At 41.7% G+C, this 144,179-nt stretch overlaps 3 protein-coding genes across 4 annotated transcripts in view; 2 read left to right on the top strand and 1 right to left on the bottom strand.

The window, feature by feature from the left end:
* ROCK1 (Rho associated coiled-coil containing protein kinase 1) overlaps window positions 1–16,023 on the top strand; it is a 182,948-nt gene extending 166,925 nt beyond the window's left edge. Inside the window, exons 31-34 of one of the 2 annotated variants that reach the window (XM_034762738.1) lie at window positions 1–170; window positions 959–1,166; window positions 11,571–11,627; window positions 14,502–16,023. The exon at window positions 1–170 is cut by the window's left edge and continues 92 nt beyond it. In XM_034762738.1, the coding sequence (XP_034618629.1) occupies window positions 1–170; window positions 959–1,166; window positions 11,571–11,627; window positions 14,502–14,505 (439 nt within the window). In that variant the 3' untranslated portion in view covers window positions 14,506–16,023. The remainder of the gene's footprint in view (window positions 171–958; window positions 1,167–11,570; window positions 11,628–14,501) is intronic. The other variant, XM_034762739.1, reaches the window with a different exon arrangement.
* Window positions 16,024–28,364: 12,341 nt separating this feature from the next.
* On the top strand, window positions 28,365–60,782 carry USP14 (ubiquitin specific peptidase 14). The gene is made up of 16 exons (XM_034762737.1): window positions 28,365–28,536; window positions 31,224–31,369; window positions 32,056–32,088; window positions 34,270–34,374; window positions 36,559–36,662; window positions 41,499–41,557; window positions 43,580–43,710; window positions 44,116–44,196; window positions 45,132–45,214; window positions 47,654–47,768; window positions 50,997–51,062; window positions 51,406–51,498; window positions 55,805–55,933; window positions 57,765–57,825; window positions 59,802–59,909; window positions 60,091–60,782. The coding sequence occupies exons 1-16, from the start codon at window positions 28,521–28,523 to the stop codon at window positions 60,240–60,242; spliced, it is 1,482 nt and encodes a 493-aa protein (XP_034618628.1). The 5' UTR covers window positions 28,365–28,520; the 3' UTR covers window positions 60,243–60,782.
* Window positions 60,783–81,993: 21,211 nt separating this feature from the next.
* Window positions 81,994–116,286, bottom strand: THOC1 (THO complex 1). Its single transcript, XM_034762736.1, has 21 exons — window positions 116,130–116,286; window positions 115,238–115,311; window positions 115,078–115,138; window positions 113,671–113,737; window positions 111,837–111,955; window positions 110,092–110,140; window positions 109,398–109,493; window positions 109,003–109,085; window positions 107,705–107,778; window positions 101,666–101,774; window positions 99,741–99,872; window positions 98,216–98,316; window positions 96,535–96,601; window positions 95,993–96,043; window positions 95,412–95,482; window positions 92,393–92,488; window positions 91,293–91,358; window positions 87,202–87,285; window positions 86,457–86,604; window positions 85,366–85,444; window positions 81,994–83,155 (listed from the first exon to the last, which is right to left on the bottom strand). The coding sequence occupies exons 1-21, from the start codon at window positions 116,175–116,177 to the stop codon at window positions 82,860–82,862; spliced, it is 1,971 nt and encodes a 656-aa protein (XP_034618627.1). The 5' UTR covers window positions 116,178–116,286; the 3' UTR covers window positions 81,994–82,859.
* Window positions 116,287–144,179: the final 27,893 nt, after the last annotated feature.

Here is a 144,179-nt window from a genome sequence, read left to right as displayed (position 1 = left end):
TCATGAATTTATTCCTACATTATACCACTTTCCAGCCAACTGTGAGGCCTGTGCCAAACCTCTCTGGCATGTCTTTAAGCCGCCTCCTGCCTTGGAGTGTCGAAAGTGCCATGTTAAGTGCCATAAAGATCACCTAGATAAAAAGGAGGAATTAATTGCTCCATGTAAAGGTAAGGAGCTGTACCTATTATGTTTTTTGTAGCTTGAAACAGTTATTCTTTGCATTTCTAGCTAAATACTTCAAATTACCAGATGAAAACAAAAATAAATTAATGGTAGGTTTAGAAAAATCTTTACTGGTAAGGATAGTGTTAAAATAAAGGGACAGCTAACACATTGCCATTAAAGAGGCAAATTGTGCCCTGCCTCCACCTGCTGCAGGAGGTTAGAGCATGATTCTAGAGGATTATATGCAGAGAGGCCCTAGGAGGGGAATACTAAGGAGCACCCATTGCCACATGGATCCTCCGACCATTCTCCGGACCTTCATAGAGGGACACATGGGGGCCAGAGAGGATACTGCAGCCTTAAGACTAGAGCAGTAGCCTTGGAGTGGATCTTCATCTATCCCCTGCGCTGAAGGGGAACATTCCTCCTTTGTGCTCCCACAGAGCAGTATACATCCCTGTACTATAGGTGTGTGTTTCTCTCCAGAATTTGGGCCACAGAGCACCAACACAGCTTTATTAAGACTACAATTAAAGTAGACTAGTCAATCTCCATTATATTAATTATATTAACATAGACAGACTTGCAAAGTTTTATGTTTAATTTCTGTAATTTCCCCGATATTTATTATGTGTTTTACAAATATCTGATGCATTTCAGTAAAAATTTGTTATGCATGCAGATTCCAGCATTATCCTAGCAGCATGATTATCATAACACTATAAGGATTATATTGAGGATGATTCCTAGTTTTTTCACTGAACAGTCTTCTTTCTTCTCTTATTTATAGTGAGTTATGATGTAACTTCAGCAAGAGATATGTTGTTGTTGGCATCCTGTCAGGATGAACAGAAGAAATGGGTTACGCATTTAGTAAAGAAGATCCCCAAGACACCCCCATCTGGTTTCATTCGTGCTTCCCCTAGAACCCTGTCTGCAAGATCTTCTGCAAATCAGTCTTTCCGAAAAGTTGTTAAAAATGCTTCTGGAAAAACTAGGTGAGAAATTAACTGTAAAATTTCTAGTTCTTTTTAATGCAAAAATGTCTGTCTGTGTGTATCCGACATGGGAGCATTGTTACTAATTCTTCAATTAAAGTTGTGCTGAACTTTTCACTTACAGCAGAATTAAAATGATTTTGTTTCACAGTTTCATGATTGAAAATAGTCTTCAGGAAAAACAGGTACAAATCATTCCATTTTGAAATTTAGCTCTGAGAATCTCATCTTTCTATTTTGAGTGATTGTCCATATGCATATTCCACTAATGGTGTGCGTGTACCCCCTGCACTTGAGTTGAGAGCCTTTTGGCCAGCATATCTGCACCATGCACATGCACCCTGCAGCTCCTCCTGTTCCTCAGTGAGGGGATAAGAGGTGGAGAACATCATCTGCCATCAGTTTCTCTGTCACCTCTTGGTATCAAGACAGAGCAATTGTTGTCCATCCCTCTGTATTCCAGTTTAATAGTGTATTCCTATTTATATTTATAGCTAGTGTACTTTTAAAATTTAAAAAAAAGAGTTTTTCTGAGGTGGCCACCTCAGGATCTCCAAGGTTTAAGTACTGCCCCTCTTCTGAGGGTGCTATGCCCACCAGTGGTGGGCATGTTAAAGACCTCTACTGTCTCAGGGAATCACACATTCCTGGAAAATATAAAAATTGCAAATTATTCACATCCCAGGCCTGTAAGAACGGGGAGGCAATACTTCAGATTTTTCTGTTCTAGAGCCATAGAGCTGACATCAAATCCAGGTTGACCAACCCCCCAGTACACTCCGCTCCAAAGAGTGCACATGCGGGCTTCTTACCCCTCAGATGGTCATATTCCATGACCCATAAGTTGACAAAAATGGAAAAGAGGCCCGCCAAAGAAAAAAATCAGAGCACAGGAAACTCTGGCAGATCCCCCTCTAAGAGTTGTGCAAAGAGGAGCTCTCCTCCCCTGCACGATTTTATCTGAAGTTTCATAGCTGCACATGGCAACTGTAGAAGCTCAAAGAGTCTCAATCCTGAAGAATCTCTCCGGTCGGCACTGCCAAGATCCCCACGAACAAGGGAGGCCACCAATCCTTGATTTACTGCCTTAAAAAGCTACAGTTTACCACATTTGTAATATGACTGTATATTTACATACCTCTACTTTGGCGGAACACTAGTTGCATCCTGTGTTCCTTAGCTTATTTTCTAGCAAAGTTAATCACAGATGTTGGTATTGCCAAGTGTGGATTTTTTTTAAATTGACAGTAGTATATATATTCTTCATGAACACCTTTGTATGCAGTATCAAAACTTAATTAAAAAGAACCTTCTTTAAAGATACCATACATACACGATTCCCATGCTTGCATCTCAAGCCCCTGCACAAGAGAGCTCTTTGTGATTTCCTTAGCTCTTAGATTCTTTACCCATTGAGGCAGTCACAGTTAGCACAGACTCTTCCCCATGCACAATTCCAATTGATCAGCTTCCTCCAGAACCTTCTTAGTCAGCTCCTTTCTGAATGCAGTCAGCAATTGATCTCTTCATGTAAGCTGCATGCCAGACCTCACCCACTGCTACTCCAGCTCTTTTTTAGAACATTCTTTATTTTAGACACTCCACTGGATCCTTCATTTTAATTTCCCTTTTCATTCTAATTAATTAGTTTTAGTTGGTGCTGAGCTTTTAGACTCAAATTTGAATAGCAGCTTCCTTGGAAACATTAAAAAGCAACAGAGGGTCCTGTGGCACCTTTAAGACTAACAGAAGTATTGGGAGCATAAGCTTTCATGGGTAAGAACCTCACTTCTTCAGATGCAAGTGAAGAAGTGAGGTTCTTACCAACGAAAGCTTATGCTCCCAAAACTTCTGTTAGTCTCAAAGGTGCCACAGGACCCTCTGTTGCTTTTTACAGATTCAGACTAACATGGCTACCCCTCTGATACTTGGAAACATTGGTTGTTTCCAAGATAACTTACATCTGGGGTTTGAGGCTGCTACTTCATCTTTCTGTCTGTTGAAGCTTAAAGCAATTGTCTTCTTAGAATTCTTAATTTGCCTGTGCCACGTTAGAACAGTAGCTTTATCTTTGGCACATCTGTCTGTCAGAACATAAGAACAGCCATAGTGGGTCAGACCAAAGGTCCATCAAGCCCAGTATCCTGTCCTCTGGCATTGGCCAGTGGCAGGTGCCCCAAAGGGAATGAACAGACAGGTTATCATCAAGTGATCCATGGCCTGTCACCCAATCCCAGCTTCTGGCAAACAGAGGCTAGGGAACACCATTCCAGCCCATCCTGGCTAATAGGTCCATCAATGGCTATCTTCCATGGAATCTATCTAGCTCCCTTTTGAACCCCGCTATAATATTGGCCTTCACAACACCCTCTGGCAAGGAGTTCCAGAGGTTGACAGTGTGTTGCGTGAAAAAATACTTTCCTGTGTTTGTTTTAAACCTGCTACCTATTCGTTTCATTTGGTGGTCCCTTGTTCTTGTATTATGAGAAGGAGTAAATAACACTTCCTTATTTACTTTCTCTATACCACTCATGATTTTATAGACCTCTATCATATCCCCCCTTAGTTGCCTCTTTTCCAAGCTGAAAAGTCCCAGTCTTATTAATCTCTCCTCATACAGAAGACATTCGATACCCCTAATAATTTTTGTTGCCCTTTTCTGAACCTTTTCCAATTCCAAAATATCTTTTTTGAGTTGGGGTGACCACATCTTCACTCAGTATTCAAGATGTGGGCGTACCATAGATTTATATAGAGGCAATATGATATTTTCTGTCTTATCTATCCCTTCTTGATGATTCCCAACACTGTTTGCTTTTTTGACTTCTGCTGCACACAGAGTGGATGATTTCAGAGAACTATCCACAATGATTGCAAGATCTTTCTTGAGTGGTAACAGCTAATTTAGACCCCATCATTGTATATGTATAGTTAGAATTATGTTTTCCAATGTGCATTACTTTGCATTTATCAACATTAAATTTAATCTGCCATTTTGTTGCTCAGTCATCCAGTTTTGTGAGTCATTTTGTAGCTCTTCGCAGTCTGCCTGGGACTTAACTATCTTGAGTAGTTTTGTATCATCTGCAAATTTTGCCACCTCACTGTTTACCCCTTTCTCCAGATTGTTTATGAATATGTTAAATAGGACTGGGCCCAGTACAGATCCCTGGGGGACACCACTATTTACCTCTCTCCATTCTGAAAACTGACCATTTATTCCTACCCTTTGTTTCCTATCTTTTCACCAGTTACCAATACATGAGAGAACCTTCCCTTTTATCCCATGACTTCTTATTTTGCCTAAGAGCCTTTGGTCAGGGACCTTTCTGAAAGGCTTTCTGAAAATCTAAATACACTGGATTTCCTTTGTCCACATGCTTGTTGACCCCCTCAAAGAATTCTAGTGGATTGGTGAGGCATGATTTCCCTTTACAAAAACCATGTTGACTATTTCTCAACAAATTATGTTCATCTATGTGTCTGACAATTTTGTTCTTTACGATAGTTTCAAGCAATTTGCCTGGTACTGAAGTGAGGCTTACTGGCCTGTATTTGCCAGGGTCACCTCTGGAGCCCTTTTTAAAAATTGGCATCACATTAGCTATCCTCCAGTCATTTGGTACAGAAGCTGATTTAAATGATAGGTTACAGATGACAGTTAATAGTTCTGCAATTTCACATTTGAGTTCATTCAGAACTCTTGGGCGAATACCATCAGGTCCTGGAGACTTATTACTGTATAGTTTATCAATTTGTTCCAAAACCTCCTCTAATGACACCTCAATTTGGGACAATTCCTCAGATCTGTGACCCAAAAAGAATGGCTCAGGTTTGGGAATCTCCCTCACATCCTCAGCTGTGAAGACCGATGCAAAGAATTCATTTAGTTTCCCCGCAATGGCCTTACCGTCTTTGAGTGCTCCTTTAGCATCTCTATCGTCCAGTGGCCCCACTGGTTGTTTAGCAGGCTTTCTGCTTTTGATATATTTAAAAAATTTTTTGCTATTACTTTTGGAGTCTTTGGCTAGCTGTTCTTCAAATTCTTTTTTGGTCTTTCTAATTATATTTTTACACTTCACTTGCCAGAGTTTATGCTCTTTTCTATTTTCCTCATTAGGATTTATCTTCCACTTTTTAAAGGATGCCTTTTTGCCTCTCACTGCTTCTTTTACTTTGTTGTTTAACCCCGGTGGCTCTTTTTTGATTCTTTTACTATGTTTTTTTAAATTGGGGTATACATTTAAGTTGAGTCTCTACTATGGTGTCTTTAAAAAGTTTCCACGCAGCTTGCAGGGATTTTACTTTTGGTACTGTACCTTTTAATTTCTGTTTCACTAACCTCCTCATTTTTGTGTAGTTCCCCTTTCTGAAATGAAATGCTACAGTGTTGAGCTGCTGTGGAGTTTTCTCCACTGGAGAAATGTAATTATATTATGGTCACTATTACCAAGTGGTCCAGCTATATTCACCTCTTGATGAGGAATGAGGACATCTTCTTCGCTCAATTAATTTGTTAGTATGGGTAGTTTGTTGATCATGTTTCTCCTTCTGTATTGCTCTCTTTCAGGGGTTTATCTGTGAAGACTACTTCCACCATTCCCTCACCACATAGCACTTGAGGTGTACCTGGCAATATTTTCTGGATGGCATATGCTTGGTTCAGGGACCTTCTGTCACCAGATACCTAAAGTCTATAAATCTATCCCTAGCCAGAGTTAAGACATTTCTTCCACTTAAGGGCCAAGGATTGCTTTAGGGTTTAGATGCTTTATGTATTTGACGACTTTATCAGGATGTTAAGGTGGAAGAGCACTTGAGCCCAGAAGCAGAGAGGGACAGAGGTTGCCTTACAGTAGGTGCACGCTAGGACCACTGCTTTGATGCATTGGTGCCAAACAGTAGAGGTGCACCAGAACACCAGTGTCTCAATGTATCTGAGACACTCTGGTAATTGGAACTTCTACCTTGGCACCTCATCATAAAGCAGAAGAGGCATCAATGCCTTGGCCTAAATATATTAGCGCCAGGGGGAAAGAGGAACTCTGGTGAGTAACTACCTCTGCCTAGACTCAGCAACACCATGTAGTGGTAGTAATCTTAAGTATACCACCTCTGCCTCAAAACCCCAGCAACAGGCAGGAGGGAGGGGCACATTGACGTATCTGCCTCAACACATTGGCACCACACAGAAGAGGCACTCCAGTGCTTTGTCATCTCTGCCTCATACTGGTGGCATACAAGACAGGCATCCTGGCTCACTGGTTTCAGATGAAGAGGTGCATCTGCCTCAGAATAATCACACTGATACGATGAGGCATTTTGATGCATCTGTCTCCACCTCATTGCATAACTATTTTGATACACTAGTGCTTTGACCTCTGTGTTGGCACCATGAATCTGATGTGCCTTGCTGCCTAGGGGACTTGGAGTTGCCTATGTGTACCGCTGTCACAGAGATGGAGTGTCTCGTTGAACCAGTGCTGTAGAGTTGAGATATGCTGGAGTTGTAGCACTATAGCCATAGCACCTTGAAGTGAGGTGACCTGGTGCCTAGCCATTGGCATTCAAGCACCATGAAAGGGAGGTGCTGCAGTGCTGGGCATCACTGCATGAAGGGTTTGATGCCTCTTTTATCTCTAGATTCCAAGTTTCTGACAAGGTTCTCATGGTACTCAGAGAAGGGAAGTTGCTTTGTTGCATCAGCAGTAACTGGGGTCCTTTAGTGTTCTGATGTGGGGAGACACTTCGGAGTATTTATACTTTGTTCTCACTTTTCCTGTGCCTCCTGAGGTACAAACTCTTCATAAGGCAGAGTGTTATGATGATGCTTGTCAGGCCAATTTTGATTCTGCATCATGTTTCTGTTAGCTCACTATCCAGAACAAAGAACTTTTCTACCATTCAACATCAAGAACTGATCAGCCCTCCGGCTTAACACCTGGGAGGAGAGGCTTGAATAATCTCACTGACAATACCTTCTCTAATGGCCTGTGTTGGAACATGAGCTGAGCAGCTCAACACATCACTGTGTGGCTTAGGATCTGCCGCTGGACTTAATCAGCTAGGTTATTCATAGAGTATAAGGCCAGAAGAGGCCAAGTATTGCATTAAACATTTTGGCCAAGGCATTGCATGTTCAGCTGACTATCCATCATGACTCTCTAGTCTTTTTTTTTTTTCTTTCAGCTTTGCTGCTTTCCAAAATAGTGTCTCATCTTGTAAGCATGGCCTATATTCTGTGTTCTGAGATGTATGACCTTACATTTAGCCATATTGAAATACACGTTATTTGCTTGCACTCAGCTTACCAAGCAATCCAGATTATGTTGTATGTTTCCTTCAAGGACATTTATAAAAAAAAAAATTATTATATAGCATAGTACCAACAACCAATCGCTGCAGTACCCCACTAGAGAAACACCCACTTAATGACTGCCCATTCACATTTTGAGACCTATCAGATAATTTTTAATCCATTTAATGTCATGTTGATTTCGTATCATTCTAGTTCTTAATCAAAATATTGTATGATACCAAGTCAAATGCCTTACAGAAGTCTTAAGTATATTATATCAACACTATTACCTTTAACTATAAAATATGTAATCTCATCTAAAAAAGATATCAAGTTAGATTGACAGGATTTAATTTCCATAAACTAGTGTTGATTGGCATTAATTGCCCACCTTTAATTCTTTATTGAATCCCGTGTCACCCATTTTGTTGTTTTGCTCAAGACTGATGTCAGGCTGGGACAGGCCTATAATTACCCATGTAATACCATTTACCCTTTTAAAATAGCACAATTTTAGTTTTCTTCCAGATCTCTGGAACTTCTCCAGTGTTCTAAGACTTGTTGAAAATCAAGATTAATGGTAGAGACAGCTCCTCTTAAAACTCTTTTGAATGCAAGTTATCTGGACCTGCTGATTTTAAAACGTTAAGCTTTCATAGCTGCTATTTTACTTCTCCTTAGTTACTGTTGGAATGGAAAGTATTTTATCATCATCATCATATATGAATGGATCATCTGTTTTTTTCCCAAATATAGAACAGAAATACTTATTGAAAACTTCTGCATTTTCTTCACTATTGACAATTCTACCATCTAGTAATGGACCAATACCATTGTTAGACATATTCCCCCCACATATACTTTAAAAACCCTTATTGTTCTTAACTCACTGGCCACAGATTTCTGCTTGTATCCTCCTCCTCCTGCCATTGCAGTGGCTGTGAGCTTTAGTGCAACATTCCTGGAATTAGTGCTAGCTCGTGTTGAAAGTCATTTCCCCAGATAAGGTAGTCTTGAGGATCCCTGTTGACTATGTTAACATATACAAGTACAAGTCACTGACGTTCTTGGCAGTCTAGGATTTGACCACCTGAACAAAGACATTTAGTTCCCTTTGTGTGTCTCAGATTGCTTTGTTCTGCTTTTCTGACAGCAGTTGAGCTGTCCCAGAAGGAACTTCTTTGGGGAGTGAACACCATAGGCGCACTCACTTGCAGGAGGAGCTCAAGAATTCTTTCCCAGGTGGACCTCAGCAGTTCCATATAGCAAGCTAAGTTGGCTGTGTTCTTTCTACTCTCCAAATTTTAGGGCAGTTTCACTCTAGAGGGTTTTTTAATTTAATTAATTTATTTATTTTTAAGCACTCATGGTTTGAATTTCTTCCTAGTGCAAAATGCCTTACCTTTTCCCATATTCTGATTCATTGATGATGTGGGATCCATATTAGATTTGCCTTGGAGCAAACACACCTGCCAGGTTATGGGGCATAGACATTTCTCTGAAGTGCCAGCCTACTGAGCTTCCATTGAAAAACAACATAGCAGCGGGATTTCTCCATCCCTACTGATATACAGTTTGTGAAGCAAGGGCTCTGTGGAGCAGGTGTTTCCCCACTAAGTATGGCAATATCATCCAGCTCCTGCTTTGTCAAAGCAGAAGCGCTCTGTTGAACCTCAGCTTACTTAGCAGTACCTTTTTACTTGTTTATTATGAGTCATTCCTTGACATCGTTCTCTTTTACTAGGAATCCTATGTATATGGCATATTGTCAAGAATGGAAATATTGAACTGTAATCATGGCTTGCTCATAAGTTCCAGGGGTGCTGTGGTTCACCGCTATTATGCCAGGTGTACCACTGCTACGTAAGCATTTGATCTTAGCCACCTCTTCCCAAGGAGCTGAGCCACTTCTTCTGCAGCCTCTATGGCTAGCTCCAATTTTGCAACGGTGATTGTGCCTTCCAGTACTTCAGGCTTCCTCTTTCAAAGAGCTATCCCAGTCTTCCTTTCATATATGTAGGTCACAAACTGGCCTTGGTACAATGAACCCTGCATTTGTTCCTTAAAATGTGGGAATGCCTGGTGGCAGAATGTTAGAGGACATAGCCAAAATCACTGTCCGATTCCCCTTTTCTTGTCTCCAATTATTGAAGTCCGCTTGCTTATACTTTGAATCTGTGGTTTGGTCCAGGGACTACTCTGTGTAGGTCATTCTTAGTAGATGCTTATCTCCATTGCCTGTCAGACGCCAGCCCTCAGGTCTATCAAAGACTTGAATTGTCAGGATTATTCACTTCAAGTGCCAAGTAGCCATTTGACACCTTCCTAACTCCTGCCTGCCAAATTAACCATTCAAGCTCTTCCTCATACCACTGGGAATGTAATGGGATCCCACCTGTACCATTTGGATAATCATTGCCTCCTCATGAGGTCTGGAGAGCTGCCCTTCACTCAGTAGCGTGCAAAGTGCATGCCTTAACAAGCCCTAGGTGCTTCAACTATTAAGGCTCTAGCACTTGATAGGTCCTAAATAGCACTCCAATTGCTGAAACTACTACTTTTTTCCCAGGACAACCCAGACACCCTGCCTTGGACCCATTCTAACAAAAGTCATGATCCAAAGCCCATACAAGTCAGTGGAAAGACTCCCATTGACTTCAATAGGTTTGGATTAGGCCTTAAGTGTCCTTCCATCTTCTATAGAACATTCCACTTCTGGCAACCTGTAATTCTCCTCATCAAAAAAAGAATCCACTGCTGATTTAAGATTGTTCAACTGATTCTGAACATTACTTTGTAATTCTGCTTCTTTTAAGAAATCTTCACACAGGATTCTTGCTTTCCCACTCACTTTGCCTTAGAATGTGGGGATTCTATTTTAAATTGGTGTGTTGCTTTCAGAGCTTTTGTATGTCCATCTTTGAAATGATCTTCATATAGTGAATTCTGGAGAATTCACACTTGTGGTTGTAGACATTTGTAATGGAGCTTTTGCATTACCTAAACATAAGGAAAGGTACCGCTAAAAAGGAAGGAGCATTGTTCGATACATCTCTGGAACATATCCCAGATTTCTTCTAAACGATGAATTAAGGAAAAAGGGGAATAATTTAACATACTGCATGTATGTATCTTATAACAAAATGTATTGTTGTTGATCATTTGAAATATATAAAACAAAAATAACCATTGGAATGTCACAGTTCTGACTGCTTGATTTAAAAACTACATTTTTGGGGTATCCCAACCCATATTTGCCTGTCTATTATGCAGTGTTCCCTGCATACTGTCACATTTGCGTCTGTAAAATTGCTTATATTTTACTTTTGTATTGTATTTTTACAGAATTGTATCCTTTGTTTTCTCTTATCGGGGGGCTACTAGAATTCTATCCTAAGTATGCTCTGCTCTCCTTTTCCCCTCTGCAGAGGCTTCTGATAGCTGTTACTATGATTATTTTGAACAATCCAGTAACACATCTTCAATTTATGGCATATTAATTCAATTAGCTTATAAATTGTATATTCTTCAAATTACAGCAATGGAAATCTGCAGATGGGCTCTACAGATATGGATCTTCATGCAACAAAAAAAATCTTCTGTCTCTATTTCTGGTTCTACTTAGTTCAAGGCTCACTTAAGACAGGAGCTTCATTTTTTGCCACAGTGTCACATTAGACAAAACAGTTCCACTACTCAGCTCTATTATAGTTGTCAGCCCCCTTGTTGGATTCTCTTGTATTGGAAGAACTGTCAGATTCTTCACTCAGATCATGCCTCCTTGAATCTAGCTACTTGGCTTCTGAGTTTTTCATTTCAAGATCTGAACTTTGCCCAGGCATTCTTACAGATTATTTAGGGAAGACAGAAACTTTCCATTCAAACTCTTTAAAAATAATGGGACAAAATTTTCTGAGAAGTGGAAGACCGGCTCACTGAATCCTTTTCACTCTCTTTTAATAGAGATTTTGGCTTGTGTCTTGTCTTTTTTTTTTTAACCAGCACAGGCATACAGTTCACTTTTTTAGATGCTTATATAGAGTGTGTACACAGCACTCGGCGCATCTGAATTTTTTCTTGAAATGTTCATTTCTACATTTCAATAGGTCAAAAGATTGTGGATCTATGGGGGAAAGTACCCTTTCAGAAAACTCAAGTTACTGGTGAGTAACCTTCCCTTTTAATCCCATTGACACCTTTGTGTCATGTAACAGTAGTAAAAAATCTGGTAAAGAGTCGTCGTGTTCCAACACTGAACAAGGAATTTCATTAGAAAAAAAGGAAAACAGAATTCTCTCTCAAGCTAATTTTCTAAAGTATCTGTTTTTCTCTCTCTCTCTACTTCATTGGAGATCTTTTGCCCAAACCTTCTATGGCCCCTCTACTACGGTTGTAAAGAAACAGTAATCAGATACATGCTCTCACAATTTAGGATCTGAATTTTACTAATACAATATGTGCCAGGATGATGGGAGTTAAACCCTTAATGGCAATATATATTCTTCTCAGACCTACTCTGAATCTTTTGGTGGAGGTGTACTTAATATCAGCAAAGAAATCTGCCCTGAGCAATCTCATTTCATTGTGTCTCAGGATTAATACAGACATATTTTATTTGCAGAACATAACTTCCAGCATATTCTGCATTTTAATGGTCACATACTGTAGGGCAAGAGCATTACTTGTGTTGCTCTATTTCTAGCAGAAATAGAAGGGGTCCAGAGGCAGGTGACAAAAATTATTGGAGGCATGCATACATAGGCTTCTTTATTGCAAGAGATTGAAAAGACCGAAACTATGTATTTTAGAGAGGTCAAATAAGAGCAGATATGATAAAAGAATGCAAAATAATAAATGTCAGAAAGTAAATTGGTGCTCCTATTTACCTTTTTGCATAATACAAGAACAAGAGGATATTCAATGAAATTTAAAGTCAACACACTTAAAAACTTTATAAAAGGAAATCATAGAATATCAGGGTTGGAAGGGACCTCAGGAAGTCATCTAGTCCAACCCCCTGCTCAAAGCAGGACCAATCCCCAACTAAATTCTCAAATCCCTAAATGGCCCCCTCAAGGATTGAACTCACAACCCTGGGTTTAGCAGGCCAATGCTCAAACCACTAAGCTATCTCAGCCCCCCTGAATACTTTTTTACATGAAGTATAGTTAGCCTGTGGAACTAGTTGACACAGGATATTAAGGCTAAGAGCTTAGTAAGATTCCAAAAATGATTAGATATTTAAATGGATAATAAAAAGATCCAGTTATATTAGGAAAAAAATGGGGGCTATAAATGCTTATGTGCCAGGGCATAAGATAGAAACTAACTGATAATGGTTAGAAAGAACTTTTTTCCATGGACAAGTTATTCTAGTATGGACTTTCTTGTATCTTCCTTTGAAGCATTTGGTACTAGTCGTTGGAAATCAGATGGATTACTGCTTTGACATGATACAGCCATTCCTATGTTCCTAACATCACTAAATATTCTCTATATGGGCTTTGGCTCATCTTTTAGGGGATAGGTGGGGGAAGGGGATTTTATTTTCAGCAATTAATGAACACAGGTTTATAACAAAAGCCAGCTGAAAAATTCACTTTTACATACTAGAAAGAAAAAGATTGGTTGCTTAATTGTCGTAAATTATACAATGCAAGCCACTTACTGAAGACTTATTGTCCCTTCTTCCAGCCTCCCTCTCACAGCCCCTGACTACCAATAAAGAGTAGTAGTAATATAATAATTCTGTATTCTCCCAGAACTGAGGAGGAAGAGATGGGGACAGATAGTAATCCCCTTGGAATATAACATTTAGCATTTACCTGGTATTTGACCATTGCTACATTCTTAGATGTCGGAACCTGATCAAAGGGGAATTAAGCAATTTACTTTGAATTTTATGTGAGCTTTATGTGTTTGTGTTGTTTAATTTACAATTATGTAATTCGCAATTCAGTAAAGCACCTAAGTCTTTACTTCAAGCATGTAAGTCTATCTGGAGTTCTTTTATTGACTTCCATGAACTTTGGGTCAGGCCCCAAAGCATTTAAGCATTCATTCAGATGTGTTGCTGAATAGGTATGTGCTTTAAAGTTAAGCTTAAGTGCTTTCCTGAATCAGAGCCAATAAACTGAGTAAAAGTCCATGAAATCTGAGTCTTTTATCATGCCCACTTCATTATACTTAAGTTCTTGTAGAGAGTTTTCCTCATTTTAACTATTCATCAGGTACAGATATAAACCAAAAATTCATTGAGTTTACTACCAATAGCAATGCTATCTGAAGATCCAAAAGGATATCTTAGGCTTCTACCACACTAATTTTTATGGAACTTTTTATCTTCAGGGGTGTTGTCATTTTTTGCTCTTAATATTTTTGGCATTTATTTCACTATAGTTTAAAATTACAAGGAGTGTGTGTAAGATTATTATTGTATTTGCAATATTAACATTTACACTGAAACAGAATAGGCTTGATTATGTCAGGGATAGTCCATTGTTTTGGTCATTTACACTTCAAAACTTTATATAAGCTTTGTGATTTTTCTCATTTTCTATAACTTAGTCCCATTGATTTAATATTTCATTAACCTTATGAGAGACAAGGTGGGTGAGGTAATATCTTTTATTGGACCAACTTATGTTTGTTACCTCTTGCAGCTTCTCTCTCAAATGTCCTGGGACCAACATGGCTACAACAATATTGCATACATTAATCTTATGTATCATCTAACTGTGATTTTTAAAATTTTATACTAAGCATTACATTGTTCATAAATAAAATGATACTGTGAATGAATTTTCATTGAATGGCTCAGAAAATATATTTACTTTGAATTTTATGTGAGCTTTGTGTTTAAATTTACAATTATGTAAGTGTGCCTTTAGTGTCTTGCTGTTATAAATTGAAAAAAAAAAGTTATAAAATGTTGCTATGTAGAACACATTTATTTTTTCATTTAATCTCTTGATTAACATGAACTAAGAGTGTCCCTGTGATTTCTTCATTAATTGCAGTATTTATTTTTCTTCCAGCTAACCACATGTACAATACTTTATGGAATCTCATGGGATGCAGTCTGAGAAACTGGGCTTCTTCAACCACACAGAGCAGTGCAGACAGGCTGTTGTTCCTTTCAACACAACTATCACAGGCTTCAGGGTTAAGATTGCTGTACTCTCTCCTTCTTGCTTTGGCACAAAAAGCGCACTGAGGGTGTTTTATTGCGGGTTTGCCTAAAGGTAGATTAGATTAATTATTACTATGTAATGCAAGTTAAAGCAAATAACGCTTAGCTAGGTGTATGAAAAAGGTGCTGCCTTTTTGGATTTATAAGAAAATGCCTGTCAATCATGATGAAATGCAGTCAACTTTCCTCATATCAATGAGAGAAAAGGACTGTTTGTCCTTTGGAGAGGATATTTATATCAAAATCAGTACGCAAACTTGAGCAGAGAAGGAAGATATCTCAAAATGAGAAGAACAGAAGTTTCTTTGAAGACTGAGTTGCGCTCTTGAACACTGCAGAAATAGCTTAAAAATGAAGCCGTATACTCACTTGAACTTCAGTGCCTTCACTGCAGAGCTCTTAACAGCGTTAATGCTAATCACCCATAATAGAGTGGATCGAAGTGTTAAATACTTTGCATTATGCTTTAACAAAATACTGATTCAGAAAGTGTGTAAAGGGATGAGGACAACAAGCATTTAATCTATGCATATTTGCCAAGCCATACTGAATTATTTTACTGTTAGAGGCATTAGAAACTAACTACAAAAGAACCAAGTTTGGAAGTATATTTCGGGGGTACATGATTTCTGTAATTGTATAACATATTGCCTTACCGTTTTAAGTGATAACGTACATTAAGTTAATAGACATTTAAGAAATGTATGCACTGTTTGAAATATAAATTATTCTTAGAACACTTTTAATGGGTGTTGCATTGCCCTTTTAGTGCCTTATTTTGAGATAACTGTATTATTGCCATGTCAATAAGTGTAGAAATCTCAAAAACCTATTCTGCATCAGTAGTTTTTACTGAACTTTAATTGGTTTAAAGTATTGTAGATGCTAGATGCATTTCCTAAATTGAATACAATCTTTGAATGAAAACTCCTGTTACAAAGAAAGAATTCTTATTCATAAGACGAGATTTCCAGAAAATGCAAAAAGCATGTAATAGAGAAACAACAAACAGTATGCCTGTGAAACTTTAATTCCTGAATTATCTGGAGTTTTTAAAGTATAAATGTTGTTAAACTCTTGCTTTGTAGCAGGGATACATTCATGGTATGGACAGTATGGTTTTATTTTATTTTATTTTTTTTTAACCAAATACCTCCTCAGTAATTTATAATGGCTTTGCAGTTGTGTATTAAATAAGAAGCACTGGAAAACTGATTCGTCCTCAGGACGATTTGCATGTTTCAAGTGGTATTGAAAATCGCACTGATGGATATGTAATAATAAACATATCTGTTATTAATATGGTAATGACTCTGTGCTCATTCAATGAGAAATAAAAGTAATTTATGGAAGGACCCTTTTGAAAATGACTGGTATGGTGTTTTTGCCTGACTAAAATGTACGTTTCCTTGAGCGCCCAGAAAATTTGCTGTGAAGTATGACAAGTATGTCAAAACATGATTTCAGTTTCTCTTAGTTTAAAAATGGTTGCACCTGTTTAATTTGATGCAAGAAGTTGGTACAGTATATATTTGTAACAGTGTTTACGGGACTGAAGAATTTACTGTTCTGCTAAATGAACCAGTAAATACCATAATGAAACATGCTTGATTTTCAGCTGAAGAAATCTGAGTTGTAACAGTGGTAAATAGATTTCAGGAACTGTTATTGGTAACCTAATAGAATTACTTAATACTTTGTTGTTAAAAAAAAAAAAAAAAATCTTTAACTAAATTTTCGGTTATACTTGCAGCATGACTAATAGTAAAATTCTGCTAAACTTTATTATTAGTGTGTATGTATTGCAGTAGCATCTAGGTCACCAATCAAAGTCACCATTGTGCTAGCCACTATACAGACATTCAGAAAAAGCTAGTCCCTGCCTTAAAGAGCTACAGATGAAGTTATGGCAACTCAGTGGGTGGACTGGACTCTAATTAATCTTACATACCTCTGATGCCTTTTTTATTTTGAAGTGCCATACAATAATTAACAACTCAGCATCCCTACCCCAAGTAGTTTACCATCTAATTCAACCTCCTAGATACAAGCCATGAGAAACAATTTAGAAGGTGGTGGTAAGAAGTTGGTGTGGAAGCTTAGCACTGGGAAATTTCACAAAAAGAATGTGTTTTAACTAGTGATCTGTGATTAACAGATGAGAAGTGAGATAATGCTTCAAGAGTAAAGAGGGGATGATATTGAAGCTGAGAATGAGATGAGACTAAGGGAGCAGTTGGAAGAAAATTGGAAAAATATCAAACAGATGGAAATGTAGCTATTACATCACTCACCCTGTCTAACACAAGACATTGTCATTCAATTCTCCCCTGAAATAGATTTATCCATGTCTATAATTGGCTTAAATCAGAAAAATACACTTGAAACTTTTTTAAATAAGGGGTTTATTTGGTTAGAGCTTGCATGCACATACGCACAAAGAAAATTCAAACCTACTCCTTTTCTCCCACTCAACCCCCACCTTCACAAAGTAAAGTAAACTGATCAAATTTAGATTATCTTGCTTCAGAAATGCACATTATAAAAGGTACTTGATAAAAGATTTGACAGGACAGGTGTTTCCTCCCTCTTTGGGGACTATAGGGTCAGATAATTCTCAAGAGCTGGGTTATTTTTTGTGTTGGTTTCCCAATTCCATTGTGTAGAACTGAATTTTTGTAGTTGAGAGTTAGAACCCTGCAGCTGAATCATAGCTCATTGCAAGAACGATGTCATACCTCACTCAGAGTACAAGTGTTGAAGGCCTGAAAAAGATGCATACAAAATGTTAAAGGTAGACAATGACTTGTAAAATAGGGTATGATTATGAAGCAACGGATAGGCTTCATAGAATGCTTAACCACTATAAAAATGTTAATATATGCCTGCACTAAAATTCTACATTTCTTTTTAAATTCTGGTTTTACTTGGAGAAGAAGAAAAAGATCTAATGAAGTGTAAATTTACATTGATTTGTATGTCTGGGGTATGTTGCAACCAAATATAATAAAGTCTAGACATGCAAATTACAATTTGTGTGCTGGTATGTAGACACTGATAACTGTTTACTGTAAGTGTGCTGTATATATGCAGGGGCAGAAGTATTTTGAATGACGTACCCAGACAAATACTTTCACACTCAGAAAATCTTGACTTTGAGTCTACAATGTGTGAACAGGCCTCTTGGGGTGGAAAAACTATCATTAAATATTTTACTAAACATCAACTGTACCATTCTGGAAGAAGGCATGAACTCTTTATTATTGCTGTATCTTTTTACCTGCTCATACCATCTTAAGGCAACTCAAATACTTTCTATACCGTTCAAGTTCCATTATCTCATAGGGATATTTTATCCATATGAATTTTAATACAGGGCAAGGAGTAAATATGAGATCTGAACATTCCAGAACTACAGTTAGGGGATGGTATAAATCAGCATAGCTGTTGATACTTGTTGAGAGTCTGAAGAGACCAGTTACCATACTCATTCTGACCAATAATGGTCCAGTTTTTGTTGCAGCCTCCATCTCCTTTCTCCCTTCATCCTATGTCCTCTTGCTGCAGGAGGCAGCATCTGTTGGCTTAGCAGGAGTAGCAAGACAAGACCAGTTCTCTGTCTTCATGAACCTCTCCCTCTTCAAGTCATCCTGGTCCCTAATGAAGGAAGCAGAAAAAGAAACCTCATTTATGGGTAAACTGGAGCAAAACCACCTAAATGGAAGGACAGATATCTCCGAGGAACGTTAAAGAAATTCCTATGGACCTAACAGCAACAAACTAAGATGTAGAAGCAAGTGCCTCAAAAAACCACTTGGCCCTGGTGGTCTCTGCCATCCAGAAGGATAAGTGAATGGCAGAAGAGAAGTTTTTACAAGAATCCCCGTTGAAGAACACTGCTCTACAGTCAAAATGCTTCTGAAATAAATGTAGTCAAACTTTACTAATTCTGGGTCACTGAGAATGAAAATTATGCTTAAAATTGTTGATTGGCTCTAGTTTTCAAGATGTTATTGGGTCAGTATATACGACCCTTGACTTGGGAATGGCGGAGGATAAGTGAGTTATAAAGGGAAGGGATCTCAATTTAAACCAGAAATGACTAAAATACATCTTTGACTGGATCCATGAATAAATCTATGACTAGGTTTGGACAGTACTTGCTTTTTAGGCAAAACCATGAATGATGCAATCTGAAGCTGGTATTGCGTCATACATGATATGAATTGCATCATGTTATTCCTAGAAGTCATGGATGATGCAATCGTAACAAAGCTTACATCACTCTGCTGAACAAATTGCTCTATATCAGCTCTAGAAATCATAGTGTCATGTTCTCTTATTTGTCAGTGTTTGATATTGCAAAGGGACACATTTCTGTTTAGCCAAAGTGAGCAGAGATGCCTCGTACTTGTGTGAACAGTGCAGATAACTTCTGCTATGTTTGTGGTGAAGTGACTTCTGCATCACAAAAGCGCAGTATAACCACTATGGTTAAGAAAGCCTATCACCTTTATTTTGGCTGCAAAATTGGAGATCAGGGCAAGAGGTGGGCCCCACACATATGCTGCAACACTTGTGCAACAAATCTTCGCCAGTGGTTGAACAGGTAAAGGAAATCTATGCCTTTTGCAGTGCCAATGATTTGGAGAGAGCCAACAGATCATACCAGCAATTGTTACTTCTGCATGGTGCCTCCAGTTGGGAAAGGTGTGTCAAAGAAGAAAAAGTGGACTGTGCATTATCCAAACATTCCATCTGCTATATGCCCAGTACCCCACGGAGAAGGACTGCCGGTTCCCGATGCACCAGAATCATTCTCACTTGAGTCAGACGAGGAAGAGGAAGAGGTTGAAACTTCTGGTCCTGAAGCATCAATGTCACAGGACCCACATTTTCTTCCATCCTCCTCCTCTGAACCACACCTCATAACACAAGGTGAACTGAATGACCTTGTCAGGGATTTGGAACTACCCAAGAGTAAGGCAGAGCTGTTGGGCTCCAGACTACAGCAGTGGAATCTCCTGGCAGGTGATGTTAGGATTTCCATGTTCCGTGACCGTCAAAAGGATCTTGTCCCATTCTTCTTCATGGAAGGTGATCTTGTAGCCTGCAACAACATCGATGGTGTGATGGCAGCCCTCAACATCGTTCACGATCCAGATGAGTGGAGACTGTTCATTGATTCATCGAAGACGAGTCTTAAAGCTGTTTTACTGCATAATGGCAATGTTTTGCCATCAATTCCAGTTGGTCATGCAGTCCATATGAAGGAAACGTATGACAACATGAAACAACTTTTGAGGTGCATAAACTATGACCAACATCAGTGGCAGCTTTGTGGCCATTTGAAGGTTGTTGCTCTCTTGCTTGGTCTGCAGACTGGATACACAAAGTACTGCTGTTTTCTTTGCGAATGGGATAGTCGTGCAAGAGATTCCCACTACATCAAGAAAGACTGGCCACTCCGACAGTCATTGGAGCCTGGGAGGAAAAGTGTTCAGCATCCACCACTTGTTGAATCAAGGAAGATTTTGTTACCACCCTTACACATCAAGCTGGGTCTGATGAAGAACTTTGTCAAGGCCATTGACAAAACACAAGCAGCTTTCAAGTACCTCCGTGGAAAATTTCCAAGGTTAAGTGAAGCTAAGATAAAGGAAGGTGTCTTTGTTGGTCCTCAGATTCGTGAACTTCTTCGAGATGATGCATTTGACCATGCACTGCGTGGCAAGGAAAAGACAGCATGGAAAGCCTTCCAGTTAGTGGCAAAACATTTTCTCAGAAACAATAAGGCAGACAACTACAAGTTGTTGGTGGAAAACCTCCTCAAGGCATACAAAAGCCTTGGTTGCAACATGTCACTAAAGATACATTTTTTGCACTCTCATCTAGATTTTTTTCCACCGAACTGCGGAGCAGTGAGCGACGAGCACAGTGAGCGATTTCACCAGGACATAGCAACAATGGAGAAATGCTATCAGGGCAAATGGAGCCCATCAATGCTTGCAGACTATTGCTGGACAGTGACAAGAGATGCTCCATTTAATGAATACAAGAGACAAGCCAAGAAGCGCTGAGTAGACACTGAATAGGACTAAACTATGTACATAATAGTTTTTTGCCTTTTGTTTCATAATAAATTTTATTTATATAACCCTTTTGCTGATTTTTAAAGTGTTACATAAACAGGACAGGTGAACTATTATCATGTAACGCAACCATAAACACATGAAAAGACCTAGGTTTACAATTTGATTAAAACTCTACTATCTACACAATATACATAGACATAAAATGTAAAAACTTAAATATCTTAGAAACAGTAGCCAATCAGTTGTTTTAATTGTCATATTTGAATTCAGCACATCAAAATACATAATAAATAGCACATTTTATCTCTGAAGCAGACGACTTCTCAAAAATTGTAGACCAGTGGAATCTATGGTCTTCAGCATCCCTCCATGGCAAGGAAAAAGGCCATTTGGTTCCCTCATCAACACTCAGATACATGTTATTTCAGTGGTTAGAGGAAAGTGACTCTCAGAGAGAACACTGATTGTGACTAAGTGCAGGTTCAATGCCATATCCCCAGTAAGCAAGGGATTAACTGTCTTTTCTCCCTGTGCAGAAGTGTTCAAGTGTCCCTTTATTCCCCTTAAAACCTATAAACCAAACTAGATTCAAAACCTTTTGCTTAAACAACCCTTTCATTAACTAGGAGACAATGCAGGCAGAAGCCCAGCTGCAGAGTGGGGGCTATCCAGTTTATTGCACGGACTGCAGCATGTATGATTACCTGCCCTGTGGGCGGGTGGCGTATGTGTGCATTCGGTGCAAGGAGCTCCTGGCCCTCAGAGACCACGTACGGACTTTGGAGGCCAGGGTAGCGGAACTGGAGGAGCTAAGGGAGGCAGAGAGGTATATTGATGAGGCTTTCCAGGACACTGTAGAATTGTCCCACTTCTGGTCAGACAGCCCCTGTGCTGTTGAGGAGGATGAAAGGCCCAGGGAAGCAGAGCAGTCAACGGGAGCAGAGGGAAACCTTCCCATAGTTGGGACCCTCCTTCCAGACAGTGCTGGGGTTACCTCTCGCACTGAGGTTACCTCTCCAGGGGAGGGAACTCCAGTTGCTAGGAAAAGGCAGGTGTTAGTAATGGGAGATTTGATCATTAGAAACGTAGATAGCTGCGTTTGTGATGATCGGGAGAACCGCATGGTGACTTGCCTGCCTGCTGCAAAGGTTGCGGATCTCTCGAGGCATCTAGACAGACTCATGTGTAGTGCTGGGGAGGAGCCGGTGGTTGTGGTACATGTAGGTACCAGTGACATAGGGAAGGGTAGGAGAGATGTCCTGGAGGCCAAATTTAGGCTACTAGGGAAGAGACTGAAATCCAGGACCTCTATGGTGGCATTTTCAGAAATGCTCCCAGTTCCACACGCAGGGCCAGGTAGGCAGGCAGAGCTTCAGAGTCTCAATGCGTGGATGAGACGATGGTGTAGAGAGGAGGGGTTTACTTTCATTAGGAACTGGGGAAACTTTTGGGATAGGGGGAGCCTATACAGGAGAGAGAGGCTCCACCTAAACCAAAGTGGAACCAGACTGCTGGCACTAAACATTAAAAAGGTTGTAGAGCACTTTTTAAACTAGGAGATGGGGGAAAGCCAACTGCTGCAGAGGAACATGTGGATCGGACAGAGACTTCTCTTAGGGGAGAGTCTAATGATAGAGAATCTCCAGGTTATAGTCAGGAGCAGAGGATGGAGGAGGATAATGTAAGGGTCAGATCAGATAATAAACATTCACATAAAAAAGAATCTAACGCATCAGAAAGGGGCAGACAAATAAAAAGTGACAAGTTTTTAAAGTGATTGTACACAAATGCTAGAAGTCTAAATAATAAGATGGGTGAACTAGAGTGCCTCGTGATAAAGAAGGATATTGATATAATAGGCATCACAGAAACCTGGTGGACTGAGAGCAATCAATGGGACACAATCATTCCGGGGTACAAAATATATCGGAAGGACAGAACAGGTCGTGTGGGGGAGGGGGGGTGGCACTATATGTGAAAGAAAATGTAAAATCAAATGAAGTAAAAAATCTTAAGTGAATCCACATGTTCCATAGAATCTCTATGGATAGAAATTTCATGCTCTAATAAGAATACAACATTAGGGATCTATTATAGACCACCTGACCAGGACAGTGATAGTGATGATGAAATGCTAAGGGAAATTGGAGAGGCTATCAAAATTAAGAACCCAATAATAGTGGGGGATTTCAATTATCCACATATTGACTGGGAACATTTCACTTCAGGATGAAATGCAGAGATAAAATTTCTCGATACTTTAAATGACTGCTTCATGGACCAGCTGGTACGGGAACCCACAAGGGGAGAGGTAACTCTAGATTTAGTCCTGAGTGGAGCGCAGGAGCTGGTCCAAGAGGTAACTATAACAGGACCACTTGGAAATAGTGACCATAATATAATAGTGTTTAACATCCCTGTGGTGGGAAGAACATCTCAACAGCCCAACACTGTGGCATTTAATTTCAAAAAGGGGAACTATGCAAAAATGAGGGGGTTAGTTAAACAGAAGTTAAAAAGTACAGTGACTAAAGTGAAATCCCTGAAAGCTACATGGGCACTTTTTAAAGACACCATAATAGAGGCCAAACTTCAATGTATAACCCAAATTAAGAAACAGTAAAAGAACTAAAAAAAGAGCCACTGTGGCTTAACCATGTAAAAGAAGCAGTGAGGGATAAAGACTTCCTTTAAAAAGTGGAAGTCAAATCCTAGTGAGGCAAATAGAAAGGAGCATAAACCCTGCCAAATTAAGTGCAAGAAGGTAATAAGAAAAGCCAAAGAGGAGTTTGAAGAACGGCTAGCCAAAAACTCCAAAGTTAATAACAAATTGTTTAAGTATATCAGAAGCAGGAAGCCTGCTAAACAACCAGTGTGGCCCCTTGATGATCGAGATACAAAAGGAGCGCTTAAAGACGATAAAGTCATTGCGGAGAAACTAAATGGATTCTTTGCTTCAGTCTTCACGGCTGAGGATGTTAAGGAGATTCCCAAACCTGAGCTGGCTTTTGTAGGTGACAAATCTGAGGAGCTGTCACAGATTGAAGTGTCACTAGAGGAGGTTTTGGAATTAATTGATAAACTTAACAATAACAAATCACCAGGACCAGAGGGCATTCACCCAAGATTTCTGAAAGAACTCAAATGTGAAGTTGCGGAACTATTAACTAAGGTTTGTAACCTGTCCTTTAAATGGGATTCTGTACCCAATGATTGGAAGTTAGCTAATGTAACACCAATATTTAAAAAGGGCTCTAGAGGTGATCCCGGCAATTACAGACCAGTAAGTCTAACATTGGTACCGGGCAAATTAGTCGAAACAATAGTTAAGAATAAAATTGTCAGACACACAGAAAAACATAAACTGTTGAGCAATAGTCAACATGGTTTCTGTAAAGGGAAATTGTGTCTTACTAATTTATTAGAGTTCTTTGAAGGGGTCAACAAACATGTGGACAAGGGGGATCCAGTGGACATAGTGTACTTAGATTTCCAGAAAGCCTTTGACAAGGTCCCTCACTAAAGGCTCTTATGTAAACTAAGTTGTCATGGGATAAAAGGGAAGGTCCTTTCATGGATTGAGAACTGGTTAAAAGACAGGGAACAAAGGGTAGGAATTAATGGTAAATTCTCAGAATGGAGAGGGGTAACTAGTGGTGTTCCTCAAGGGTCAGTGCTCGGACCAATCCTATTCAACTTATTTATAAATGATCTGGAGAAAGGGGTAAACAGTGAGGTGCCAAAGTTTGCAGATGATACTAAACTGCTCAAGATAGTTAAGACCAAAGCAGACTGTGATGAACTTCAAAAAGATCTCACAAAACTAAGTGATTGGGCAACAAAATGGCAAATGAAATTTAATGTGGGTAAATGTAAAGTAATGCACATTGGAAAAAATAACCCCAACTATACATACAATATGATGGGGGGTAATTTAGCTACAAGAAGTCAGGAAAAAGATCTTGGAGTCATCGTGGATAGTTCTCTGAAGATGTCCGTGCAGTGTGCAGAGGCGGTCAAAAAAGCAAACAGGATGTTGGGGATCATTAAAAAGGAGAATATATTATTGCCCTTATATAAATCGATGGTATGCCCACATCTCGAATACTGCGTACAGATGTGGTCTCATCTTAAAAAAATATATACTGGCACTAGAAAAGGTTCAGAAAAGGGAAACTAAAATGATTAGAGGTTTGGAACGGGTCCCATATGAGGAGAGATTAAAGAGGCTAGGACTCTTCAGCTTGGAAAAGAGGAGACTAAGCGGGGATATGATAGAGGTATATAAAATCATGAGTGATGTGGAGAAAATGATTAAGGAAAAGTTATTTACTTATTCCCATAATACAAGAAGTAGGGGTCACCAAATGAAATTAATAGGCAGCAGGTTTAAAACAAATACAAGGAAGTTCTTCTTCACACAGCGCACAGTCAACTTGTGGAACTCCTTACCTGAGGTGGTTGTGAAGGCTAGGACTATAACAGCGTTTAAAAGAGAACTGGATAAATTCATGGGGGTTAGTCCATTAATGGCTATTAGCCAGGATGGGTAAGGAATGGTGTCCCTAGCCTCTGTTTGTCAGAGGATGGAGATGGATGGCAGGAGAGAGATCACTTGATCATTGCCTGTTGGTCCACTCCCTGTGGGGCACCTGGCATTGGCCACTGTCAGTAGACAGGATACTGGGCTAGATGGACCTTTGGTCTGACCCAGTACGGCCATTCTTATGTTATGCTCTTAAGAGAGGAGCTAAAAGGAAGGCGGCTGGAAGGCAAGGCTCCATATCCAAATTGTAAGGATTGGATTGAACCCTAGAATAGAGAAGTGATTGATTTGTTTAGTGGTTTATTTGCAGGAGAGAAACATGAGATGTTATGCTAGCTTTGCTCATAGTAACTTTTTCTTTATGGTCATAAAATTGGCTCCTGAAAATAAGATCACTACTAAAATGTCTTCTCTCAAACAACCATTTTACACTGACACACACCATCCTGCTCTTTGTGCTTCCCATTCATATGCCACTGTCAATGATGCTATCCATGAGTTGTTAGAAACGCTAAATTATAAAACTGACAAGAGTTCAGAATGATCCACACGGGAGAAAACAGTAGTAACATTATCCTCCAGACCGGATGGAATGGGCAAGATGAGTGGAATGGAGACAACTGAGAGTTGGATGGAGACCTGCAAGCACACATTATTTGGAGCAGGGGCGGGCAAACTTTTGGCCTGAGGGCCACATCGGATTTCGTAAATTGTATGGAAGGCTGGTTAGGGGAGGGGGTTGTGGCCTGGCCCCCACCTCTTATCTGCCCCCCTGGTACTCCTGCCCCATTCAACCCCCCCGTTCCCTGGCAGCCCCTCTGGGACCCCTGCCCCATCCACATACACCCTGCTCCCTGTCCCCTGACTGCCCCCGGCCCCTACCGCCCCATCCAACCTCTCCTCTCATTCCTGAGGGCCCCCCCGGGACCCCTGCCCCATCCAACGCCTCCTCTCATTCCTGAGGGCCCCCCCGGGACCCCTGCCCCATCCAACCCCTCCTCTCATTCCTGATGGCCCCCCTGGGACTCCTGCCCCATCCAACCACCCCTTCTCCCTGTCTCCTGACTTCCCCCTGCCGCCCCATCCAACCCCCTCCCTTCCTGACTGCCCCCCTGGGACTCCTGCCCCCATTCAACCCCGTTCCCCCGACCACCATCCACTCTGAACTCCCTTGCCCTCTGTCCAATCCCTCCTTGACCCCTTACCGTGTTGCCTGAAGCACCGGTGGCTGGCAGCGCTACAGCCGCGTTGCCCAGCTGGAGCCGGGCCATGCCACCACGCAGCACAGAGCACTGGGTCAGGCGGGGCTCTGCAGCTGTGCTGCCCCAGGAGCTCACAGCCCCACCGCCCAGAGCAGCATAGCAAGCAAGTTGAGGCTGCGGGCGAGGGGGAGTCTCCCAGGGCAGGAGGTTGGGGGCTCGGCAGGACGGTCCCGCGAGCCGGATGTGGCCCGCGGGCCATAGTTCGCCCACCTCTGCTTTAGAGACAATGTTGCATGGATTTACTGATGGCTGAGTTGCAGAGCTGCTTGGACAATAGAAAAAAAATGGGGTGGGGGGAACAAAGAGGAGTTATTGAAATTTTATTTTTACACTTCTTTTCTTCCAGTTCTTCTGCGATTGTTAAATTACTGAAAGTAAAAAAGCTTTGGGCTATGCCAGGGGTCAGCAACCTTTCAGAAGTGCTGTATTGAGTCTTCATTTATTCACTCTAATTTAAGGTTTCACGTGCCAGTAATACATTTTAATGTTTTTAGATGGTCTCTTTCTATAAGTCTATAATATAGAACTAAACTATTGTTGTATGTAAAGTAAATAAGGTTTTTAAAATGTTTAAGAAACTTCATTTAAAATTAATTAAAATGCAGAGCCCCCCGGTCCGGTGGCCAGGCCCCGGGCACTGTGAGGGCCACTGAAAATCAGCTCACGTGCTGCAGGTTGCTTATCCCTGGGCTATACTCTCAGAAAAACACATAAGCAGCTTCATTGTACTTTTATAATGATTACAGTTGAAAGATGACATGTCCAGTCAGACAGCAAGATGTAGCTGTGCTCTAATCTATATTCCAGAATTATTGGTAAAAACGATTGACAGATACTGAAAAAGCTAATTTACTTTCACCAATCAGAGAAACTGCACAAAACCATGGAGAATAGTCAGTTCTGTGTATTTTTTTATTCCCATTTACTATTAAGTCTCTTCAGACTTCAGCAAACCAGTTTTATACGAACTTTGGCACAAAAGATAGAGAAAAGATTAAGCAGGTGCCTTGACGGGGATGGCTGGCTTTCTCATTGTCTGTGGAACCTCAAAAGCTAGCACGTTAATTTGCAATAAGCCCAATTACTATTGAGTAAAAATTGTCACTATACTAATGGTTATTGGGTGACTTGGTGTTTTCAATACAGTTCCGTGCTGACAAGTATTCATATCACAAAATGACAATTGTACCAATACTGCCGAATCTACCCTTCAACGTGAGTTCAGCCCCCCTAGCGTGAGATAGGGTTATCTCAAACTCACGAGGCTTCCTTAAAATAATAAAGGGGGGAGTTCTTTTTCTCTGCTTTCTGATGCTTTACATTTTCTAGCTTTTCTCTGCAATTGTACGCCCCAGAACTATCCATGGCCTTAGCGAGAGTGACTGCTGGGATTCTCACGCCATCGCTTGCTGCTAGCAGCTGCGGCTTTAAGGAGAACGCTAAAAATCCCCCAAACGATAAAATCCCAAGAGCTGGCAAGTTTCTTAGGAAAGGCCAAGAAAGAACAGCCCAGGAACCCGACCTAGCTTGGCGGGCCGGGAGGTGGCCCCTGGCTGCAAGTTAGCAGCGCAGAGAAGTAATAGGGGGAAATACGGTGATTTTTGAGGTGGCCTCGGACTGGTGGGGGAGGGGGCTAAGCTCGTGAAGGCTGAACCCGGGCACCACCGCCCGATCGGCAGTGCGCGCGCAGCCCCCCGCAGCTGCGCCCGAGCCTGGGGGGCGCGCCGGCTCCCACGGCACTGGCGGGCGCAGCAGTGGGGAGTCGGCCATGTGACAGGAAGCCCCGGCGCCCCTTCCGGAGCTGCGCGCGCTGCTTCCCCCACCGCTTCCGGCGCCCGGGCTCCGCTTGCAGCGTCATCGTGAGGGGCCGGTTTGAATGAGACCCTGAGCGTGGGACGCGCCGGAGCCGTTACCCGCTGACTAACGCCCCCTCCCCCTTCGGGACACGCCGCCCGCCCGCCATGCCGCTTTTCTCAGGTGAGCCGGGCTCTCCCGCGCTGGCCGGCGCCGGGCCTCCCCCGTGGGCGCGCGCCTGGGGGGCAGCACGGAACAGTCTCGCTAGCCCCGGGGCGGCTCGTGGGCGGTAACCGGGCCGCGTGAGTTACCGAGCGACTGAACCAGCGCAGCGAGGGCCCCGCGTGGGGCGCTCCCGCCTTTCCCCGGTGGGTCACTCGCTTAACTGTTTAATAATGCCCCGGAGCGCCAGAAAATGCCCCTAGGGTGGACCGCGGACAGACACTTCCCCCACCCCCGGGGACCCACTTGATAGATTCACTCGGCTCAGAGTGAGCCAGTATAGACCAGCAGCAGCTATCAGGTTTTGAACCAGATGCGCCCCCACTTTATAGCAATCTCCTCTAACCACATTTCCCTAGTTTCCTTATGAGAGTCTCGTGTGGGTCAGTGTCAGAAATGCAAACAAATCACGTCTGCTGCATTCTGTAAACACCGCAGAGCAGGCTGGTGTTATAGCACTTCCGTGCTCATCAACTTCTCCTGGAGGTTGGGGAGAGGGACACTTCCTGTGCTTTACAAAAGCGAGCAATGCAGCAAGTGTGTGCTGTGGGGGTGTATATACAGAGAATTTAAAAACCGTTGATACTGGTTTTATCTGTTTGTCTAAACACATTGGTGTTCACCAAACAACAAATAATTCTACTCTCACTTTTCCTAATGTAGGCCCATCAGCCTGTGCTGCTTTTTTTTTTTTTGGAAAGCTGCACTGTATTCTAGTTCATACTAGAGAAGTTGCAATTTAGCACAATTGCATCTCATCCCACCCACCGCAGTTTCCACCAAGGAAAGTTACTGGCAAAAGCTGTAAGAGCTGGAAACTCCCACTCTCTGGTGGCTCTCTTGAGGGAGTTGTTGCTGGTGTGTGTGCATTTCACAGTTCAGTCCTCCAAGGCCTGTCAGAACATTTCAGTGCTTGGCCAATGAATTTAAAATGGTACTGTGAATTTATCTATCCCCTGCAACCTCAACTGTGGTTTGCAAATTGGGGGGCCTTGTTTGGAGTTAGTAAATATGACATCTCAAACTCATTTAAACAATCCATTGTTTCTATTCTGCATGGCCAAAGCATCATTACTTGACCCCCACCCCCATCCCTGATGCTTTTCAGTAGATAGCTTGACTTCTGTTTTAGTTGTTTGTATAATCTTCGCTTGAATTATTTTATTTCCTTATCAGGAGCACAGATATTGGGCACTAGTTGATGAGTTGTATGTTGGAAAGTGCTGGAAATTTCTATTACGATATCTAAAATCATGGAAAAATTTTGTACAGTGTATTTCTATGGATATTAAGTTTTTAAAGATAGTCGTGTCTGAGATTATAAGGTTTATTGTCTTGCAGCATATTTAACATTCAGATTGGATACTCGTGCAATTGATTATTAGCATGGTTTACATAAGAACTCTTTTTTTGTACTCCAAAGCCTTCTCTGTTTGAACAAATTGCAAAAATGATTGGAACCTGCCTCTTCAAGAATGAACACTCTGCACTACCCTGCTTAAGGCTACTTATTTGTCATGAGAAACAAATGGGAGAGGTCATGGGTTTATGGCAAAAAACAAATCACAAATGTATAGAAAAAATTCAGAAGGACAGGCAAATCATGCTCTTTTTACAGATTATTATGTCTGTGTGGAAAAAATTGTTTAAAATCACCCCCTGGTCATTTTCCCATAGTCTGCTATCCTGGACCTATATAAATAATGGAAAATCCTTTATTAAATCACAGCTGCTTTATCCTTTATTGAAAAACCCTAAGTTGCTGGTTTGACAGGGACAAACATACTGCCATAACTGATAGAAGCAAAATTGTTGCGGCTATCATGAATTTGCCTGATAGTGTATTTATAGAGTATGCTGTGTCTGTGTTTTCAACGAAGTAGTAATATTCTGAAATAATTTTTAGAAATATACAACAGAATTTGATATAACCCACTGGCTGAAGATTTACAGTTCCGCTGGAAAACCATGCTGTTTCTCTGCCATGGGTCAGTGATGGATTAGCCTAGCAACAGTTGCTATGCTATGCCATGAATGGATTCCAGCTCTACTGCTAAGGAGTCAATTGCCTATAATATGTAAATGACTGGAGCTGCAGGACATTCCTGTTATGTCCAACTACACTGAGCTAAAATCATTTTGTGACTGTACTGTACCAGCATTAAAGCATTTAACGGTGGTGGTGTAACTGGGGCTACAAAGTTAATGTGCCATTGAGATAAAGCAAGATAGTCTGTCTGGGTACATATTTGACATGTGCAGTGTGCAATTTCATGTAAATAACCTTTGTCACCAGAAGTATTAGTTTTGTTTTGGAAGAACATAGGGTTATCCCACACAGAATTATACTAACTGACCCATGATTGATAATAGTTTCAATCAGCATGGTCCGTAGATTGTGGTGGATTAACTTTCTAATGACTTCTTAAGGTTGGACAGAGAAATAGTTTTGCTTGGTTTTATTGTGAAACATGAATCTTGAATAATCTCTTCAAACTTGTTGGTAGCCAACCTGAAACTGAACGTATGGTGGGGGGGGGCTAAGGTCTTTCTTAGGTAAAATATTATATACTCATAGTTAATTCTAGAAACTAAATAAACTCATGTGGAAGAGAATGATCCACATGTGTGATGCATTGTTTTTGCAGTGAATGTAAAATGGGGGAAAGAGAAATTTGATGGTGTAGAGCTGAATACTGATGAACCTCCAATGGTGTTCAAGGCTCAGCTTTTCGCATTGACTGGAGTTCAGCCAGACAGACAGAAAGTTGTGGTGAAGGGAGGAGCTCTAAAGGTAGAAATCACCAATAACTTCCTTGTATTTGTCTAATTCTGTTTACATTCTTACTGTTGATTAAACATTAATCAGAACATTAATGTTACAAATGTATAAATGCATGACCATGAACAGTTCAGAAAACACGTAGTATGATGTGTTGATGCTGTAGGTCAGTTGCTTGTTACTGGAAAATGTTTTTCAAAATACAGGTTGATTAAATTGTGGTCAACACAAACCAGTATTTCAAAACTTTTCCCCACGCCTTTGGTTTTTCTTTGTCGCTTAAGAATTTAACAGCACTTTCTATCTGTATACCTCAGTTACGAATTTTAGCTTGTTTCTCAATTGCAGGCCAGTGAAAACAATCCAGAACAGACAGTGCATCTCTGCCATACACTTTTTATGCCAATATGACTTAATTTGGTCAATTTGCCTTATTTCCCTTCATTCTGAAACAGATATTGGAGCTGACTAGTTGTAAAACTATCAAGAGCCATCTAGAAAAGAGTACCTTGCTGTTTTTAGTTTAGATTGACACAAGATTGGAAAAAGAATAGTCTCTAGTAAAGTGTCGACACTTTGCTATAATGTGCTGTTCAGAGACAAATGACTAATGTTGGTGAAAGCATCAGTTAGCCTTTTGAGTCTTCTAAAAATACTGTAAGACAGTAACACAATCCTTTTCTTCCCTTCAAACATAGGATGATGAGTGGGGCAACATCAAAATCAAGAATGTAAGTATCATCAAAAATTCACTTGAATATTGGTAAACTGCTTAAAACTTGATCATTTTATTATAGTGATGGTCTTTTTAAGAGTCTCTCATTACTTCCATCATAAGTGGGTGATAGTCTTATGACTTTCAGGAAAAAATAGGAACGCCATAGTGAATAATGGGAGACACAATCAAAATTGTCATAGGCTTTGTTTTGTAACCACAGTGGCCTTTACATTTTCTGCTTTTAGACTAACAATTTTAGGATGTAGTTGTCTTACCTAAGCATAATTTTCAAAATCTCCACACTGGGTCTCCTAACATTTGTTCTCTGGGAATACGGTTAGAGAACCTTGTGAGCTAGGACCTATGGGGAAATGACAATGTCTTCCTGATATGCTTTGAGAATTTTTTTTATTGCATTTTACATTGATAGCCACTACTCACTCAATTGCTCTCCTAGGAATGTTTCTCTGGTATAGGGTCTGTACTGCTTTCACGCGTCACACTGATGAGGTTTATCTGCTATTTTTCCACTCCCGGGGTAATGCAAGAGATTCTTGTGATTTTGTTTTTGTTCTTTCCCTGTAGCCTACTAGCACTTTTACTCAACACATCCATGTTATTTATCCAATATTCTGCCTGACCAGGGAAAGGCAGAGGTTGCTCCTGAGCTCTCCCTGATGGTTCTCTTCTTTCTTGCAGGAACTTGGTAGTTCCTTTCTCTTAGCTTCAGCAGCAGTCTGGTAGGGAGGGGATCTTTAATGACCAAACAGGGGAAAGTTGCTTGATTTCCCCTAGCCTGGCGGTAGCTCTCCAGCACTAGTATGCAGTATCAGCAGGGTGGTGCAGTAGATCAAAGAGCTATGGCAAAGGCACTTGCATACTATTGTGTTGAGGGCTAGACAGGTAAAATTCTGGTCTTGCACTGTGTACCAGGTGCTGGTAGCCTTCCTCCAATAATCTAACCACACTTCAGGATAACTTCAAGAATTTATACTACTTGGGGTGAGTCTCTGGGTACTTACTACTAATTTTTTGATATACCCCTTTCATCACCAGCATCATACTTTCAAACACTGACCTGTTGGTCGAAGGGGAAGGAAACGTCTATGGTGTGGAGCCACCCAGGTTGTGGCAAGCTCCTTTTGCACACACTGGTCCAGGAAAGGTCATAGCACCAGTATCTTTCTCCCCTAACTGTCCACCTCTTGTTCTCTGGGCAATACTGTGGAGCATCCCCAACCCATTTTCCCCTCATATCTATGCCATATTGGCCATCCTTGATGAAATATTTCTCACTTCCTCAAATAGCTCCCCTGTCCTAAGAGGTGGCATCTCGCTCTTCCCCCTCCTCTTAGTATTCCCATCCCAAGAGAACACACAGATCCAAAACCCACAAGCCAGTCTTCATGGTAGTAAATTCAACAAGATCCCTCTCAAGCTTCCCCAAATCCTTAGCCAAAGAAGGGTGAATTTCTTCCTATTCAGAGTAGTCTGAACTTGAATAATTAGCAACTTTTGCACACATGCATGTGGAGATTCTCGTAAACTTTTTCATCCTTTCAAATCTGAACATAGTTCTGGCTCTTAACTTCTTGAGGCCCAAGATCGAAGAAAAGGAGGATAAAGTAATTTCCCTTGTACAGTACTGGAGTATGAAAGACTTTTGACTCTGAAGGGTCAAAAACGGAGGGAGTTTTCATTTAAGGGTATTCTGTGGTTCCTTAATTTTTTTAGTCATAATTGGAACCTGATGTTAGTTAAAGCTGTTTATTAGAAAGATCTTGGCTACTGACTGATATAGTGTCCAGGCCAAATGGAAATTTGCATAAAAAATACTAAGAAATGTTTCCTATTGTGCATTTTCTACATAATTACAAAGTTAGTAGTACTGTTTAGAGATTAATGGACTAAAATCTTTTTCTTAGTTTTCATGAAGGAAAGGTGATTCATAATTCAATATAAATATAATAGAATAAAGCAATAGATTCACTTCATTTTTTGTTTCATTGGTTATCTTTGTCTTTAGAAACAATAATGCAGTATCAAATAGACATTGTAAGAGAACATTTAGTTTACCTCCAATAGGAGATATCCGAAATTACTAAATTTTAGAGGTATGCAGATTTCTACCTTTCTTGCACTTGTATTTTATGGATGTTCTTTAATGTGTCTGCTTATATCTGTTGTATTACAGGGGATGACCTTATTAATGATGGGCTCTGCAGAGGCACTCCCTGAGGAACCGGTAGCTCGACCCGTCTTTGTAGAAGACATGACGGAAGAGCAGTTAGCCTCAGCTGTAAGCATATTTTGTACCTCGGATTCCTGTTATCTTTTGGATAACTGCACTTTTCAGTGTATTTATAATGTTTATTTAAAAGTGGATCGTAAACTATAACTTATTTACTTATCATTTTTAGTATCTAACAAACCTGAAGGTGTTGACAATGTAATGTGACTTTGGAAGGAATGGTAAAAAGTTTGCTTTAATTTATAGCTCATTTAACTAATATCATTTGGCTTGAACCAACCTTATCATGGGGAGGCATATTGTAGAACCTCAGAGTTATGAACACCAGAGTTACGAACTGACCAGTCAACCACACACCTCATTTGGAACCAGAAGTACACAATCAGGCAGCAGCACTAGAGGAAAAATAAGCCAATACAATACTGTGTTAAATGTAAACTACTAAAAAAAAAAAAAAAGAGAAGCATTTTTCTTTTGCACAGTAGAGTTTCAAAACTATATTAAGTCAGTTGTAAACTTTTAAAAAACAACCGTAACATTTTGTTCAGAATTATGAACAACCTCCATTCCCACGGTGTTCATAACTCTCAGATTCTACTGTAGTGCAAACTTCCAAGATGTGGCTCAGGAAAGGCATCTGAAGCTAGACTTGTATCGTCCTTGTGTTTTTGATCCTGAGCTTCTCTTGAACAAAGACTACTAGTAGTGTCAAATTATTTGGTGGCTTTTTTTATATTTATAATAGTGCACCCTAAAAATATCCTAGTCTCCTTATGTGAACATTGGTTCCCAGTTGAAAATTTGAAACTCTTTTTTTTAAACTGTTGGAGTAGAAGGAATCTTCTTTGTGATAGGAGGATCTGTTGGGGGAGGGAGAAGGGGGGGGTATAATTTAATGTTTGAAAACAAAAGTTTCCTTAGTTCGGGATGTATTTTTTTTTCTTAATAACTTGAATAGTTTTGTTTGTCCTTAATCTGAACTAGAAGCTCTTTATGGTATTTTTTTAATTAACACAAAACAGCCAACATGACTTTTGAACACAGAACTATTGTTCCACATGTACAGTAGCCAATTATAAATAGCCATATGATGATGGCTTTGTAATTTAGGACTGACATGTATTTTAATACTTACGTAAGAGCCACCTATGGTCTAAGAGGAAAATAATTGATTCTTAAATTATATATACCTATGAGACTAGAGCTATCCAGCCACTTAGTCTAACTATAAATAATAGAGGTGAACAAGGAGACATATCAATCTTGGATCAAATTTGAAGGACTTTACATGTTTTTTCTCTTACCAAATTTTATGTCCCTGAATTTTTGACATCTGAATTTCAAATATGCCTATTCTCTGTTTTTTTAACAGACACACTAACACAGATTGTGTAGCTAGATTAATGCTTTTTCCCAAAAATTTATCCAAATGCATAATTGATTCATTTTGTACAAATCAATTTTTTCTGATATCTGGCTCACTTTTTATTAAATAAGCTTTACAAAATATCATAATGTATTTGTGCAATTATTTCTAATGGTTCCTGAAATTGTTATGGTCCAGTTATTACAGTAGTATGAACATTTTCTTTGTTTAAGAAGTTAGATCAATATTTTTAAAATGTAAACTTCAGGACCTCAGAAATTCAAAAAACTTTAACTCCTCCCTGTAAACTAGTGATAAAGCAAAAGCAATATTTTAACAATTTAACTATGGATTTCATTACTTTTCAGAGTTCTGCTGAGAACATAGACCTTGTTTTAACATTGATTTGATTATATTACAACTATCATTAAAAACATGTATGCAAGATTATCAAGGCAATCAGCAAGAAAAAAGATATTTTAAAGTTTGAATTTGATTATAATTGGAACCTCTCTAAATGTCTTCCTTTTAGGAGATTTGCCCTCTAAATTTCATTCTGTTCACTATACCAAAACATAAACAAAAATAAAATGAAGCACTCTTGAATGTTTTTAAAAGCACTAAAGTGCACCAAAATGTGTAATAGTTCAAACTAACAAGATGATGGAACTAAAAATAAATACTTTAATAAATCTATTGATTCAAATTTATTTTTGTAGATAAAATTTGATGTAACATGATGGTTGATCAGGTTTCTTTAATTTCAGATCTGTCCTAACAAGCTACTGTCTGAGTTACAGTATTTATACCAAAATAATTAAAAATGTCTCTTAAATCTTCAAGCACCATGTATATTTTCTTGGCAGATGGAGTTACCATGTGGTTTGACAAATCTTGGCAACACTTGTTACATGAATGCTACAGTTCAGTGTATCCGCTCTGTGCCAGAACTGAAAGAGGCCCTTAAGAGGTAGGGTTCAGTACAAAAGTATTAAGATTAAAATTGTTTTCTTTGGATTATGAAGTGTCTGTTGTGTAAAATTTGTCGTCTTAATAGAGTTACAGACTAATAGAATCATTGTGTTGGTTACATCTTGGTCCTTACTGAGAAGTCAAAGCGGCTGCATATTTATAGAAGCTAAAATATTTTTAATAGAGAATTGGTTCTGTCTCCTAAAAAAGTTCACATCCAAATTCTGATCCAGTCTACTGCAAATAAGACTTCACAAAACTGTTTAGGCAGGTTGCTGAACTTTGATCATCTACTCTTCTTGGGTTTATGTATATTCTGTTTTCGTCTAAAGTATTATGATCTCTCCTAAAAACAAACAAACAAAAAAACCCTAAAAACCTGTGTTATGCATTTAACTTAAGAAACAGTCCTGTTCCTTTGCAAAAACACTTTTCCATAACTCTGTCCACTAGCTTGTTTGCAAACTGTCCAATTACAGATTATATAGCTTGTGATGTTCAGTATGTTATATTTTGTTGGCAACACAATGAAAGATTGTTTTATAAATCCACAAGCATTTTTTTTTAGTACACTTCGTACTTCCTAATTTTCCTGAGGTGTGCAAACAACCAATTTCTACACCGAATTAATTGTGAGTAATGCATGAAGGATTTTGCTACTGTCTTGAGGGTCAACAAGATAGATAAATCTATTCTTCCAGACTTACCTTTGGAGAATTCCAGTGACCGAGCCAACAGGCATACAATATGAGAGGTCTTTAACATTCAAGAATTGTGAGAATAATGGTCATTTAGGCAGGATTACTTCACTCATGTAGAATGATCAAACTCTTGACACTTCTGCACTTGAGTTGATTTCCCCAGTAATCCTGAGTGAATTCTGTGATTACCCTTCAGCTCTCTTTCCCCCCCCCCACCCCCCGCATATCCCGGGATGTGGATTCGGCGGTGAGGCTGCACTCGACCCTGAAACAGCGTGAGGGCCAGGCCTATCCCAGAAAACACCCCAGGGCCCTGCCCCTCTGTACCAGATGTGGGCAGGCAGGCTTAGCACAGCAGGATCCAAGTATGGAAGGGCTTATTATGGAAGGGATTGAGGTGTGGGTTAAGAGGGTTCTGGGTGGGGCAGTTTGGGTGCAGGCAGGTCAGTGGGGGGTCCGGATGTGATGGGGGATGGGGTTACAGCTGCAGGGGCAATGGGACTATGCAGTGGGTCAGGTGAAGGTGGTTGGGGCTCAGTGCGGGGGGCTTAATGGTGTGGCAGGGGGGTTTGGGTGCTGGGAGAGTGGGGTTGGGGGTGGTGGTGGTCCGGATGCAGCTGGTTAGGGCTCAGTGCAGTGGAGGTCCAGGTGAATAGGGAGTGAGGCTTGCAGTATGGGTTCAAATGCGGGGGGCCCAGCAGGGGGTGGGGCTTGGTGGGGAGATGGTCTGGGTGCAGGGTTGGGGGGTTTGGATGTAGGGGGAGGAGCTTGCTGGGGGTCTAGATGCAGGGAGGGTTGGTGGGAGGGTGAGGCTCAGTGTGAATATCTGGGTATGGGGGCTTCCAGTTGCATGGGGGTTGGATGGATGGGGGAGCAGCTCCCTGTACAGTGACCCCTCCCCATGCAGCTGAGGAGAGATGGGGGTAGGAAGTGGTGGGGGAGGGGTGCAGAGCTTCCTGCAGTTGGGGGAGGTTTCTGGGGGGTGGGTCTGACCCAGCCCCAGCTACTCCATGCAGGGAAAGTGTGCTTCTCCCCCAGCCCAGATGGGACTGCAGGCTGATCCCATTGCAGGGTAGGAGCTACCAGATGGACCTGGGGAGGGCCAGGTGCGGGGTGGGGTTGAGACTTGGGTGGGGGAAGATTGGGAGGGGTCTGAGTCAGGGGTGGAGGGGGAGTCTGGATGCATGGGGGTTGGGTGGACTGGGGGTGGGTCTGACCAAGCACCACCTGGGGAGTCCCCAAGCCCCCTGTCCTCCCACAGTAATTTAGCTCACTATTGGCTGCCCCAGGTGCCTGAAAGGATGCGCCTGAGCTGCTGGGGAGTGGCACATGATCCCTCTTGCAGCTTCCCTTTGATTCCCTGTAGAGAGTAATTTTTCTGCAGGGAAACAAAGAAATCTGCAGGGGACATAAGTTCTGCACCCACACAGTCGTGCAGAATTCCCCCAGGAGTAACATGTACAGTAATACTAATTATCCAAATACTTATTCAAATTAATTGCCTTCCATTCTATTAAATAATCAAGATTTGACTGTTAAAGTAATGAGTCTGGTTTCAATGTTGCCTGGTATTAACTTTTGATAACTATTTCTAGGCTGTAAAATTTACACATCTAACTACACTGGAAAACTGTTCAGAAATAATCTTGGGGGGGGGGAAATCCCATAAATCTTAATTTCAGTCAGGAAATCTTTTTCACACTTAGTTTTAGTGCTGTATTTAGTATCTTAAATATTACATGGGTGAGTGTCAAGATATATCCTATAAAACTGGCAGGATGCAATAAAAGGTGGCAGTATTCTATTTGCTGGGAAACCAGCCCTAGAAAAAGACAAATTCACTGCTCTGAATGGTGTTTGCAGAACTCACCCTCTCTCTTCTTTCTTGATGGCAGCACAAAAGGATAGTGAGGAGGGAAGTAAAGCTGAGTTAGCTCAGCTGGGCAAGCTTAGTGTTCTGGTTTCACTTCACATCAACTATCCCATTGAGGCCTCTAGGAGCGTCGTCCCCCTTTAGCTTCCTATGGTTGATATACCTCTTTCTGATGAAAGGGATACTCTCCCTGGTCCTTCCTGACATCAATTTTTGTGGAAGCCAGGTCCAAGGTTGAAATAAGAGAAGCACAGATCCCTCTTCCTATCTTGGAGGAGCCTGTTTCCTCAGAGCCCCTCCTCTACATACTAAAGTTAGGGCTCATTAGGAAGAGGAATCTGATATAGGAGTAGCAGGAGAGGCTCCCAGACTTGCCCAGCAGTGAGTGAAGCAGCAGCATCACCTGACAGAAAATATGTACCTGACCTACTCCTCCTTAAAGAAAGATCTGTTCCATCCATTACTTCCCTCTGAGTGGAGCACGGAAGAAAGGGTGCCCACCAGCTCTATAAATTGTATTCAAAATTTATTTTAAGAGCATAAGAACTACCATACTGGGTCAGACCATGGTCCATCTTGTCCAGTATCCTGTCTCCAATAGTGGCGCGTACCCAAACTTCAGGCGCAATGTACAGAACAGGGCAGTTATCAAGTGATCCATCCTTGTCTTGCTCTTCCAGCTTCTGTTAGTCAGAGGTTTAGGGTTGCCTCAACCATGGGTTTCAGTCCCTGATCATCTTGGCTAGTAGCCATTGATGGACCTACACTCCGTGAAAGTACCTTGTTCTTTTTTTAACCCAGTTATACTTTTGGCTATCACAGCATCTCATGGCAGTGATCTCCACAGGTTAGTTGTACATTGTGTGAAAAAGTACTTCCTCTTGTTTGTATTGAACCTGCTGCCTATTAATTTCATTGGGTGACCCCTATTTTTTGTATTGTGTGAAAAGATAAAGAACACTTCTATATTCACTTTTCCTACATCATTTATGATTTTATAGACCTCTATCATATTCCCCCCCCCTTAGTCATCTCTTTTTCTTAAAACTGAACTAATCTCTTTAGTCTCTTCTCATGGAAGTCAGGCAAATGATCAAGGGTTTGGAATTTCTCTAACTTTTTCCAGTTCTACTAAATGCTTTTTGAGATGGGGTGACCAGAACTGGACACAATATTCAAGTTGTGGGCACACCATGATTTATAGTAGCATTACAATATTTTCCATTTTGTTTTATCCTTTTCCTATAGTTCCTAACATGCTGTTAGCCTTTTCAAACGCTGCACGTTGAGCGGAAGTTTTCAGAAAACTATCCACAGTGACTCTAAATATCTTAATCTCGTAAAATGGAGGAAGTTGCATTGGATATTTCAGAAATTTCTAAGGAGTAACTCCTGCATGTGCTCCCTCTTTCCTGTGCTTTTCTAAAATACATTCTTCTCCTTGGTAGAAATCAGGATTGGACACACCAGAAATGTGCCCCGTCTTGTTCCATGCTTTTGGTGCACGTTCTTTCCCCTCCACCCTCACCCCTACCCCCCCAGCTGGCTGGGAACCTGCTTGGGGACATGAACTTCTTTTGTTTATTTACTCTCTTGTCCCCATTCTCTTCCCCTTGCAACACTCCATTGTTTCATAAGAGGGAGATGTGTGACAATAGTTACCAGAACTAGTGATCTCCCCATAGCTTTGATCTGCTTTAACCACTGAGTGTGGCTATTCCTCCCCACCTTGGCTCAAATCATTTTAGGAAGCAGATGTTGTTGCTTCCATGTGAAGCAGTAGAAACCTGTGGTTAGGCAAGTGTTCAGCCTTACTTTTCATGTGCTAAGCAAGGAAAGGCTCTTCCAAGAAACAGGAAGAGAAGGGGGACAGAATTAAATGGAAGAAGAGTGTGTGCAAAAGTACATACATTAAAAATTTGATTTTAATTCTATTTTTCACTTACCCTTGAGCAAAAGTGCTTTGAGGGATGCCAGCCTTTCCTTTGCTTCAGCGCAATTATAGCAGAAATGATGGTTTGGGGCGGGGGGGGGGGAGGGTCAAAGAACTAGAGGATGTATACTGCCAGGACGGAAATACTTGGATTACCTCAAGTTCAGTGAATCTCCCCAGAACCCTTTTTCAGAATGTGTTTTTTAATTTCTATCTGACCATTTTATCCACTCCCCTCTTTTGTGAATTAAAAACCTGTTGTTTATTTTTAAAAAATTATTTTATATGATTTAGCTTAATTACATGCAAATTATCTGAATCTTTTAGGTATGCCGGTGCCTTAAGAGCTTCAGGAGAAATGGCCTCTGCTCAGTATATTACTGCAGGTCGGTATTTGGATTAGAACACTGTTTTTGCTATTATGTAACTTTACCTCTTGGCAGCTGGAGTCCAGGATTGTTATTGCGAGTCTTTAATGTGTGTTTTTTCTTTGGAGTTTATGCCTTGGTAACTCCAGAGCACTGAGGTGTTCATTTTAACTTTTACCAACGAATATACTTCTAAGGTACATACTTACCTGTATATTTTTCTGCACCTTCCAAAATGTACGCCAACAGAGGTATACTTGGAGTAGTGTGGATTACCCACATGAAACTAGGCACAATCTAGCCTAAAATGTAAATCATTATAGCCCTTATTTCTTAAGTGTGGTTTAAAGTAATTGGGACTTTACAGCACTCCTCTCTATCATTTGAGGTGAATACTTGCCATGTAAACATTTTAGAGGACAGTTCTTTTTTTCACTTAATAGTAGGCTATAACTGTACTTCTGGAACTCACCATCCCAGTGACACTACATTAAATGTTATTGGCCTTGCAGTACCACTGGAGTAATATTGACTGCTATCCTCAATATGCCATAATCCTTACCCTAGAGATTCAAACATCATAATAGTGTCATATATTTAATCTCCAAAGGGAAAGTAAACATTTTTTTGGTGGTGGTGATGGTGGTCTGGGTAGCAGGAGCTCACAAAGGCCCAGTATCTCTGAGCTCTAACTAGAACTCTAGTTAGACCCTTTACATTTGAGCAAGGGTACTACTTGTCCACTTTGTTTTCTTTTTTTACTCTATTTCATTGCCCCACTAAGATGCTGGGCCAGCACACTGGGATTTCTACCAGTCCATTTAAGGAAAAACAAAACAAAATAAAGAAGGAAAGGTCCAGTTTGTGGGTATGCCTGCTGATCGAATTTTGGGGTGGTAAGTTCAATGGTTACTCTATACAACCATGCCTGCCCCTTCCCCTCTCACTGCCTCTACTTTGTGTCCCTTATTATTTTCTTTTGAGGTGACAACGTTGCTTCTGAGGAGTCCAATACATTGATAAGTAAATCCTTAGTTAACTCTTTGGTGCTGGGCTGGTCAGGAGCTCCTGCATGACACACAGGCATTTTTTAATGCATGTGTCATATTGAGATAATGCCTCTTGGAGTCAGTATTTAAGAGATGTTGGATCACAGGGACAGGAAGAAACTGGCCATAAAACTTAATTCTTTTTGTTATAAAATAACATTAGCTATATCCATTGGTATAAAAACTTCATGCCTCAGTCTCCTTCCTGTAAAGCCTACATTACAGGCTGTTGTGAGCAGCAGTCGGTGTCTGTAAAGCGCTTTGTAAACTTGAAGTGCTGTATAATGGGTACATTTTTAGAAATAAGAGTAATCTATGTAGCTAGGAATGGGGGGAAAAGGATGTGTGTATTGCCACTCAACATATTCTTAATCGGCATCATCCACTACACTGCAAATAATTTTGAACTTTCTGCACTAATGTACATTCACTTGCTTTCCTGGGTGCAAAGTTTGTTTAAGTATTCTCTGAAGAATGTTAAGTGTGGAAAAATCAAGTTTAGTTTTGGTCCTATCAGCAATAAGTGACACTTAAGGCACTGTGGGTTTCAGTTCTAGAAAGTGGATCTTAACCTGAACACCTTTATGTTTTTAGGTATAGACATGTTACAAAGACATTGTGCCTCAGGAGTGTGTTAAATAGTTTTTGGTGAATGAAGATTCTATTTTTGGGCTGCTAGTGAGGAACCAGCTTCAGATGGCATCAAAGGGCTTCAAGGCACTATGTGCCCATCTTTCATATCTGGGTCATTTATTAGGCCTGCATAATCATGTTTGCAGGCACATTTTGCCGGTGCATCTGTTGTAACTACTGTTAAACAATTTGTCCCTATGGTGAAAAGTTCTAATTTGACACTGTTAAATAAGTGTTCCCTTTCAGTATTGTTGCCTTTTTGCTGTTCATTTTAACTACTAGTTTGCTGTAATATTTTTAAGTTGATTTTTTAAATTTAATTTTTTTATTTTCAAAACTCACTTGCTTTATTTTTAAGCTCTTAGAGATTTGTTTGATTCCATGGATAAAACGTCCTCCAGCATCCCACCCATCATTCTCCTGCAGTTTTTACACATGGCCTTCCCACAATTTGCAGAGAAGGGTGATCAAGGCCAATATCTCCAACAGGTAAAGACTTTCACTTAACTTCCAGTATATTATACAGTGTCCAAGCAATACATTTCTGGAAAAGATGTATTTATAAAATAACTTACTCTGTCATAGAATACAGTTGCAAAGCATTAACTCAATAGAAAATTACTACTTCTAGCTGTTGAAGTCCAAATATTATTCTGTAGCCTTTTGTATCCCAAAAACTAGATTTTTTGGGGGGGTGTAGAAAAAATGTTGCATGAAGAGTCAAACACCAGCGCAGCAAAATTAATATTTTTGGAATGGCAACAAATTCATAGTTAATGAATTGTCAGGTTCCAAACTTCATGTTATAATCAGGGGATTGATAGTTTCATATCTAACATCATAAATGCCAATTACTGGTATCTAGTCAAATTTCAATATTCTGTTTTTTCATAGGATGCCAATGAATGCTGGGTACAAATGATGAGGGTACTACAGCAAAAGCTGGAAGGGATAGAAGGTGATGCTCTTATGGAGGTAATTGAAATAATCTTATACTATTCTATGATTCTGACTATAGATGAGACTGTAATACAATATTCATGACTTACATTCCTATTGGGTGGGTATGTCAATAAATTGGTTCAACTATTTCATTATGTTGGAGCATTACCAGGTTCTCCCTAGGCTATCTTTATAGTCTAATAAATGAAATTGCCTCATGATGTTGAGAGCCAGTGCAAGGCCCTCCATGCTACTTAAATCGCACATTGGGGTGCCTGTGCTATGGAAGGAGTCTCCATGTTGGCCCTACGTAAGCCAGTGTGGAAGACCACAATGGTGAAGGGCCACAGGATCAGTGCTTATGTGAGTCCAGTGGCCCTAATATTCTATTCATTTGATATGACGTTGGCTGTTTCTGAAAAGCATCATCGTGCTTTGTGGATTCAGACAAGGATGTCAGCAGGAATGCTGTGGCAAACAGGATTAGCTTAGTTAATTCACCGAGAACTCTATTTCCTCCAGGGTTAAGGGCGAGACTTCCCCCAAAGTGTAGCTTTAAAAAAAATAATTTGTGGAGTGTCTTGGCTTACAAAGGTAAGTGATAAAACAGCTTTGTTTATAGTTTAAAAAGTATTATAGAGAACTCTACCTTTCAATGAAAAATAAAGTAATGCTGTTTTTAATAACAGACATTTGCTGTTTCTTGTCAGTATTATGGTCAAAAGAGACTGCTTTCACAGTAATTAAATGCTAATGGTGGTGTCTAGTCTAAATCTTTTTCACTCTGATAGGGAGACTAAGCAAATGAAATTTCAACTTACCTAGTTTTCTTGTGTAACCATAGGTATGTGTTCTTTTGGAATGAATAGGCATTAATGAACTATCTTTTAAAAGTACTTAATTGTAGTCTGCATGGAAAAGATTGTGTTTTTGTTTGCTACTTAAAATTATAATAACCTGTTTTGCAGACCGACTCTGGAGTTTCAGCAGCAGCAGCTTCTAAAAAGAAGAGTTTAGTTGATCAATTCTTCAGCATTGAATTTGAAACAACGTATCCTAAGGATTTTAAATCAAGATCTAAAGAGCGGTAGTGATTTAGTTACTCAGAGTGGGGAGGGGATTTCACACATAAGGGATAACATAAATGAAAAGCTTAATCCAGGAGAGTCTAGAGAGAGAAAATAGTTGGCTAAAAGATGCATCTGGTATTGTAGAAGTACATAAAAGCACATCACAAAAATTAGAATAAGCAGTAACAGGAAAAATGGTACCTTTGGAAACTTTTTTAAAAACAAAGCTTAAATACCAATGGCTCTTCTCTAGAAACTAATAACATTTGAAGTTCTTTGCCTCAGGAAATGCTGAGTCTACTTTTACATGGATACCAACGATATCTTAATATAAAAGGGACTAGATGGCCACTCATTTAGTGTCTAATTTGAGTGTTGCTGATGTTCTTAGCAATGTACAAAACGTGAAGTAGACTCTCCCTTTCCTGAGGAATTTTGTCAGATGCAATAAATACATAACAAATAAGTCTCTCACCGTCAGGTGACTAGGAAGTGGATTCATCATACAATTTTCATAGAGTAGCGTGTGTTTTTGTTTGTTTGTTTGTTTGTTTTTGTGTTATAGAAAAATAATTAGTTTAGGGAGATGGATCAGGACTGACATGCTCCATGGAAGTGGCATTTCAGTCATAGTGTACTATTCTTTAACATCATCCCATAATGGAACTGAGTGTCATATTTGGGCCTGGGGAGTATTTTTTTTCCCTGGACATATGGGGAAGAACCTGAGGCAGTTTATTGTTTGCTTTTCTGAGATGTTGAGAGGGAAATATCTGTTAAGATGAGGGTAGTAATCCTATATAACTTTTTTGATGCAGAGTCAGGCGTTAGATCTTTTTGGAGCAAGAAGGTCATGCTTTTCTGCTTTCATACCATTTTTTAGTTTCTCATTTTAGTTTCTGAGCCCCTAAACTACTGTGGGTGGAAGAGCAGAATGTATAGGGTAGGAGAATAGATACAAAGGTTAGTGGCATGATGAAATGAGTCCACAGAAAGTTTGGGGTGTAGCTTGGAGAATGGGGAGAACGTGGTAATGGAAGGGCATGTGGAACAGAGATGAAGGTGTAGGAAAGGGAAGAGTTAGCTGATAGGGAGACTAGGAGGTGCATGGTGGAAGGAACTGCAAATGAGGAAAGCTTGGACATAGGTGATCCACTATCAAGTGGTCACCTGATAGGAAGAACAATGAAAGGAGGGGATGGATAAAACTACAGAAGAGGAAGTGATGGGGAGACTAGTTATAGAGTTAAGGAAGAAAGAAAAGTTGAGATAGAAAGGAAGAAGGTATGGAAGGGGATGTGTACCATCATTAAGGATGCGATTTAGTCATGGATTCAGTGACTTTACTAGATGTCTGAGACTTCTTCAGCTGTCAGTGGCTGAAGGCAGGGCTGTGCACACCCCTCTCCCCCCCATGGCTGCCATTGGGACTGTGCGGCCCCTTTGCAGCTTTGGCTGGGGCTGCAGCCACAATTGCTACCCTCCCCCTCCTCCCCATAATGGCTGGCGCTAGGGCCATGTGCCCCTCCTCATGGCTGTGCCCAGTGACTGCGGCCAAGGCCATGCACCCCTGCTCTGCGGCTTCAGGGCCAGAACCAGGGCTGTGCGCGCTCTACTTCCTCCTCTCCCCCCACAAACTGTGCTGGGGCCAAAGCCAGGGCTGTGCCCCCTCCCCACCCATGGCAGTGGGATTCGTTCTGTCATTTCCCCCCTCTCCCCAAATGGGGCTCCAGCTGTCATTCCGCTTCCCTCCCTAGCCTTGCCCCCTGGTTAGTTTTAGTAAAGTCACAGACAGGTGTCAGACTCCCGTGAATTTTTGCTTATTGTCCGTGACTTTTAGTAAAAAAAAAAAAAAAAAATGACAAAATCTTAACTGTAACCATCATAAAATACATTTTTCAAAGAGACGGCTGTTCAGTGGTCTAAAGAAATGGGGGGAGCGTGGGAGATAGCAGATGTAGAAGAACTTAGGGCAATTGTCTCTACTCTCCTCATTTGTCTCAACTCCCCATATTCACTATCAGTGGAGTGTAATATCGAAGAAGATCCCACGATTTGATATTGGCAAACCAAATAGAATAAAATGGCCTTTGCAAGGTTGTGTCAATAAAACGTATATTGCGAGCTGTGGCTGTTTCAATGGACTAACACTCTAGCCATTAGACTGGTTAAAGCAGAGAAGAGTGGGTGGGGATGTATTTAACAGAAGGGCTTTTCAGTGTTCCAAATCTTAGTAGTTTCTTTCTGATATTAAAACCACATTTACGTAAAAATTAAGCCTTCTAAAGGGAGGAGTAAAAATACTATCTAATCAGGAGTTTCAGATTGTATTAACTGTTTAGTATTCCATTGTTCCTACTAATGTAAATGGAGCATAGTTCAGCTCTTAGGGTGTGATGGTTTTCCTTAATTGTGTGAAGCATGAAATGTACAGAAGCAGAAGAGGAGGAAGTAACTAAAGGAAAAGAGAATCAGCTTCAACTTAGTTGCTTTATTAATCAAGAAGTCAAATATCTTTTTACAGGACTTAAATTGGTGAGTAGTATTAAATATATCTTGTTTGATTTACATTCTAAATTACCTATATCAGTGCTCTTGGCTTTCAGAGACAATATCTGACAGCAAGCTTCACTTCCCAATTTTAAAAAGGTAGCTGACCTTTTGAGGTGGAATATGGCAAGAGGAAAAGGGGGGGTGAATTGCATATTAACAAACAATAAAACATAAATAGAGCACTAGCTGGAAACTGACATAGTGCAGCCAGAGATTGATTTCCAGCTGTCTTCAAGAAAATCTATTGATCATGCTTCGGGCTCCGTGTCTGTCACAGAGGTCGCAGAAATCACAGATTCCGTGACTTCCTGCGACCTTCGTGACTTCTGAAGCAGCCAGTGTGGCTGTCCCCAGGGCTAACTGCTCAGGCGGCCCTGGGGGCAGCAACACCGGCCACTGCTGGAGTGGCTCTGCAGCTAGCCGCTAGTGCGGACCGCCTGAGCGGGGGTGGCCCCTAGGAGATTCTTCCTCACCCTTCCTCCCCCCCAGCAGTGACCCAAGTGGCAGCGGGCCCCCTGGGGCTTCCCCCCTCCCCCCAGCGGTAACCTGAGTGGTGGCAGGCCCCTTGGGGCTTGCCTCCCCCACGCCCTCCCCAGCGACAACCTGAGCAGCAGCAGGCCCCCTGGGATCCCCTTCCCCCCCCTTTCAGTCAGGGGTATTTATGGTATAAGTCACGGAGAGGTCACGGGCTGTGATTTTTTTTTTTTTCTTGTCCATGACTTTTACTAAAAATACTCATGGTTAAATCGTAGCCTTAATCATGCTGAATTGTGCTCCCAAACTATCATAGGGTTTGGATAAATATTCTCGTTTGAACTGAGACCAAAAAAGCAAATGACCTAAACGCTTGGAGCATGTCTTTCCAGGAATAAGGCCAAATACTTTGTACTACTGAGAGAAACATGTAGGTAGTACCATTTGTAATTGCGGATATGTTTATCAAGTCAGCCATTGTTGAATTTGCCACCACCTACAGAAAGATGCTGCTTTGGCTGTTGGTGAAACAGCTGGCAGACCAAGCTGGAGCAGAAGCATACTGATAGGCTGAGCAGCAGAATGCCAAATCTGAGAACCCTTCCTACACAATGGTGTAAGGGAATGCTAAGCTGACAAACATAAATGGAAGGAGTACCTGTTAGTTTGGCTGCTGAGGAAGCAGGTGGAGTTATCATTTTTTTTCTTCTACTTCACTCATCCAATGGCAACTGCTAGAATGGTTCGTGTACTGTCAGCAATAAATTCTGAGGCAAACAAATTTACAGCAGCATAAAGCAGAAGAACATTTAGAAGTGAGTTATTAAAAACTAATGCTACCCTCCTGCAAAAATTGCGGGACTTTCCTGTGAATTTATGCCTAACATGCAATATTATATGCACAGCCCAGATTACCACCAGGTGTAGTATTTGTATAAAATAATAGTACTTTGAGAGTTGTTTACATTTTATACATTATTTCCACAAGAGTTCACTCTTATTTGTGAGAGAAATAGTGTATTTGGGATGAGAAACCTTATATAATTTTTTTTTTTTTAAATTACATGGGTTTCATCTAAATAGAAGTAGAGTAAGTAAATTTCTCCAACAAGAAAAATCAAGGGTAAGGCTGAGAATCTTCTCTTTTTGGGACAAGCCGCCTGAGGGAAGACTGACCTTCCAGAATTCCCCAAACTTAAAACTTGGGGAGAGAAAGTCATGATGACAACAACCAGGCCACTCTAGCTTTTTACTAGTCTTAGTCTGCACCTGGAGGAGATCCATGAGCAAGAAGTGCTGTGCCAGCAGAACATTACTGTCTGGTTTCTGGACTGCAATTCCAGCCCCTGCTCTGAGCCAGAAGACTGAACTGAAGAACTTGCAAAAAACCCATTACCTTAAGTATCATATTTTTCTTTTTTGTTTTCATTGTCTGGAGACATCCCAGTCTATTTTAGCCTTTTTATTTTTAGGGTGTAGAAGTGTGCATGCATAAAGTCTGCATGAGGAAGGCACCAGAAGGAGAGTTCCTTTGGTCCAAACAACTCTAAATACTGTCAAATAAAACTATTCTCTAAAGTGTGTTTAAAAGTCCTGAAAGGCTTGAAATTTCCATCTGTAATTTCTGGTAAATAAGAGTGGTGAAACTTGTGTTTTATAATACACATTAACAGACTCCCTTGATAATAATTCGGATGGGGGAAAGAAAGGTAGCTACCACACAAGAACTGAATTCTAAGAAGGTAGATTTATAATTAGCTCTGAGGTTGTGCTCTAGACATTAGATGGTTTTGTTTCAGTATTAATCAGCTCCAAGTTATAAATCTGATTGACTTCGGTTACAAATCCCAACTAATCAACTTTACCAAACAATCAGGAATCTCCTTAGAATCCTCTGTAAAATGTATAAGTATTGACTGTTTTTGATATTTGATTATTTAACTATGATTTTAACCCCAGTCCAATATTGAGACTAATGTATTGATTTTTATCTTGATTTAATAGTTTATTGCTTTATTCTGTAGTTTACTATTAGTAGTAGCTTAGCTTTGGTGATATATTTTCTTGATCTTATTTTTAAGTGTTAATAAACTTTTATAAAAAAGATATACTTAGTCACATTTCTTTTAATAATCATGGTTCCTAAACCTTTAACAACCTAGTATCCATCCAGGTTCTTAATCTGAATGTCTGATCAGCTCCCCCTAATTAGTCTTTGGTTTTCATGTTACTTGGTTTTGTTTGGATTTTACATTTGTTTTCTACTAATGTGTTTCTAAATAATTCAAACAGTGTTCTAAGATAAGTCTGTTACTCAGTTCAGGGCTATGCTCTTTTGTTAATTACATTGATAAAATATTAATTTTAACTAACATTTACAGTGTTACTATTATAATTGCTTATATCCAAAATCTCTCACTGCACAACCAGTTACATAGCATGTAATTTTCTAGTGGGGGGAAAAAAAGCTTGCTGTTAGGAGATAATTATATGGGATCTTTAAATTAAGCACCACAAATGTTTATGGCACTGAAGAAAAACATGGTCCTTGTGCAGAGAGCTCTCATATGCTAAACTCTTATGACATATCAAGCTGTAGCAACCAGGTAGAAGAGTTTGATGGGTGGAATAAGGTCTAGGGTTAAGATTGTATATGTTCCATGCAGCTGCTTTGGTTTTATGCTGTATAGGTCTGCATTAGTTCAGTTTTAATACTATTGCTCATTTCTCTTACAGCGTCTTCAAGACGAAATCACAAAACTTTCTCCAACATTGCAAAGAAATGCTCTGTACATCAAATCTGTGAGTAGTAATCAGTCATCACTATTCTTGTAATCTTATTAACTTCATCATGTTGACAAGAACTTTCTGGCTCAAAACACTAAGTTGTTACTGGAACAGAATTTGTTGAACCTTTGCAGATTTCCAGAACCAAGAAGTGTAAAAATCTGAGCAATTTATTACTTTATTTAATCCAGAGGCTCCAATCAAGATTTGGCACTTTTGTGCTAGGTGTTGCACAAACACATAGGAAGACCCAGTCCCTCCAAGAAGAGCCTACAATCTAAGACAGAAATGCTAAATGTCTAAATTCTCTGTGAAAATCTGAAGTATAATGGATCCGTCTAAATATTTTCTTATTTAGTCCAAGATTAGTCGTTTGCCTGCCTACCTGACTATTCAGATGGTTCGATTTTTTTACAAAGAGAAGGAATCGGTGAATGCCAAAGTTCTTAAGGTCAGTAGCAACCTTCATCAACATTATATTGATGTTTAGAGTTTTTATAAACTTGGAGATCAGAATTTTGTTCTAGTTCATTAACACTTCAGACAGAATACAAGTATTTTTGCTCTCAAATTACTCCTCTTATAGACAGAACATCTTCATTCCAAAAGCATACAGTATCTTTGAATAAAGAAATATATTGAAACTGTCACAAAAACTACAATGTCAAATTAAATGTTGTTTTTCTGCATGGGACTGAAGTTAAATTGCCCTGATGCTATTAAGCATTTTTTACCCTGTCTTTCACCATTAGTTCAGAGGAGGATGTCACATTCGCTACTTTGTGACTATCCTGTCTTGGGTGAGGGGTCTTGCTTTCAGCTCACTCCCCAATCAACACTCTGAGGGGAGAACTTCCAAACTTAGTGGGCCTGTTATCTTTGACTGACTGCTTCATTTTGTAGTGTTCAGGCAGCAGGGCTGCTTAGATTACTTCCTGACTGTCAGAGAGGGAAGAACCTGCCTCTCCACTTGCTTTTAGGAAAAGGAATGAAAAAGAAAACGGAAAGTATATAAAATAAAGGCTTGTGTGGCCCATTTATGATATGACAGGGCCTCCAAGAAAATGTGTGCACGTAGAATGGAAGAAGGATGTGTGTGAAATGAGAGCAGGAGGGCAGAGGCAGCTTTAGGTACAAGAAGCCTCTTGGGGCTTTACTTGTTTGGAGAGACCTATAATCTTGTACTGCTTTGACAAATCCTAAGCCAGCCCACTCTCCCTTTCCTGAAACCCACTGAAAAGCAGCACAACAAAAAAGTCTCGCTTCCTTCTAGCACAAAGTAAAGATTTGTTTTGTGAGAGGTGGGAAAAAATCTGAATGCTTGCATGTAACAGATCCTATATATAGTACTCTGTTTTGCATAGTGAGACAGTTTAGAGGTGAGTTGAGAGATTGCTGCAATGAGGGAAGATGTGAAGGTGTGCATAGCTATAGAGCACAGATGTGCCAGTTTATATGTAGCTTGTTAGTGGGGTGTGTACATGGGGTTACACCTCTACCCCGATATAACGCTTTCCTCGGGAGCCAGAAAAATCTTACCGCGTTATAGGTGAAACTGCGTTATATTGAACTTGCTTTGATCTGCCGGAGTGCACAGCCCCCCCACTCCCCCCCGGAGCACTGCTTTACTGCGTTATATCCAAATTCGTGTTATATCGGGTCGTGTTATATTGGGGTGGAGGTGTATTTGTTTGCACAGCATATGTAGCTAGGATGTAGGTGTGTTTACTTGTGGTGGTTATGCATGTTTTTATCCTCTAGCTGTGCCACTACAAAATTGCACAATAGTGATTAATGCTGCTACATTGAGCCACTTTGAATACACAGTTAAAAAGTAGAAATTTTATAGTGGGCATAAATCAATTAGGAAAAATTTAGCATACACAAATTTACAAAATAATTTTCCCAAGAATTCAGGACAAGTTCTATGCCCCGTTTTTTAAGTTTCTATTTTTTTTTAGTTTCGATTGCAAATACACATTTTTATGCTCATCAACTGAAAAATAACCATGCATTTGGTGCCTAATACAATTAGATGCCATTAGTGACTATGCAACTGAAAACATAATAAAAATAATGTAGTTAGCATGCCAAAAGCCAGTTCTTAACTCCTCATAGCTTAAATTTTACTTGCCTGTATTTAAAACCAATGAAGTGACCATTTCTGATGAACATCAAGTCACGTGTAGTGTTTAATTCTGTAATTCAGCACAAATAACTCAGTCTCCCTTCTTGAAGGTTCATGTGGGAGATTCAGCATTTTCCAAATCAAAAAAAGGAAAATAAAAATATCTGGATATGAAACAAAGTATGGAAAGTTTCAGCCCCAAAGGAAAGCTAAGATTTAATGAAAATGGAATTGATAGAAACTGAGTTTCAAACTTGACAGCATTGAGAATGACAATGGCAAATTATGTGGTAGTGGATGGAATAAAAGGGGCCCTTTTCTGCCTGGGCTGGCTCTTCACTGCCTTGTGTCCCTCCCAGCAAATCAGATGCCTGCAACAGGCTTCCAGGAATACTCAAATGAAAGCTCTCCCTTTTAGTGGAGCGGGCTTATTAGCTGACTGGCATCATGCAGCTCAGGGAGCGTGGTGTAACGTGGTAAAGCAGTGCTCTGGTGGATCAAAGCAAGTTCGATATAACGCGGTTTCACCTATAACACGGTAAGATTTTTTGGCTCCCGAGGACAGCGTTATATCGAGGTAGAGGTGTAGCTTGAAGAGCGTGGTTTTCATACTCTTCACACTTAAAAATGGATTGATCTTGGCAGATAAATATCTATTCCTACAAAGGTGAAATGACACAAGAACTAGGGGTCAGAAATGAAATTAATAGGCAGCAGGTTTAAAACAAACAAAAGCAAGTATTTTTTTCACACAACACACAGTCAACCTCTGGAACTCTTTGACAGAAGATGTTGTGAAGGCCAAGACTATAATGGGGTTCAAAAAAGAACTAGATAAGTTCATGGAGGATAGGTCCATCAATGGCTATTAGCCAGGATGGGCAGGGATGGTGTCCCTATTCTCTGTTTGCCAGAAGCTGGGAATGGGCGACAGGAGATGGATCACTTGATAATTACCTGTTCTGTTCGTTCCCTTTGGGGCACCTGGCATTGGCCGCTGTCGGAAAACATGATACTGGACTAGATGGACCTTTGGTCTGACCTAGTATGGCCTTCTTATGCCAGCTAATAGTACTGTAAAAGAGTAAAATAAAGAACTGTGCTAGGTATGAACACTTTGAGAAAGCATTCACTAGTTGTATTTAAATTGAAATTATAAATTCATATCAGTAAGTGGATAGGCAATCTAAACTCTATGCTCAGATATAAATAACTGAATCCCACTGAGATGTCAGTTATTCAGTGTATCTATAGAGAAAGGACTGTTAACATGTAAATGTTTGTATTGACTGTGTTTTAGTTTGTTGCAGCTTACACCGCATTGGGCCTGTTACAGAAAACACACGAACACTACCCCATATGCAGACATACATAAATATTTGTACAGAAACTCCTCACTTAATCATCCCAGTTAACATTATTTCGTTATTACATTGCTGTTCAATTAGGGAACATGCTCATTTCAAGTTGCGCAGTGCTCTCTTCTAACGTTGTTTGGCAGCCCCCTGCTTTGTCCACTGCTTGCAGAAAGAGCAGTCCGTTGGAGCTACTTGGTGGGGGGCTTAGAACCAGGGTGGACCGGCAGCCCCCCTATCAGCTCCCCACTCCCCTAAGTTCCCTGTGCGGCAGCCTCCCAGCAGGCTATCAGTTGCCGGCAGTTCAGCTGTCCCTCCCCTCAATACCATGTGCTGCTTTTGCCCGCTGCCTTGGAGCTGCTCTCAGGAGCCTCCCACTTGCTGTGAGGGATGGGAAAGAGGGGGGCTAATGTCAGGGTGTCCCCCTACTCCTGCCCCCCACTTATCCATCCCCATAGAGAGGGGGAGGACACAACAGGGCTCATGATGGAGGGAGCTTGCTGGTGGTAGCTGCCTTAAAAAAGGCAATGTACTTAGACTGCGGTCAGCATACTTAAAGGGTCAGTGTGCATCTCTCTCTCTCTCTCTCTCTCTCTCTCTGTCTCTTTTCCACCTGCATTGTGTGTGTGCCTCTGTCTGCCATGCTGTCTCCCCTCCTTCCATTTGTGCTGCCTTGTAGAGTGTGAGGCTACATTAACAACAATGTGTTAACCTTTGAGGGGCTCAGCCGAGTGCTAGTTCATCATTTAGCAGTAAGGCATTCCCTGGGAAATAGCCCACCTCTGACTCCACCACCTCAACCAAGCTTCAAAATCATCATTGCTGTGTACAGTATAAAACTGTTTAAAACTTATACTGTACGTGTGTGTGTGTGTGTGTATGTATGTATGTTTGTGTATATATGTTTTCTGTCTGGTGAAAAAAATTTCCCTGGAATCTAATCCCCACCCCCCATTTACATTAATTCTTATGGGGAAATTGTTTTGCTTAAAGTCACATTTTTCAGGAATGTAATTACGTTAAGCGGGGAGTTACTCTAGTCAGTTTTTCAGCAGAAAGGTAATCGGACAGTTGTGTGCATTTTTATAACATCTATTATGTGGACATCTTAAATTATTTTATACTTTTGAATAAATCAAGAAAAGGTTGTCAGAAATATGGCTAAGGGCATTTAAATTATCAGAGGGGATTGGCTTTCTATGGAAAAACACTTCTTTAATATGGAATTCTAAATTGAGCTAATAGCCTGACTCTTTTTTGTAACTTGTTCCTAGGATGTCAAATTTCCTCTTATGTTGGATGTATACGAGTTATGTACATCAGAACTTCAAGAAAAGATGGTCCCATTTCGGTCAAAATTCAAGGATCTAGAAGACAAAAAAATTAATCAGCAGCCAAAGAATGTAGGTTACATGACTATTTCTTAGCCATTTTGATTTATGTAGTATGCTAAATTGGTTTCATATAATCAACGAAAGTGGGGTAGCATGTCTTAAAGCTAATATGTATCAAGTCATAATTTACAAACCTGCATGCTGACATAATGGGCCATAGTTTGAATTTTTTTCATGACTTACCAAAAAAAAATTGGATTTGATAGATTAATTCCACAAACTGTTCATGAAAACTCCATTTTAGTTTCTACGCACAATTGTAATTGGTGAGCTGAATAGTAGATGCTTTAGATTTACTGAATCTATGAAAAAGTGATTTTTTTTCAATTTCATAAATTGATATGTTCAAGCAATTTAAACTGCAATTTGTGGGCTGTGAAAGCTGCTTATTGTGTAAGAGAATGTTGACCTGGTCATACCAGTGTGCTTTACTGTCAGTCAGACCAACTTTAACTTAAAAGGACTTGCATAGGCTGTGCCCAGGAATAGTGATCAGATTACAAAACTTCAGCTTTGTTTCAAGAACCTGGCGTAAATGTGTTTCAAAACTCAGTTGGAATATTCAACAGTATTTTGGGGGGTGGAGGGGAATTACATGCCTAATCTGATTTAAAAAATTCACCTCACATGACGTAAAAGTCTCATCCAAGGATAGGCCAGAAAAACAATTCCCTTAAATATTGCACATTATTTTTCATTACCTATTGAAAAACTGAGCAAAATGTCTCACATACATACATGTACAATATTGTCTAAGTGTAACAAAGCGGTCAGCATAGTTGTTTGAATGGAAAAAAGTGCTGTATGCTAGTTCTTACATGGCAGCAACTTGTTTGTTGCTATTTCCTGAAAAATCAGCTTCTAAGAAATATAAGTTAAATCACTCTTACCAGACATATATGTTGTTTGTGCTTTAATTTTAGTAGAGAAAATATGGTGCAGTTGATCCTTTTTTGGCAGCTGGAGACCAGTCATATAGAACGAAGTATTTTTTGCTATGCATAAGTATTTTCTATAAATATGTAAACTGTGATATGCCCAAATACTGCTGCTTACTGGCAGATCATTTAAATCTCAATAGAATGAAGCTGCTCTCTCAGCTCTATATCCTAAAGGGATGCCAAGTGGCTGTGATTGATATTGAATTGAAGAGCAGGAGTAGATGTGGTCTTATTAGCTCAATAGTATGTTTTTTAAAACGGCTAGTTATTTATTTACGTGCTTTGATTTTTGTTACAGCACAGGATATTTCTATAAGCAATTTTGTTGTATCCTGTATACTACTCTGATGTAGGAGGTTCTTTAAAAAAAAGATGTTAAATTGTACGTTAAGCTATACCATTGTATAGATATTGCTACAGTTGGACTGTTAATCTCCCATGCCCCATCAGCTTTCATTTCAGTCTTTGGAGGAGGATTTTTTTTCCCCTTTAGATGGGGGAGAAGAGGTGTTTATTGTGAACAGAATTGATAACTATTTAGTTTGTCTCCCATCTTTTTATTTTCCTTTCTAGCCTCTCCCCGGCTTTGAGTGACCCTAGCAAGGGCTGAAAACTTTCTATTGCAGAATCTTGTTGGCACTCCAGTCCATTTTCACATTTTCTGCTGCTTATATTGTCCCTGTTGGGTGATTTTCGGGTGCCAACCTTGAGATCTTGGTGGGGTCATTTTCAGAATGTGGCTGTTGAGCATATTTTGGAAATCAGGTTCCATTAAGGTGTTTCATGTTAAGCAACCAAAAAAATCAAGGCAAACAATCTCTCTTGAAAGATGTAGGCCATACATTTGATACAGATATAGTAAAGCATTTTAAAATTAATCATCAAAAATTGTTTTCCAGTCTAGTAAAGGTGATGGTGCACAGAAAGAAGTTAAATATGAACCATTTTCCTTTCCTGATGGTAAGTGAATTTTGAGAAGTTTAATATCAATTTAAAACTTGTATCCTAATTAAGCAAGGGGGAAAATCTCCCCAGCAGAGAACTTTATTTTTCATGACTTTGAAAATGAATTATCAGAAACCCTGGTGCAGTGTAATAGAATGGAAAGATTAATGGCAAGTTGAGGCATGTTTGCTATCTATTTAAGACACTTCATCACAGAAGCCCTATACTCATTCACGGGACAAGCAGATTACATGCTGTGCACTGAGAGGCACTTGCATTGATATATAGTTGCTTTCCATGTCTCCTGGCTGGGAGTTAAAAGTTGAAGTCCAAAGTCAGAACTTAATTTAAATAGAAATACTTACTTTGTAATTACCATGTTTTGGGTTTTGTAATTAGTACACTCAACTCATTTCTCTTGTAGAATCCAGGCTTTGGATGCAAGTAATGAAAAGTCCACTTAGGCAGCAGGTGTAGCAATGCAATTTCAATTCCCACTCTGTTGTGGTGGTGGTTTTGACACTGAATGGACAGGGGCAGCCAGGGAGTGGGTATATTGGTGGTAGAGCATCCAAATGATGTTCCATTGAACAGATGAGCACAGATTGTTTCCAAAGGGACCATAGTGCAGAACTTCTGAAGGACAAAAGACATGGGATAGTGTGAGCTCTCATCCAGTTCAGTTGCTTGTATTCTCCCATTTCGGATGCTGCTATCCATCTGTGTTCATCCAGCTTTTTCCACACTTCTGGGTTTACAATGATAGACTGCAAAGGAAAACTGCTCCCCTTTTCAGATGTATTTAAGATGCAGATTGAAAAGTAAAACCTCAATGAGTGTAATTTTAAGCTCCATTTAAAAAAAACCAAAAACAAAACAAAACAAAAACCATCTAAGCATTGTACACTTTCATTTGATTCTAAGAAATCACCACCTAGGGAGATACTGCCAGTACTGAGCTGCCGATTTTAAAGCAGTCTTCACACACAATGAGCGATAGCACATGTCCTCTACATACTTTCAGTAAATAACCATGCAATAAGAAAATTTGTCCATGTTTCTGTCCATGTTCACAATAAGAATAGGTGTAGGAACTTCAAAATAAGTTTCCCATAGCATATTAAGTTACCATGAAAAGAGAGAATTGTTTCCAAAACTAATGGCAGGAAAATGAGATCTGCTTTTAAGTTCAGCATACTCAAAGGTAGCTCACTGGACTCAGCAGGATTTCTTCTATCCTAATTCAGATTACAAAGTCATTTCCCCTTTTCTAAAAAAAATAACCCTGGTAAAAGTTGACTTAAATGATGCATTTAGTGTGGTAATAAATTACTACATGTGAATGGTAGTGACGTCATTGGGGTTCCTTTCAAGTTGAACAGCATGAATGATAGTTATTAAATCTGCAAAAACAGCTGTTGATCTTTATTTACCTGAAATGTTCTATTTCATATTGACTGTAGAACTATGCTGTAACCTGCAGTAGAGAACTGTTCATTACTCTGCATTTGGGTTTTGATGCATTTGACAACGAGTGTCAAGCCAGCAAAATCTAACCCTTGGTACAAGGAAAAAGCTGACCTTGGTTGCTTCAAACCGTTCTATTTAAATGGAAAAATGCATTATCTGCACTAAGCCAGGTTAAAATTTTTAGTAAATGTCAGGGACAGGTGGAAGGCAATAAACAAAAATGCACAGAAGCCCACAACCTGTCCCTGACATTTACTAAAAATACCCTGAGGGGGACAGAGTGCTGGCAGGGCTTGCAGCTGCTCCGGCAGCCCTGCCCCAGAAGTCAAAGGTCCTGGAAAGTCACAGAATCCATGAATTCTGTGACAGTCGTATCCTTAGCCATAAGTATTATAGTCTAAAGGTGATTCTGGCAAGGCAAGCTTAAACTGCATGCAGATTTGTTACTCATTAGGCTCTGTGTCTTGCATGTAAAGTCCATTTACTATGTGTAATCAATATGGTGCAATTTTTTTTTCCAGATATTGGCTCCAACAACTGTGGTTTTTACGAGCTGCAGGCAGTGCTAACACATCAGGGAAGATCTAGTTCCTCTGGTCATTATGTATCTTGGGTAAAAAGGAAACAAGGTAATATCCTTTTCAATGCTATTAACTAACGTACAAGTTAACCAGTGCAGTTAAGTTTTTCATTTAAACAGAGTGTTTTTAAACAGGGCCTCAGTATTGCCCTTTCCTCCTAAGGGATACTAGAAATAATTCTTATATTATTTACATGTTTATAATTCAAGTATCTTTTTGTTTTTTGTAGATGAATGGATTAAGTTTGATGATGACAAAGTCAGCATTGTTACACCTGAAGATATTTTGAGGTTATCTGGGGGTGGAGACTGGCATATAGCTTATGTTCTACTCTATGGACCTCGCAGAGTTGAAGTAATTGAAGACGAAGCTGAACACTAGTCTACAGTTTTAGTGGTTCCTGCCTAGGTGTGAAATAAATGTTGATCACTGATCATTTCTTTATCCCTGGAGCTTTAGCATTGGAGACAATTTGTTCAAGCCCTTTCTCCTCATATGAAGCGGGAAATTAATCTATTTGAAACTGATCCATGTACCAAACACTTACAAAAAATCATTGCTGGACTGTACTGCTGCTCACTCAGTGGTAGTAGGACACTTATTTACCTAAGGATAACTTTTTTTAATCTAACTAAAATGAGCCTCCCTCTTTCTCCTCCAACTTCAACCAAATATTTATTACACACCTATTCTTACAGCATTTGTTACTCTTGCATGGTTTATACCACTTGTTCAATAGCTCTCCATCCTTTGCCTTGTCTGACATGGAAGGGAAATTATTTCCTTGTGTAACTCAGTGCTGCTGCCCGTAACCCACAGAAACATGGCTACAATCAAGTATTTGTCCAGTCTGACCTGCTGACTCAGTATGTTCTGTTGCTGGCATTTCATGTCTTTAAAATAAATGGTGATCAACAACAATGACGCTGTTTAAAATTATCCTTTCTTGGTCTTGAAATGTGACATGCCATCTGTGCTTAGAGCAGGCACTTACGCTGCCTCTTAAACCAGAACTAAACTACAAGTGAATCATCTCACTGTCCACTAGCAGTACTGTTAGCACATACAGGTAAATGCTATTGGTTCTTTAACAATTTAGTTTTTAAAAGCTGGATCTGTAACTAGTTGAGCAGTATCCCAAAAGTAACTGTTGGGCTTAGTTACTTCATAGGTTCTAGTGCAGGGGTAGGCAACCTGTGGCACATGAGCTGATTTTCAGTTGCACTCACACTGCCTTGGTCCTGGCCACCAGTCTGGGGGGCTCTGTATTTTAATTTAATTGAAGCCTCTTAAACATTTTAAAAGCCTTATTTACTTTACATACAATAGTTTAGTTATATGTTACAGACTTCTATAGAAAGAGACTTTCTAAAAACAATGTTACTGGCATGCAAAACCTTAAATTAGGGTGAATAAATGAAGACTTGGCACACCACTTCTGAAAGGTTACTGACCCCTATTCTAGTGCCATGTCTCTTATGTTGTCCTATGGAAAAGTACCTCAGAGGAGCTCAGTGGGAAAGGTGATTATACCTGAAGTGCTGTCAAATGGAGAAAGTAAAACAGAAGTAACCCCTACTGAATGCTCAAACAAATTTTAAGGTGGAAGTGGGTTTTTCTGGTAAGTTGTTGTCCCTTTAAAGCAGGTTAAAAGGAGGAAGTGTCTACCTTGCCTTGCTCTTGGAACAAAACAGCATTTGTGCCTGTATGGTGGTAGCACCCTTTGATAGCTATTTCTCAATATTAGCTATATTTATTTAGGCCAGGTCTAAAACCACTGATAACTGTCCACAAGAGGTGGGTTGTACCACTTACTCTACTGATACAGAACACAAAGCCTTAGAACAGTTTAAACTGTTTCTGCTGCTAGGCCCCAGGATGTTTAAATTTCAACAGCTCAACATGTGCACAACCATGTGGGAGTATCAAACTATGCATTACTCCACTCAACTTGCCTTCTAGGTCCAATCAGTAGAGTGGGTCTGTGGTCTGTGTAAGCTAGCTTCTGCTGGCAACATTTAGTACACGGCCTAGCTTGAGTCAAGAACTACTCTGCACCCAATATTTTAAATTTAAATATTTTGTTAAATTACCAAAATAATTGAAACTGGCATGTTTATTAATTTATTTCAAAATATCAGTCAGCAAGTGTATCTAACGCTACAGACAAAAAAAATAGAACTTCAATTCATTTAAACTACAATACAGAAACTTTGCACTGCTTGTGAGGGGTGCAGAAATAAGTCTCAGAGGAGCTGAGGGAGAGGGAAGGAGCCTGGGAGTAAAACTGATTGGTGGTTGGGTGTGGGTGAGTGAAGAATGGAACAGCTTTTTTTGGGAGGGGCAGAAGAGCGAGCAGTGGCCAAAGCTGACCCTATGCCTCTTCTATTCAGGCAAGTACATCTGCCCCTGTCCCTACACCCCATCCAGCCCCAAATCAGTGCTTTTGCCCCACTAGCCCTTCTAAACCCCCGTTTGAAATGCCCCCCGCCTCCTAAGCTGGCTCTACCAGCAGCTTGCTGGTTGTTACTATGGTCAGCTAGCTGATGTGCTGCCACAGCAGTCTCTGGTGGCTGAAAGGCAGAACTGCAGTAGTTCTTGGGCAGAATGTATTTTCTGCAGGAGAAAACAAATTCTGTACCAGGCATAAGTTTTTACATCTAACGAACAGCAATTGTAAAACAGCTTTAGACTGAAAGGATTTTACTTTCAAAGGAGAAAAAAAAAGTCTTGTTGTTACTCATGTTACTTAAAAATAGAGTTGGCCACCCTCTGATCTATGAGTCCTACTTTTACATAAAAGCATGAATCTGACTTTGGCACAAAAAGTGGGAGTGTGCTAATAAAGTTTGCAGATGACACAAAGCTGGAAGGTATTGCCCATATAGAAAGATCTGGATGACCTTGTAAACTGGAGTAATAGTAATAGGATGAAATTTAATAGTGAAAAGTGCAAGGTCATGCATTTAGGGATTAATAAATTTTTGTTATAAGCTGGGGCCTCATTAGTTGGAAGTAACAGAGGAGGAGAAGAACCTCTGATTCTTAGTTGATCATAGGATGACTATGAGCCACCAATGTGATATGACTGTGAAAAAAGTAATGCAGTCTTCAGCTGCCTCAGGTGAGGTATTTCCAGTAGAGATAAGGCGGTGTTAGTACTGTTATACAAGGCACTAGTGAGACTTCATCTGGAATACTGTGTGCAGTTCTGGTCTCCCGCATTTAAAAAGGATTAATTCAAACTGGACCAGGTAGAGAGAAGGGCTACTAGGATGATCCAAGAAATGAGTCTCCTTTCGTAAGACAGGTTTTTCAAAGAGCTTGGCTTGTTTAGCCAACCAAAAGAAGGCTGAGGGGGAGATATGATTGCTCTTTATAAAATATCAGTGGGATAAATACCAGGGAGGGAGAAGAACTATTTAAGCTCAGTACCAATGTGGACACAAAAACAAATGAATATAAATTGGCCATCAGGAAGTTTAGACTTGAAATTAGATGAAGGTTTCTAACCATCAGAGGAGTGAAGTTCTGGAACAGCCTTCCAAGGGGAGCAGTGGGGGCAAAAGACATATCGGGCTTCAAGACTAAGCTTGATAAGTTTATGGAGGGGATGGTATGATGGGATAGCCTAATTTTGGCAATTAATTGATCTTTGACTATTAGCAGTAAATATGCCCAATGACCTGTGATGGAATGTTAGAGAGGTTGGGATCTGAGTTACTACAGAGAATTCTTGCCTGGGTGTCTGGCTGGTGAGTCTTGTCCACATGCTCAGGGGTTAGCTAATCGCCATATCTGGGATCAGGAAGGAATTTTCCTCCAGAGCAGACTGGGAGAGGCCTGGGGTTTTTTAACCTTCCTCTGTAGTACGGGGCACAGGTCACTTGCTGGAGGATTCTCTGCACCTTCGTCTTTAAACCATGATTTGAAGACTTCAATGGCTCAGACTTAGGTCAGGGGTTTGTTGCATGGGTGAGATTCTGGTGCCTGCGTTGGACAGGAGATAAGACTAGATGATCATAATGGTCCCTTCTGACCTTAAAGTCTATGACTAGTTTCCTAAAAAGATATTCTGCCATCTTCTCCACAAAATTTACTATAGGCTCCCTGCAACATGATTTCCTTTGTCAGTCATCTTACCTCAGACCTTGTTGTAGAGCTGTCTTGAACTCCTGGGTAAGGACTCTTTCCTGCTTAATGTACTCAGTCTGCAAGAACACGTAAATGTGGGAAAGGAAAAGAGGCAGGTATGGGACCATTATAAATAAAATGTATTAAAAGCCTAGGGAAAACACAACTGCATCCCTCACACAAATTCAGGCACTCAAGCTAGGAAACATCAGAATTAAGGTTGCCTGGGTAAGCTTCATTCTGCCCCTTTGTGCATGTGGGTTACAATAGTCTTTAATTAAATAAATTGCTACATTGTGCTTTGAATGTACAAATAGTATAAAAAAAGCCCACCACCACCTGTAGGTGTGTCTTAAGGGCACTTTTGGGGAATTAAGGCTTTTCTGCTTTAGTTCAGTCTGTTAAAAGGGGGATGGGAAGACTGCTTTGTTGCATAATAAGTTATTTGACTGAGCCCACAGAGAACAGGACCTCCTTACTCAAACCTGTGCTCATTCCTCTATGAAACACTGAGTATCCACAACTTCAGCTGCAGTTCTGAATGCTTCGCACGTTGAACTGTCAGGCCCTTGCTGTCTTAAGCTGTACACCCAGAGAGAACAAAGTGACCACGTGAAAATTTTGATTTAAATGTTTTTTCTATCTTCAGTCATACACAGAATCAAGTGCTCCACTGGCATTCAACTACCTAACTGCAAGACCAACCTTGCTCTTCCTGCACTGTCCTACCCCATTTTTTACATACTTTCAAATTTCTAAAGTAAATGAGCCAGGGTCCTCCAGCCAGCTACATTCACTACACAAGCCTGAACTGTTCCTTGAGCGCTGTTGCATGAACCAAAAAAAGCAGTGATTAAGAATTATTATAAGGCATTTACACCAGGGACAGGCAACCTTAATGCTGGTATTTCTTAATTTCTGAATACATGACTTAGCACTCCCTTAATATTCTTTTAATGGGGGAGGGGAGGTGTTAAATTTAAGTTCTTCGTTGAGTGCTTGTCATGGGCACAGTTGCTGGAAGGTTTTTCCCCTAGCAGTACTCGTCGGGTCGGCTCAGGCCCCCCTCAAGTTGCACCATCATGGTGCTACATATAGGGCCCTGCTCACCCGCTGCCTCTCATTCCTTCTTACCACCAGTGACGGCGCTCGGCGTGTTCTCTTCTCCCCTTTTCGAATGATCCCCTACTGTACTCGTATCCTACCTCTAAGTAGCTTTCAATAGTTATTAGTCTGTAGTTTAGTGTAGTACTTGAACCCCCTTGTTAGTCAGGGTTCCCTTCCCCTGCCCAGGGCTTGCCTTGGTCCTAGGGGTTCAAGCTGTGTAGGGTCTGCCAAAAGTCAATGCCAATGGGCGACCTGCACCAATCCTGCTTAAAGTGCCTAGAGGAATTCCATCAGGATAGGTGCAAAATCTGCAGAGGATGCCATCCCTACACTAAGGAGGAAAGGGACCACAGGCTGAAAGTTTTTCCCCTAGCTGCACCCATCAGATCAGCTGTAAGGGCCCCTGGAATCGTGCCTTCATTGTAGTCAATATATGACCCTGCCAGACCGATGTCTTCTCAGTTCTTTCTTACTGCCAGTGACGGCCATTGGAACTGTGGGGTCTTGCTCAACAAGTTCTAACATGTTTCTCTAGCCTCGTGTTTTTGTGTTTTAGTTAGTATTAGTACTTAACAGTTGGGCTGGGTGGTCTACCCTCGATCCCGACTGCTTTTTCTTGGGAGGGCTTTCATGCCCAAGTCCTGCTCCAACCCCATGCCAACCCCCACGACTAAAGTGTCTGGGGGAGGCTCCCCCACGTCTAAAGAGGCTGGGGGAGGCTCACCAAGCCGATGGTGCAGGATTTGCAAGGGGTTTCACCCCAGAACCAAAAAGGAGGGAGACTTTCACCTTAAGCATCTCCATATGGAGGCAGCACTTAGACCTCAGCTAGTACGGCAGGACCCAGCACCACGTTCTTCAGTGCGTAGCACCCCCGATGACAGTGGTGTAGATGGACTCTGGTAGAGACCCACAGCACCCTTGCTCCCAAGCGCCGAAACCTGCAGGATTGACTCGGCACTGCTCCCACTCCCTGGCACAGAAGTGGTACTGGAAGCAAGGGCAGAGCAGCTCTCTGTCCCAGAGGCTCACCCCTCTGGAACCGGCCAATGGGGTGCGTCTTCGTGAGGAGCACCCACTGCTGAAGTCTGAAGATGGCACTATTGACTTCAGCCCCGCAAAAGGGACTGTCGAGACCGGTGCCGTTGGACTCCCCAGTCCACATCATCGAGGAGATGGAGCTGCCATCCACGCCGGACATCTTTGCGTCCACAAAGGACCTCATCGCCACGACAGCGCCAAGTCACCCATGATTCACACCAAACCTCTGGTACCACATCTCGAGGCAACCCAGTGATGCTCTGGTCCTCGGCACTGCCAATATAATCCTGGCACCACTCGGAGTCCTGCGTCGCTCGCAATCGTGGCACTGATCCAGGTCATGCCAGCACTCCCAATCACAACGCTGATCCACACATTGGTCCCCATCACGCAGCAGGTTCCGGACCTGGCACCAGTCCCGACACTGCTCAGCAACCCCGCGTAGCTCCAGATCACGGCACCACTCCCCGGATCAGCACTGCTCGGCACCGCCCTGGCCCTCGCGGTTCCAATCCCAGTCTTCAGACTCAGAGGCGGACTCTAGGTACTCAGAGTGGGGCCGATACTGGTCAGGCCCTGGATGCTCTGAGCTGGGGGCAGGGCCGTGGCCTGTGCAGTGGCCGGGACCAGCACAGTGGCCATTCTGGACCCCGTGGGCATAACACCAGGCCCAGGGTGCTCAGTCTAAAGGCTCCCAATTGGCCACCTCTGAACCAAGAGTGCCAGAGGCCTCTGCCAGTTGCCTCACCCCTAGGAGTGCCGAGAAGGTGCGGTGCCCCCACTCTCCTCGGACCAGACTCCGCCTCCAGTTCTTGAGCCTGGTCCAGCCAGCAAGGCAGGTCGAGAGGTTTCCAATGAGCAGGAGGGACAGGAGGACCCCATTTCCCCATTAGCCTCCTCGTCGTCCTCCCCCGACGAGGACGCTGCAGGCACTTCTGTTTCCAGACTGCCTCCCATCTGGGCCAGTTCCAGGCACCAGCGAAGGAAGCCAGTGCCTGGGGCAGCCAACAGAAAGGGGCGGCGGGTCCTTCACTCCCTGTCTTCCTTTTCGGCGGCACTTTGGCGGCAGCTCAAGCGGGTTTTTCTTTTTTTTTTGCCACTTGGGGTGGCAAAAAACCTGGAGCCGGCCCTGCCTCCCATAGACAGCTGCACTCACCAGGACCTCCTTCACATGGTGGCACACAACATGGGCCTGCAGGCTGAGGAGGTAGTGGAGTCAGAGGACCCAGTGGTCGACAGTTTAGTCCCAGAGGGTCCTTTGAGGGTAGCTCTGCCCCTCATCAAAACTATAGAGGCCACCGCCAACACCATCTGGCAGACCCCAGCCTCCATCCCTCCCACTGCCAAGGGTGTTGAGAGGAAGTACTTCGTGCCATCAAAGGGGTATGATCACTTCTTTACGTACCCGCAGCCTTGTTCATTGGTGGTTGCGATGGTAAATGAAAAGGAGAGGCGGGGCAACAAGCGCCAGTGCCTAAGTTCATGGAGGCCAAATGCCTGGACTTGGTTCGACGTAAGGTATACTCCATGGGGTACTGCCAACCAGCAGGCAATTCTGAGCCGGTATAACTTCAACTCCTGGAACTTGCTGCTCAAGTTCAAGGAGCTTGTGCCAGCTGAGTCCAAGGAGGAATTTGAAGCTATAGTGGAGGAGGGCAAGGCAGTGGCACGGACTTCTTTACAGGCCTCACTGGATGCTGTGGACTTGGCGGCACACACCTTGTCCTCTGGTATCGCCATGAGGCGCACCTCATGGTTGCAAGAATAGTCTCTGGCTGCCATCATCCAGTCTCTAGATCCAGGGAATTGGTATGCGGCCCTCAACTTGAAGGACACGTACTTCCACATTTCCATTGTCCGAAACCCAAAGAAGGTTTTTAAGATTCGGAGTGGGCCACACTCACTACCCATTTACAGTCTTCCCTTTTGGCCTGTCATCGGCCCCTTGGATATTCACCAAATGCATGCCAGTCACAGCTGCCTTCTTGAGGAAAAGGCAGGTAGAGGTATTTCTGTTCCTTGACAACTGGTTGGGCAAGGGCCATTCCAAGACAAGTGGAACATGATCTCAACTTGATAAGGTCCACATTCGACACTGAATGTACAAAAGTTGATTCTTTCCCCTACTCAGAGAATAGAGTCCTAGAGGGGGTGGTAGACTTGAAGCAAACCAGAGCTTTCCTATCACAGTCTCGTTTTCAAGCTATATACGACATTATACAAAGCTTCAGTCAGTAGCCCACGATTATTGGAAGGAATTGCTTTAAAGCTCCTCGGAGCACATGGCATCTTGCATGTACATAGTACAACATGCAAGGCTGAGGCTCAGACTTCTCCATATCTGGCTAGCATCATTGTATCGACCAGACAGTCTGGACAAAGTAGCCAATCACACTCTCACTGAGGGTGCTCAAGACTTCAGTGGTGGCTCAATCCGTGAGTTGTGTGTGCCGGGGTCCCCTTCTACAAACCACATCCCTCGCTGTGTCTGGTCACAGACACATCGGCAATGGGGTGGGGAGCACACCTGGGAGAGCCCAGAACTCAGGGCCTGTGGTCCCCAGTGGAGCTATTGCTTCACATCAATGACAGGGAGCTGAGAGCTGTTCAACTACATCTGGAAGGAAGATGCATATTAGTCCTGACGGACAATACAACAGCGATATTTTATATAAACAGACAGGATGGAGCACGCTCCTCTCCCTTTTGTCAGGAGGCTCTCAAGCTCTGGGACTTCTGCAGAGCCCATTCAATGCTCCTGAAAACTTCCTATCTCCCCGGATCTCAAAATGAGCTGGCAGACCATCTCAGCAGATCCTTTCACAATCACAAGTGGTCCATTTGCCCAGACATGGTGGGAAGTTCCTCAGATTGACTTGTTTGCCACAAAGAGCAATAGGAAGTGCCTTCAGTTCTGCTCAATGGTAGACACATTCTTCCTTCCCTGAAAGGACCACCTGTTCTAAGCATTCCCACCTATCCCCCTCATTCACAAAGGCCTCCTCAAGTTCCGGAGGGACAGAGCCTCAGTGATACTGGTAGCACCAGCCTGGCCCCACCACCACTGATACACCATGCTGCTGGAACTGTCAGTGGACACCCCAATCACCCTACCTTTAGTTCCGGACCTGATCACCCTGCATCACAGTCAGCTTCAGCATCCCAATCTCTCCACCTGACTGCTTGGAAGCTGCATGGGTAAACCAGTTAGAACTCACATGTTCAGAACTGTTAGGGAAGTTCTCCTTGGCAGTAGGAAACCATCCACCACGGCCACCTATGTGGCCCAGTGGAAGAGATTCTCAATCTGGTGTTCGCAGAGTTGTACCTCTCCGACACAATCATCAATACCCTTCATCTTGGACTACCTGCTACATTTAAAGCAAGGGTTGGCAACCTATGGCACGTGTGCCAAAGGCGGCACACAAGATAATTTTGAATGGCACTCACTGTCCAGGTCCTGGCCACCGGCCTCAGAGCTCTGCTGCCGGCCTGGGGTCCTACCGCCAGCCCCCTGCCAACCGGGGTCCCATCCGCCAGCCTCGGGTCCCAACCATGGGTCCCGGGGGCTCTGCTACCGCCTGGGGTCCCACTGCCGGCCCTCTGCCACCTGGGGTCCTGTCTGCCGGCCCTGTGACTGGCCCCATGTCCCGGCCATTGGTCCCGGGGCTCTGCTGCCATCCTGGGCTCCTGGCCTCGGCCCGGGGCTCTGCAGCCGCCCCCACCTGGGTCTACTGGCCCCAGCCTGGGGCAGTGAGGGGGTGCAGCTCAGCACCTCCACCTTAAAAATTGTTCCAGAGCCATTGTACTGGGATATTTTTAAGTCCTGATTTGCTGTTTACATCACTGTCATGTGGAACAGCACACTGTGTTTGACACTGTGCGTGCGGTCTCTCGCGATTTTCCCCCACTAAGTTGAGGGGTACATTTGACAAAATGTCAGCTCCTAAGAAAGCAAAGTTAGATATCCATTCATTTCAGCCTCCTTGGACAGACACATTTAGATTTATTCAAAAGAAGGACCGTGCTGTTTGTGCTTTCTGTTGTGAAAGTGTTGTTTGTCGCAGATCACATTTTTCAAACGAAGCACGAGAAAACCTTTGACGAAGCAGACAAGACTGAATTGATCAAAAAGCCAGTAACAGGATATGAGAAGCAAAGCAGTGTTTTTAAATGCTTAGTGTAAGTAAAAATCAAGTCACAGAAGGAAGTTACAAGATTGCACAGTGCACTGCAAAAAACGGAAAGCTGTTTACAGATGGGGAATGAAAGTTTTTCTCAGAGGTTTTGTTCAATGATTTGCCAAATAAAGATGCGATCGTATCTAGAATAAAAGAACTGCCTGTCTCTGCCAGAACAGTTGAGAGACGCATAAGCAAAATGGCAGAAAACATTAACGAAAAGCAGACGACTGCATTAACAGACACAGCAGTGTTTAGCATTGCAGTTGATGAGAGCGTGGATATAAACGACGTTCCACGTTTGGCAGTTGTTGCAAGGTATTGTGTTTCTGATGAAATCTAAGAGGAACTTTGTTGCCTAAAACCCCTGCATGGCACAACAAAGGGGGAAGATATAGCGGAAATTTTGAAGAACGAGGAGTTGACATTTCGAAGAACGAGGAGTTGACATCAGAAAATTATCGTGTGTGACAACAGATGGTGCTTCTGCCATGGTCGGAAAACAGAAGGGATTTGTAAAGTTACTTGAAGAACAAATTGGCCGCCCGACTGTCAAATTTCACTGTATCATCCATCTAGAAAACTTGTGTGCTAAAATATCTAATTAAAGCTTAATAATGTGATGAATACAATAGTGCAAACTGTGAATTTCCTTGTTGCTCCATCTGCTTTGACTCACGGACAGTTTCAAGTACTGCTAGAAGAGATGGACAGTGCTTATAATGACATTCCACTTCACAGCAACATTCAGTGGCTAAGTCGTGGCAAGGTTTTGGTGTGCTTTGTAAACTGTTTTGATGCAATCAAGGCCTTTTTGTCGGAAAAAGGACAAAAACTACCCTGAACTGGATGATAAATGGCTGTGTAAGCTCATGTTTCTAACTGATATCACCACTCACCTAAACTAACACAACCTCCGTCTCCAGGGTGCAGGGCAAACTGTTCTGGATCTTTATGAAACCTGGAAGGCATTTGTTGTAAAATTAGCAGTTTTTTCTCGGGATATTTGAACTTCGACTTTCCACTACTTCCAACACATAAAAGAGCTATCGAGACGTTGCACTGTCAGTGTCGATGAGATTGGAATGTACATGCAAGAACTGGAATCAGAATTTTCTGACAGATTTCAAGATTTCCAGTGATTTGGCCCAATGCTTTCTTTTCTAATTAAACCTGAAAACTTCAATGAAAGCAACTTGGATTTGTCTGTATTTCAGTGGATGGGTGTTGAAGATTTCGAAATGCAGCTCATTTAGTTAAAAAGCTCAGAACTGTGGGCATCAAAGTTTGGAGATCTGCAGAGTGCACTTAAAGCTACCGAGAGAGATCATGGGGCCTCTATTCTGACCTGTTGGACATCCCTGCCAGTGAAATTTAACTGTTTGAAGAAAATTGCGTTTGCAATGCTTTCAGCATTTGGATCCACATACCTGTGTGAACAGGTATTTTCACACATGAAATCTGTCCTCTGCCCCTCTCGGAGCTGGTTAACAACTGATCACTCAGAAGCCTGTGTGCAGCTTAAAGTATCCAGATACGTGCCAGACACTAGAAAACTCAGTAAGGAAAAGTAAGGGCAAGGATCACACTAAACTGATATGATCTGCATTTTAATTTAATTTTAAATGAAGCTTCTTAAACATTTTAAAAACCTTATTTACTTTACATACAACAATAGTTTAGCTATATATTATAGAGCAGAGGTGGGCAAACTACAGCCCAGGGGACTGTTCTGCCCGGCCCCATAGCTACTGACCCAGGAGACTTGCCCCCGGCCCCTCCCCTGCTGTCCCTCCTCCCCCGCAGCCTCAGCTCACTGCATTGCTGGCGCAATGCTCTGGGTAGCGGGGCTGCAAGCTCCTGGGATAACGCAGCTGCAGAGCCCAGCCTGACCCGCGGTGCATGGCTGGCTCCAGCTGGGCAGCGCAGCTGCCTGTCCTGGTGCAGCCCGCTGCCAGCCACCGGTGCTCCAGGCAGCGCAGTAAGGGGGCAGGGGAAGTTGGATAGAGGGCAGGGGAGTTCAGGGGGTGGGCAGGGGCCAGGGTGTGGATAGGGGTCGGGGCTGTCAGAGGGTGGGGAATGGGGGTTGAATGGGGTAGGGGTTCGGGGAGGGGCAGTCAGGAAGGAGAGGAGGGGTTGGATGGGGTGGTGGGGGGCAGTTGGGGCAGAAGGTCTTGGGGCGGGGTCAGGACAGACAGCAGGGGGGGGTCAGCTAGGGGGCAGGGGTTGGACCACGCCGGGCTGTTTGGGGAGGCACAGCCTCCCCTAACCGGCCCTCCATACAATTTCTGAAACCCGATGCGGCCCTCAGGCCAAAAAGTTTGCCCGCCCCTGTTAGAGAGAGAGAGAGAGAGAGACCTTCTAAAAACGTTAAAATGTATTACTGGCACGTGAAACCTTAAATTAGAGTGAATAAATGAAGACTTAGCACACCACTTCTGAAAGGTTACCAACCCCTGATTTAAAGAATATGGGCTTGTCGCTCTTGTCAATAAAGGTTCACCTGGCCATCCTTTCAGTGTTCCACTCAGGAGAGGCAGGCCGCTTGGTCTTTGCTAACCCGATAGTATGTCGTTTTTTAGAGGACTAGACCGGTTATAGCCACAAGTTCGGCAACTGACCCCGGCTTGGAACCTTAATCTGGTGCTTTCGAGGCTCACAGGGCCTCCATTTGAGACCTTAGCAACATGCTCACTACTCTATCAGTCATGGAAGGTGGCTTTCCTGGTCGCTTAACTTCAGCGGGAAGAGTGTCTGAGATGAAAGTCCTCACATCTGACCCTCCTTATACCATCTTTTACAAGGATAAGGTACAGCTTTGGTCGCAACCGGCCTTTCTCCCTAAGGTCTTCTCATGATTTCATGCCAACCAAGACATTTTTCTCCCAGCTTTTTCCCCCGAAGCCTCACACGAACAGCTGGAAGCACAGGCTCCACTCCCTGGATGTTTGGTGGGCATTAGCTTTTTATATAGAGCGAACAAACCCATTTCGTAAATTGAACCAGCTGTTTGTCGCAGTCGCCGACAGGATGAAGGGTCTCAATGTCCTCTCAAAGGATCTCATTGTGGGTCACGTCCTGTATCCAAGCATGCTACAATTTGACAAAGATACCTGTCCCCACACTGACGGCACATTCTACTAGAGCACAGGCCTCCTCGGCAGCTTTCCTAGCCCAGGTCCCAATCCATGAGATCTGTAGAGCAGCAACATGGTCCTCGGTCCACACCTTCACGTCGTATTATGCCATTACCCAGCATGCCATGGATGATGCAACATTCAGCAGAGCGGTGCTTCAATCAGCGATTCCATGAACTCCGACCCCACCTCCTAGGTAAGGGTTGGGAGTCACCTCCTTGGAATAGACATGAGCAAGCACTCGAAGAAAAATCAATTATCTACCTCTCAACTCTTGTTCTTCGAGATGTGTTGCTCATGTCCATTTCAAGACCCAACCGCCGTCCCCTCTGCTGGAATAATCCAGCAAGAAGAAACTGGAGAGGCGGTGGGTTGGCCTACATGCAGCGCCGCGTAGGCGCCTGAGCCAACCCAATGAGTACCACTAGGGGAAAAACCTTCCGGCAACTGTGAGCGCACACCTACTTGGAATGGACATGAGCAACACATCTCAAAGAACAAGTTACAAGAGGTAGGTAACCCTTTTTTCCCCTAGGCTTTCTAGAAAGCCAACTGAGAAAAATTCTATGATATGGAACCATCTTTTCTGCAATTTCCTGTAGCAAGCAGCAGCAAGCACTACTACTGTGACTGTACTATCCAAAAAAGTTCCTTAGCTAGAGGGAATGCTACTGTAGTAGTTGGAGACTGTCAGCTACATTATTTCTTACATCCTCCATAGCATGGTGGTTAGATTGGGGTTCTTGTTATAGAGGGAAAAGTTCAGCAGCAGAAGTCATTGTGGAAAGGAGCCTCAGGTGCTCTACACTTCGTCCCTAATTCTTCGGGGATATGAGGGAGACAGCAAAAGCTTCCATAAGGATACGATGACCCTTAGCTACTCTAGTGTCTTTGCTGTAAGGGAGGGGGCAAAAGCTCCCCATTTCCATTCTGCTTCTTGCAGGACAGGTGACTGGCTGCCACCATTTCTTTCTCCAGGATTAATGGCGCAGTCTCACCTGGGAGCACATCAGTAAGTCTTGTTGCCACACTTAATTTTGCTCCGCTTCCTACTGCTCCGAAGAAAAACATGTTTTCTACAGAAACCATGTATGCTGACAGCAGAAGGAGATCCAGCACTCATGAGTAAGTGTTTTTAGGAAGTTGAATCCTGGCCCTTACACTGATCATAGCTTGGTAGTTATAAACACTACTTTGTCTCTAGCGAGATAGATATGGAAATACTCCACAGCATGAGGATTGTTTTGGAGATTAGAAAAGGAACTACAGCACTTTGAGATCTCTCTGGATAGTGGCCTTTGTTCTATCTGGACTGCATTACATCCCTAAAATTTACAAAAATCATAGTGCTATTAATTGCCTACTTGAGAAAATAACTCGCCTGATATTTTATAGTGCTGAGAAAACCCAAATAGAAAAGGCGGATACCAGGACAACCCTCCAAAACACTTCAGGAGAGGGAAGTGCTGGGTCAGAGCAGTGACTCACTACTATAAAATCATTAATGGGAGTTTACTCTATTACTTAGTGATCCAATTCAAACAATGGGCACCAATGTGTGTGTTTGTTTTTCCTTCTCATGACATAAAACGGGATATGGATGTGCCAGTATTAGTCATTTGCTAATAATCTTTTCCCTGACAATATGTACAATCGTCAAAAACATCAGAACTCCACCATTAATGGTTAAGACTCAGGAATCAAAACAAAATCTAGTCCCAGAACACCTAGTATTCAACTAATTCTACCCACCTTATAATACTATTGCTCTCCTATTCCTCTGAAGTCTCAAAACCAAGGGACAATGAGCAAGAAAGTAACAAACATAAGACTAATCAGTAGGAATCTTCGTCCAATCAGGCTCTCACCTTCCCCAAATAAAAAAAAAAAAGGGGGGGGTGGGGGAGAATATAGCCTCCTACACAGCAGAGTGCCAATCCCAAAGTGAAGGAATTCAGCCCCATGCACAAAGAAATCTCTTTTCCCTTCAATGTAAGGATATTTCCTCAAGTTCCATAACCAATCAGAATCCCTTTCTGCATAACTCCTATCTCCACAGTGCCGTGGAATTCAATTCCCACTCATAGAGTAGAAAATTTCTTACCGATAAGTTCCTTTCTGCTAGCAGCATCTCCCACAATTCTGGGCATCTGGGCTGCTCTCCTCTCTGCAGCTCACAGTGGATCAGCGTTTTGGCACCCTGCAGTATGGCAATACCCCTTCTGCTCCTGCTTGCTGCCACATGAGTTATTCCCAAGCATCATCATAAACCACTATTCCAACTATACTTTAGATCACAGAAGATGCATGGTAACAATTCCATTTAGTATCTCTCCCTAGCCCTAGGCTGGTAGAACTGTGAAATCCTGCTAGCAGAAAGGAAATCAGTAAGAAGTTTTCCATTCTGCAGCTCAGCATCTCCTACAATTCTGGATGCCTGGGAAGTAGTGAGCAGTGAACATATGTAGGGAAGATTATGAAAAAAAGTTTGCTAGGTAAGTACCAGTCACCTTTTTAGGAATTCACTCAAATGTCTGTATTATTTCTGAGCCACCACCAGCAGCACCTTCCTGCCAAAGGAGGCCTCTAGAAGACAAGTCCAACTTGCAGAGCTTAATGAAGTTAGCTGTAGACAAGGTGGTCGCTTTGCAAATTTCCAAGGTGTACATGCTCGCTCATTCTGCCCATGGAGGTGGCTAAGCATCTTGTGGAGTGCACCTGGACCCCTTCTGGGACAGGCTCTAATTTGTAGGCTTCCAGAATACATCCAGAGTCTAATCTACCTATCGATGGAGGACCTGGAAACCGAGTTCCTGGCATTTTGGATGGAAGGACACAGAGCCTAAAATAGTCTCATAGATTCTGCATGCTTGTGATGTTTCCTGCCATAGGTAAACCACAGAAGTCTGTGGTGCATGGTCTGTTGGGGATATGGAGATACAGGTCTGCTAGATCTATTGAAGTCGAGAAGTCCTCTCTGGGACAGGGATGACACCATTAAGGGCAGGGGCTCCATCAGAAACTTTTTTTAATCCACTTGAGCCTTTTGAAGTCAATGCTCTTCCGACATCTAAGGTGGCCACACCTTTTCAGCTGGATGGCATGTATTGGACAGAATGAACAAAGCACAACCTCTTGAGAAACGTAGGAGGGAAGAAAGGATTCTAGTGTCAATCTTACTCTTGTGAAACATGCAGTAAGCTTTCTGTATAGATAAGGCTGCCAGCTCAGACACTTGCCTGGCAGACATGATAGCTATTAAGAAACATGTCAATGGATAATACAAGGCCCACTCTGAAGTCAGAGGTTCAAAAAGGGATGGCTTATCAGGGCCTTCAAAACTAGCAAAGTCCCATTTTGAAAAAAGTGACCTGGCTGCCAGTCTGGCTAACTGGACTGCTCAAAGGAATTTGGCTACCTGTGGGTTGTCTACCAGGGAGCCAAGGAATCTCACGAACAGCACACTACTAAAAGCAGATACCTGACATGAATGGTACTGGGCTGAAGGCCTCTGCCTTCTTGGAGAAAGTCCAGAACGGTTGGAATTCTTGCATTTCTGGGACTTGCACTGTGTGCTTGCCACCAGTTTTTGAATCTGGACCAGATAGAGAAGTACAATTTTAGTGTCAGTACTCTCGCAGATGAAAGCAATGTCTTAATGACTGTGAAGGACAGATCGGGACATTCTAACACTTTGTTCTCACTAGTCAGGCTGTTAGTTGAACCTGTTTCAGGTCCAGATGAAGAAGACGACATTGTGAGAGGATGTCTGGTCTCCACTGAAGCAGGAATGGAGGCTCCAGTTTCATCTTCATCAGGTCTGAGAACCAAGGACTCTGACCAATGGGAATGATAAGTATTAACATCTGTTCTCATTTTATTTTCTGGCCCACCTTCCCCAGCAAAGGAAGGGGTGGAAGTGTTTAAAATAGGCCCTGTGGCCATCTGTGGGATAAGGCATCTGGGGTTTGCCTCCCTTGTGAAGTATTTTGACCTCTGTGTTCATACAGTTTGCAAACAGGTCAGTTGAAGGGAGGCCAAACATCTGAACAATGAGATTGAAAACCTCCTAATTTAGGCACCACTTGGAACTGTTGACCCTGTGCCTGCTCAGCCAATCTGCCTTTTGCTTGAGGTGGATCACTGCAGAAAATAAGGGATTGTTTGTCCACCTCATTATTTCCACTGCTTCTGCATCTAGTGCTTGACTCATCTTCCCCATTCCCCCTTGATATTTAAATATGCAACTACAGTCATATTGTCTGATAGAACCACATCCTGGTTCACTCTTAGGGTGTACTGGAACCTTCATAGAGCTAGATCGACCGTTTTCAGCTCTAGATTTATGTTGTGAGCCTTTTCCTCCTCACTGTTTAGGTGGGCTATTTAGGTCCCCAAGTGTGCTCCCCAGCCTTCCAGGCTGGCATTAGTTGTGGGAGGCAGATGGGCATACCTTTATGGACATTGTTGTGGGCTGATCACCACTGTAAGGAGTTGAACACCTGTGCTGGAACCTATAATTGATCTTTCCTGTGTTCCAGGGAGTGGTCCCACATGTTTAATATGAAGGCTTGAAGACATTGGATGCATAATTGTGCCCATGGAGTGATCTCTATGCATGAGGAGTCCTAGAAGTTGGAGGCACAATGCTAGGATAGGCCTCCTGTGGCTCAGGAGCAAAAAAATAAATTCCTGGATTTTCTGAAACCTTTCTAATGACTGGTAGATCTTTGCTACTTAGGTGTCTATTTTCAACTTCAAGGGGGGTTATTCTGGTGAACGGAACCATAGAACTTTTCTTGGTATTGATGATGAAGCCACGTGCCTGGATAAGATTCAGCATCCAAGACATAGCCCTGTGTGCTGCAGTTATGATCAAGATGTCATCCAGGAAGGGGTACAAGTGAGTTCCCTGTGACCCGAGTCTGACTATTATCACCACCACCATCGCTGTAGAAACCTTTGGGGCTGAGAATAGGCTGAACAGCACTGTTCAGTACTGATGCTTCCTGCCGTAGGCAAACCTTGGAAATCTGCGGTGACATGGTCTGATGTGCATTTGCTAGATCTACTGAAGTCAAGACGACCTCTTAGGACAGGGATGACACTGTAGAGGTCAGGGGCCTCTGAAGCTGAAACCTCTTTTTCTTCATTCACTTGTCAAGCCTTGTGAGGTCAAGAATGGCTCTGAAACATCCCCCTGCCCCACGTACAGTGAAGAGGAGCAGAACCTTTCTTCTAAAGGAATGCACTCTATTACTCCCATATATAGAAAAGGAGATATTTCATTCTGGAGCAGATTGTTTTATGGGATCATTGGAGCTGGGTGATTAGATGAAAAATGGATGGGGTGGAGCCTACACCTTAAGGGAGGAGCCCTGGCTCACATGTTTGTGGTAGATGAAAACCATTCGTCTAGGAAATGGGAAATCCTGCCCCTAACTTCAGTTCTGGATGGATGTCTATGTGATCTTTGTAATAAAGTGGATTTTGGGAGCTGGGGGCAGACTGAGGTCCCTCAGGACTTTCCCCCTGACCTAGATTTCACTGTTTCCTTTGGGGAAATCTATTGTCTCTAATGGTTCTCTGTAAGGAAGAGGAGCAAAAGCAGCACCTCTGTCTGAAAGCTGGTCTATAGTCGCTCCTGGCAGCACTTAGTGGAGAAGGGAGAGACTTGGATTTTGCTGCACTGTCAGCCACCACCTTATCCAGCTTTTCTCCAAAAAGCAGGGAGTGGATAACCTTGGCTGAGCCTAGGACCTGCTTAGAGTGTCCACCTTCCAGAGTCAGAGCCATAGGTGGTGCCTGGCTGCTCAACTGGAAGCCCTGGCTCATTGCATCTACTGAGGCATCAGCAATGAACGTTTTTGGCTAGGGAGACACTTTCTTTAAAGTGGCGCTGAAGTCAGGGTAATTCTCTGTTCTTAAAGGCTTTGAGATCTTCCAGCCAGGAAAGAGATGCTCTAACAGAGCAGGTACCTGCCAGGGATGCTCAGAGGATAGCAAAGGAGACTTCAAAGTTATTGTTGAGAGTGGCTTTCTATCCACAGGGTTCTTGGGGTAGAGCTCACCCTCTGAAGGAATAACTGTACCCCTGGGCAAAGGATGTTTCCAAATTTAGTATCTCAGTAATAGAGCTCTTTGGATTCTTAAATGTTACAGAGAGGCTGAGGTTGTTTTTATTAATATACTTGCCCTGAGCAGGCGTGTTCCATTCATCCCTAATCATTTCCTCAAAGGAATTAAGAGGTATTGCAGCTTTGGGAGAGGATTTTTAGCTTGAAATTTCTCAGGGGAAAGAAGAAAGAACGCAAGCAAGCAAAAAAATTGGTGTATTTTCCGCCATCCTGCTCAGATTCAGCACCAGACAGCTTACCTTCCTCAGTGGTGGAATCAGAGGACTCACAGGTTCTAAAATTTGTTGTGCTTTTTCTTTCACTTTCCCTTGATAGCCTCTTTTGATTTTTTTAAACCATTTGTGTTTGCTTCAGGAGTGTAGATGCTCTGCTGCGGCTTTGTGCCTTGCCTTCATTAGGGCCTGGCGCTGTCTCAGAATCCTCCCCTACTCAGTCCCATTCTCCCTGGAGGGAAGGGACCTCGTAGCTGGCTTAGGAGGGGGAGTGGCTGATCAGGAAACTCAAGACGCACCTTAAGACTTGGAGGGGAGGGAGAAAAGGACTGGTGACCCTGCAAGCCTCCCCTCTTTGTTCTGTGAGGGTCCCCTGGAACTTATCCACCCCTGCCCTGAGTCGAGTGGTCACTGTCCTGCTTATTTTTGGAGCGTCTGCTCTGCACTGAGGCTCCAGGTCCATCTTTCCCCCATTGGAGTTGTGATTGCGTTGGTGGGTAGGGGACCCCAGCTGCCTGTCTGACACTCAGCCCAGGGACCTAACAGAGTTAGGTACGGAAGGCTGGGTGCAGGTAGGATATAATGCATGCCTACGATGGTTGCCTGCCTCACACAGAGCACTGCCTGGATAAGGTGCAGAGAAGCCATCAGGGAGACACTGCAGGGAGGGTTAAACCCCCAAAGAGTTAACTGACCTAGGGAAGAGGAGAAATGCTGAGGACACTGCTCCCCACTACAAAGGGGGAGGAAAGGAAACTGCCACTTTTTACTGCCACAGGGGGCAGAGGGATCATGGCCAAACCATCCAGTGCCAAAAAGCTCATCTGCTTCCATGAGAGGAGAGCAACCCAGATGTTCAGAATTGTGGGAGATGCTGGGCTGCAGGACAATGCTCCTATTTCACAGCTCTTACTTCCCTGACAAGTGAGATAAGCTCCTTGCTCCTCCACATCTTCCAACAGCATCTAACATCTGCCTTGAAATATGTTCCCAACACCATGTCTCTCATTCAAATTATTACCCCTAAAGCAAATAATCCCTTAATATTTTACCCAAATCACAGTCCCATAACCAGTAAGACAACCACACTGGATCAGGCCTGTGGTCCATCAAATCTAATATCCTGTCTCTGACAGCAGCAAGCATCAGATACACCTCCCTGAAAGTAACAAATGCTGCAGTATGCAGATGTGAAGTCTAATCCCCTTAATGGTCAGGATTTATGTTCTGCAGAAGGTAGGGTTTTTTTTTTGAAGGGATATAAAAGTATTTAGCATGTACTATAGCTGGATAGTCTTGCTCCCCAGTCCCTCTTTGAATCTGGTTACGTTCTCGGCCTCAATTGATATCCTGTGGCACAGAGTTCTGCAGTCCAGTCACACTGTGTGGAGAAAGTATTTCCTGTTGTCTGACTCCTTTCCTCCAAATGTCCATTTCCCATACCCTGTTCAGGTATTCCCTCGATCACAGAATACAAGATCAATCTTCTCCATAAAGCCACCTATATCAGCAATCTACACATCAGACAAACAGTCCTTTAAATGGGGCTCCTGATCACACCATGAGGACAAAACTCCTTAGAGGTTTAAATCAATGGGTGGGGGTGAGGGGGAAGTGCAGAATGACTGGCTCTGCAGGCGAGAACTACCTAGTAGAACTTTCCACCATCTTGCTCCACCCACAAAGAAACAGTCTATGTCCCAGTCCAAGAGTACTGCTGGGCTGGGGAAGGAGGATGCAGTTTTCTTTTTTAAAAAGTCTCTTCCCCCCCAAATCTGGTGCCAGTGACATCAGGTTTAGGGCCACAGTAGCTTGACACCTTCCCAGCTTTTTAAAGATCTCTTTCCTCCTTATGGTTGCTAGTCCTGCTTCAAGGGTCCTAATGGCCACGCCAGGCCAGGATATATGGCTGAACTGTTAGTTTTCAGCAGTGGAATGAATTAATCTAATACCACTTACAGAAACATTTTGAACGTTTCTGTAGTAGGCTGCGCAGTCATTGGCAAGCATCTGTGGAAATTTAGAGAAGAGAGACTTTTGCAAAAATAAAAATCCAATGATGCCTAAAGCTTTGAGTATTCAACGATTGATGCACTTCAGTTAATAAAGCAAACTCTACATGGAGAAACTCCCTGATTTTACTGTAGTACTTGGCTAGAACCTACTTTACAACACCATCAAAAGCTCCTGAAATAGTTTATTTTTAAAAAAAAATACACTATATACAGAAAGGTTGCAGCCATCCCTAAATTTGAAGAAGGAAGCTTAAACTAGCACTCAGCAACACTCTACAACAGACCAGGATAGACTAATACCTCATCCATGTTACATTATAAGTAAATTTTAAGTAGTCAGGTGACCCAACAACCCTACTCCTAAAAATAATTAGGAAAAAAAAAATCACTTGGGATTTTTTACTGGATTAGAGTCAATATCTCAAATATATGACTAATCCAAACAGCATTGGAAAAGAACAGGACACATCTCCTCAGGACACTGCTTCACTGCTGACAGCAGTTAAACCAACTTCCCTCAGCAGGGAGAATACTACCCACTGTATTATTAGCAACACTTCTCCCCCCACCCCCCAAACTTGACTTGAGTCAACACTGACAGTCAAGTTTTCAGGAAGGGAAGCCAGAGGCCTACGTACAATTCCACCCCAACATTTGCGTGTGCAACCAAATAACTAACTAGGAGTCATATCATCTTACCCATATTTAACCTGAGTTACATGTAAGCAAGTACAAAGATAGTGCACTTTACACTATGGCTCTATAAACAGCAAGCCATTAAATTATTACAGTGTGTGTCACAGAAAACTCCACTGAACCTTGGCTCTCCCCTTTTACATTTTCATAATTTAAGGAAATGGGTTGCTATTTCTAGATCACTGTTACTAATCCTTCTCGGGAACTCTAGAAAACTAAATGTTATAGAAAGGTTTTATTTGTTTACTAAACATAAAGCTGCCCTATCAAAATGTTAGATCTGTTACCTAGCAACAATAATCCATTGTTTTAATAAAAAAGTTGCAATCTGAAATAAATTAACTACTGTTTTCAGTGTCGTTAGTTAGGCTTTCTGCAAGGTCACTTAATCCAGCTTTGTTCATTGCAGTAATCAGATTCCCAGGTGTTGCATGTATCCCCTCTTGATCCTGCCAGGCAACCAGCAGCTGTTTAGCTCTCATCTTCACATCCTCACTATCGGACTCAATCTGTCTTATATCAGAGTCCTTCATTTCCAAGTAGGGGGCCAGAGTCTTCCACTGTTCTCCAAGCTTGTTAGCAAATGATTCAATTTGCCCCCCGGTCACGGGTTTGTCTCGTTGTACATCTGGACCTGAACAAACACACAGGAAGAGTAAGGTTATATCCTCAGGATGATGCAGCACTCCACATTCCTTGCGATCTGCTAAGTTTTAAACCTATTACAACAGAACCTCAGAGTTATGGATTTCAGCCACACGGGGGTTGGAGCTGCAGCTGCAGGGGGAACAGGGCTCAGGCCAGTGTGTGTGGGGGGAGGCAAGGGCTTCTGATCCTCAGGGTGCCAGAGCTCCGCAGGGGACTCAGGCCTCTACCCCGTGGGAGGACTGGGGCTCAGTGCTTTAGATTTGGGGGGAGTGCTTGGGTTCCGCCTCACGGAGGGTGCTGGGGATGCTTTTGGCTTCAGCAGGTGGGGGCCTCAGTTACAGGGGAAGCACTGAAACCAGTGGTCCCCTCGTAGCTAAAGCCCCAAGCCTTGGCTCTGTTCCCAGCGCCATGGGGCTGAAGCCCCGAGCCCCAGCACCACCCCACCACCCCCTTCCCAGTCTGAAGCCCTGAGTCCCAGTGCTCCCAAGGGTCAAAAGCCTTGAGCCCCCCCACTGCGGCCGCAGCCCCAACCCCCTGGGGCTAAAGCCCTGAGGCAGTACCGAATTTGCCTTTTTTTTTTTTTTTTTTTTTTTAAAAAGTCTGAGCTGCTGCCTGATTGGGGTCCAGTTGACCGGTAAGTCCGTAACTCTGGAGTTCATATCTTTGAGGGTCTACTGTATTTATAAACAGACTCTGGCTGTTTTACCCATTTCAGCTAAACATCTTATTTGGTATTTATGCTCTGACACAGTCCTTTAAACCCTACTCAAAAACTGTCAGCTGTCAATTTTAGACTCAGGCATTGATTGGATTATACAAGAGAAACTCCCCCCACAGGTGTATTATTGAAAGACTGCCCACTATGAGGGTTTCTAAAGTCCAATCTGGTACAGCTACTATATTCTTAGGTTCATCAGAAGCAACTGTTTCCATTGCTGAGTGTAAGAAATCTATTCTATCCTTTCAAGCTACTGCAATTTTCAATACCTAGGTCAATAGGAGCCTTAAAATCTAAAATTGTAACTGGAATTTCACTACATGTGGAAAGGTTTAGATTAGTTAAATCAAGCAGAGCTAGCCCAGTTTAACTTGTTTGAATTTGTGAAAAACAAAGTTTGCTTCCCTCTAATTGTATAACTAAAAGCACAGACAGGGAATGAAAACTCTGGTCTTCTTGCTTACAGTGCAGCCTGCACTGGATTATACAGAAGTTTGTTTTTTAAATTGTATAAATTATCTTTTTTCTTACTTAAACATTTGGCATCAAGATAAAAACACTGACCTTTGTGTCTTGCCGAGAAAAGACATGCTGTGGTAATTATACAAGTGAGTTTACCAACTTGTAGCGTATTACTGCTCGTCATCTATGTGCTCTGCTGACTAGCTTTATAACATTTCAAAAAGCGATAGCAATGGATGAAGTTACCTATACAAGGAGTTGGATACGGTTCTGCATCAATGTGTCTCTCCTCACCCAGCTTCGAGAGCCAATTGGCATGTTCTGAATGTTTCTAACTCTCTCCACTGCTTATCAGTCCCACTCATTTATAGGACATTTCACAAAAAACTAAAACCATTACATCAAGGGTTAGGAATTGAAGTCCATGAACAGCGTGGGACAAAAGCAAACAGAAGATTTCCATTATTGCTCAGAGGCAGAGCATGCATATACTGCATCAGACCACAGCCATCTCGTCTTTACTTTAAAAGGAGATGGAAAGTCAACAAAAAGGAACTGTGAAGGCTGTTCCAGGTATTGTTAAATTGAAGAGAAGGCTCTTGCACCCAGAGTAACAAGATTGTCCTCTCTTCCCTTCTACAAGTGCTAGATGAAAAAAGGCAGTGGAGTATTTACATAGTAAACACACACTACCCAAGAGGAACATTGGGAGAGATTGCTAATTATGTGTTCACAGTTCAAGTTGCACCCAACTCTGAGGAGTGGAACACTTTCAGTGATGCAGGGGTCAGGGATATCCAAGTAACTGCTAGCTTTGTGGGACCTGATATGGTGCTGTTTGTCACTTTCAATATGAGCATTGGTGCTAAATGTTGACAGGTCAGAAGCAGAAGGTGAAACAGGACAGATGACCTTGGGGAGAAGGCATGATTTAAAAAAAAAACAAAAAAAAACAAACACGTTCTAAATATGGATCAAGAGTGAAACTGAAAAAACAAAAAACAAGTAAATCTTACTTTCATTATTTTCCTTTAATAAAGCATCATTATCTTCCTCATCTTCATCCTCTCCTGTTTTTATTTCTTCAGAAGGAGGCTATAATGAGAGAATTAAATATCACTTAATGGCTTTTGTGTTTAAAAAGAAACGTTTATAGCTGCATGATGGTCCCTGACATACCTGCAAGAATAGACAATTTGACAAGACATTTGTGTACAAAAAACCCCACATTATCTTTCTGTACCCAAAATCCTAACAGCAGCAGCAGCAACAAAATACTACTGACCTGGTCACAGGAGAATCTCCTGCTCTTTTCAAGAAAACAGAAGCTTGCCTGGAACTTGCTCACTGTAGGAGAAACTAATCATTCCACTATGATCTGTGATACTACGGGATATTCAGTGCTGCTTATTTTTTCCAAACCCTGTTCCCCCCTCACCCCCTGCTCATTTTCCCGTTCATTAGCCAATGGTGGCATCCAATGAAAAAAATATTGAGCTTATGGCCTTTTTGGATGGATAAAAAGCCCGAGAGGATTAATCTTCAGGTTAGGAATAAAACCTCCCAAACACAAGTATGGATCCTCCAAGACGGACGACAAACACCACAATCAGAAGAGAAAGAAAATCCTGATATTTCTAAGGGATAAAAAAGCAGATTTAAAACACAAAAAATCCCACCTAACCTTTCAGGCCTTCTTCATACATCAATGAAAATAAAAAGGGCACAAACCCAACATTTCTCTTGTTCCTTTTAAGGTCACCTTTAACAACACACTTAAGACAAACTGACCCTACAACACATGAAAGCTGAATGTTTCTGCAAATATTTTAAGAGAGTGACACAATTAGTTGCTCTAACAAGCCAAAATTTTAAGCACATGATAGCAAATCAAATCTGCTCCAAAGTCTAGCATCAGCAGGGTCTTACTGTAGGATACCAGTTTTATTTGCAGTTTTTATTTTAGCACACAACCATACGCATTAATATAATTACTTTGCCATGAACCAAACATATATATGATCATAATTTACAATTCTGCAGAATAAGAGACCATCAGTAGGTCAGTTAGCATAATTTGATTTAAGTACCAGGAAATATTACTTACAGGCAACTCCTTGGCTAATTTGATTACCATGTTTTCTAAGTATTCTGGTAAACTCTTAAATTGTTGGTTGGTTGGCTGGAAGAAGTGGGGACTTCTGCGTGCTAGTAATCTTAATGCTCTCCAGCCATAATTAGAATTGTTCACAGCCCTATAAAAGACAAGTAGTGTTAGTTACATGTTCATCATCTATACATAGGGTTTGGAAGGCAAAGAAAGAAAAATGCCGCTAGAGAACTTATTAGCATTTGATTTAAGGAGATTTACTTTGTATATTTTGATATGCATGTTGACAATTTGTGTTTTAATGATTGCAAAGCTTTAACTTTTTGAAGCCCAACATCTATTATTATGTAATTGTCTAATCCCCCAACCGTCTAACCCCCCTCAATTTCCCACAATTGAGGAAGTTTAAATAAGCATTTAAAAAAAATTAAAACCCATAATTTTGCAAGTTTGAAAATGTAAATTGACAAATTTTACAAATGCTTTAAAAACAAACATTGATATTTCTGTCGCAATTATAAAAAAAAAATGAATTCTACCAAGTCTATCTGTTCAAGACAGGAAAAAAAAAGGGTCACACGTTTCTCAACTAATGTCATGCTGTCCAAGCTTACTAGACTTCAGGACAGAAGTTCAGACCTGTGGAGATATCAATAGTCCAGAGAACAGATTCTTTACTTCAATGACCCAAGAAACATTAAAAAGAGGGACACAAATTAAGAATAAAATAAAATTTACTCACTTATACTCATTTTCAACCATGTTTTCAGGATCTGCCTGCTCAATAGCCTCTTCGAAGAACTCCTCCAGTGTCGGCATATATTCCCTATGAAATACATCAGAGTTTGATACTCTTCACATTTTCATTCTGACTAATCTCTGTTTATCCCTCCAATTAATTCACGCACGCTTCAGTCTTCCTTATGAGGCAGCAATAGATGTCCTGATTTGGACACTGCACTGAAGTGACAGATCTCAAGTTTATCTATGCATTGCTAATGTTGCTAAGACATGAACTACTGCTCCATCACTAAAATGCAACAGAGGTGTAACGTGATCTATCATCAGTTCAGCACCATACAAGACAATAATGACAGAATCCCTGCCCTGAAGAGCTTACAGTCTAGGCCCTGATTCAGCAACGCACTGACTTCAAATGGGACTTAAGCACATGCTTCAATGCATTACTATACAGGGATGGGAATACTCATGTGGTTAAGTGTTCTGCTGAACCAAACTCTAAATTAACATATGACATAAGGAGATCTAGTACATATTGGGTGGGAGGGCAAGAGATACAGTAATAAGATTACATGGTCACTCTGATTACTAATATGCATGAGTCTTCAAGATTTTGTAAACATACTGATTATTAAATTACAAGTATTATGAGGGGCAGATTAGGATGCACAGATTGCATGGGAGAAGTGGGTTTTAAAGAGAGGTATGAAGAAGAGAGAGAGTGGAAGCATGGCTGATCATCTCAGGAAGGGCCAGGCAGATGTAGGAGTCAACAAAGGTTGTTAGTTTTGTGCAACGTGGGTGAAACTGAGTAGGGAAAGCACAGGTCCTTACTACCTCATCTGCTAATCACAGAACATCACAGTGTTTGATACGGGCTGCATATTTCCCTTCCGTTCAGTTTATTTCTGGCCACTGATTTTAGAGGAAAAATGGATCACACTCCTGACTGAACATTTCAGTAAGTGTGGTTTTGCTTGTTTTTCCTCCACTTGCAGTGTGGCACATGAGATAATTACTGTACATTTAAATTAAAAAGAAATCAACATACTCCTGAACACTTAGGGGATTGCAAAGTTACTTGGCTTTATTTGTAAGTCAGGATTTGTAGTTCTCATACACCTTTTGGTTAGCTGCACTGTTCCTGTTCTTGCAATAGGTAGCAGCTGCTTCTACTGGATATTCAAATCTGCACTTAATACTCCTGACAGAGTATGATGCACATTCTTCTGTGCCCCCCGTGCAGAACTTCCTCCCCCCAAAACATCTGCTGGGGGACATGCCTCGGGGGGAGGGATAGCTCGGTGGTTTGAGCATTGGCCTGCTAACCCCAGGGTTGAGAGTTTAATCCTTGAGGGGGTCACTTAGGGATCTGGGGCAAAATCAGTCCTTGGTTCTGTTAGTGAAGGCAGGGGGCTGGACTCGATGACCTTGCAAGGTCCCTTCCAGTTCTAGGAGATGGGATATCTCCATTCATTTATTATTATTATATTTTTATTATTTAGCAGCACATCTGTTCCAGCGTGCTTGCAGCAGCCTCAGAGATGGGGGCTGGGCGTGCATGCCTGTGTGGTTGATAACTGTCGGGGAGAGAGAGAAGGAGAACGGGGCTGGGCATATGTGCATGCCAACGAGAGAGAGAGAGAGAGAAAAAAAACAAAAAAAAAAAACAAAAAAACCCAGACTCTGTCCCTCTCTCTTGGGACTGCAGCTCCCTGGCGTGGAAGGGTAGGGCTTTTTATTATACAAGAGGCAGGCTAGAGGCAGAAACGTAGCAGCCTGACTGTGTAGTAACATTGTTAATGTTCCAATTGTTAGTTAACTGTTCCCATTTTCAATCAATTCCCCCAGGAGCATAAAACCTGTGAAAGTTGTAAGGCCCCTACATTGCTAGAGTGATGTAAATGAGCCTTATTATAAATGACAGTAAGGGACTCCTCAGTTAGGAAGATCTATGTGTTCTCACTTTTTTCCTGTGCCAGTGTCACAATAGCGTTAGATTACATCTCAGGATTTATTTATTTATTTATGGGTAAGTAAAACACTTTGAGGGCAAATAAAACATTTACTAAGCAGTCAATAAAATGTCAGGATAATCAGAACCAAGCACTCCCCAAAGTACCCTGCCAGGCCCAGGACAATGATTAGTAAAAAACTGTAGGACTTTCATGTGTGAAAGTCTGAGCAATTTAGAATGACATTCTATTTTTTTTTTTTTGGGGGGGGGGGGGGGAGAATTGGAACTGTTTGGTGTTCTATAACGCAATTTAAATGAAAATCCAGGATAACTGGAATGCAAGGTATTAATTACCAAATGTTTGTAACTTAACTTCCAAGTGTTTAGGAAAACACTGAATAGTTAGTGACTTTTTTCTGTATTGTAGTTTGAATAAATTACCAAAATAATTGAAACTGGTGTGATTATACTGCATTATTTTGACAAATAAAATACGCAGAATTTTGCAAAATTATGAATTTTTTGGCACAGAATTTTGAATCTGTTGGCACAGAATCCCCCCAGGAGTAACTTAAGTATCTGATGCATTTAAGAATATGCACAACCATCAAGTTAGTCTCTGAAACAGGAGCTAAACTATGTTCTTTACAACTATAGGGTATTGTGATATGTGCATTATCTTGCATCACAAATACAGCAGAAGAGAGATTCATCAGGCATCAAGTCCTCATCTACATGCACCTGATCCAAGATCCATTCAAGAGAGATATCACGTTTGCCTGAAGAGGTGGATATCATGGAGCAACAAGGAAGCAGGGAGGACACACTGTAGTACTGGGTCATGAAGACATCTAGATAAACTGACTTTGATTTTGTTTCAAAAAGTGGGTTTTGTCCCAACTGAGATTGGGCCCCATTGTGCCAGGCACTGTACAAACAAAGTCAAAGCTAGTCTCCACCCAACAGAGTTTACCAATATAGACAGAACACTGGTGTGAGAAAAGAAATATTATTCCATTGTACAGATGGACATCTAAGGCACAGAGATGAAGTGACATGCCCAGAGTCTCAATCCAGTGCCTTAACCATTCAATCATCCTTCTCAACCACTCCCATCATGATAAAATAAATGCTAAATGGCTTATTGTTTCAGGTTGGGGGGGGGGGGGGGGGGGAGAGGGGGAAGGTCAATGTGCTGATGCATGTGGAGTAAGAGGTTGGGTTTTTTAAGCACCCCTCTATCTGCAGCACTTTTCTGGTACACAGAAGGCTAATCCACTTCAGCCTTCCCAGCCAAGCTATCGGGGCTCCACCCTGGCAGAGATTCTGAGGCTCCCTCCAGCACATGTTAAAAGCCTCACAGCTGAAGAAAGCACCTCTTGTGCAGAACTACTACAATCTGTGAAAGCAGAGACTCCGTAAAGTTCCAGTGGAGCAGCACAAGCATCTTTCCCTGTGTTTGTTTTGGCCCCCTCAACCACTGCCTACCACTCTACTGCCCTATCCAATCTCCATGCTCCCTGGCCAACCATTGATGCGGCACAAAAATAGATTAATGTAGCAATGTTAGCAAAGACAATTATGTGGTCAAGTGTAGAGCCTTATAATTGCACAGTATGCAGGGCCTTGACAGTGGCACAATTTTAAGGAGTAACTGAAGAGTGCATTTTACAGTCATTACCTTAGCACAGCGGTAGTGTTAAATCACAGAGAAATCACTGGCAACAGATCTATTCCTAGCACCAGAAATAGTAGCCAGCTTCACCTCAAGTAATGCTACAAACATACATGCTAGCAAATCCCCACCATCTCATTTTATTTCCCTCAAGCATTACACTTTTAATACAGCTTAAACATTTCAAACCAGATTCTGCAACCCTTGCCTGCTATGAGTGGCAACCACTGTTCCCAGAATTACTAAGAGCAATGGGATTACTTGCATGAGCATACACTATTCAATGAGAGTGAGGGCTGCAGACTGTGGCCTTTAGTCAGAATTTTACTTTAAAAAAAGGTGAACAGAATTGTTGACGGTATAAATAAACTGTTGGACAGTTTCTTTGATTATTTTAAATCTTGTATAGTCACAGTGCAGGAAGTTAGCTTGTAGGTAATGAAGTACTTTTCCTACTTACCTAGTCTCAGATTTACAAGCTTCCATGTTGTCCGGACATAAATTCCAAAGCCGAGTTAGCTCCTCACTGCAAAGAGGAATACAAAATTGTGTGTTAAAACTGCACATTAATCATTCACTAAAAGAAAAGGTACAAGAAATATTCCTACCATATTGCTCATCTAAAAGACCCTTATAACAAATCCTGTCAGTTATGAGATGTACATAGAATTGATATGTTCTGGGTTAATAATTGCAATGACTGATGGACTTTGTGGTCTTCGCTGGCCATCAGGATAGTTACATTCCTAACATATGTGCAACATGCTGCCCTGGGGATTTGGGATCAGAAAGAGAATAAAGATTTTTACTTCCCAAGTTAGAAAAGGTTGGCCCTGTTGTGTTTGTGATGGAGCAAAGTAACACTTTCTAGCTCAGAAAGGACTTTCTGACAATCAACCAACAGGAGGGGTTTGGAGTTCAACAGAAGATTGAACCTTGCCTCTCCCAGCTTGGAGGTTAGGTGAACAGCTACAATGGAAAGGAGAAGAAAAAAGAATTTCTTGCTCCTCCACCCAAGAACAGTTAAATGTAATCCGTACATCATATGGTTGTGATGTTCTGCTTGTTGCCTTTACTTATTATGTGACATCACCAATGTTTGGGGATGCACTGACAAAGAGCCAGTGCCCCAAAATGTTTATAATTTAATTCAGTCATGGAAAAAACAACATAGACAACGCACTGGTACATAACAGATACACAAGGGGGGGGGGGGGGGGGGGAAGGATTCTTGGAGTGTTGCAAAGATCAGTGTGCATAGGCTTTTCTACAAAAGCATATCTTAAGAAAAGATGTAAGGCAGAAGAGGGAAAGGTGATTCAACAAGTAGCCTAGAAAAAGGGTCAAAGATATGGGGGGAGAGAGAGAGAAATGGTGAACATGAGCAGTTTCAAAGGGGGGGCTGATTGAAAGGAGGCATGAAATAAGGAATTAGAAGACACTGCTGTACTCTGAAGAGATATTTCAGTAGTTAGCTCATTCTCAAAATTTCATACTTTTCTTATCACCACCAAGTCATCAATACAAACAATGAACCAGAGCAAAGAAAAATTAACGTACTTCCCCATGAGAATTTTTTTGTTTGGTCCTTTCCCTAGGAAATCCTCTGGAGCTGGCCTCTTTCTCACAAGTCTTGTTGGCTTGGAATCTGATGGTCTAAGTAAAAAATAAAAAACAACAACACTTTTTTCAATGTCAAAATTACAGTATTTGGAGATCCAAAATGAGGACAATAGTTTCTAACTGAATCTCAATGCAAACTTTCCACAGGAAAGATTAGCAATTAGGATTTTTCGGGACCTGTCAGATACTATATTACACCTCAAATTCATGAGATAACTGCCATCTCAGAATTTGCCAACAAGAAATAATTCCCATTTATTCCAGCAGTCCATATTATGTGTGATCTACCCTACTGTATGTGTCATCTGCATACAATCTCTAGGGGATGCAGGTTCCCTCTCCACAATGCCCCTGAAGCCATGGAAGAAAGGAATGGAACTCCCAGACCATTGAGACAGCCAGGGTGAGATTTACCCAAACTCAAAAACTCTGGCAGGGATCTGGAGAAGTAGGTAGGACATTCAGGAGTTATAAAATTTGACTTGTTATAATTATTTGTAGCTTTGTGGTTTGTTAGAAATTCCTCCCTTCCCTCACCTCTTCTACCATCTCTGCAAATGGGTGGAATCAAAGAGAAGGCTCTACCAAATTCCCTCCTCAGCATATCAGATGGTGACCCAGCTGTTCTCACCACTGAAGATGCCAGTTAGTCACTTTTTAACATGGCCTATATCTAACTGCATGGGGACCTATACTGGCTGTATGCAACTGTGATTAATTTGAGCAAGAGTGTTGTCAAGCTTAAGATGAACAACAGTATTGCCAGTGTTAGGCCTAAAATTTCCAGAAGCTTTATATAATGAGCTTTGCAAAATTAAGCTGCAACTTGTGGTCAAAAGACACCTACAGCCAGACAACATTTTATGCTGACTCCTATATGGTATAATAGGTCATGCCCCCGGGTATGGCTTATTGAAACCACCTTTGAAATTTGTGCTTAAGAGACGCTGCAGCCAAAGAACTGATTCCTATATGGGTTTGATGGGCTAGGCCTTTAGGCATAGGTCATCAAGATAACCTTACCCACAATCAAGCCAATAGCCCATTTAGAGGTAAGTTACCTAGAAAGATACAGTCAAGACAGTGGGCTATATAAAAATAAGAAAATTAAAATAATAATTGGCTACAAAAAAAATAAGCAAGCATGAATTATACAGCCAAAGCGACAACACTAAATTTGGCCTAACCTGATTGGTTGACCTGCTTCAAAACACAGCGGGCAGATGAGATTAAATGTGTAGAACCTCAGGTGTGTGTCTTGGTCTAAGAAGTTATTCTCTTTGATTGATCTGACCCGCACCCCCTGAACTGAGGAAACCTGAACTGCACCGACTATCTGCACCTGGCCAATGCAAAGAGCGGTCGACTAGAAGGTAACATTCTCGGTAGGGTAAGGTTTTAAAAAGAAAAAGTCTAGTTGCATGCAGAATAAGGTAATGAGTAAAGAAGTCTGGGTTGCTCGAGCTGTTTTGATCTCAAGTTGTACTGACACTATAGTATTAAAAAATGATAGTGTCAGGATAATTTGATCTCAGATTATATTAGTGCTGCAGTATTAAAAATAGTAAAAGTTTAATACTAGTGTTAAGTTTAGAAATAAGAGAAAGTTTTTAATCATAAGTATAAACAAAGATACTATAAATTATTAAGGGCCGGAATAAAACTTGTAAGGTTAATAGTTAATAAGTAATAATAGCTTTGCATGTACTCGTGCCTGTCATCAGTAAAAACTGGCAATGTTAAAAACATGCTTTTATAGTAATAAGTAGCCAATGTATAACAATACCTGTACTTGTGCTTGTTTGCAATACAATTTGTCCTTATTCAATGCTGATATTTAATTTTTCTTTTCCTATTCTGTCTGTGCTGCATTTATAGGCTTTTAATGACTTATGGCTATCTTGAGGAATAATCAGTTTTAATTTCTTTATACGGACACCACTTAACCTCATTACATCTGTGTTGGGTGGTGGGACATAGCGATCACTCAGAGCCCCATTTGGGCCCTGATGTGTCCCCCCTTCTACCTACATCTCCGCAGCAACAAACTACGTTTTCTTTCAGGTCACTCACTGATCATCACTGCGCAGCTGCCTGAGGATATTATGTAATCATGCTTGAATGGATAAAAGTCCTAGGTCTCACTCCAGCAAAGAGATCCTCAGGTTTTATGTTCACTACAGCCAAACTGCCAGAGACCCTATTACTGGGAATCCACACCACAAGATGTGGGCATACGGGAAAGGTCAAGCTGAAATACTATCTTACTTTTTCATTCTGAGCTCTGCTAAGTGCAGGAGATGGGGAAGAACATGACACTCCACAAGTCTCCCATCACAGAGTCCTTAGTAGTGTCCAGGGGAAAAACACGCTGCCATGGAGGCAGTTGAGCTTCCTCCTTCTGCACAGGAGAGGAAAATCCACATGTGCAGAATCCCCTATGTACTTGGGAGCACAGGAGCACGATGGGTCCCTAAGATTTTTACCCCCGAGACCTAAATGCTAACCACACAGACACACACACGGTATGTCTACACTTGAACTGCAATCACACTTTCAGTTGAAGAGGGCACACCCGCACCAGCTTTAATTTAGCTAACATGACTAAACATAGTAGAGAAGACACGAGCTCCAGCATGGGCTGCACAAGCCCGCACAGAACCTTGGGTATGTACTCATACCACTAGCCCGTGCCATGGTCTGTGCTGCCCCATATTCACTGCTACTTTTAGCCACGCTAGCTACAATAAAACTAGCATAGGAATGCCTACTCCAGCTGCAAATCACAACTCCAACTGCAGCATAGACATACTCTCAGGTGTGATACCCAACTATTCTGTTTAGCAAAGTTACCTGCTAAGTCACTAAATGCATAAACGTAGGTAGCATACTTGAGTGGAATGGTGATTTCAAGATAATTATAAAAGGGAATTTACTATTTTACTAGTACATTTACCTTTCTTTCACAAAACTTGGGCAGCCTTCATTTTTCCAGGTGTTCCAGTTTTCTTCAGTGTTTAATATATGCTGAAAAATAAATAAATAGACACCTAACATCATTAAAGGGCACAGTCACCTTCCAAAACAGTGCCTGCATTTTTTAACAACTCACTACTATTAGAAACCCCCCGAGAATGCAAAACAAAAGATTGGAGGGGAAAAAGTCAGTTTTTCAGTATGTTTGCCCACAAAGTGCTGTAAAATGCACTAAGGAATCAGTTACACCATTTCTCTTGTATAACCAATCTCCCTTTATTTATTTTATATAAGTGTATGTTCGTGCATGCATTTTTTCCCCCACAGCAACAGGGGAGAGAAAAGCATTTTAAAGAAATATGAAAATGTGGCTGCATAAAAAAATATTGACGGGCGAATTGGAGTTGCTTATGGCACCTGAAACTTTTACCTCATGCCTTAAAAACTGACTAGATAGATATCAAGTCAATGGCATTCGTTTTAGAGCCTACTTTGATTCTGTTTAGACAGATATATACTAAATTGTAATTTTTATTTTTATTTATTTTTTTAAATACTTACCTCTACCATTTTTGAGAATCTTTCCCCATCTGGGGGGTTTTCTGAAAGAAGCTGCAATTGGAAGAAGTCATATGACTAGTATTAACTTTTGGTAATAGAATATGTAGCAGAACATTTGAAAGAAGGTAAAAACTGTGGTAACCACTTCATGGATAAGAAATGCCATTTATCTGCCTTTTTGGTATTTTCCCAAGATTTCTAGTGTTCTTTCACATTTAGGAAGACAACATAGCTAAATTTCCATAGTATAGCTGTGTTGAATTATTAAAATCTGATAATACAAACAGGGCTGCCCAGAGGATTCAGGGGGCCTGGGGCAAAGCAATTTTGAGGGCCCCCTTCCATAAAAAAAAGCTGCAATACCATAGAATATTATATTCTCGTGGGGGCCCCTGGGGGGCCCAGGGCCAGTGGGGCAAATTGCCCCACTTGCCAACCTTCCCACGGGCGGCCCTGAATACAAAACAGCAAATTCAGAGTTCCTTTTATGAGTTACAAGAAGAGATTTAGAGCTTGCATTGTTTGTTCTCTACTGTACTGACCTGGTAAACCAATTTTGTAGTATCTTCAATCCAGAGGGACTGTTCATCAGTTAGAACGTAGTTTGAACTGGGAGGGGGAGGGGGCAGAGGGCAGAAAAAAAAAGCACTGAGTAAAAACAGGCTGACACATGAGATGCTGTACATTCAAATTTGTAATCTGAATATTAAAATTTTCTATAGGTGAGGAAGAGGTTATGTAGTAAGCCAGCAGTGTTTGAAATGAACCAATTAATCTAGACACAGTAAGCAATGAACTACAGTAAAAAACCCACGTTCATCTCAAACAATAACTTCAGACTGTTCTGTAGCTTTCATGAAACAAAGGACATTGCTTTCTTTATGCATCTGGAATCTCAACACGAGTGGCAGGTAAGAGGGGAAGGGGAGGGAGAGAAGGAGAAGTGAAATATTGACAAGATCTGTGACTTGAGATTTACAAAAGAGGAGTAATTTTTACAAACTGAAAATGAAGTTTAAATTCTATTTTTGATTTTTCACTGGTGAAAGAAAAAAGGTCCATTTGTAAAGAGGATCCCTGGGAATATAAAGCCTGAATCAAACCATTCAGTAGCAACACAATATGTAAAATTTCATCTTTTTTGTGAGGCACCAGCAACGTTCAACAGTAAATATAACCATGGTTATTGGTAGTCAATTTATGGCAAAAAGACTTCTGCAAGGAGCCCTCTAGTTAGAAGAATGTGATATTTGTTAACTTTTTTTTAGAAAAATCAATATTATCTTGCAATATCTATATGAAATTTTATGTTGTCACATTCCTATTTTATTCCAGGTTGGCCTACACTAGCCTAATAAATGAATACTTATGTAGATAGAAGAATAAAGTCAGTGTTTGTGTCTGAATTGGATTGTAGGGCAGTTTTGCCCAGTGGATAGGACACTGGGGTGGGACTTGGGAGACCTGCATTCTATTCCTGCCTATGTCACTGCCCTGCTGGGAGAGCTTGGGCAAGTCACTTCCTCCTCTCTATCAAATGGAGATAATACTGACCTCCTTTATAAAGTGCTTGGAGATGCGCTAACTAGAAGCACCATAATAAGAAATAAGTATGATTAATTATAATTAAGGATACAATTTGGTCACAGAGGTCATGCAGTCTGAATTCTGTTTCAGCCCCCCACAACTGGCGGAGCTCTGACTTCCATGATTTATGGTTTATTGCCCATGTCCTGCCAGTGAATTTAAATAAAAAGCCTCATGCCAAAATCTTAACCTTAATTATAATAAAGGCAGTAAGCAAGTCATATGTACACAGCACAAGAAATGAATGATCTAAATGTAATAAGTGGGGTAAGTCTGGAAATTGCAAAAAAAATTTAAATGTAGAAAGTAGTTCTCTAAGACAGCAAAATTAGAGTGTTTGGCAACAAAGAAAACTGTTATGTCACTTTAGGATTATAAAAAATAACAACCATAATCACTGCTGCTGGTATTTTGGACACAGAAAAAAAAACCTTTAGCAAACAAAGGGCTAGATCCTTCAACCACATGTTCCTCACTGTCAGATCTCTCAGCCAGCTCAAATCCCACCGTCAGATCTCTTCCTAAGTTTTAGAGACGATTTTCCATTAAAGGACAGCAAATTTGGTCTCTTTTAAAAGTGCTTTAGTCTGCTTATAAATCCAATCTCCCCCAATAAGACAAACATTCCCAACTTACCTTTTAAATTTGACCTGTCCCTTTAGATACTGAAATAGTATTAGATACTGCAGCAAGATGTGACGGCGGAAGTTACTATCACTCAGCTGTAAATCCATTAGCTTAAAAAAAAAAAAAAAAAAAAAAAGAGCTGGGTTAAAAAAAACCCACACCAACTATACAGGATTCATCTGATCCAATATATTTGCAGATCATCTTCAAACTTTCAAATGGAAAGCCTGCATGTATTTTTTGATAGGAGCAGTCTCAACTTAGCCTACATAAATCTGAAGTTATTCAAATTACAGTGAAATCTGTAGTGGAGATTGTCCATATGTGGCAACTCATGTTAATGATCTTCAAATATATTATGTATCATTCTGCCCCACTTTTATTAGAATGCCTTCTCTACTAAGACACCAACTTTGATGTCTTGGGTGATATATTAATGGGACATCTGTTAAGAAAAGATAAAAGCATAAAGAATGATGTATATGGGCAACTCATGGTTCCTTGAATCCATTACGAATAGTTTATGCTGTTATGTAGCCCAGTTTTACAGTGTTCTACCTGAGGCATCACTCACTTCTAAGTGTGCAAGAATTTGGACAACCACCACAAATGCGCTCACAGATGTAAAACTATTTTACCTTTACCAGCATACATTTGCAACCCTGAAAAGGTATTGCATTGCATAATTAAAAGTTTAAAATTAATAAAAAAGGGCTCTCAACACTTCTTTCCAATGCAACATTTGTGTTACAGCACAGATCTTACAAAAAAGATCTAGTTTTTACGACCAGATTCAATTTCTCCCAGCAAAACTTCCTATAGAGGTGGCCTAGTGCTTGGCTCCCAAATGGTATTACTGCTACATGACAAGTTAAGGAAAAGAATAAACTTTGACAGTTCTCTTTACTGTGCAAAAGGGGCTATGATGTGTTACACTAACTATACTTGAGCTCTGTGAAAGGGTATTGGCAACACTATTATCTGCACCACACTTTTCATTGTTTAAACTAAAAACAATGAAAAAGTTTCATGCTCCTTATACAAGATGGCTAGGGAAACAAGGAGAAAAAAAAAAAAAAAAAAAAAAAAAAAGAAGCAGCAGCTCAAAACAAAATAAAAGGTAACTTTGGTACCATATGAATTATTTCAGAGTTAAATTATGTATATTATTTCACAGGGTAGATATTTATCAACTTAAAATCATGCAATTTCCATAAAGTACATAATTCTTTGCATTCTATGCACATTACTACAACACTAAAAAAGATTTGCAATAATTTCCTCAAAAATTACAATACAATAAAGCAGAAAGTGCAGGTAAAACACAACTGTATGCTCATTTTAAGTGTTAAAAGATCAGTTGTATGTGATAAGAAATAATGCAGATTGTAAATATTTACTTTTGCTCTTTTTCCTTCTAAATTGTAACATTATGGAACAATATAGGTCAGATAGTACAAATGCAATTGTACTAACTTTTATCGTGATCCAAGCTTTTCCTTCTTTATACAAAAACAGAAGTCAGGTACAATACCTTTTCACTAGTTAAGAACTTTGCAAAGTAGACATGTTCTCCCCCTGTTTTTAGCTCTTCCAACTTTTTTCTGGAGGCCTGCGTGTCATCCAATTTGTAGCTTTTAAAAACAGCCAAAACTTCTTCCGAGTACTGTAAAGCAAATGGTATGAATATATGAATATATGAAAATATATGAAAATACCAGCTATGCATTTTTTATTAGAAAAACAGGACCAACCCTAGAAGGTTCTGAGCTAGTAAATATAATTTATAAGTTTGCTATTCACCATCAGTAGGAACATCTGTGTGGAGTGTTAGCCAAAACACAAACATTATCCACTTAAAAGTCTGACGAAGAATGAATTTTGCACAGGAAAATTTGACTGTTAGCTTCTTGAATAATTCAAAACGAGGTATGAATCTGTTGCCCTTCAAGCGTTAAGTGGAAATTACTGAAAAATTAAATAATTTATAATGTGCAAAAAAGGAAGCTGACTGATATTATTGAAGCTATGGCTCCCTACAGTTAAAGTTGCAAGATAAGTTCGGTTCTAAGCCCTATATTGTCCCTGTCTCCCTGCCCCATTTTCTAACATTTTCTCACACACAAAACAACTTTAGCCTGAAAAGTCTCTCACAGTTATACAAAAGGAGGGTGTGTGAACATGAAAATTTCAGGGAAACTGACAAACACTTAAATCTTGAAAAAAGCCACATGAAATTTTCACTACCCTACAATTTGTCTCACCATTTTGGGCTACTCACTTCCCAGAAAGCACTTGTTTCAAAACTTCAATACTTCTGAAGCACTTAGATTTCCATAGGAACTAATGCACAGAGTACATTTGACAATTTAATCTATAAAGTGAAAGTGATTTGAACGCTCTATTTTTAAGATAGACACACTGATTGATTAAACAGGAAAGCACTAATGTGTAAGTGCTTTCTCCATAATGGTTTTAGTGCTAGACTCAGGCACCATCGCATTTCCATTTGCATTAATAGCTAAACTTAAGTCTCTACTTTTAGAATTAGTTTAAAATTTACTTTAAAAAATTATGCTAATGACAATTCATTTTCATGGAGAACCCTTGTGAGAATTTCCAAAACTTTGTCTTGTTTAAGTCCGGCCATTCTCGGTACCCCAAAGCAATACTTTTTTTTTTTTTAAAAACAGATTTTAAAAAGTGAAAAATGTTTTAAAACCTTAACCAAGATGTAACTTTAACAATAATATCTGTTCATGAGATCAGGCATTTTAGCAGTAACACATATAGCAAGTGGTTTGAAATAAGATAGGTTTCCCTCTACTGAATAAGGAAAGGTAGAATTTTAAGACGAGTGATAAGCCATTGTCTATTACAGAAACAGTTTAGTAATTACATTTACTAATCATCCTCATATCTACATAGCTGACAAAACTGAAACACTTATTCACTATCCAACTGGTACGATGAGCTTCTATGTGTATATTGCAGCTTCAAGTCACCACATAAAGTCCTGACTCTACAAAGGGACTTGCCTAAGCAGAACATTATCTTGCACACAATCCCACTGCAATCAACAGGACTCCAAAAAGGCACATCTGCCTGGATTCATTTGCAAGATTTAAGCCTAAAGCAAATGTTTTTTTTCTTACTTAGGAAAAAAACAAATTCTGGTTTTTGCTATTAACAAAAGAAAAACGGCTTTTGATATTGTTGGAACACATCAGCGTTTCTATAAATGTCAGGAAATCATATATACATGTAGCTTTGTTAGCTGACCTACTGTATGTACAAACAAATAACTGCATGTCTAACTTTGCACAAGATGTATAATGCATGAACTCGTGCATTCTTACTTTCCAGTATCATGAACAGTTTAATCTTTGGAAACAATACTTTCACTTGTGGAACAAAAGGTGAATTGCTGAACAGGTTTAATATAGGAACACAAATTACCTTAAGAAATGTCTTCCACGAGATCTTCTCATAGCACTGCACAGGATTCCTAAAGTAATCCTGAAGCGACCAGAATTTTCTATACAGGTTGTAATCTATTGGAATGGAGCTAACAAAGCAAATAATTATTTTACTCTGGCTACAGTTTGGGATAAATATGCTAAACAAAAAGGTCCATTTTCACAAATACAGACAGAATCACTGAAAACAAAACTACCACGATTCTTGTAAATCAGAAAAACGAAAAGCCAGTAGTAAGCCCTTCCTAGAGTCAGTAACTCAGAATATCAGGCTAAAACGGGGGGAGGGGAGGAGGTGTTATTCAGCCTGTTCATTTTCAGCTGTTATTTTAGGATCAGAACACTTTTCTTGCACCCCTTCTCCAAGTTCAACTTCAACACTTCCATAGGCTGAGAAGCAGTACAGCCTCCTCTCCTCAAAGCATACAATAATGACTTATACTATAGCCAATCTATGGACGCTTGAAAACAATGTATGTTGTCTTTCCTCTTTTAGGCAACCCACATTAAAACATACTAAGACACACTGGAGCAGTGCCTTTACCTAGTAATGGCTAGAGAAACATGAGTCTAGAGACTGGATTTGAGATGACTGTTGCAAGTAGCAATTTATTATGCAATTATCTGGGCTCCTGAATTGGCCCTTTAAATTAAACACCAAACAAGTTTAGGTTCAGATTCTGCACCTTCTAGGCACAAAATTTTAGAACTGCTCTCATACACGATTGGAGACCGTGATTTCACATGCACCAATAGTAACTGTACATGCAAATTAGCCAGTTTGATTTGTAATGGTCATTCACACTCTCAATCATGGTAACTATGCTTGCAGATTCTCTTTCAGCCTGGGCTGAGATCAGGTGGGGAACAAGGCAGAGGAGAACATAACTGCAGGAAGGGAAATGACCAAAGAACTTCCATTTTAAATATGAGCCTGCTGCTATTGGTAAAGCAACAGTTAGCCATTTGAAAGCAATCTGGCTTCTCTTCCCACTGACATAGTGGCTTCTAGGAGGAGTTGTTCCTGTGGCTAGCTACATGGTAATAGGTTGAGATAGTAGCTTGTTAATTTCCCTTTTCCAGTGGTATTCACATTAGCCACATGGGTGACCATACTATGTTCCACCCCTCCCACGAACATGAGAGAGTAGGAGAGGGTAAAGAAATTTACCCAATAAGGGTTTTTAAAAACAATTGGAGAAAGAAGAAGGAGAGGGAGAGCAGGTGGACAGAAAGGAAGAAGTATCAGAGGGGTAGCCGTGTTAGTCTGAATCTGTAAAAAGCAATAGAGGGTCCTGTGGCACCTTTGAGACTAACAGAAGTATGGGGAGCATAAGCTTTCGTGGGCAAGAACCTCACTTCTTCAGATGCGAGACTCTCTTGCATCTGAAGAAGTGAGGTTCTTACCCACGAAAGCTTATGCTCCCCATACTTCTGTTAGTCTCAAAGGTGCCACAGGACCCTCTGTTGCTTTTTACAGAAAGGAAGAACAGTACCAACTCAGACTTAAAGTCACATTGGAACATCATGATCATCTAGTCTGACCTCCTGCATATTGCAGGCCAAACCACCTCACCCACCCACTCCTATAACAGACCCATAATCTCTGAGTTATGGAAGCCCTCAAATCACGATTTAAAGACTTCAAGTTACAGAGAATCCATTATTTACTCTAGTTCAAACCAGCTGTTCCCCTTGCTACAGAGGAAGGTGAAAACCCCCCAGGTACTATGACAATCCGACCTAGGGGAAAATTCCCCTCGACCCCAAATATGGTGATCAGTTAGATCCTGAACATTTCGGTGAGACCCACGAGCCAGACACCTGGGAACGAATTCACTGTAGTAACTCAGAGCTCTCCCCATCTAGTGTCCCATCTCCAGGCATTGGAGATATTTGCTATCAGCCATAGATGGGCTAGGTCATTGTAGGCAACTTCATCATACCATCCCCTCCATAAACGTATCAAGCTTAGTCTTGAAACCAGTTATGTTTTTTGCCCCCACTGCTCTCCTTGGGAGGCTGTTCCAGAATTCACTCCTCCGATGGTTAGAAACTTTTGCCCAATTTCAACCCTATACTTGTTGATGGCCAGTTTATATCTATTTGTTCTAGTGCCAACATTGGCCCTTACTGTAAATAACTCCTCTGCCTCCCTGGTGTTTATTCCTTGGATGTATTTATAGAAAGCAATCATATCTCCCCTCAGCCTTCATTTGGTTAAGCTACACAAGCCAAGCTCTAAGTCTCCTCTTGTAAAGTAGGTTCTCCATTCCTTTGATCATCCTAGTAGCCCTTCTCTGTACCTGTGATAGTTTGAATTCGCCTTTCTTAAACATGGGAGGCAAGAACTGCACACAGTATTCCAGATGAGATCTCACCAGTGCCTTGTATAAGGATAGTAACACTTCCCTATCCCTACTGGAAATACCTTGCCTGATGCATTCTAGTATTGCATTAGGCTTTTTCAAAGCTGGATCATATTGATGGCTCATAGTTGACCAGGTCTCTCTCCTCTTCTGTCACTTCCAGCTCTGCACTATTAAAATTTCATCCCATTTCTATTACTCCAGTTTTTAAGGTCATCCAAATCTTCTTGTAGGATAGGCCAATCCTCCTCTGTATTGGCAATACCTCCCAACTTTGTGTCATCTGCAAATTTTATTAGCTCACCCTCACTTTTTGTGCCAAGGTCATGAATAAAATAAAATAAAATAAAAAAATAAAATAAAAAGTTAAGATTGTCCCAAGACTGATCCCTGAAAAATTTCACCAGTAATCTCACTCCAGCTTGACAGTTCACTTTTCAGTATGACTTGCTGTAATCTCTCCTTTAATCAGTTCCTTATCCTTATCCCAGTGGTTCCCAAACTTGTTCCGCCGCTTGTGCAGGGAAAGTCCCTGGCAGGCCGGGCCGGTTTGTTTACCTGCCGCGTCCGCAGGTTCAGCCAATCACAGCTCCCAGTGGCTGCAGTTCGCTGCTCCAGGCCAATGGGAGCTGCTGGAAGCAGCAGCCAGTACATCCCTCAGCCCACTCTGCTTCCAGCGGCTCCCATTGGCCTGGAGCAGCGAACTGCGGCCACTGGGAGCCGCGATCAGTCGAAACGGCAGACGCGGCAGGTAAACAAACCGGCCCGGTCCGCCAGGGGCTTTCCTTGCACAAGCGGCAGAACAAGTTTGGGAACCACTGCCTTATCCAATTCTCATATTATCTACAGCTTTTCCAGTGTAACTAATAATTTCCCATGTGGAATTGTATCAAATGCTTTACTGAAATCCAGTTAGATTAGATCTACTGCATTTCCTTTGTCTAAAAATATTAGTTATCTTCTCAAAGAAAGAGATAAGGTTGGTCTGACACGATCTACCTTTTGTGAAACTTTACTGAATTTTATCCCAATTACTGCTATGTCCTTAACTACTTTCTCTTTCAAAATTTGTTCTAAGACCTTGCATACAATTGAGATCAAATTTACAGGGTTATAGTTTCCAAGATTTCCCCCCCCCCTTAAAAACAGGTTCTATATTAGCACTTCTCCTGTCACAGGGTATGCCCCCCTAGTTTACAGATTCTTGCTGCTGGGCTTGCAATTTCATGTGCCAGTTCCTTTAATATTCTTGGATGGAAATTATCCAGTCATTCCGATATGATCCCATTAAGCTGTTTGAGTTTGACTTCCATCTCAGATGTGGTAATTCCTACTTCCATAACCTTGTTTCTATTAGCCACCCTGCCATTATCCCTAAGCTCCTCCTTACCCTTATTAAAAACTGAAGTCAAGTATTTGTTTAGGTGTTGGGCCATGCCTAGATTATCTTTAACCTCCACCCCATCCTCAGTGCTTAGTGGTCCCCACTTTTTCTTTCCTTGTTTTCCTTTTATTTATATGGCTAAGAACCTTTTCCTATTGGTTTTAGTTTCCTTTGCAAGAGCTAACTCTGCTCGGCTTTTGGCAGTTCTCACTTTTCCCTTATGCCTTCGGACTTCAAGTGACAGCTTTCCTTGCTGACCATCCCATCTTCCATTCCTTGCTGGCTTTCTGCTTTCATATGCTCAACTGCTGTCCTGATTCGGAGCATAGTCTCTCTCAGGTCATGGTTTATGACAGCATTTTTATATCAGTAATGTCCCTTGAAATGGGTGCATTAATAAACATTTCTGGCTTTAAGGGAGTGTGGTGTTAAGTATGTGTTAACTCATTCCTCAGAAGGGTATGTCAGTGGTAACACTTCTAAACTTTGAAACATCAAACAATGGCAAATCCATAAAACTATGGATTTCTCATTCCTTCAATACTACATTTTTTTTTTAAAAATGATCATGGTATTGATATATCAATCCTGCTATTACTATTTTGGTGCAATATTTTCTGATTATTTGCATGTACTTCACATCTGGCTCATCTGACCTGGAATCCATAGCAACAAAATCCTCTCTCACACTAACGATTCAACCACTGTGAATGCAGCACTGTTACAAGCTTACATTTACTGCTTCTGCCTCACTGGTCCACTCCTCTAAGGATATAGCAAGATGGCAAAGGACACCAATTTGTGGCTTAATATGGCAAAATGAACGAACATGCTGTTTAGTACCTGTAAAACCAATTACACTAAGAATTTCACCAATAATCTGAGCAGAAGTTTGTTCTATAAATGCTGGCACAGTCCATTAAAAAACAAACAACAACAAAAAAAAAAAACCCAAAACACACGCACCTGGGCAATTATGCTTTGCACCACAATGTCTCCAGCTCTCCCTCTGGGACAGGTGAAGCCACTTAAATGGAACGTGGATCATCAGAAAGAAGCTTCTTAAACATAAAAGCTTCACGGAACAATTTTTTTCCTATTACATTGAGCATTTTCTTGATCGAGGACAATGGTAAACTGCTCAGCCACTTTACTGGAATGATTTTCAACCTCAGTGCCAATTACAATTAAGGTGGTGATGTGAGCTAGAAGTCAAGTAGCTTGCAGTTTATCCTCTCTCCATGCACCCTCATGTTGCAAACCAGGAAATAGAGAATTTCTTTTAAGTGTTTATTTAGTATTTTGAAAATTAGTAATAAGTTAGAAGTTAAATTAATTTAATTAAAGAAAAGGCTTAAACAAAAACTTAAGTCTTCAGATACATTAACTGAACTGAAGATAGTTATTGCCTGTGGGTTTATAGTATGTCAGTTGTGGGTTACTGAAGTTAGGCACCAAATAAGTGGCCTGATTTTCAGAGCCATCTATTTAAATGCCTAACTTTGTGTACTCACATTTGAAAATTCTGGCCTAAGAACAGTTTGGATAAATATTGTTTAAATGAGATGGATCCCAAATACCATCCAATCAAGAAGTCTTATTATCCGAGGCCTTGTCTATACTACTGCAGTAAGTTGACCTAAGTTACACTACTCCAGTTATGTGAAAAAAGTAAGTGAAGTTAGGTCGACTTACCGCGGTGTCTACACGGTGCTGTGTTGATGGGAGATGCTCTCCCACTGATTTACTTTACTCTTCTGTAGTCCAGCTCCCCAAGGAGTCAAGGGAAGAGCACTCTGCCATTGACCTAGCAGGTCTTCACCAGACTTGCTAAATCAACACCTGCTAAATCAACACCTGTTTCATCGATCACAGCAGTGCTGATCTATTGGTAAGTGTAGGCATGGCCTGTCGTATACAGTTTTCAGTTTTTAGTTCAACACCACTATCATGTGCTTGTTACAGTGTTTTTTGGTAATGTCAAAAATGTGGCTTCTTTCATTATTTGAAGACAATATTGTATTAAAATTAATATGAATGCTTAGATTGGACTGGATGGTGTGTGTTTTTTTTTTTTTTTTTTTTTTTTTTTTTTTACATTCGATCGTAACTGTTTAGAGAAAGGAATAATTCTGAAGACAGCATACAAGAGTATATAGTTCCTAAACTATACATTCTCAGGCTGAAACTGCAGGAGTTTTCTACCAACAACCACATGCTTTCACTTCATAACAATTTTAAAAGCTAAACTAAACTTTAAGCTCACCAACTTGTAGGAGCTTCATCATCTCCCATTTCACCTTCTTCTACTTCCATTCCTTCATCTCTCTCCTCTATGTGCTGACAGAAAGGGTGGGGAAAAAAAGGTACACTAAGTGTAGAAACTACATATACACATTTTAATCTGCATGGCACTCATTATTTCTGTTTCCTACACCTTCATTATTCACTGGAACCAAAACAAAACATGCTTTGAACAGTTTTTGGTTTGTTCATTCTTAAGGCAGGTCTTCAAATAGCAACTATTAGAACACTGAAGCAGTGTTGCTATAGGTAAGGTAGTGAGTGCTTCAATTTGCATTTTAAGTAAATACGGAAGTTAAAACAGGTCTTGAAATGTGATGATCTGTAAAGGGAATTCCCCTTTATTTTAATTCTTTCCTCTCTAAAGGCCTAATTCAGGACAATCTCGGTATGAAGGAAGGGTGTGTAAACATGTAAAGCAGTGGAACTTAGGCATGTGCTTAACTGCTTTCCTGAATCTCAGCCTACATTATTTTTTCCCTTCTTCTCTCCCCATCTCTTGGGGAGTTGTGCTCAATTTTCTTGAATTGAAAAAATTAGGAGCAGTCACCAAGTGTAACCTGTGGGACACACAGAAATACAGGTAGATACAAAAGATAACATAAAGGACATTGGAGGGAAAAAAAACAACAACAAAAAAAAAACGATAGCATACACTACCGTTTTGGTCTCTTAATAAATTTCAGATTTTTCTAACTTCCTCTTTTTTTAAGAACTGCTTTAATTTTTGGTTCAGAAAATTTAGGACAACACTGAAAAAAACCCTCTAAGTTACTGTATCTTACACTATTTTGTTCCTCTTACTTTTTTTATATGTAGTGAAGTTTGTAAGAGACATATCCATGGTCCTGATTCTGTAATCAACTATGCAAGGGCAGACTCCCTAACTTCATGGAGCTCTGTGAGGGCTTGTACAGGCCCTGAAACTGCAAGTCAGAGAGAGAGCATGCTAGCACTGCAGTTTCACAAGTAGTCAGGAAAAGCTTATTTGATTAAAAAGATAATAACCCTCAAACCTCAAGTTAAAGGTTTAAAATTCCCACATCCCATCCTACCTATAATGGCTGCTGACAAAGTGGGTTTGAAATATATGTTAAGTTCCAGACCAGAATAATGTTTTATGGGAGTGCTATAATCTGAGATAGAAGAATATAATTCTAAATACTGGTTAAAAGTGGTTGTGATTTGTTTGTGCCAGCTCTCCTATAGTTTTACATAAATTTTCTACAGACACATTGAGCATAATGCATCAATTCTCACCTTCTGTCCCAAAGTGCTCTCTTGTTCATTAGTATTGAAAACTGTGACATTTTCCAGATTAAACTGACTTTGCAAATTAAGGCCTGCAGAAAAAATACCAACTTTTAAAAAGAGCAAATATGACAGTCTGGGAAATGATGAAGTTCATAAAACCAGCTCATGATTATTACCCAACATACAATAGCCAATCTGTAGAAAACAAATCAAGTAACAGTTTCTGTTTGTATTTATAAAAAGTGAATAATTTTTTAATATGTGTCTAACGTAGAATTTTAAAGTCAAAGTTAGAAGCTGATTTCTGGTTAAAGTCAATTTTGTTTGGAGTAAGATTATTAGAGACTGGAATATTTAATCTTTGAAGATATTTATTTCATGTGAAATGCACAAAATCTCACCTGACTTCTCTGAAAGAGGAAATAATCTAGCCAGGAATAGCTGAATTCTTCCACAGAAGACTGTGTTTTGTGATTTAGATAATCTTCTTAGGAGATCTAAGTAATGTAAAAAATGAGAAAGCAGAGATAAACATTAATGTTATCACATGTATCATCTCCCAACTTTTCATCCATTTTGAACTCTTAAAATGAGTGCTAGAGACAGATCGGGTGGGACCTACATAACTAACAAAATAAAGTTGAGACATCTGTAAATTTAAATGCTACTATCTTAAAACAACCCTTCCTCTCTCAGGCCTCAAATGTTTTATCTAATGTGTTCTAGTTGACCAAGTCTCTGAATTCCCACAAACCAGGAGCCCTAAAACTGTCTTTAAAGATAATTGCAGAAAGAAGCCTATTGGACCACTTCTTCCAATACAGCCTCTGGCAATGATGAGGGCTTAAATGTTATTAAAAAAAAACACCTCTTCTAGCTTCTCTCTCTCCTTCTCTGTGATAAAGAGAAATCTCCCCAGAATCAAAATGGAGCTCATGTTGAACAGCAAGGTCTTGAATACCTACCAAGACAAACAGCTCATCATTTTAAAAACTATTACAGAACATATTCTAATGTGACTCAAATATTAAGACCCTAGCTTTGTTCAGCTGTTTTTGGAGCTGCATTGCACTTCCCTGAAAGAGTGCTACTCACCATTGCACATTCTCAGCAAGTAATTCTTCCCAGCCGAATAAAATGTATTCTGAAAAACAAAGCAAATGTATCAGTCTCGTTCGGAGGATGCGGCAATCTTCAATAGCTTTTGTCTTTTCAACTCAACAATACAAATCACATTGATATTAGAAATAAATCCATCTGAGTCCTTCCTGTTCTTAAACCTCAACTACGAATTTCCATTTATTTAAGAAAGACTCCACAAAATGAAAAATACAAACAAAAGAAGTCCCAAAAATTCCAAGAAAATTTCTAGTTTATAATGTAACCCAAGCTTAATGCCAACCTCTACACAAATACGAGAAATGCTGGTAACTCATGTTTTTTTTTTTCCAGAAAAAGCACAAGGAGTCCAGTGGCACCTTAAAGATTAACAGATTTATTTGGGCATAAGCATGCCCAAATCTATTAGTCTTTAAGGTGCCACCGGACTCCTTGTTGTTTTTGTGGATAAAGACTAACATGGCTACCCCGTGATACTTTTTCTGAAAGGCTCTTAACACAGTGAGAGATACTGATTTGTATCCCATTTTTATTTTTCCCTGTATCTGTTTTATGCATAGATGTAAAGTTAAGAGAAGCATGTAAACACAAGATTTAGAACAGCATCAGCTGACATTAGAAATCTGCCAGTACAAGGATGATATTCTGAATGATGACAGAAGCAAGTCCTATTGAGATATCAGAAAGACAAGGCTGCTCTGAAGTGGAATGGTCTGCATGCCTGTCCCAAATGGTTAGGAGGTCACACTTAGATCAAGGAACAGAGAAAAATTATTTGAGGCCCCTCGGAAGCTTTTTATGGATAAATCTGAAGAGCTGCCAACACTAAAGATACTGTAAATGTTGCAATTTTGTGCTGATTTTGGGGTGTTCTCATGATCATGCAATAAAACTGGAAACTCCGGAATACTGTTTGAAATGTCCAGAGTTTCCCCTTCAACTTCTGGAGGCTGCTGTTCTTGTGCTGCAGGCAACCATAATAGTTGCCTGCAGCACCAGTGTGCTGCATGCAGTGCAGGGCACTCGAACCTGCCCACCTCTCCGGGTTTGGCGACAGCAGCAGCAGATTCACCCCCTTCCCTAGGGTGACCAGATGTCCTGATTTTATAGGGACAGTCCTGATTTTTGGGTCTTTTTCTTATATAGGATCCTATTACCCCCTACCCCCGTCCCGATTTTTCACACTTGCTGTCTGGTCACCCTACCCTTCCTCCACCCCCCACAATCTAAGAAGGGAGAGTTACTGAAGGAAGGAGCCCAAGGGAAGCCCCTTTTCCTGCAGACTAGAGGGGAGGAAGCTGCTGGAGAAGGAAGGGAGGGACGGAGGAAGAACGGGTGGGTGTACATGGCAGCTGAGGCCTGCATTTTGTGTGTGCACATTCTGAATGCATTTTGAGTTGAATTTCCAACCAGTTATTGTCACAGACCATTGGGGACAGGGAGGGGATTTAATAAAAACAAGACGACAGACCAAAAATGATTTATTTATTTTTAAATTAATCATGATTTTTTAAACTCTTGAAGTTAGCAGTACTGGATCTGCTATATTAACAAGCTTACCTTTTGTGTTTCCTATAAGCAGGCAATACTGACAATATTTATTCCATTATTTCAACATAAAAATAAAAGACAAAATCCATCTTGTTAATTGGTCAATCATTGATACATCCAGATCAGCATCTTTGGGATGAACAAAAACACACTTTGAAAAAAATACTCACTGATTTCCATGTAGTGACATTTTTTTCGACAAAAGTAAAAATTTTGTCACACTGATCCAAAGGCAGGCAATCCAGAACATCTCCCAGAAGCACAAATGGGGTTGATGCTGTGCAGATACCTTTAGAGAGGGGTGGGAGTGCAAGGATCATTTTAGTCAGAAAGACTTGTACCTAATAACTGTATTAACAAAGATGGGACAAGGAAGTTGCAAAGTAGCATCTGAGAGAGAAGTTACCACAAAAAGTTACAAAGAGTAGGGACTAAAATGTAAATTCTTCTATTTTCCTGTGTGCGCGTGCGCACAAGCATGTACAGTACCTTTGTAGGTACCACTGTACTACAAATAAGATACAGTAATAATTGTCAAAACTCGGTAGGTCCCCAAATTATGAGATGTTGGAATTTTTGTTTAAGTGTAATTTTATTACAATTAAAAGGTATTGGGCAGCTTTTTTTCCAGAGAAAGAAAGTGAAACTATAGGCCTACTGCTATGCAAGGCTTTTTGAAGTAGAATCTGCCCCCTACCAAGAAACAATTCAGAAATGTCAGAGTGACTAATTCTTCAGAATTGAAGAGGCAAAGCCTTGTATTCCCCGCAGGGCCCATCCTCATTTTTCAGACTTCCAATTTAATGGTTCCACTTCTACTTCAAAATAAAGCTTTTGATCATGTTTATTATTGTCATTTAATCAAGTGACTACTACAATGGTGCTCTGATAAATGGATGCAGAAATTACTGAGGTACACAGCATAGGCAACCACAGCTAAATGATCAGACCTTACACTTATCATTTATGAAATACAAACATTTTGACAAAAGATGATTACTACCGTTAATATAAAATTTTAAATCAACAAAACAAATATTTAACATGAATACTTAAGTATTTTCCCATTCATAAACAAATAGAATTGATGACCAGGGGTTCTATGCAAGAGGGGTTCCACCATTGTCTCCATTCACATTCACAATTCTAAAAAGACATCGTAAAGACAAAGGGCTTGTCTTCACTACCCGCACGGAGCAGCGGGTAGAAATCCATCTCTCGGGGATCGATTACTGCGTCCCGACGAGACACAATAAATCGATCCCCGAATCGATGCGCGTACTCCACCAGCCCAGGTAAGAGTAAGCTCCGTCGACGGGGGAGCCATGGCGGTCGATTTGCCGCCGTCTTCACAGCGGGATAAGTTGGATCAGATACATCAAATTCAGCTACGCTACTCCCGTAGCTGAATTTGTGTATCTGAAATCGATCCCCCATGGCCCCCCCCGTAGTGCAGACGTAGCCAAAGACTCAAACACTACCAACCCAACTGAGTTGCAGCAGGTCAGTTACTGCTGGGGGGCCAGCATAGATAGCCAGGAGATAGGTTTCTATTCCAGTAAGATGTTATATGACATTGGGCAATTAACCTCGATGACTCTCTCTTCTCAACAGTAAAATCAGGATAACAAAACCCACATTTGTAAAGAGTTTAGAGATCTATGGATGAAAAGTGCTATGTAAGTGCTATTCAAACTTAAGAGAAGAGTCCAGAAATGAACTCTGACTCCCACTATGCTTTAAAAAGATCCACTCCAACATGTACAGCAGTTACAAGTTCAGCTAGCAGAAGCTAGTCAGCTGTCCTATGCAAGAGGTCTACTACTGTTAGAACAGCATTTGTATTTTACTCATCACCATAATATCTTAGCACCAATGCAAACAGTTAAGCTAAGGACCATTCACTAGCGGAGTCAACATTTGTAAATACTAATAAAAGAGGGTGATATGGTAAAGACCCTCAAACTTATACCTCATATCAGGCTGTTTTATACAATTACTCACCATCTGTAACTCCATTAATAGCAAGAGAAATAATAGCCAGGACATTTTCACATGAAGCTTGATTTATCTAAACAAATGTAAGACAGATTTATTACAGAGTCCAAGTAATTTGTACTATTTTGATCAGATGCATTTACTAAAGCCAGAGAAAGCTGAAGTCTTGTTTTACTCAAGTATATTCTACATTACAAACGTTTAAAAACTCACTAGGAGCACAAAGAAAAGTCAACGTTCATCTTCCCATTAATTTAAGCACACTTGGAAGTAACGTTCAGTAGCAAGCATTTCATATAAAACTCATGCAGTTGAGCGACTTTTCCCAATTACTTTGGGTCATTAAAGACTTTATAGCACATTATGCTTGGCCAGTGCTATTTGGAGTACTCTTATTCCAACATGTGTAGTTATAGTATCTCTAGATTTCCTCTGTAATTTCAAATGATCTGATACCTTTCATAAACAGTGGCATGATCTATGCTTAAAATTTAGGTCCATATAGCTATGGCACTCCAGAGTATGAAAAATCCACACCTTTGAGCACTGCAGCTATGCAGATCTAACCTCAAGTGTAGATGCAGCCAGATTTACAGAATGCTTCTGTCAACCTACCTACTGTTGCTCAGGGACGTGGAGCTTCTACAGTGACATAAAAACCCTTCCATCACTTTGGACTGTGTCTATACTATGGAGTTATGTCAACATAGCTACAACTATGCTGCTATAGTCCCCACAATGTAGACATACTGGGTGCTATTAAACATTTAACATGCTCCCTATCCCCCTTCTCCCCAAAGAATCTGCATTTTGCTGCTGGGTGAAATGATTCTGTATATATTTTGTAAAGTGCTTTGGAATGATCAGTGATAATATTTTTAATCTAAGATTAAAAGGCATTTATGAGCCTATACTACAAAATGTGCAACTTTTTGTTTTTTTTTAAATGTTTCCTTTCAAAGGGCAGAAGGAAATCCTTTAAGTCTACACTCCGAAATCACTGACTTGCATAAAAAAAATACTTAACAGTTTTGTTTTACTTTTAAGATAGTCCTTCAAGGGCTAAATAATGAAAAAGCACTCTTAGATCCTATATATTATCATACCCCCATTCACTGTTATGGCACACAAATTTATAAATTGGCAGTACAGCAGGTTTTTAAAAACTACTATAAACAATAAATGCTCCAAGAGAGATTTTATAAAAGTCACTATGCTATGAGACATTTGTGAAAGCATTTTTAATTGCCATATTTTAAAAATTATTTATCAAAGTGATTCATGTTTCCAACAGGTATCCTAATCGTTTCTGCAAGTTTTTACTAATAGTCAACATAGTACACTTATATTAAACGTATAATTTCAATTTTGTATCAACAAATAGAGTTACAGTGCTGTGAACAAAATACTTACAATTTCCTCTTCTAGAACAACTCTGAAAGATTGATCCAGGGTGCATTTCTTTTCGTTTTCACTAAGAATAGAAAAGTTTTAGACAGTACTGATGAAATGTTCAGGATCAATAATAATTATTTGAAAAGACATTTTTTAAAATGAAAAGATAGCTCCTTACCTTCCAGGAATCTGGTTGAATGCATTCAATAAGGGTTTGATAGTTTTGTTGGTCAAAGCATCTCGAGTAGAATTCTAAAAACAAGTTAAATGATAAAATAAGCTGCAAGTAACTCCCAGTACAAAAACAGAAGGAAATCAAAAGCAATCCAGATAGAGGTCTCCTTTTTTTAATCTGACAGAAAAAGGGAAATACTAATGAATCTACTTGCTCTATTAACATGGAGATTAGCACAGATCTACTTCCATTAATAATAACAAATGTACACAATTTGGTGGGTCATAATGCCTCAGAAAGTAATGCCCTTTAAAGCACCAAAAGGTATGTAAAATGAATTAAGGCACACACTAACATGACTGACACCAGTTTGACCAGAGGCACAGTTTTAAACTGACTTAACTAAACTGGTTCAAGTTTGCCTGTGGACACTTGTATGGGTTTAGCTCGCAGTGATAAACCCACATAAAGTTGCCCACACAGTTTACACTGTTTTAATTTAACTGATTTTTTAAATTGATTTAACTGAAACTGCTGCAGCTCTTACGTGCAGGCCAGCCCCCAGCTCCAGCACCAGTTGGTGGTCCCAGTCAGAAACCTACCGGCGCAGAACCCTATTGCCAGGCCAGTGGGGAGAGTTGCTGGCTCTGTAGCTGGCGGTTCCATCCCCCGCAGCAGCCGGGTCTCCTGACGCGCGGCGGGGGGGGGGGGGAGCAAACCCCCCACGGACGGGGCCGGAGGAGAGAAAAAGCGCGCGGCAGCGGAGGGCGGGCGCACCCCTCGCGGGTAGGTCGGGGGGACCGAACCCCCCAGGGCCGGGGGAGCAGGAAATGCCTGCGCCGGGCTCCGCGCGCCGGGGGAGTCCATGCCTCGGCGCCGCGCCCGCGCTGCTCACCGTGAAGCGGAGCCGCGCCTCGGGAAGGCTGAAGAGCGGCGGCGACATCGTCCCTCTTGCAGGTCCGGCGCTGTGCGGCTCGCGCTTATGACGCCATCACTCAGCGCCTGGGTGTAGAAACCATAGAGAACAGGGCGCTTCTCCCCGCTTTCTTCGGGCTAGAGCGCCCTCAGCCAACGGCCTGTCGCATCCCAAGGGCCAGAGAGATGTAGGGCCCCACCCACCAGGCCGGCTAGAGGAACCCCTGGGGGAGGTGTCACGTGACAGTGAAACCGTCGCCTTGTTCCGCCGCCCTCCCAACGCTGCCTTGTGTGAGGCGGGCCGCGTCCCCCGCAGCCCCCGGCGCTGGGCCCAGGGTGCGAACTGGCCGTGCCGCCTGCCTGAGTCCGCCGAGAGCCTGATGCAATGGCCCTGAGCGTCCCCCTGCCCGCGGGGCGCTGGCTGCGCGTCAGCGCCGCTGCTCTTTTGAGCAGAAATGTCCAACTAACACACTCGCTCCACACAGGGCATCCCCTAGCGCCGGCTGCCTTCTGCTCAGCCCCAAAACCTCCCCCTGCCCCCGACACTTCCTACAATTCAGTTTTGTGCTGTCGAGAGACAAATTTTGGCATATCAAGAACTTCAAATGTGGGGCGAACGTGAAATAGACTGAATTGACTATCAAAATAAGTAGCAGAGGGGCTGCTGTGCTGATCAATTTATTCAATTCAATGGACTAAATGAAGATGTAACATGTTTCCAGTTTTCAGAGTAACAGCCGTGTTAGTCTGTATCTGCAAAAAGAAGAACAGGAGTACTTGTGGCACTTTAGAGACTAACAAATTTATTAGAGCATAAGCTTTCGTGGACTACAGCCCACTTCATATAGCATCCGAAGAAGTGGGCTGTAGCTCAGGGAAGCTTATGCTCTAATAAATTTGTTAGTCTCTAAGGTGCCACAAGTACTCCTGTTCTTCTTTCATGTTTCCAGTGTTTCACATGGGCGTGCCCCACAATCCAAGAATTTTAAATTCAGCTGTTGCAGAGCTCACAGGGCCTTGATCATCCTGGAGAACTTTCGTTTCTGTCTTGCCTTCACTGTAGAGCGGTGGTCCCCAAACTGGGGCGTGCGCCCCCCCCCCCCATGGGGGCATGGAGGAACTTTGAGGGAGGGCGTGGTGGGGCCTTAGCCAGCTGCCATGGGGGGCAGGGACAGATGCCACACAGCCCAGCTCTGCCCCCAGCCCAGCTCCGCTTCCGGCCACACCCCCTGGCTCCAACCATTGGCCAGCTCTCTACCGTGGCCCCCAGTTCCCAGTCCCAACTGCAGCCCAACGCCTTGCCCTGCCCCTCTCTCCGGCACGACTCTGACTGTGGCTCCCAGCCATAACTCTTGGGGGTGGGGGATGCAGACCCCAAGTAAAGGGGGATGCAAGTGAAAAAGTTTGGGGACCACTGCTGTAGAGGCTCTAGAACCTTCCCCAGCTCCCCTCTTGTCTGGTTTTCTGCTACAGATTTAAAGAGTATGCACAGCCTCATAAAAACACCTCTACCCCAATTATGTGTATGAACAATATTTAACAGTAATTCATATTTAACAACAAATTGTTAAACTTAAGTCTCCAGCTTTGCCACTCATCCAGTTGTCATCATCTTTGTCAGGTGATGGGTTTTGTCTGTATTCCAGTGTTGAAAGAAGAAAGCTTGAGATCTCTTAGGTCAGCAGTACTCAAACTATGGGGTGGGCCTCCCTAGGGGAGGCACTGGAATGTGTCAAGGGAGGTGTGAGCTGTGTGGCTTGATTTTTTAAGTGCTTTGGCTGACATCCCCAGGTGGCTGGGGCTTGGGCAGAAGGGCTGTGCACACCTGGTAGGTGGGGCTAAAGTGGACATCTAGCCCCACCACCCGGGCTTGGGCTTTTCCCCCCACAATCCTTCACTGAGAGGCAGTTTGAGCTCAGGCTCTCCTTCTCCCTTTCTCCCCAGTCCCTCACCTGGAGGTGGCAGGGCTCTGGTTGGCTGCCCCAAGGTGGAGAGCAGCGGGTGCTGGCTGGGCACCCAGCGTTGAAGGCAGTGCCACGCCAGTAGTGAGTGGCAAAGTGAAAAGTGATATTCATCAATATCATTTTTCAGAGCAAATTTAGCACCCCATTGCTACCCTTACTTCTGCACTGCCTTCAAAGCTGGTTGCCCCAGCCAGCAGCCGCTGCTCTCCACTCTGCCTTTAGGGTTGGGTGACGGTATATGTACTTGTGGGGGAGAGGGGGTGTAAACGATTACAGACACAAAAACGGGGAGGCCCGATCAAATAAGTTTGAGAACCACTGTCTTAGATACATTATTTTTCAACCACACATCCTGTAAGTAGGGCCAATTAGGACAATGATCTACCACTATGGTTGACAGCATTGTTCCGATCCATCGAAGGAAGCAGCTGAGCTGTGCTGACTTCAGCAATCTGTGCTGCTCTCTCAATATGTTTCTATATTGCATTAGTAGGAAAATATGAAAGGAATAAAATATGTAAGCTGACAGGAGAGAGCTCTCCTATTGGCTTAATAACTCCACCTCCATGAGAGGTGGTAGCTATGTCGGCGGGAGAAGCTTAGCGGAAGAAGTAGACATAGGGCTGTCTACACGGGGGGGTGTTAAGGTCAGTATAACTACATCGCTCACGGGTGTGGATTTTCATACCTCTGAGTGATGTAGTTATACTGAAGTAAGTGTGTATGTAGTGTAGACAGTTTCAAAGACCTTGTTGGGCGGGACCTAACACCTTCTGTAGGAAGCCAGCATTTGCATTGAAGAAGGCTTCTTTCCTGTTTGATGAGTTACATAGTTACAGAGGTTTATAATGCAAACATTTGCTATGGCTTTAGAACATGGGGACAGATAAGACTAATACATGCAGCATCCTACAAACTATCCATAAGATCTAAATACCAAACACATTCTTACAACTCTTATATCAATTTTAACAATATTAACATACAGGTAAGCCAGACTGGTTTCCAGTTATACATTTTTCAGTGTTCAGTGAGATCTGGGGCCTTGTCACGAGCTGGCACCTGGCCTGCTAGCATCGTAGCCAGGATGTAGGACACCTGATAAATTACTCCTGTCATAACTATAAAGGGAAGGGTAACAGCCCTCCTGTGTACAATACTATAAAATCCCACCTGGCCAGAGACTCCAAAATCCTTTTACCTTTAAAGGGTTAAGAAGCTCAGGTAACCTGGCTGACACCTGACCCAAAGGACCAATAAGGGGACAAGATATTTTCAAATCTTGGTGGGGTGCAGGTTTGTGTTTGTGCTCTTTATTTTTGGTGGTTGTTCGCTCTTGGGACTGAGAGGGAGCAGACATCAATCCATGCTCTCCAAATCTTTCTGAACAAGTCTCTTATATTTCAGACTTGTGAGTAAACAGCCAGGCAAGGTGTGTTAGTTTTATCTTTGTTTTCTCAACTTGTAAATGTACCTTTTACTAGGGTGTTTACCTCTGTTTGCTATAACTTTGAACCTAAGGCTAGAGGGGGTTCCTCTGGGCTCTTTAAGTTTGATTACCCTGTAAAGTTATTTTCCATCCTGATTTTACAGAGATGATTTTTGCCTTTTTCTTTAATTAAAAGCCTTCTTTTTAAGAACCAGATTGATTTTTCCTTGTTTTTAGATCTAAGGGGGTTGGATCTTGATCCATCAGGAGTTGGAGTGAGAAAGGAGGGGAGATGGTTAATTTCTCCTTGTTTTAAGATCCAACGGGTTTGGATCCGTATTCACCAGGGAATTGGTGAAGAGCCTCTCAAGGCTACCCAGGGAAGGGAATTAGCACATTAGGAGTGGTGGCAGCGGACCAGATCTAAGCTGATAGTTAAGCTTAGAAGTTTTCATGCAGGCCCCCACATCTGTACCCTAAAGTTCAGAGTGGGGAAGGAGCCTTGACAACTCCCCAACCAAGTCTTATTATAAATATGGAGACAGTGTTCAGTTATGTATCCACACTAGTGGCTACATTAATATGTCCTAATTTCTATAGTGAGGTTGGCAAGTGACTCGAAAATGGCATTCATGTGTATGGTTCTGTATCATCCCCAGACTCTAACTTAACAATAGGACTCATCAGTAACATGGAGCCACCTCTAGGGACATATGTGGTGGATATTCAGCAGTAGGTTTAAATCTCAAATACTTGAGCCATGGGCGCCGACTTCCTCCTTTCCCCAGGGGTGCTCAAGCCCCACTCAGCCCCAGGCCCTGCCCCCACTCCATTCCTTCCCCAGCCCCGCCCCGCCTCTTCTTGCCCAGGCTCTGCTCCTGCCCTGCCTCTTTCCGCCCCCTCCCCCAAGCACGCCCCATCTCCGCTCCTCCCCCTCCCCACCAGCGCCTCCTGCACGCCACGGAACAGCTGATCGCAGCAGTGGGAGGTGCTGGGAGGGAGGGGGAGGAATTGATTGGCGGGGCCGCTGGCAGCAGTGGGAGGCGCTGGGGGCAGGTTGGCTGCCAGTAGGTGCTAAGCACCTATGGAGTCAGTGCCTATGACTTGAGTAACCTCTGGAATCTGTGGGGCCCCTTGCCAAGGTCTTTACTGTTTATTAATGGTCTGAGAGACTTGTCTGTCACAGACTTGCCCTATTTGAGGTCAGGTTAGCTGCAGCAGTGCCCTGCATGCATGTAGACCAAAGAGTAGCCACATTGTTGGAGCTATGCCATACGTGTCTTTGAGGTTCTGGCCTCCTACATCTTCAGCAGTGAGCATGCTTCACTTCTGCAGGAGGAGCTGCTCAGATAACTAGAAATCCCAGGATTGTAAAGAAATCAGGACAAGCGCTAGTTTAATGGAATTATTTTGTGAAACCAAGATAACATAGACACTGGCTATAGTTCTACAATGTGGGCTGTGGCTGCCCTCATCTTTAATACAGAGGTACAGTACATGAAAATTGTGCACCTGCATTTATTGCTTCATGTTTGAGTGGCTCCACTGCATTCTGAGACTTGCCAATTCTTACTTTAGCCAATTTGTCAATCCTTGATCTACCGGTGAACAGAGTTTGCTTGAACTTACAGTGAATTTTAAAAATATTATTTAAAAAATCTCTCTCCATATGTTTCTGTTACATTAGTAGGGAAATAGGAAAGGACTAAATATGTGATTCAGTTCAGACACATAAACAGCGGCAGGTTCTCGAAGATTTTTTCATTGTTGGATTATAAACCTGCTGCAAAGCTTTTGGGTTATGTTTTCTGGAATTTCATAAAGTAAATGAAAAGGAAATTACTCATTCTGCCAGCATATGTTGGGTAGGATCTTCCAATTACAACATGTAACATTTGGGAGAAAGGAGTCTAGTAACAACTCATGAGAAATGACATGGGCTTATTGAAAACTAGATCATGCCAAACAAATCTAATAGCTTTCCTTGACATAATGATTTAGTAGCTAAAAGGAATGCAATAGAGGTAGTATATTAGGATTTTAGCAAGGCATTTAGTATAGTGTAACATAATATATATACAAGGGATTGAATAAATATAGATAGATATAAGTAGATAAAAATGCCATAGAGTGGATAAGAAATTGCTTGAAGCACAGAGAACAAAGAGTGATCTGAAGACCAAGGATGGAATTATCCATTGAGGAGAGAATAGGTTTTGTCATAAAGAATATGTGTAAACTACTTTTTGTTAACATGTTTTTTCAGTCTTGGTTAGCTATATTATTATTAAGGATTAGACTCTAATATCCTTACTCCCATTAAGTGGTAATTTACAGCACAAATAGTCCCATTGAAAGCTTGCCTACCCTGAGAGATGTCATCATGTTATAACAGTTGTTAACCAATGTATTAATTAACAGGATGTTAAACATTCAGAGCCAAATCCTCAGGTAATGTAAATTGGTGTTCCTCCATTGGAGTCAGGTAGATGAGTTAAGGTAGATTGTGTGATGCTGGCAGGCCAAGTGCCAGCTCTTGCCAAGGCTGCAGGCATTAGCTAAGAACTAACAAACTCATAGCTGGAGACCAGATCAGTTCACTTATGTGTTAGTGTTGCTTAAAATAGGCATTAGTCTTATAAGAATATATTTTGTGTTTAGATTCTATAGAATGTTTGTAAGTTGATGAATGCATTCATTTTATTTGTGATGTCAATATTCCATGCTGTAAGGAAATATGTAAGTTTTACTTTACAATTTTGAAAAGATTTGCTCTAAACTTGTGAATTCAGATGGGAAGAGTGTTTCTGCCTCCTTCCCTGTCCAGAACAACTATCACAATCATATGGGCAATCAAGGAACATCGCAATACAAAGAATTGTTTAATGGCCCTATCGCACCTTGGAAATGCTACATGCAATGAAGCTCATCCTAGGGACTTGGAGGCTGAATGAAGGAAATAAAACAAAGACACAGGAAAACTTTCCATCTCTTGCTGTTTGAACTCTCACAGGGCCAGAAATACCAAACTGAAGCCAGAGATTCCCACAGGTGCCATGAGAGATACATTGAATTGACAGATCACTACAACTCTGTCAGTTTTAGGAATTAGATCACAACTCATTTGTGTATATGTTTGCTTGTTTTAATCTGTAAATAACTCTCATTTCTTTTTCCTAGTTAATTAACTTTTAAGTTAGTTTACTATAGGATTGGCTACAGGCGTTGTCTTGGTGTGGAATCTAAGATACAAATTGATCTGGGGTAAGTGACTGGTCTCTTGGGACTGGGAGCAAGCTGAATATTTTGTGATTTTTGGTGTGAGTGACCATTTATCACTAAGTCCAGCTTGCCTAAGTGGCAAGATAGACTGGAATGACCAAGGGGACTGTCAGTGACTCCATGGTGAGACTGTATAGTGATTGAGGAGTTCACATTTGTTTCTGGCCTGGCAAAATCTAAATATAGAACATCTCATCAGCTGGGGGTGTCTGCCCTGTTTTTGACTGTCTTCCCCGAGGCAGGCATTCGCTATTGTGCACCACTCCAAACAGCGTGACATATAGATAGAAAATTGTTCTTAGATCCTACAGTTAATCACAACCAGCTGATATAATTTAAAGATGAGAATCCTTGTCTGCACAGACTGTTACCACAATTTTGACATTGTGTTAGATAACACTTGTTATAACACAATGCCATATCCCAATGCAGACAAGTCCTATGGTATTAGAATATGGACCTAAATATTTCTATTGCGGTAGTGTCCAAAGGTCCCAATCCACCCCATTGCACGGGGCACTGTACAAACGCACCTTCCCAATGTGAGGAGCTTACAATAGGACTGGTGAAAAAAATTGTATTTTTTGTAAAATCAAAAATCAGATTTAATTGTGTTTGAAATATTTCACGTTTTTTTTGTCAAAATGAAACAGAAACATTTTGGTTCATTTCAAATTGGAATATTTTGTTTTGGTTCAGCTTTTTGGGGTTTCTATATTTTAATATTTTTCCCACTTTGTCTCCCTTTTATTTCTCTTCCCTAAAAAATTAAATAAAATTTTCAGATTCAAAATGAAAGGAACATTTTTATTTATTATTATCATCATAGCCCCTAGCACCTAGGAGCCCCAGTCATGGGCTAGGACATCATTGTGGAAGATGCTGGTTTAGCTGGAAAAAAAATAGAAAAACGTATAAATGAAATGAAAACTTTCTGAGACGATTTCTGTTCCATTCAGTCATCCACTTTTCATCAAAAGCAATATTAAAGACCTCCTCTAGCTTACACTCTAAGCTATATGTTTAATTACAATGCAATGCAGAACATCTGAGACATACAGAAACAAGATGACAAATTCTTTTCTTGCTATGAGCTGTCACATTGCAGAGATGCTACAGTGTTCAGTGCTACACAAAATACCTAAGAAAAGATAGATAATAAATTGTTTTCTTGGAGGAACCACTGACTAGTCCTGTAGATGTTTTTATTTCCTTAGCTCCCTCCTCTGCTCATACTGCCAATTGAGTCTGAGACAGCACTGATTCAGCTACAAGTAAGTCCACTTCCGTAGTTTTACTGGATAAGTCCCATGCTAAGCCCAGGTGTTAACTAAAAGAGCTATTTCTTCCTGATTGCTTTTACGGTCTACTGAGAAGGCTGGATGAAATGTTTCTTATTTCTATTGACATTGTAATTTGTTCATGCACTGTTGAGGATGGCAAAGGCCTGTTCCATAACAAGCGTATTTTCTCCACATCTCCTACAACTCTAAAACCAGTAACAGTATGTTAGCTTGACATTAACGAAGAAGCACATCAATTCTCTGTGGAATGGGAACATTTTTTGGCTGAATTACAAATGATTGCTTTTCCTTGGGTGAGAGATTCAGTCTTTGGCTATTCATGAACTTTTTAAAGTATCTGAATCAATCTGTGCAGTGGGGTGAATTGATTTTCTTTGTCTCCTTTTAGCTCTCACTCTCTTTTAGTAAATATATATATATCTTGTTAAATAAGTTGATAGTAAACTTGGTTCATTTCAGTTTGGCAGTGAAGCATTGTGTATTTTAGAGCATTTGTTTTACCTCCTCCAGTGCTAGATCTTCCCAACCTTACATAACTGAGGCAGTCTTGGTGTATCCCCATTTAGTACAACCCTTCCTATTCTTGTGATTGGAATTTCCCCCTACGGAGCAATCTGGTCAGATCATTAAATCAGAGGTCTAAGAATCAGGGGATCTGGGATAAACATTCCTCTAATGTAGCCTCCTACGGTCTCTACACAAGCCCCAGTTTTCTATGATCACTCTTAGTTTAGGAGGGCTGAACCAAACTACATCTGTATTTCAGTTAAAAACAATCAAAATAGAACTCTGGGCTTCTGTCTCTCAGTCTAGTGACCTGACACACAACCATGTAGCATTACCTGAGGCTACTGAATTAACTAACACATTTTAACTAACATTTAAACATGACCTTAGTTTAGGGTACATCTTCACTTACCGGAGGGTCCGGCGGCAGGCAATCGATGTTCTGGGATCGATCCCGGAAGTGCTCGCCGTCGACGCCGGTACTCCAGCTCGCCGAGAGGAGTTCGCGGCATCGACGGGGGAGCCTCCATGCCGCGTCTGGACCCGCGGTAAGTTCGGACTAAGGTACTTCGAATTCAGCTACGTTATTAATGTAGCTGAATTTGCGTACCGTAGTCCGAAGTGGGGGCTTAGTGAAGACCAGGCCTTAGACAGGGACAGTTGTTTAAAAAGGTCTGGAGCAGAGAAAGGCAGGCAGTCTGTATTGTTCCTCAGACAGCTCCCCTTCATGGCTTCCCGGTTTAAGTACTGGTATTGGCCAATCAGGGGACTGTGTAGGACTGCCACGCAGGTCCTCTGGGTGGTACTTCCTGCCAAGACCAGTCTCATAGGGTCCTCCCGTGGGATCCCAGCCTAAGCCATCTGTGGCATCGTGGAGGCATCAGCAGCCCAGAACCACCCAGGTTCCAGCCGTGCAGGTTTTAATACTAATTTTCTGAAATTGGCTGGAATTGCCGTAAGAACAAGGTCATTGTAGACTTTAACATCTTTCTCTAAAGCCTTTTCTTCTTCCATAGGTGGCTATTTAATTTGGAGCTCTCGATACAGTGTCTGCTGCGGTGTGTGCTTTCTCTGCTACGTCTTCAATGTTGAAAGAAAATTGCATCAGCCGAAGTCTAAATCTTTGAATCCTAAATGGAAGGTTTTCCAGTGGTTTTAAACCCAATAATGCCACTAAGGTTAGGTCTACACTACCCGCCTGAATCGGCGGGTAGAAATCGACCTCTCCGGGATCGATTTATCGCGTCCTGTTGGGACGCGAAAATCGATCCCCAAATCGGTGCTCTTACTCCACCAGCGGAGGTGGGAGTAAGCGCCGCCGACAGAAAGCCGCAGAAGTCGATTTTGCCGCCGTCCTCACAGCGGGGTAAGTCGGCTGTGATACGTCGAATTCAGCTACGCTATTCACGTAGCTGAATTTGCATATCTTAAATCGACTCCCCCCTGTAGTGTAGATGTACCCTAAGAGCTAGTGATATTATTTTGGCCAGCACAGGTATAATAGGGTTGCCAACTGTCTTATTGCACAAACCCAAACACCCTTGCCATGCCCCCTGCCCAGCCCCTTCCCCGAGTCCTTGCCCCTTCCCCGCCCCACCCCTTCTCACTCCATCCTCCCTCCCTCCATTGCTTGCTCTCCCCCACCCTCACTCACTTTCACCGGCAGAGGGTTGGGGTGTGGGAGGGGGTGTGGGCTCTAGGCTGGGGGGTGGGACTGAGGGATTTGGAGTGTGGGAGGGGGCTCTGGGCTGAGCCTGGGGCAGGGAGTTGGGGTGCAGGAGGGGGTGTGGGCTATGGGAGGGAGTTTGGGTGTGGGAGGGAGCTCAGGCTGGGGTTGGCAGTTGGGGTGCGGAAGGGGGTGAGGGCTCCGGCTGGGCGGTGCTTAACTCAGGCGGTTCCCAGAAGCGACTGGCATGTCCCTGCAACTCCTAGGCTTGGGGCGGCCAGGCGGCTCTGCACACTGCCCCTGCCTGCAGGCACTGCCCCTGCAGCTCCCATTGGCCGCAGTTCCCAACCAATGGGAGCTGCGGAGCTGGTGCTCAGGGCGGGGGCAGCGCGCGGAGCCTCCCTGATTGCCCCTGCGCTTAGGGGTCGCGGGGACATGCCGGTTGCTTCTGGGAGCTGTACAGAGCCAGGGAAGATAGGGAGCCTGCCTTAGCCCTGCTGTACCACCAACTGGACTTTTGGCCTATTAAAATCTCCCGGATTGCTTTCAGTAGCAACTGGGAGATTGAGGCTGACTCCAGGAGACTCCCAGCCAATCTGGGAGGGTTGGCAACCTTAGGTATAAATAACCTGTGGATGGTAAGGCACTGTTTAGGTGAGTAGAGACATGCCAGAACCTTAGAGTATGTACCCTACATGGCTCTCCACACATGCAAGTGTAAGGGGACTGTTGCCCCCTTACTAACATTCAGTGGGGGTGTTTTGGTTGCTAGCTCCCAGCACTAAAAGGGGAGGGGTCGATGGGAAATCAGGACCCTGAGACTGACAGTCCCCAGGAACAATGGCGAGAGGCCAATGCTCCAGGTAAGCCTGATTGACAGGGCGGGCAGGCTAATCAGCATGACAGGAGGCCAGGGTGGGTCCCATCCTCCGTGTGAGTTGGAATTGCCTGGGTCAGACAGAGTGGGGCCGAGCTAAGGAGAGAGCAGGGGCCCAAGCTGAGCTGGAGAGCAGAACTGGGCCAGAGCCAGAGACGCAGCCCAGGGGGAGCAGATCCTGTGCTGGGAGCAGAGCTGCAGCCACAGAGCCAGGTGTGGTGAGCAAGTGGGGCCAGCCAAGGGGGGACCTGGGCAAAGGGCCCAGCACAGAAAGACACCCCCAGACAAGGGCCCTTGCAGGCCAAACCGGGAGGGGGACCTTAACCCTACGGAGGGCTGACGCAGGGAAGAAGGGTCCCACCACTCAAAGCCCGGAGGTGTGTGGCCACCATCATTGCAAGTGTCCAACCCGCAGCGTCTCTGCAGCACGGCCAGGGCCTGAGAAGGAGCCTGGGACCTACAAGGAGCAGACTGTGACCTGCCCTGACGTTCCAGAGACACTGTTTGTGATGTTCCCTGCCACAGAGCGGGGTGATGTGTTTTCCTTTAACCTTTCCCATTTTTCCTTGTTCTTTTCTTTAGATTAATTGTTAATTAAATAACTTGTGTTTGCTTTAAATTGTATGGAATAATCAGTGGGTCAGGGAGGTGCCCAGTGCAGAGAGAGTACCCCGGAGTGGGGACACCCTAGCCCCTGCCCTAGGTGACCACAGCAGGGTTGGGGGTCGAGCCTCCCCAGGAATCCTGGGCCCAGCCTTGTTGGGGTTACGAGGACTCAGACAGACGGGAGAGTGGAAGGGGAGCCCTCAAGGGCAGGGAGGCCTCTGGGTAAAGGAAGTGGGAGCGGGGACTCAGATCCTTTCGCTAGCCCACCTCACCGGGGTAGTGCAGAAGTCAGGAAAGTTCCCCACAATAGCGGGACCATTCCCCTGCTTACACAAGCAGTGTCTCCCCTAGCTAGACTGCTATTTTTAGCAAAGTACTGTAGGGTCCTGTTTTCTCTCCACTGCCAGACACTTTCTTTGCCACAGGGGGGAGTTGAAGCCTTCCTCTGCCTCAGAGGAAGACTCTGGCTTTGGGGAAAGGCTCTGTCGAGGGGAGGCAGCAGGGAAAGGCTCCAGCAGCTCCCTGTTGCCAGAGATTTTCCCTGCTGCCTTCCCCCTGCTGGAGCCTTTCACTGCCACATGTAGCTACACACTGCAATGTGGATGAAGCCTACTTTTCACAGCGGCATATAGCTACACGTACCTACATCGTGCCGCCAGCACGGACAAGGCCTTAGTGGGAAGCCTAGGGTTAATGTGATGTATTAAAATACAACTGGCCCTGTCTACATCAGAGTTTTAAAACATGTTAGTTAAAATGTATTTGTTGGTAAGTTTAAAAAACAAAACAAAACATCTTTTAACCTAGTCGAGACAGAATTCAAGAAACGAGGGTGCTCAGCACATTGCAGGACTGGGTCGTTGTAATGCTGCTGAATACTCACCACACCACTCTTGTATTTCCAACAGTAGAAGAGCTCAGCAGCCAAGACAGTTTCTTGGAATAAAGAGTCTGAGTCAGGAAGAGCCTTCTGGCATTACTTTCTGGTGGTCATACTGGTCATTTGGGATGAATTCTACCCTTGATGTGTTTTCCTTTTCTTGCTTGTATATGGTAATAAACAGTCATATTGACTTGCCTTGTGTTTTAGCTCAAAGGGCCTAAACAAACCCAGTGGTTTAGCCCTGATGTGGTTTCCCTAACTACCAGACATATTTTATGACCGGCTAACAAACCTAGTTACTGAAAATTCCAGTTGACTAGCTGGGAAACTGGTTGAATGGATGGAAATACTTCAACTTCTCTATGGTTCTGTACATCAAAGATGCTTTGATTTATTTATTTTACCACTTCTTTACAATAAGAAAAGGACATTGTTATTTTAAATTCTACTTCCTGTATTTTCTGATTGTGTGACGGTAGTTCGTTATTAAACCACTAGAGGACAGTGTTTACATAGAAAAGCGTATACTTACAAACAGCTTGTTTAGTTACAATTAGACCTGGTTTGAAGCAGTTTCTAGCGGTGATGATGTACTGCTAATGGAAATCCAACAGTATTTGGCCAACTGAAAGTTTATCACCTCACTTGAAAATCAGACTATTGTTTCTCATTGTCTGAAAAGTTCTGGATGCGTTATACTCAGGTCATCTCACTTCAAGCAATTAGAAAAAGAAAAGGGGGTTCATAACACTGAAAGTACCTGGATATGTTTTCTGTTTATTGTTTTGAATTAGTTGTCTTCATAATACTAGTCCCACAAGATATGTGGAACATTATTCATTCAGGCTCACAAGAAAGTTTGCTAGCTTTTTTTCAGGGCTTGCATTGCATATATATATATTTCTACTACTCTTATTATCTCATTTTGATAAATTTCTTCTGCACATTTACAGTTAATCTAGGATAATGGTCTGGCCCTCTCAGTCCATTAGTCCTTTTATTCTGAGTATATCTCTTGAGTCACTTCTTGCTTCTCTGCACCCATGCTGTGAATGAGAAGCAGTAAAGAGCTCTCTGAATAGTAAATATGTTTTAAACTTTGATAAAGACATTATTAAAACAAATCACAAGTACCCTACAGGCATTTACTGTGTTACCAAAGTAAATGGAGATTTCTTTTCAGTATAGGCTCCTTAAGCCATTATGGGTTATACAAGGACAGAGACAAACTCCCAGCTAACTGAAAAGTAATACAAGTGTTAGCAGGGACAGCTTGGGGAATTACTCTACCCAGGAAGAAAAGTGGGAAGTGGAAGTAAAATGCTACCACTCCAATGTGGTAATATTTTTACACCTATTTTTCACTCACTTTGAACTTGTATAAATGAGCATATGAGGTGCAGGGCAATGGTGAATCCGGCCTTAAGGCTTTAATCACTTAAAATCACTTGGCCACTTGCCACTAGGTCTTGTCTAGACTAGGATTTAAGGTGTGATATTAGCACACAGTCGCTAACATGCTAACGCACTTCAAAAATATGGTATCAGAGGGCTAGCCGTGTTAGTCTGAATCTGTAAAAAGCAACGGAGGGTCCTGTGGCATTCTGTTAGTCTTAAAGGTGCCATAGGACCCTCTATTGCTTTTTTCAAAAATCTGGTGTAGATAAAACCCTTATCTTTACAATGTGCTAGACTGGTGGTTTAAAGCTTAGGAGGAGCTAACGTGCTAACATCACATCTTTAAATCCTAGTCTAGACAAGACCTTGTTCAGCTACACTTTTTTTTTTTCCAGCTGGTTTTCCCTTGCCTGCTTTCAGTAATGAAATTCTGGAGATAGTAGAGACTCAAATGAGAGTCCCAAACACAGCAATCTAGTTTGAGCCTGGGGTCCCTTTGGACACTGGTTTGGTTACCTTTTTGGCCTACAGCAGAAATCAAATTGCAGGCCAAATGACCCCAAAAGCAGCTAATTAAACCAAGAGTCTCCTTGGGAAGAGAAGATCCTCCACTAAGCAGAAAGAAGAACAGGAGTACTTGTGGCACCTTAGAGACTAACAAATTTGTTAGTCTCTAAGGTGCCACAAGTACTCCTGTTTTTCTTTTTGCGGATACAGACTAACACGGCTGCTACTCTGAAACCCGTCCACTAAGCAGGAAGACTTGCAAGTCTGTTGTCCTAACAGCAGCAGCAGCAATCATTATGACACAATCAGAAAGTACCTCATCGAGACTCCCTACTATGCCATATCCCTGGTTAATGCATGTACCTGAAACCACTAAAAATATAAAAAAAACCTCATGTCTAATATAGCTCACCATTTCCCTACATTTTGCAAAGCAGATACCATCAAAATCAGCTAAGATACTTGTCACTCAAGTTGGACATGACTTTTAGAAGCAGATGACTAAAATGGTTCATATTTGGCTGTAACACAAACTCTACTTTAAAAAATTCCTACTTAAGATACACCTCTACCCAGATATAACGTGACCCGATATAACACGAATTCGGATATAATGCGGTAAAACAGTGCTCCGGGGGGGAGGGGGGGAGTGGGCTGCGCACTCCGGCGGATCAAAGCAAGTTCGATATAACGCGGTTTCACCTATAACGCAGTACGATTTTTTGGCTCCCGAGGACAGCGTTATATTGAGGTAGAGGTGTATTTGCTTTTCTATGAGGCATCAGGAAGATAGCATTCTTAGGATAAAATATATATTGCTAAAATAAGAGTGTCCTTTGCTCACCATCCTCCCCAATAACACTAGGTGTTTAACAATCAATTTTTAATGAATGGCATAGATTACCCTCTGACCTTCCCCTGCTTCCCCTCCCCCTCGCAATGGTTTGGAAAACAATTGAAAATCCAGATGGTCCAAAGCACTTGAAAAAAAAAATCAAGATCTCAGAACATTGATGTGTTTAGAGGATCATTGATACACCAGATATCATGTTATCTGATATCAATAAGTTGTAGATTTGCCAGTTGTGGTTGGATGTATTCCTGGAGGTTTCATCACATGACATAATTTTTAATTAAAGATTAATCTTTAATTCTTGGAGACTCCAGGATAATCCTGGAGGATTGGCAACCCTAATAGGTTGGATATCTTGCATTATAAAGGACTCCACTTACACCAGATGCTTTTTGTCTAGACAAAATCCTTTTCCAAACTTAAACTCTATAGCTTGTGCTATTGTTTGTACAGACAATGGTATATTTTAAACCATTTACACTTATTTCCCTGATGTTTGCCAGCAGCCTCTGCTACTTCTCTTCCTTTCTCTGATGGTTCCACTTACTGAGCTTCTGTCTCACTTTTTGCTGCCTCCCTCTTCCCTGCCCAAAGAAACCCTCCACTAGTTTGAAAAAGACTACATTCCACAACATTCACCTGCTTAGAATGGACAGTGTGTAAGATGAATAAATCACTTCATTAGCCTAGTTTAAACAGCTTACCTTGTATGTTTAAACTGGTTATGGGAAGTTACACAAATTAGAGCATCTTTAAGACAATTAGTATCCTTGAAGCACAAGCCACACTCGGCTTGGTACTTAATGTCACCTGGATGGCATCCTGCCAGACATTTTAGTTTGTTATGGACTCTGAGATATACAGTATAACTTTTATGGAGTCAAGAGGGAGAAGCCAGATCAGCACAAAAATAGCTCTTAAAAAACTTAAAGTTACTATTAAAAAAAAGACTTGACGTGACTTCTCACTTTCTATCTTTGGGTTTCCTATAGCACATATCAGCCTAGCATATAAATGCTTTCCAGATAAATTAAATTTACATAGTGAGGTTTCTAGTGGACTTGAAGTTGTTTTCTGTGCTTCTCTTCTCCCATCCCTGAATAAAGGCAGCTTTGCCTTATATGCATGTGTATATCTATATCTTCAGCATTTATAACTGCTTTTTAATATATTTCCCTATTGTTTCCCTTACGTGTACCAAACATCCACTGTCTCTTCATTTGAATCCCTGTTTAAAACATACATCTTCTGCAAAGCCTTCCAGCAATAAATTAGCATAGATAGAAAAGAAAAAAAAGGATATCAGCACTGCTTTGAGGTTGGAACTTTTCCTGGCATATTGTGTCTGATTTACAACATAAACTACTTGAAGCAGACACCATGTCTTCCTTTTATGTCTGTACAAGGCAGGGCATGCTGATTTCAATCATCAACAATAATATTAAATTATTCATGTTTATAGCACCTATCACACACAATTGGAATGACATATAAACTTCAAAGTATTTTAACAGAACTGGTCCAAGTGGACTAGACAAAAAGGTACTCACAGAGGGGAAGAAAAAACAAAGTGGTAAAAATGATCAAAGATGAGCTAACTAACATAAAAGAAGGTCTTGGTCCAACTCCTGCAAGCAACTGCTTATAACCAGGACATAGTGTGGAGGCATTACCCATTCCTCAGGAGTCAGGCAGCAAACAATAACACTGATCTACTAACCCATTGTGAGAATGGTACAATAAAGAGCCATGCCAAAACTGATCTGGAGACTGCAGCCTCTTAAGGCTCTTAAGCTGTCATGGGATAAGAGGGAAGGTTCTCTCATGGATTGGTAACTGGTTAAAAGACAGGAAACAAAGGGTAGGAATAAATGATCAGTTTTCAGAATGGAGAGAGGTAAATAGTGGTGTCCCCCAGGGATCTGTACTGGGTCCAGTCCTATTTAACATATTCATAAACGATCTGGAGAAAGGGGTAAACAGTGAGGTAGAAAAATTCGCAGATGATACAAAACTACTCATGATAGTTAAGTTCCAGGCAGACTGCGAAGAGCTACAAAAGGATCTCGCAAAACTGGGTGACTGGGCAACAAAATTGCAGATAAAATTCAATGTTGATAAATGCAAAGTAATGCACACTGGAAATCATAATCCCAACTAAAGATATAAAATGATGGGATCTAAATCAGCTGTTACCACTCAAGAAAGAGATCTTGGAATCATTGTGAATAGTTCTCTGAAAACATCCACTCAATATGCAGTGGCAGTCAAAAAAGTGAACGGAATGTTGTGAATCATTAAGAAAAGGATCGATAATAAGACAGAAAATATCATATTGGTGCTATATAAATCCATGGTACGCCCACATCTTGAATACTGCATGCAGATGTGGTTACCCCATCTCAAAAAAAGATATATTGGAATTGGAAAAGGTTCAGAAAAGGGCAACAAAAATGATTAGGGGCATGGAACCACTTCCATATGAGGAGAAATTAATAAGACTGAGCTTATTTAGCTTGGAAAAGAGACAAGTGAGGGGGGGATATGATAGAAGTTTATAGAATCATGACTGGTGTGGAGAAAGTAAATAAGGAAGTGTTATTTACTTCTCATAACACAAGAACTAGGGGTCACCGAATGAAATTAATAGGCAGCAGATTTAAAACAAACAAAAGGAAGTATTTTTTCACACAACACACAGTCAACCTGTGGAACTCCTTGCCAGAGGATGTTGTGAAGGCCAAGGGTTCAAAAAAGAAGTAGATAAGTTCATCAAGGATAGGTCCATCAATGGCTATTAGACAGAATGGACAGGGATGGTGTCCCTAGCCTCTGTTTGCCGGAAGCTGGGAATGGGTGATGGGATGGATCACTTGATGATTACCTGTTCTTTTCATTCCCTCTGGGGCACTTGGCATTGGCCACTGTTGGAAGATAGGATACTGGGCTAGATGGACCTTTGGTCTGACCCAGTATGGCTGTTCTTATGGACCTCCTGGAAAGGCCTGACTTCCCTGATAGTTGTATACACAATTGCAAAACTGACATCTGGAAAGCCAAATAGAGTCCGAAAACCAGGCCAAGGATATGTCCTTCTCTGTGTGTGCTCTCTGTAACTACCTGAGTCACATTTACTGATGCCAGTAATAATGAAGCACTATCCATATGGAGTTAAAAATCTCTCAGGATCAAATTTTCATGCAATCTGAACACTATCTCCTGGATTTCCATATGGCATTTTGTGGAATAGTGAGACCGACTATACACCAAAAAATCCCTGCAAATAAGTTTATTGCAGGATATACTGGAGATTTGTATGCTATTAACATACTGAAAAGAATGTTGTTCCTTGGTAGAAAATCTTGTGATTTTTTAGGATCAATCTTTAGAACATTATAGTATTGAAAGAAATGATATATTGACCAATATATACTGTTTGCTTTGTGTAAATAATGTATAGATATTTTTAATGGAAATTTATGAGAAATTCGTTATTGCACCACAACTAGAAATTCTCGCACTAAGACACTTCAGTTAATAATGATAATTCTGGGCAACAAAACAAAATGTAACGCCCTTGCTTTTGTGACAAGTTGGCAAACTCACTTCCCATAAGCTGCTTTTATTTTCTTTTTAATATTTATGTTAAGTCCTAAGAGGCTACCTGAATTAGTGTAATTCTATTACACCTTTTGCCTAAATGACAAATCATTATATTACTGGTAGGGAAAAAATGCTGGAAAAAGAAGTATCATTTTTTCTATGCATTTTCTTCTGTCCGACATAAAATATTATTTATTATTATTTGTTGAGTGCCTGCGATGTTCTCAGTGCTGTACAGAAAAAGGGGAGACATGGATCCTTCCTTCAAGTTTATAATCTCTGGGCTCAGGCCTGCAAATGAGTGTGTAAACAGGCAATCTCATTCGTTACTCATGGATTGGTTCTTGAAAGGTGCTGAGTACTTGGGCACTGAATGCTAGGGGCTGAGTACTAGGAGCAAAAGGTGGAAACACACAACACAGGTCAGGCAGGACATTTCAGGAGTAGGGAGCCAGCAGGAAAAAAGGCAGAAAGTGGAAGAAGGAAATGAGGGTGGCCTGTAAATTAAGGTCTGATGCAAAGGCTGCTGAACTGAGAGTCTTTCAGTTGATCTCAGTGGGCTTTGGATCCGGCTCCTAATCGATAGTCCACGTTCAAGATTTTATCAGCTGTTGATCAAAGCCAAAAAATCAAGTTGTTCTGGATGTGTTCTTCTAGGCAGCCAATGTGATATGGATTTAAAAGTTTAGCAATATTATTGAGCAGTTTCATTTTATTCAGGAATGTCTTATAATTCCTGGCTGGGATATTAAAGAATGCTACATACACCAAGACATTTTTTAGACCGCAGACCCCATGTTTCCATACCATGAATTTTTGGGGTTATTTCCTTTACCTTTGTATCAGTTATTGCTATGAATTCCTAGATGCAGCCCTTGTGTTTGTGCTGTAATTCTAAACCTCTGCCCAACATGGATAGATTTTTTTTCAGATTAGATTCCGGTAGACTGAGCTATTGGAGCCGATTTATTGGTATTATTCGTTATTATGAATTTGAGCATGCTCCAAAAAACGTACCATCTACTTCAGTCACAATACTACGGAAAAGACCCAAGGAGGAGTTGTTGATGTAAGAATCTGGCAGTATTCATTTTGTAAAAAGGCTTTGCAGAAAAAGTTTTCTTTGAGGAGGACTTGGAGGCAAGAGAATGAAGTTGTTTGGTATATGAGATGAGTGAGGATAGTCCAAGGATGAAGGGCAGCATGGAAGAAGGAGGAAGTGAGAGACAAAGGCGTCAGAGCCTTCCCAAAAGTGAGAGGGGCAGGAGCCAAGGGACCCCGCCCCTGAGGTCCTGCCCCCACCCTTGAGGCCCCGCCCCTGCCCCTCCTCTTCCCCTGAGGCCCTGCCCCCAGCCACCCCGGAAGCTGGCACGGACTTGCAGACCCTCCACCTCCACTTGCCCTGGGCCTGTCAGGTAACCTAGGAGGTGGGTACAAGGGCCAGGGCAGGGCTGCTCTCAAACGCAGGCCCCCCAAACCGCAGGTGAGTGGAGGGTCCGCATAGCTCTCACAACTGATTGAGCTCCCTGACGAGGCTCCACGCTGGCCTGGCTGGGGGATGATCTTGGGGGGAAGAGAGGGGGAAGGGGGCAGGTCCGCCCCATGAAAAGTGATGAGCCAGGCCCGTTCACTTGTCCCCCCAGTTCTGGCACCACTGGTGAGAGAAGGACACAGAGAGGGCAGATAAGAGGGAACAGGGCCAGATTTAGGGGTGACTGACCCAGGTGACCACCTGGGGTGCCGGGCTTGGGGGTGCTCTTTTTATTGTGAGTGACAAAAGGGAAAATAGAATGTTTGAAGTAAAATATTTCAGGTATTCTGTATGTGGATTCATTTTTAACTAACATCCTAAAATGTTATGCGCCTTTGTAGAATCTTGTGGAACCTTCCAGACTTCTGAGAACTACATTTTCCTTGAACCTCCTAGAATGTCCTCCTGGGCATATAAGGGGTGAGGCATCACCAGTCAGTCAGTGAGATATAAGAATGAAGTAAAGTGAAGTGAGAGCCCAGCTGTGATATTGTGAACCATTTTTATTGTGTAAGTGTACTTATGTTTTAAGACTTGAAGAGCGTAAGTAGTGACTAACAAAGAACATATTTTTGATGATGTCATGTGTGAGCACTTACATTAATTAGTTTGTAAAGAAGCTATGGACCATTACTTCAGCAAAACAATTCAAAATAAATTGATTGACGGTATGGCATAGAAGGTGCTTGATAACATATTGATGCGACTTGGCAAAGCAAAGTACTATTCCGTAATAATGGACTGACTCCCGACATTAATCACAGTGAAAAGATGTCATTTACAGTAAGGTTTGTTGATGACAAGGATGGCTGTACCCAAGTAAAGGAACACTTTATCTGTTTCTGGTCTGTGGATGACTCTACTGAAAAAAGAATAAGTATAAAAAAGCATAAAAGAACTGTTTATGAACCTTTTGAATGAGAATAAAATAAAGATTCAGGACTGCCACAGTCAAGGCTATGACAATGGTGTGAACACGAAGGGAAGAAACAGTGGCATCCAGGCAAGGTTCCTTGCACTGAATCCAAGAGCTTTCTTCGTGCTTAGTGGCTGTCATTCCCTCAACCTGGTTGTGTCAGATGCAGCGTCATCTTCTTTAGATTCACTATCTCACTTTAGAGTACTGCAAAGGAGGTACATCCTGTTTTCAGCATCAACTCTCAGGTGGAAGATCCTCACAGACAATGTTACAAATCTGACCGTGAAGCTGCTAAATGAAACTTGCTGGGAGAGCCGCATTGATAGTGTAAGGCCAGTGAGGTGCCAAGTGACTGAGGTTTATGATGCCCTCATCGAACTGGCGCAGCTGAGTAAAGCCAAGGCTGGAATCTGACACGAGGCGCAAAGCCTCGCAAACCAGATCACAGACTTCAAATTTTTGGTCTTAATTGTGGTTTGACACAAAATCCGGTTCCAAGTAAACGTTGTAAACAAGGCATTACAAACTCAGTGGATGGACATCGCGATCGCCACTACTTTGATGAAAAGCTGCCTTGATTTTGTTGTGGCCTACACAGACAACGGATTTGAAGATGCCATCACTGCTGCCAAAGAAATGGTGGAAAACTTAAGAGTTGAGCCCGTCTTCAAGGAAACTCATATTCATTGGAAGAAGAGACAATTTGGTTATGAAGGCAGAGATGAGGTGATGGGAAGCTCGGAATTAAAATTCAAGAAGGAGTTTTTTTGCTCTCTCGTTGACACTGCTTGAGTATCCATCGAAGAAAGGTTTGGACAAATGATAAAGACCTTGAATTGGACAACATCCATCAGGATTTTGCAACATGGGAAGCACTCTCCACTCAAGTTCTCTAATTAATTAACGATGCAGAGCTGAAGGATATTTTTTCCTAATGTGTGGATAGCTTTGAGGATTCTGCTCACGCTGCCGGTCACAGTTCTGAGAGGTGAGCACAGCTTTTTGAAGCTCAGGCTCATTAAAACAGATCTTCGATTGACGATGACCGATGAGAGACTGACATTGCTTGCTATTTTATGGCTTGAAAATGCCATTGGCCAGTCTATGGATTTCTCTGATGCTGTGATTCAGTTTGTGAGGGCAAAGGCGAGAAAAGTGACCTTTTGAACTAAAGGACTAGAGTTAACATTCTCAGGCTGTCACCTACTGTAACACTATTTAATACTGGTCCACCCATATTGGTGGACAGTTCAATTTCTTGATCTTAGACACTTCAGTTACTCTTAAAATTAAAAAGTTTCTATAAGCTTAGAGGAAACAATTTTTTTATTTGCTTATAAATGGCATGGTTAAATACAGATTTACAGATCATAGCATGCAAATTTATCGTCTTATATGACAGGGATAAATCATGCATGCAAATTGTGCATCAAAGTCGTGAAATGGGCTACAAATGCAATAAAAAATAAGATATTCAAAAGTTTAACAAATGGAAGACGGTCCTTGCCTGGGGCGCCATTTGGTCTAGGGCCGCTGGCCCTAAGAAGGAAGACTCAGCTGAGCAAAAGGGAGTAGTAAGGAGGGAGAAAGTGAGGAAGGAATGAGAACTGAGGTGTAGACAGGGTCAGAATTCCATAGGGCCTTGAAGATGTGGCTGAGGAACTTGAACTTGCCATGCAAGGTGAGTGGCACCCAGTGAAAGGATTTGAAGAGAAGGTAAGAACAGAGAGAGAGGATCCTATCACAAACATCCTGGGCAAGTCTGCCCCTGGATGGAAGACTCCAAAGGAAAATCCACAATGCTTCAGGAAGTGATGATTCCTTCTCAATCAATACTGTCCCAGTGGATCTATATGATGTTAGGTTGGTTAATGATAAACATAAATTCCAGACCACTTGGTGCCCCTGGAAATCCCCTAGTAGTTTTCAGAAAAGTAACGGTGTCAGTTTTGTTGTCTGGGCAATTTCTATTTTGGGCAATGAGATTCTGCATTCCTTCCTGGTGTTGCAACTGGTGTTCTTGTCTTCCTGTCCTAAATTGTTGTGTAGAATTACTATTGGCTGTTAAATTGCTGCCATGTTCTTCACTAGAGATGACGCTTATGTGGAAAAACTGTCAAGGACTAAAGAAAGAAAGAAAGAAAGAAAGAAAGAAAGAAAGAAAAAGAAAATACTGTGAAGTATCAAATATATATTAAAATAGAAAAAGGGTAGGGGAGAAATGTAAGAAAAGCATGGAACAGGCAGGCATTAAATATAAATACTTTTAAACAAGTAGGAAAAGACTAGGCCTAAAATAATATAACTAGGCCATGATTAAATATATTAGTAAAAATGGGAAAAATCTATAGTTAAATGTATATTAAACTATAAATAAAGTTGGTTGATGGGGAAGGGTAGTAAGGGGAGTGTGGAATTAACAAGCCATTTGCCTACTGTTATCCTGGACCACTTTGCTGGTATGTTGCATCCCTTTCCTCCACCCTTCATCTGCTTTTTATTTTTGAAAGATTGTAAGCTCTCCAGGCCAAAGTTGGTGTATGTATAGCATTTTGGGGCCATGCTCCCCAATTTGGTGCTGCTGCAATACAAATAACAACAATAATGCTTATCATTCTGGGCTATTTGTGCACGGGGTCTCTTGTTTGTCTCACTGCGGTTGGAAATATCCATTTTATGGCAGCCGATGAGATTCCTTAAAAGTCAGTTGAACACAAAAATGGAAAATCCAGCCGTGTCCTTGTGTAAATTATGACTAAAGCATGTGTCATTGATAAACTTTGCTATCGGGGCTTTCTGTTACATTTTATTTATATCAACTTCAAGCCTGAAAGAATGTTTTGGCTGCTTTTCAAAACACGAATGCCTAGCATATGTGGATTCACTGAAAGGGAAATTAGTCACTCCTATTAGCTCAGAGTATCCAATCATTTTAAAATCCCTGCAACATCAATATGCCTCAGCATGAAACAAACTCCCTTGTGGCTTTCTTGTTTGCAACATACTTTTAATACAATTGTCTGTCTATCTACGGGAATATAGATCGTCTACTGAAGTATAAATAGTATATGGGTGCACAACTTGTTCTTTTGGAAGAGTTGGGATAATACCACAGCCTTGAAATTAACCCAGGGCTTGTGTTTTGTGTTGTCTCATAATGTTTATTCATAATACAATTACTCATATCGTCCTAGGTTGAGGTGTCATGTGACCATGATAAAGGCTCACAGTCATTCTTTTCAAATGCTGAACAAAGGAATCCTATCAGAATAAGGAAAATAGTATTAGCCCCAAAGCTATTGTGTTTCTTTCTCTGGCCTGGTCTACATACAGAGTTAGGTCATAGGAAGCCGCCTTAAGTCGACTTGTTAATGTATGTGTCTACACTACCGGGTCCTTTACGTTGACCTAAGTTGCCTCTGATGTCGACTTCTGTAATCCACCTCTGCGAGAGGCGTAACGCTTAGTTCGATTTTCATGGGCCGACTGCAAGGTAGTGCAGACACAGCATTGTGTAATTCGACTTAATTGGCCTCCAGGTGGTGTCCCACAATGCTCATATGTGACCGCTCAGGAGATCATTCTCAACTCTGCTGCATTGCAGCCAGGTACACAGGAAACAGCCCCTCCGCTGCTAAAGCCCCGGGAACTTTGATTTCCCATTTCTTGTTTGATCAGCACTGGGAGCTGAGCACAGCCAATAATGGAGACTACACACTGCAAACGCTCTCCAGCCTGGTCTGCACAGGAGGTAGTGGATCTCATCACTGTGTGGGGAGAAAAGTCTGTGCAGGCAGAGCTCCGATCCAGCAGAAGAAATGCTGACATCTATGCAAAGATCGCTTGTGGAATGGGGCTACACGAGGGAAAACAAAAGAACTTCGCCAAGTGTACCGGAAGGCAAGGGTAGCGAACAGTCATTCTGGTGCTGAACCCCACACATGCCGGTTCTATAAAGTGCTGCATGTGATTCTCAGGAGTGACCCTACCAGTACCCCCACAAGCAACGTGGATATCTCAGAGGTGTGAGAGTCTAGGGACAACAAGGAGGATGATATGGTGGATGAGGACGAGGAGGAGAATGGGAGATAGGCAAGCGGTGGATCCAATCTCCCCAAGAGCCCGGGAAATATTTTTAACCCTGGATCCTGGTGGGTCTCAGGACATCACGGTGACCGACCATGATGCCGGGGAAGGCACCTCTTGTGGGTATACAATTACAATGAAAGTCCAGTTAAACTTTAGCGGGCACACACATTTGGTGGTATTGCATGTTTCCTGTGAAGAAAAAGCGAGGTGCTGTGGCTCTCTGCTTACAAGAGGGCACTCCAGCTACGCAGACGGCCCCTGGAAAAGACTGTTTATGTGAATGGGGATAGCCCGGGATCCTCCATGGATATCTCTAAGAAACTTTCATGGAGGTACTCTTCAGTCCTTTGCAGAAGGTTTCTGGACTACCTTATTTCTTCCACCATGGCAGGACACTTTCCCATGCAACTCCTGAATAAATTCTGCTGGCATCATTGCGGTACACAGCCTAGCAGCATAAGGACCAGGTCTATACCCAGACGCTTGCAGCATCTCCTTCCTTTCCGCCTCTGTTACCCTCAGGAGACTGATATCACATAGGGTCGCCTAGGGGAAACGGGAAGTTCTTATTAAAAGTGCTCTGACACGGAAAAAAAGGGGGCATGTAGACCCCTCCGACCCCCCACATTCCGGATCGCCAAACCACGCAGCCACTAATGTGCATTTACTGTGCTCGGTATGGGTTGGCACATAGTTTAATGTGGCTGATAGGAGACTGTGGCCCCACATGTGAGATTCCGCAATGTGGGAGCAAAAATGTTCCCCCCCGCACCCTGTTTGTAAACAGTTTCCCATGATGCTATAGGGAAGGGCCATTGTTCGACTAGCTAGCTGTGTTCCTGACATGAGCCTGCCATAAACTTCACAGTGTGGTCACCCATGACCCAGGGGGGCTACTCACCATGGCTGGAGCAGCAAAGTGGCACAGTGAATGGTTACGGATTCTGATTATGTTATGGCTTGCACCTAGTGTAATAAGGGTGGGGTTTTCTATGAAAAGGGCCTTGCTATGGAAACATTTTATTCATGTACAATGGCTCCTTTATTTTTTTCTCTGCCTGACAGCTGGAAATGTGTCCTTCGGTGTGTCATCAACACTTGAAAGCAGACTTTCGGTGATTAGAAGGAGGAGAAAGAGAACGAGGAAGGACGTGTTCACTGAGATAATGAATGCCTCCGGGACAGCTGAAACAGAGCTGAGAGTGTGGAGGATTTCACTGTCTGAGAAGTTAGACATGGACATGGAGAGCAGGAAAGCTTCCAATGAGTGAGAGCGTGCGGCGCAGGATGAGATGCTTCGGATTATGAGGGACCAAGCAGACATGTCGAGGCGTCTGATTGAACTGCAGGAACAGAAGCAGGAGGGTAAAGTCCCTCTGCAGACCCTGGTGGACAGCCAGCCAGCATCGCCTGGCACAGAATCACCCTCCCCCAAGCATTCCATGAGGCGTGGGCTTAAGTCCATTATCCTAGTGTAATAAGGTTTAAGATTTAGACTGTGTACTTATAATCACTTAAAAATCTGTCTTTCTGTAGTTAATAAATCTGTTTTATATTTTACCTAAAACAGTGTGCTTTGCTTGACATACTTGGGAAATCTCAGCTCAGGTTACAAAGGCCAGTGTATGTCCTCTCCACATTGAGGGAGGGGTGAACTGTGTGATAAACTTAGACTGGTCTGGCTTCTGAGCAGGGAAAGGTGGTATAGCGCTGGGGGCAAGCCTGGGGAGCTGAGGGGAATTGGCTGGTACCTTTCTCTGTGTGATTAGTGAGTGGCTCTGGGAGCATTCATACAATCTAGCTGGGTGTGAGGCTCCACGTGCGGTTGTGCTGAATGATAACAGCACCTGGAGGGGTTTGCTGTTTGTCACTAGCAAAGCACTGTGAGAGACAGCCCAGGCTGGAGAGTTAAAGGAGCACAGCAGTACCCCAATTCCAGGTTGTACTCTGGGAACCCCATCACAAACACCTGCCTCCAGATGGGGTTCCCTAAGCCACAATGACATTCTGTAAGGTCCTTTCAGATGTGACAATGGTCTATTATCGGATCAGTACATTGTTCCATTTTCCCGTTTTAGCCAGAGTTGTTTTGTAGTAAGTTTACAGAAAGTGAGAGAAATTATATTGCACAAGACTACGGGGAGAAAAAGTTCCCAGCAGATGTGGTAATGTTGTGTTTGCTGCTGCAAGCAGACAGCTGGATAATTTCAGCAACAGGTGTATCTGCCTGCTGTGGGTCTCACTTTGAAATGGGCTGAGCAGAAATGCAGAATCCCAACACCCTGGAACTTCTGGCTCAGATCAGATTTTGTGTCTAAACGTTGCGACTGAGGCCCATCACTCAATAGCATTGATTAATGAATATTTCTAAGGAATTTGTAGCTGCAAAGCATTATAGACATGCTGAAGACTCAATCCTTGGTGGAGAAGAACACAAAGAATCTTCCCCTTTGTGCCCCTTGCCCAAGGGCCATCACAATTGCAGTCCCTGCCCTCCTGCACATTTAACGATTGCTCCTTCCTAATGTGTCCTAAGCACATTAACCACCCAATAGAGGCCCTGGAGAGCAGGGCCATGCCCGTTGATGTGCACAGTGTCTCTGACTGCTAGC

This window comes from Trachemys scripta, chromosome 2 (genome assembly GCF_013100865.1).
Source record: "Trachemys scripta elegans isolate TJP31775 chromosome 2, CAS_Tse_1.0, whole genome shotgun sequence".
NCBI classification, from domain to species: domain Eukaryota; kingdom Metazoa; phylum Chordata; order Testudines; family Emydidae; genus Trachemys; species Trachemys scripta.
The sequence above is the reverse complement of the archived record's forward strand: the minus strand, read 5'-3'. Positions and strand labels throughout refer to the sequence as shown.

Excerpts from the sequence above, each read along its gene's own strand:
- USP14 (XM_034762737.1), top strand. Across the intron at positions 34,375-36,558 it reads AAGAGCAGTTAGCCTCAGCT|ATGGAGTTACCATGTGGTTT; the intron begins GTAAGCATATTT and ends TTTTCTTGGCAG. Across the intron at positions 41,558-43,579 it reads TGCTCAGTATATTACTGCAG|CTCTTAGAGATTTGTTTGAT; the intron begins GTCGGTATTTGG and ends TTTATTTTTAAG.
- THOC1 (XM_034762736.1), bottom strand. The coding sequence starts at position 116,177 with ATGTCGCCGCCGCTCTTCAGCCTTCCCGAGGCGCGGCTCCGCTTCACG. Across the intron at positions 113,738-115,077 it reads TTGTTCTAGAAGAGGAAATT|ATAAATCAAGCTTCATGTGA; the intron begins GTAAGTATTTTG and ends ACATTTGTTTAG. Across the intron at positions 86,605-87,201 it reads ATGGTTGAAAATGAGTATAA|GGCTGTGAACAATTCTAATT; the intron begins GTGAGTAAATTT and ends TGTCTTTTATAG.